At 42.4% G+C, this 105,634-nt stretch overlaps 1 protein-coding gene across 1 annotated transcript; it reads right to left on the reverse strand.

Annotated features, from left to right (window-relative positions):
- Positions 1-26,714: 26,714 nt before the first annotated feature.
- On the reverse strand, positions 26,715-102,305 carry POLD1 (DNA polymerase delta 1, catalytic subunit). Its single transcript, XM_069948006.1, has 27 exons — positions 102,111-102,305; positions 94,824-95,027; positions 93,595-93,705; positions 89,696-89,836; positions 88,689-88,814; positions 87,307-87,475; positions 86,573-86,687; positions 86,361-86,490; positions 85,977-86,143; positions 82,749-82,853; positions 81,597-81,737; positions 80,578-80,688; positions 79,908-80,099; positions 79,044-79,132; positions 78,726-78,842; positions 78,062-78,175; positions 77,176-77,323; positions 73,515-73,610; positions 73,302-73,439; positions 72,002-72,177; positions 67,240-67,392; positions 60,753-60,855; positions 53,351-53,483; positions 47,816-47,929; positions 31,589-31,641; positions 30,801-30,898; positions 26,715-27,223 (listed from the first exon to the last, which is right to left on the reverse strand). Exons 2-27 carry the CDS (start codon positions 95,014-95,016, stop codon positions 27,127-27,129), a joined length of 3,330 nt encoding a protein of 1,109 aa, XP_069804107.1. The 5' UTR covers positions 95,017-95,027; positions 102,111-102,305; the 3' UTR covers positions 26,715-27,126.
- Positions 102,306-105,634: the final 3,329 nt, after the last annotated feature.

The following is a 105,634-nucleotide window of genomic DNA, read 5'->3' on the forward strand; positions in this document are numbered from 1 at the left end:
GCACAGCACAGTGTTAAATGGCGACGTTTCTACGACCTCCGATCTATCTATTTATCTATCTATCTATTATCTATCTATCTATCTATCTATCTATCTATCTATCTATTATCCATCTCCTATCTATCTATCTATCTATCATCTATTTTATATCTATCTCCTATCTATCTATCTATCTATAAATTGATCAATAGTCAATACATAAATAACGTAACGTAAACCATGCCGTCCTGTATGACTACAAATAAGATGCTACTAATAGAAGGTAATCTTGGAGACAACACAGGTAAGAATTCTTTCTATCATCACATGCAGCAGTGATGAAAAAGATGACGGAGGTCGTTGAAACGTCGCCATTTAACACTGTGCTGTTCCACTATGGAATAAAAGAACACTTTAACTGTTACCTTTGGAGTGCTGTGGGCGATTTTCTACAATATCTATCTATCTATCTATCTATCTATCTCCTATCTATCTATCTATCTATCTATCTATCTATCTATCTATCTATCTCCTATCTATCTATCTATCTATCTATCTATCTATCTATCTGTCTATCTCCTATCTATCTATCTATCTATCTATCTATCTATCTATCTGTCTCATGTATCTATCATCTAACCATCCATCCATCCTAATTGTGACCACCATTAATCATGCAGTTGAACACAAAGCATTGTTCATTCTAAAGTGGAAGCAAGGTGACTGTTCTTCCAAGGGGTGAAAAAAGTGGAGGTCTCACAATCCCTGACCCCATAATCTCTATTGCACCTATCTCAACCTTTGAGAACCACCAGAGACACTGACATACAGTCCATAGAGGTGAACACTACTGTCAGCATCCCTGTGTGCACAGTATACAGTGAGGACAGATATCGGAGCGGTGTACTGTAATGTGTAACCTCATTGATAGGGAAGTTCTGTGTTTGCTTTGTGTATAGCCGGAGTTTATTTTTATTATAATAACACTGAGCGGTAAGTTCCTGAAATGTGAAAGTGGAGCCGCAGATTGTTTTGTGTTGTTTGTTTAATTAGATTTTATAACATTTCAGAATAGAAGCCGAAAAGCCCAGGTAAAATACTAAGAATGGGTTATACCAGTATAGGCCGCCAGTATCCAGTAGGTGTGGGTCCGCCTGCTGTGAAGGAGAACATATAAGACAGGTGATCAGCTCTCCACCATTGGCCAGGCATTAAGGGTCCTATTAGACAAAGCGATTTTTCGTTTTCTCTGATTAACGATTCCAAAAGATTTGCGAACGATAGGCCATGATTTTATGGTCAGCTCAAAAGATGTGATCGACATAAGAATGAATTTTTGTTAGTTATTTGATCATTGCCTGCATCCACACCGAAAGATTATCGTTTAAATTTGACCGATATAACGATTTTTCGCACGATAATCCTAAGTGATCAGGTCTCATGCATTGGCTCTGGCACATGAGCTGGATCAGCTGGATACAGACTCATGATATTTAGTCTCCAGGTAAGTATAAAAGTCTAAAACATACATTAATGCATAGTGCCAAAATGTTAAAGAGGATGTACCACCAGGTACATCCTCTTTAACCTGAAGCCACGGATCGAACTGCACCGTTCTATGCACCGGAACCTGCCGGTGCTCAAGCACTTGAGGTAGGCCGGGCAGCCCCCAGTGGGAGGGTATTCCCTCCCCTCCATGATGCGGCACCCTTAGAATGAATGGAGCCGCGTCATACAGGGGAGGGAATTCCCACCCACTGGGGGCGGCCCGGCCTACCTCCAGTGCTTGAGCACCGGCCGTTTCCGGTGCATAGAACGTTCGATCCGTGGCTTCAGGTTAAAGAGGATGTACCTGGTGTTTTTTTATTCATGGCTAACTTAGCTAGAGGGATCTTCGACTGTCTGTGGCTACAAGCAAGTGAGGTAGACGCTTTCTTGCGAACAATCGCTGTATTGTTTATGCAGCCATTTAAGTAGAATGCTATCAGCCGCACATCCCTTGTTTGCACAGGAAGATGTGCGGGCAATAAACAATAATTTATAGGGCTGCATAAAAGCTGTGATCACTGATCGCTGACACTTTTTCACCGGCCGATCGTCGAAGTTCATTACCAATAATCGGTCCGTGTAAAAGGGTCCTTCGTTGGTTACGCATCAGGGATTGCTCAAATGTTTTAGCATGATGTATGTTTTAGAAGCTATGTTTCAGTTAAGAACACTTTTAGTGCACATTCACACTTGCCTTATGCTGCAGTGTTATCAGTGTAGATTTCAGCGATGAATTTATATCGGTAAAATCAGCACCATGAAACCTGCAGCGTTAAATCTGCAGTATAATTACAGCCATAAACGCCTTACAGCATGACCTCTACCGAGCTGTTCATCTCTTTTACCGTATCTAGTTGCTAGGCATAGTGTCGGACTGGCCCACCAGAGGGCCGGAGAATCCTCCGGTGGGCCCCCAGCTTTAGAACCTGCACAAACACTGACTGACTTGTTTTTTTTCTCACTGGTTCTTCATTGGTGGGCCCCCAGGATCATTTCCTCTGGTGGGCCCCAGATACCCCAGTCCGACACTGTAGGGATACAGTTTCTAACAAGTGATCTTCAATTGGGTTGCCAGGCTGTAACCAGTAACAAGTAACCAGTCTGTCTCAGATTATTTAGGTCCTTAGGGCCCCATACACTTTATACAAAAGTCGGCCAAACCCGCTGACGGCTAAGAGTATCTAGGGGCCTACGGACTCTCCTCCGAAAGATTATATATATTTCGGGAAGAGGGTGCCCATAGCAACCAATCACAGCTCAGCTTTCAAATATTCATGAGTCCTGGTAATCTGAAAGCTGAGCTGTGATTGGTTGTAATGGGCAACAAAGCACATTCTTATTATAAGACGATAAATCTCCCCAGCTGTTCTTTTAGATTAGTGACTTTTGTGGTTATTGCACATATACTGCATGTCATGGGTTGCATGATATCTATCTGCATTATAATGCAATATAAGGCACTGGAGATAACTGTGATGTCAGCTTTTTAACTGTTTAGATGCCACACTCAATAGAGATAGTGGCATCTGAACAGTTATCACAGCTGTCATTGGTGGTGTAGTGAGTTTTCACAGAGCCAATCTAATAATTCAGTGCTGTCCCTATACATTGCATTGATCTATGTAACAATTAATGGACTTTTTTTTTAGCCCCCTAAGGGGTTAAAAAGTGTTAACGATGAGAAGAGGTTGATCAGAATTTTTAGCAGGGGAGGAGGTTTTTTATATTTTTAAAAATATAAAAAACCTCCTCCCCTCCTAAAAATTCTGATCAACCTCCTTTCCTATAAAAAAAAAAAAGGTGGGAAAGAAATCCCAAATTGTAGTTGTTTGGGGACATCATAGTAAAAAAAATGTAAGGGTCTTATATGGTAAAGGAGGAAGAAAGCATAAGCCACAAATCGAAGCTTGTGTGGTTTGGGAATGGGGTTAAGAAACTGCATTTATACATTTGTTTGAAAAATTATAAATACACATTCATTCATGATAAATTGTATTGTGATATAGGAGTCAGTAAAAAAAAAAAACCTTCAATCACACTCCGGAGTCTGACAACTGAAATACAAATCAATAAAAGAGAATGTCAGACAGATATTGGCAAATAGTGAGCCCCCCCCCCTCCCCAACCCGCTCAGCCAATCACTGGCCACGGCGCTGTCCTGCTTCAGTCAGTGATTGGCTGAGCAGGCTGTCACCGTCTCGGAGGTAAAGACCATTGCTGGAGACCCAAAGACACTAAGGTGTTATTTTCCCACAAACTCTAAAACTATGAATGCCCCTATAATAAGCCAAACTAGAAACTTCCCAGAAGGGGCAGCCATCTATAGACAGTTGATTTGGGGTTGGTGCCCCTCATCCTGCAGGTTGGATGGAGAGAGGCCTATAAAGCAAAGTATAGCCAGGTATAGAATAGTGCAAGGCCAATTACAATTAGGAAAAACATTTTGCTTCTGTATCTTTAAAAGATAGACTTAGTGATAAGGGTCTTATTAAGCAACAATGAATGGGTGGTCAGACAGCCAGACCCCAGACTTCCTGCCTCATGGCGAGTATTCAGGATGAGAAGGTGCAGGGTTTCTTATCTGGTGTTTGCATTAATGGCTGATAAGGAGGACACTGCAACCTGCCAACATGTAGAAGACTGGTGCAGGGAACAATGATCAGTGATCTCCAACCTGTAGCACTGCGACTGTTGCATAACTACTACTCCCAGCAGGCTCTGACAGTAGCAGGATTCTTAATGCCCTATTAAAAGGAATGATTATCGGTCGTATTCAGTCGATATCGGCCGATAATCGTTTCGTGTAATAGAAGGCAAACGATTATCCGACATGAACGATGTCGGCTGAACGTTGCAGTCGTTTGTCTTTCAACATGTTAAAAGACAAACTACTCATACAGCAACAATCTGCTGCTGTCGCTCCATAGAAAGGAAGTGGCGGCAGCAGACCGCCGCTATCCCCTATGGGCTGCCTGGACGATCTAGCGATCACCTGGGCAGCATTTCCCCGTGGCCTCCCCTGTACTCTCCCGCTTGCTGCTGTTGCGCGTAGTAGCCGTGGCAGCGAGTGGGGAATGAGGAGCAGAAGAACGCTGACAGTGCTCGATTACTCCTCTAGTCGCCTAGTGTAATAGGGGCTTTGATTTTTATTCCCTATTACAGTATTCCCCACTAATAGCTAAGAGGACATATGAAGCTATGGGTAACCACGAAAGTGGATCCTAAGAACCTCAGAGCTGTTCCCCTATAGGGTTGTCCCACTGATTTGCATTTAACATGTCTAATCATGTGGGTCATTGCTTAGAAAGATTTGCAATGCTGTAAGGAGCAGGACACCTGTCAAAATTATGGGTGTTCTGCTCCTGCCTTTTGTTGTGTGTGTCTCTCCTATTTGTTTTTCAGATATCGGCATCCTGGGGATTACATCGGCTTGGTGGACTACGTTGATGACCAGCAGACTGTTTATATATATATATATATATATATATATATATATATATATATATATATAATGGTCAACAAGGGGTGTTGAAGTGCTTTTATTTGAATAAAAAATATGTTTTCATTGTGTATTGTCTTTTTTCTTTACAGGATTAGTAGTCAGAGAGATGGCATCTATTACTAAGCTGGGACTTAGTGTTAGCTGGTAAAATGGGCAACACTAACCCTCTATTATTACCCCAGTACCCACCGCACCAGGGGGACTAGAATAAGGATCCCCCAAATACATTAGATGGTCAGAAACCATCAGAAAAGGGTGCATGCAGCACCATAATAGTAATAATGCCTCTTCATCAAAATAATAAACTTACATTTTCTCCTCACTGCTGTAGTAAAGTGTTGTGGGCATGCTTTGTGATCAGTGTGCAGGGAGAGGCAGAGGTAATGGTAGTGGTACAGTCTGTATTATGTGTACAGTATATTTTCTGATAACATATTACCTGTAAGATAAAAAAATGAACAGACAATAGTAGGACGATAGATAGATAAATAGATAGATAGATAGATAGATAGATAGATAGATAGATAGATAGAAAGATAGGAGATAGATAGATAGATAGGAGATAGATAGATAGATAGATAGATAGATAGATAGATAGATAGGAGATAGATGATAGATAGATAGATAGATAGATAGATGATAGATAGATAATAGATAGATAGATAATAGATAGATAGATAATAGATAGATAGATAGATAGATAGTTAATAGATAGATAGTTAATAGATAGATATATATATAGATGATAGATAGATAGATAGATAGATAGATAGATAGATAGATAGATAGATAGATAGATAGATAGGAGATAGATAGATAATAGATAGGAGATAGATGATAGATAGATAGTTAATAGATAGATATATAGATAGATAGATAGATAATAGATAGATATATAGATAGATAATAGATAGATAGATAGATAATAGATAGGAGATAGATAGATAGATAGATAGATAGATAGATAGATAGGAGATAGATAGATAGATAATAGATAGATAGATAGATAGATAGATAGATTGGAAGGAGATAGATAGATAGATAGATAGATAGATAGATAGATAGATAGATAGATAGATAGATAGGAGATAGATAGAAGATAGATAGATAGAAAGGAGATAGATAGATAGATAGATAGGAGATAGATAGAAGATAGATAGATAGATAGATAGGAGATAGATAGATAGGAGATAGATAGATAGATAGATAGATAGATAGATAGATAGATAGATAGATAGGAGATAGATAGATAGATAGATAGATAGATAGATAGATAGATAGATAGGAGATAGATAGATAGATAGATAGATAGATAGATAGATAGATAGATAGACAGACAGCTAGCTAGCTATAGAGCATGAGGCAGTATAGGCACCATAGGCTTTTCAGCAATAATGGTGGGACTATTTCACTAGTGTCACATGTTGTGATTACGCAAAAGAATAGAGACAGTGGTAAGGTATTGCATACATCCACTATACAGTGCAATATTGGGATCAAGTCACCCTCATTAAGTTTTGGTTCTTTTACCAGCTACTAGTCTTATACCCAGTTCAGGTTGTGCCCTGTATTATTCTTCAAACAAAGACTACAGAATATGCACGGTTATCACGGTAAATGGCTGCACAGTAGCTATGTATACCACATTATACATCAACCTTAGAAGAAAGTACATAGAAAACCAAACTGGCACATCAAAAGCTCAATGTTTACAATATCTTCAAAAGACAAATACAAAAAAAAGTGTAATATCTACACAGACATACACTCTCAATCCCATAAAAACAGTAAAAGGAGAAGTTTTCTGTCAGGCATTTTTTTTCAAAAGAGCTGCACCCACCTCCCCGCCTCCAGCGCACGGGTCCGCTGTCTCCTGCTCCAGTTCCCCGGCAGCTTCCTGGTCTATGCGGGGACCCGGGTCAAGACATGTCAGCCTGCTCAGCCAGTCAGAAGCCAAGCAGGGGACAGCGGACGCCTGCGGTGGAGCCGGGGAGGTAGGTGCATGTTGTTATAAAAAAATATTTTGAAAAAAATTCTCAACGTCGGACTTCTCCTTTGAAATTCCCCATATACATGGACAGCTCTGGTAGCCCTGTCCTACATAAGTTAGTAGGGTGACCCCATACTGTATAAACGTATTAATGGATGTAAAGTAACACCAAACTCCATCCTATTAGTACATACAAAAAGTGCTGAGTGCCAATGGTAAACAATTTTTAAAAATAAGATAAATTCTGCACACTAGTGAACAAAAAGAAAAAATATAACACACAGTGACAAGAATAAGGAGGAACAGTAAAGATATTGACAATAATGGAGTATGGGGTAACCCTGGTCAGGGTACACGGAACCCCATGCAGGGTCACTTATCCAGGACAGGGTAGGGGTTGCTCTTACCACAGCTACTCCGTATATGGGGAATTTTAAGCAGGTATTATTAGTATTTACACATTTATTGGCCATGGCTGATTGAATGGAGTGGGATTTGTCATGTACATACAACAGATTCAGCCACATGTTGGTACCCCTTGGCAAATGCAAGCACTGAAACACACGTCGGTGGTCCAGGGACTGATGTGCAATTACTCTTCTAGGTAAAATATGTATTTCATAGCACTTTACTATTTCTGTTGATTAGAATATCTAATGCACTTTGCATTTTATTACTATATTGTATAAGCCTGGGTTCACACTACATTTTTGCTATCCGTTTTGCAAAAACGGATGGAGAAACAGAGAAACTTGTGTGCATCTGTTCTGATCCATTTTTTCATTGATCTCTATTATAAAATAACAGATCAAAACGCATACACAAAACACAAAAACGTAGTCAACCACATTTCTGTGTACGATATAAAAACTGATGTATAATGCAAGTCAGTGGAAAAGCAGATCAAAACAGATGCACACAAATGTATGTTTTTCCATTCATTTTTTTTTTTTTTTTGCAAAAACGGATTGCAAAAACGTAGTGTGAACCCAGCCTTAGTAAAGTGTACATATCTTTCACACTGTGATATGAGATATACTCTGTATACTTACAAATAGATTGGATTACATTATTGTCCACACTTTTTCAGTACTGATTCCTCCAGTTTTAATTGTTTTTATTTTTATGTTTAATAAAGTAATAATGTAATTTATTAATATTGTGGTGGTTTGGCTTTGTTGTGAGTTGGTAGTCTATATGCTTATGCCAGCAACCACTTAAGGTTATTATTAACCCTCACTACATAAAGGGAATCTGTCACTAGGTTTATGTTGCTTTAAATGAGGGCAGCATAAACTAGTGACAGAAATGCTAAACAGATCGGTGTATTACTTATATCATTCTGTTCAGCCGTTCTCCTAATATGCAGGAGAACAGGATTCTTGCCACACCCCTCCCCCCGCCCTCCAGCTGCTGATTGACAGGTGACTGCCTATACACAGCATGGATGGATAACTGCCAATAAGCAGCTGGTGGGCGGAGTTTTCTGCTTCCCATGAATATCCAGGACTACTGGGCTCATGCACATAATGGAGAGGACTACTTATTGTCCAAGTTATTCAGGAGGATATCTCTTGATCAGCTGCACAGAACAATGTAAGTGATACACTAGTCTGTTCAGCTTCTCTTACACTAGTTTATGCTCCCCTGACATAGGACACTATAAACCTGCTGACAGAGTCTATTTAAGTATTACATGTTACATACCATATTTATACAGTACTTTAAAGCATTGAGGGTGTGCTCTCTAGTTTTTTGCTTTTTTTTTTTTTTTTTTTGCTATTTTCTTCCTATAAGGCTGCTGTGTTATTTTTCCACATGATTTCATGATATGAATAAATGGGGACATTTGAATTAGCCCTGTGTGCTGTGTCCAATACTTTGTACTATGTGTACGTGTTTCAGATATTATGTGTTAGTAAGTGGTATGAGTTAGGAATATGGCACTTTTGAATAGTTATAGATATAGGTTATCATGTCATTACAATTCTCTTATGTGGGATAGTTAGGGATGAGTAAATCTATAGTACTAGCAAAGTACTTGGCTAGGCTCAGTGGTCAGCTTGGCAGCCTTTAAACTCTGTGCCGCTCAGCTCCAGTTGCCTGAAAAAGCCGGATCCAGTCCTGGGAAACGTCTCCCATTGTGAAGGTGGTTATATTCATACCAATGGCGAGGTGCTGGTATTTGTGCTCATGTGAAGGAGCGTGTATTTATGCCCAGGGCTGCAGACCCTTGGTTAGTTGCTGCTGTGCTATACAGAGACTTCTGCTGTAGGAGTGACGCTCTCAAGAGGAAAGTCCATGCGACAACATAATGTTACAGGTCAGGGTGTAACAAGCTTCTGCGCAATGTAAGGGAGTCCTGTGTTGGGTCACAGAAACTAATGCTGGTGCTTTTAAGGAACACTTCTGCTCAGAGATGGTGGTCTAGTCCAAGGGACTGTGAGTGGCCAAGAGTTGGCTTGAGAGTTCTCTCTTTCTACACTGAGCGATTTTTAACGATTAACGACTAACGATCGCAAACAAGATTGATTATCGTTAACCTGAAACCGTTCACCATATTACACAGAACGATCGTCGTTACAATCATTACTATGATCCTTATTGCGATTGTTACTATGACCCACTACTCCATCTGATCCCAGCAAAACAATGAACAATGTGCAATTACACTGAACGATTAGTAAAAAAAATGCAGAACTCGAGCGAACGAATGTCGAATTACAGCGAATGATTAACAATAATTTTAGGTTCAGATGTAAATAGAGATGAGCGAGTCCATCCGAACCTGAACTTTCGGCATTTGATTAGCGGTGGCTGCTGAAGTTGGATAAAGCCCTAAGGCTATGTGGAAAACATGGATATAGTCATTGGCTGTACCTATGTTTTCTAGACAACCTTAGAGCTTTATCCAAGTTCAGCAGCCGCAGCTAATCAAATACCGAACGATCGGGTTCGGATGGACTCGAACCCGAACCTGGTTCGCTCATCTCTAGATGTAAATCAATGATCAACGACATACGAACGATTTTTCGATCGTTGCCTGCAATTACACAGAACGATTATCGCTTAAATTTGAACGATATAACAATTTTTCGCACGATAATTGTCCCGTGTAATAGGGCCCTTATTGGGACAGCAGCTCAAGGACTGTGCTTAATGCTAATATTTGTCTGTAACTTTTCAAGAATTGTGCCAGGAAGATTTTATACTGCTAATTGTTTGTCTGGATTTGTTGCAAGTAGCCAAGTAAAAACCCAGAGTTACTACAAGTGATTGTGTATGTGTGTCCATGAGAGTCCCCCTGGAAGCCATTGAGCCTATCTCACCTCCATCACAGAACTTGCCAGTGTGTTCTCCACTGCACTGTAAAAAGGATCTCAGATGCTACTTTTGGGGAGTGTAGCTCTTGGTGAGCGATCAGTGACTGCTTTACACTACACTCAATTTTGGCTTTGAGAGGAAGACTAACATTGGGCTACACAATGGGAACATTGGGAAACACAATGATAATTTCAATGAATTGCCCGCTATCTAGGCCATTCTGACCAAGCTGTTAGGAGGTGGTGGGAGCAATGACTGCATGGTGGCACACACAAATTCCTCTACCCAGTTGCATCACTTCTGCGACCTGCCCATTCATCAGATTTATCACCAGTCAATATATATACTCTATGTGTATATGTATACTCTATTACTGGGGGGGGGGGGGGGTGTTAAGGGGTCATCATTATTGTGGGAGATGGGGCACCAGGACACAAAAGGAGTAACTACTACTATGGGGGTAATAATGAGCCACAATTTTTGTGCGGCACCTATTGCCCTGTAGTACACTAAGGCAGGCACAAAATTTGTCATTGTGGTGTCCCACCACGGTGTTGCTATTGGTTACACCCTTTGTAAAGGCCTGACCTTTAAAGTGTAAGTGGTAATGTAGCAGTAAAAGAGTGTTATCACAAGTATGTATGCCTTGATATTGCACAGCTGTAGAAGTTAAAGGGTTATTGTTTTTTTGTGTCACATGGATCTGTACACCAATGAGAGTTCTTTCTTCTCTTCACCTATCATCTCTCTCTTTACTTCTGTACACGCACTCCTCAACCACTCACAGCACACCTTACATGCGCTGTAGGAAGGAAGTCACATGGGTAGAGGAAGTGTAGGGCCTTTTGCCTTTAGATTCTGTAGTGGAGGGACGCAAGCCAGAACTCTCCCTACAGGAGTCAAGTTGAGCCCTGGCTCCTGCCAGGTCCCCAGTCTAAATTGTGGTCTAGACAGAGAGCACATGTACCTAGACACAGTTTTTCCTCAAGCAACTTCACTACACACGATGCAGTGTTAAGCTCCTACTAGAGAGGTCAAGTCAGGGATCATCCACAATTCCACTCCGGACCACCATGATAATTGCCCAAGGGACCCCCAAACAGCCTGGCAGCAGTGGCGTAGCTACCATAGAGGCAGGGAAGGCGGTTGCTATGGGGCCCGTGGAGGGAGGGGGCCCAGGGAAGATAAGAGCCTCCTGTGTCCTTTTTCTTAACCCCTTATGTACTGCAGTGTGTAAGTGACCCAGTGTTCTCTTACATGCTGCGACACAAAAAAAGGGTTAACAATTAGCTCTCTGCCTCACTACTCTGATAACCTCTGACCTCTGTTCTCTGAGCTCCTGCAGAGGTCAGGGGTTATCAGTGCAGGAGTAGTGAAGGAGAGAGCTAATCGTCTTCTCTATTAACACTTTGTGTTGCAGCATGTAAGAGAACACTGTGTCACTTACACACTGCAGTACATAAAGGGTTAAACAAAAGGTAGTCTGCTCCTGCACCTATGTATATAACCATGAGGCTTCTAATAGGCTGTTATTGTTAAATACAGTGGATGGACAGATCAAGCAGACATTGGCTTTCTCCTCTGCCAGTCACTGTTGTGGCTGCACGCAGGATTCTGCCTCTGGCCACAAGAGGTTTTTTGCCACATCATCGAATATATAAATAAATATATATATATATATATATATATATATATATATATATATATATATATATTATAGTGTGTAGGGGGCCCCATACAGTTTTTTGCTATGGGGCCCCATGAATCCTAGCTACGCCCCTGCCCGGCAGGCTACTGTCCACAGGGTATAAGGGTATAGCCAGCCCGCTACAAATAAGAGCATGTGTGCCACTATACCTGTGTGCCGAGCAGGCACTGGTGGTACATAAAAAAAATGGGCAGGGCTATACCTCGGCCAACCACCACCGCAGTGGCGTCACACCTAACCATCTGGCAAGTGACCGGCCGCGCCTCTACACCGGAGGTCACCACATCATCATGGCAGATGAAGTGTGCATGTCTGCTAGCTCAGCTCCTGCTAGCCACACAATCCAGTCAACAATATGGCTGTAGTTTTTCTAGTCTGCTGAGGCCTATTCTGGTCCAGTGAGAAGATTCTTCCCTCCTGATACAAGTCTAGACCAGGGTTGGAGGAATTGCTTACGGGTCCCCTGGCATTGCTGTTCTCTAGTAGGCCTCCAATTGGAGACAGTACTGATTGGTGATGATGCTCCAGTATACATCCCTCTGGGTATTGTGTGACAAGTCTGCACAGTTGTCCTGTGAGTACGAATGCTCCCTTCTTCACAAATCATAGCAAACAAAAGTCTGAAGATCCTCGTCAGTAGAGTCTAGTGTAACTGGACTGTAATCCTTTTAAGCAGTCATTTCCTATAGCAACCAAGAACTCTTCTTAAACTCTTTTTCTACTGTATTTTCTGAGCCTTTTTTTTTTTTTTTTGAACATTTGTATGGGGGCAGGGATAACACCTTTTCGCAGAGCATTGACAGATATGTTTTACAGCAATCCCTATATACATAGGAAACAATAGACTGGAACTGATCCAATTGACTTCTATGTGGGAGTTTTCTAAGCATGCTCTGTTATTATAATCCTGCCCATCATGACAAGAAGGAGAGTACGGAAAAGTTTTCTTTGCAGAACAGGGTAATCCTCTAATCTGCCTCCCCTACTCTCATCTCATCGATGGTCTCCCTTTTCTTCACAGACTGCTCCTCGTGGTCCCCTATTCCTTCACAGACTGCTCCTCGTGGTCCCCTATTCCTTCACAGACTGCTCCTCATGGTCCCCTATTCCTTCACAGACTGCTCCTCATGGTCCCCTATTCCTTCACAGACTGCTCCTCATGGTCCCCCTACCTTCACAGACTGCTCCTCAAGGTCCCCCCTACCTTCACAGACTGATCGTCATGGTCCCCTCTTCCTTCCAAACTGCTCCTCATGGTTTCACTACATTCACAGACTGCTCCTTATGGTACTCCCAACCAATACAGACTGCGCCTCATGGTCCTCCCTACCTTCACAGACTGCTGCTCATGGACCCCCTACCTTCACAGACTGCTCTTCATGGTACCCTCCTCCTTTACAGACTGCCTGGTCCCTGTGCCACCTATCTCTGATCCAATTGACTTCTATGTGAGAGTTTTCTAAGCATGCTCTGTTATTATAATCCTGCCCATCATGACAGGAAGGAGAGTACGGAAAAGTTTTCTTTACAGAACAGGGTAATCCTCTAATCTGCCTCCCCTCCTCTTATCTCATCGATGGTCCCCCTTTTCTCCACAGACAGCTCCTTGTGGTCCCCTATTCCTTCACAGACTGCTCCTCATGGTCCCCTATTCCTTCACAGACTACTCCTCATGGTCCCCTATTCCTTCATAGACTGCTCCTCATGGTCCCCCTACCTTTACAGACTGCTCCTCAAGGTCCCCCCTACCTTCACAGACTGATCGTCATGGTCCCCTCTTCCTTCCAAACTGCTCCTCATGGTTTCGCTACATTCACAGACTGCTCCTTATGGTACTCTCAACCAATACAGACTGCACCTCATGGTCCTCCCTAAGTTTACAGACTGCTCCTCATGGCCCCCCTATCTTCACAGACTGCTCTTCATGGTCCCCTCCTCCTTTACAGACTCCCTGGTCCCTGTGCCACCTATCTCTCACAGACTGCTATCTTCCTGTTTTCAGTTTTTCCTCCACCTTCCTCCACATTAGCAACTTACTGCAGAATGCCATATCAATATTCTGCAGTTAAAAATGAGACAGTTCAATCTATTCTCAAAAGAGTATTAGAAAAAGCACCACTACTTTCTTGCAAAAACAGCACCACCCCTGTCCTAAGGTTGTGTGTGGTATTACAATTGCGCTCCATTCATTTTAATACAACTGAGCTGCAAAACCCACACCTAAACTGAGGACAAGAAAGGTGCTGTATCTGGAAGAAAGCAGCCATGTTTTTCTAAACCTGGATAATCCCTTTAAGGATCTTTTTTACAATAGATTTATATATATTTTGACATCTGCAAAAAAAGTTATAATTAAAGGTATTTATTCAAAACATCTTCAATGATTGATGGCACTCCTAATCCTCAACCTGTTATTCTCTAACCCATCACGCAGGTTACATATTATTAGGTGTCAATCCTGTAGTGTTTGGAGGTTCCGGCTCACTTCATGCAGGTGGCCACACGCGGTTAGGGTTACCTGGGTCACACTGCCGAACGTCAGATATTATTATTTTTTCCTCTAGACTACTAAAGTTTAAACCACGAAGTATCAGCATTCAGGGCTGTTAATATTTTGCAAGGAAAAACACGAAAGAAAACAATAAAACATTCCACTTCCGTATTTGGGATCGTTAAAAAAAAGCCCCTTCAATCTTAATCATTATAATCATTTAGATCTAATTGCTATAAGGCGGCGATGATACAAGTGCGGCACAGCGTAGGCCGGGGTGGGCCCAGGATAATGCCGCTGATTGTTTTTGCAGGTAATTGTATTATTGGTATAAACACATGAGCAGATTAATTGAACGTGTAGAATGGAAGCTTGTGTTACTTCAGTCATTACATGAGGAAAGGAATGTAGACTCATAGATTAAGTAAAGATTATTTAAAGTGATCTACAGGAGAATGTCCAATATAAAAGGCACCTTACATTTTATATAAAGTTTAAACTCTTAGTGACCGCCCATATGCCTTTGCACTGTGGACACTAATGGGCCATATTCCAATACATACGCCAGAATAAGAATATGCCACACGCTTGTGCCAGCATTGTGGGGGATCAGCTGGCAGTATGACAGCTTATCTCCTGCTGTAACTACCCGGAGAAGAGAATCCTCTGATTTGGGTGGTTTAACCCGTTACATGCCGCTGTCATGTGTGGTGGTGTTATACTTGCACCTTAGAGCCCATCGCTGGCTCAATCTGCTTCTGTTTTACACTCTAAACAAAATATCTATCCATTCGTTCTCCACAGCCTCTCTTATGGCATGGTATGGCAGTGTGGGGTATTGTGATTTTTTTTGAGATTCTGAGAGAATATACAGTAAACTCAAAAAAAAAAAAAAAAAAAAAAAAAAATGAGGAGCAGTCTGTGAAGGTAGGGGGAACCATGAGGAGCAGACTGTAAAGGAAGGGGGGACCACGTGGAGCAGTCTGTGAAGGTGTGTGTGTGTGTGTGTGTGTGTGCGTGGGGGGGGGGGGCAATGATGAACTGCTTCCAAGCTGCTGTGTTCACATAAACCTGTCCTTCTCTGTCACTGTTTTTACCTCGCACACAGGACCTGTTATTTTTACCTCACAACACACTGACTGGACTTCACTCAGGCTCCTTCTATGCCCATTCTCTACCAGCTTGCAAAGCCCAGCTCTGTTAACTCCCTCAATGCTGGACAACTAGCAATGTTGTGTGCTGGCACTTCTGGCGTTCTCTAACCCTTGACAGTGACAGACAAGTTACCCTGGGCTACATATCCATTTACATAGATAGATTAAAAAGAGAGAGAGATTAAAAAACTGTTCCCTATGCCGCTCTGGAGGCTGTCACTGTTCTGTTTTTCTCCCGCCCCCAGGTGTTCCCTGATTGGTATGATGTCAGTGGTGGGCAGAGTTAAACATAAGGTGCTACAGCTTGCCTGGCAACAGAAGAGACCGAGTTCATGTGACTTTGGTCTCAAAAGGGAGGGGCAGGACAGAGGAGCCGAGACCATATGGACCAAGAAGTGAGGATTTTCTGCAGCTTTAGGCTGGGTTCACACTATGTATATTTGAGGCTGTATTTGGTCCTCATGTCAGGTCCTTATAGCAACCAAAACCAGGAGTGGATTGAAAACACAGAAAGGATCTGTCCACACAATGTTGAAATTGAGTGGATGGCCGCCATATAACGGAAAATAACTTCCATTATTTCAATATAACAGCCGTTTTTTTTTTAAATAACAGCACATATTTGCCATTAAATGACGGCCATCCACTCAATTACAACATTATGTGAACAGAACCTTTCTGTGTTTTCAATCCACTCCTTGTTTTGGTTGCTATACAGCCTCAAATATACGTAGTGTGAACATAGCCTAAGGGTGTAAGTCAGGATGTGCTGCAGACAAACGGCCCAATTCATGTAATAGAAACCTATTACACACAAGCTTAGATTATGGGTGGGGATGAACAGGGTTAAATTTTATTAAGTGGAGTACCCCTTTAAATGAAACCACGGTCAGACACGCATTCAACTCTATGGGCCTGATGGTGGGTGCAGAGTGACAGCATGCCTGTCTGATCCAGTGCCCATTTAATATCTCTGATTTAATAAGAGTTTCTGTTGATTCTATTTTGCCAGGTTCATATGTAATTGAAGGGAAAATAATCATGCCCATCCGTTTCCTCATCAGACGCCGAACTGGAGATTTCCTCCACTAAATGCATTGCTTATCAGAGTCTCACAGAGTGCCTACTGCTCTGTAGTAAGAAACTGTAGGGACGCCATATACCATCAGGTGCACTATACAAGTCCTACTCTTTATAAAAAGGTACATACAGGTGGACTACAGATGAAAGCCATCGGACCTGGAAGGATTCATTTGCATTATTGGCGTCTGAAAACACTCAAGTTAACGTAGAAACACTGTTCTTCATGAAGAGAAGGGTCATATCTGAAACATGCAAATGTCCAAGTGGAAGGCTCTTTGAATGTCTAATGATGAATAAGATAATGGAGCAAACAGACAAAGGCAATGCTAGGAAGATATGGAAATTCTCCTACCTTGCTCACAGGTTGAACTATTGTAGTTGATGTCCAGTCCTTTGAAGGGCTCTATTACGCAGGGTATACATAGGTAGAATAAGCCAAAATGACCTGCTGAAAAACAAGCAAGAGCTCAATTATTGGCTGATTGCATCTTTTAAAGGGGTTATCCAGCGCTATAAAAACATGGCCACTTTTCCCCTTACTGTTGTCTCCAGTTCAGGTGCGGTTTGCAATTAAGCTCCATTTACTTCAATGGAACTGAGTTTCAAAACCCCACATAAACTGGAGAAAACAGTAGGGGGAAAGTGGCCATGTTTTTGTAGCGCTGGATAACCCCTTTAAGCAAGTTTAACAACCATCATTCATTATAGGGAATAATGATGGTCGTACAAACTATCCAGCAACTGTTCATGCAGCTCTGCCCGCACAATAATACAACAATTTAATATGAAGGGGAGTATCGGGAACAAGTCTGCCCACGTATTACCACACTGAGAAATGGCTAAGTCTTCAAGGTTGGAAAGAGGTTGCCACTGAATCCCATTCAGCCATCACTCTTGGGGCCCTATTACACAGAGCAATAATCGACCGAATCGTCCCGATCCGGACGATTATCGATCCGCGTAATAGAGGCAACGATCAGCCAGCTGATCGTTTCCTTAGGTCCACACCTAAAATCATCTCGCATCGCTAGGTGTAATAGCAATGCGCGGCCGATGGGTGACAAATTAACAGTTTACATCAGCCAGTGATTGGCTGAGCGGCCAGTCAACTTAGACAGGCTGCTTTGAAGCTGCAGCGCGCAGAAACGGGGAGGAAGCAGAGCACAGGAGAAGACCAGGAACATGGACAGGTGATGTAAACTGTTTGGGCAAAGGCTGCACAGACATCGCTAATGATGTCCGTGCAGCCCTTGCTAAAATATTATTGGGCCATGTAATAGCCCCATTAAACGAGCGCCGTTCTAGCAGTTCGGTGCTTGCTTACAGTATTGATCGAGCCATGTAATAGGATCCTTAATGAGGTAATATGTGGGCAGACCTGTGACCGATCCTCCCCATATATTAAATGGTTGTATTATCACGCGAGCAGAACTGTGGAATCATAGGAAAAACTACAGACTAAAGATAAGTAAACCTGGAGCATGCTCAGGTTTGTCCGAACCTGCAAGTGCGGCATTTGATTACCGATGGCTGAAAAAGTTGGATGCAACCCTAAGGCTGTCTGGAAAACATGGATACAGTCTATGGTCCTACACTTTACATGGGCAGGTGTACCCTGCTTTTTGTTGGGTTGTTGATTGAACTACATTTGATTAGGCCCCTTAAAAACACCTATAGATTGTGATACCTATAAAAAGTAGGATATAGGTGTCAGGATGTTCATAATAATGGAAGACTTCTCAGAACCGTGACATATCATGATCGCCCATGCAGCTTCCTCTGATGTCTATTCTAATGCATGTTAACATTAGAATAGACATTAGACTTGGGTTGTCTGTGTCCCTACTGCCGCAGAACAATGTAGAAGAACGATCAGGAATCACTGCTACAGGGTGCAGCAGCTGCTTACCCAACTGTAATGTCTATTGTAATGCTAATATGAATTAGAATAGACAGTAGGCGAGGCACAATATCACTAGCTAGCGATATGCAACTGTGCCACGGCAAGGCTTGTGCAGCCCTGCAGTTCTCAACACAGCTATTGGTGGCAGCAGAGGGGCCCTGTTGTCCTTTACTGCTGTCACTTAATCCTGCTCCACACTGACGAGAGGCAAATACCCTGAAACAGCTGTCTGTGAATGAATGCCTGCCTTGGTAAACCCTTCTCATGTCGTAACACTCGCAACAGAGTTAGACTTTGACACAGAAGGGGCCACTTTGGTATTTTCCTACTTATGTTCCAATCATCGCAACGGAGTGGGACTGAAGGGGCTACATATCAGGGTGGTTTGGTAATCTTCCCACTGGGAGGCCCACCTTGGCAACAGGCTAGGGATATCTGGCTATTCCCATGTTTTGAGACCTGCAACTGAGGCATATTTAAATTTATACATGCAAAGAAAAAAACACACAAACGGCGCTGCATGTGCAGGTCAAAACACACTTTGGAGAAACATGCATATGTGTGCAAATGCACGCTCACCTGAGTGGGTCGTACACAATTAGGCACAACTCTAATAAGCGCTCTGGATCAACGGGGGATGCTGCCTTCCACCTTCCGATTCTCCAAAGTGGATCCTCGGTGTCAATCACATTAGTGGTAAACGGAAGAGGTTGGTGGGATTTGTCTGGCGCAACCACCCCTATTGGAACACCGGCCACGTTCCCCTGTAACTTCTCTGAATGAAGAGAACTCCTGGCACTGGTGTGAAGTCAAATTCAGGCTTTTATTTGATGCAACGCGTTTCGAGGGTGCAATCCCCTCTTCATCAGGCAGAGGATGAAGAGGGGATTGCACCCTCGAAACGCGTTGCATCAAATAAAAGCCTGAATTTGACTTCACACCAGTGCCAGGAGTTCTCTTCATTCAGAGAAGTTACAGGGGAACGTGGCCGGTGTTCCAATAGGGGTGGTTGCGCCAGACAAATCCCACCAACCTCTTCCGTTTACCACTAATGTGATATTTAAATTTATAGGATTCATTGAGTTCAGTGATGGATGTGTCTTGTTTGTCACTCACTGTAAAAAGCTAATAATGATTTACTTTTCTTTAATAAATTTATGTTACAAAGTTATAGAATTGTAAAAAGAATATTTTTTTTTTTCCGCTTAGAGGGATGAGATAAATGATACAAAACAAGACTTCAGACTACAAAAACAAGAAGGTAGTGGGGAAGCACTAAAAAATTATAGTTGGTCCCCTCAAAAATAATTTGGGTGTAATGGTGGAGAGGAATCAGGAAAAGGCCAATCTACTAAATATCTTCTACCCTACTATATTTACACTGGAGAATCCTATGACAGATGGCGTAATTAGGGATAATGTAAATTATCTCCTGTCAGACTAATCTGATCGGCTTCTATGAGGCGGTCAGTTATAGACTGGACCTGGGGGGGCTGCGGATGTTGTGTATCTGGACTTTTCAAAAGCATTTAATACTTTGCCACATGAAAGATTGGTCTATAAAATGGGGGTGCTGGGACTAGGAGAAAATATATGTAAATGGGTAACTGGCTAAGTGATAGGAAACAGAGAGGGAGGGGGTGTTCATGGAACAAACTCAAATTGGGTCACAGTTACTACTTACTGCAGGGCTCACTATTGGATCTACTTCTTTTTATTATGTTTATTAATGACCTTGTAGAGGGGTTACAGAGTAGAATCTCAATACTTGCAGACACTACTAAATTGGGTAATGTAATCACAACAGAGGAAGATAATATAATATTACAGAGGGATTTGGAGAAGCTGGAGGCTTGGGTAGACAAAGGGCAAATGACATTTAATATTGAAAAAATGTAGAGTTATGCACTTGGGCGATAGAAATAATATATTATTTTCTTATCTACCCGGTCTTACTTGGATGTTTTGCTTTGTTTGATTCCTGCCTTCCATGATCTTCCCACTGATTTGCATTTCATTATTTTTCATTTAAAGTGTATTTTTCCTCTTGTAATGTGTAATTGAACAAGACTAAGTGAACTCATATTTACTCACCCAGATATGATCACCACAATATAACCAAACTACTCCTGGAATTGCACAGACTCTTTACAGTGATTTACTACCATATTATCTTAATATGCGGCACTGAGGGACAATCTCCAGTATTTGCTCAGGTTGGGTTATTACGCTGGTCCACCTGCTGCGCTGATTTGTAAACACAGAACCATAAAATACTAAAAATCTGCTCCGTGCTTATTAAGGGAAATGCCACCACCCCCTTGCTGGTTTTCCTGGTTTATTGAATGACTTGGGAAGACCAACAGGCAAGATGTCTTCCTGAACTACTTGTGGACCACTAGATGAAAGGTTTATGGGGAAAGCTTCAGCCCCATGCACATTACATTATTATCCGACATGCTTTTTTTATATCTGTTCCACCATTTTTTTTCCAGGTAAAATGGTAAATGGTTCAGCAGATTGGCCATCCATCATCACCATAAGACAGGAACCATGAGAATAATGGACAGCAACTTTGCCTGATCTCTGTGTCTACATGCAGGATATGTTTTCCCCCTCAAAAATAATCTGGGTGTAATGGTGGAGAAGAATGGGGAAAAGGCCAATCTACTAAATACCTTCTTCCCTACTATATTTACACAGGAGTACCTACGACAGATGACATGAGTAGGGATAATGAAAATTATCTCTTGTCAGACTAATCTGATCAGCTTTTATGAGATCGGTTATAGACCCGACCTGGGGAAGGCTGTAAACGTTCCACCATTTTTCCCTGGTGAAATGGTAAATGGGTCAACAGATTGGCTGTCCATCATCACCATAAGATGGTAACTATGAGGATAATGGACAGCAACTTTGCCTGATCCCTGTATCTACATGCAAAGATGCCCACTCTGCCAAACAGTGACCACAGTGGTGGCCCACCTCAGCCCCCGATTGACTGGGCAGGCACCTACTGTGTTGAGACAAGGGGTTTATTTTATTTTTTTAATTTAGTATAATAGAGTCCCTATTGGAAAAAATTAGCTGTTCATATACTGTATGGATATATTAGAAAGCTTTCATAGCTGCTCTATACTCTACGCAGATCTTAAAACAGACTCCTTATACATACTACCTTCATATGCCTATAATTCTATTATAGTATACCCTACTACAAGTTGAAAAGTGAAATGATTGGCACGCTTTATAGGTTCATGCCTTTGGCCAGCATCAGTGGGTTAGACCATTTATCCATTCATGTAACCTAAAAACGGAATGCCTTATTCTTTATAGGTAGAGAAGCACATCACCAGTTACACCATCTTATGACTCACAACATGTATTGAATATGACAAAAAAAACAACTGACCGGCCACAGACATTTGAGACATAGCCGGCTGCACCACAGAGTTGATCAATATATGAAGTCAGCGACCACAGCACAAGACTATGAGACTGGTGACCGTCGCAATGCAGAGACGACTGCTGGGAGATCAGACAGCAGGTTCTACTGCTTGACACATAGAAACCATTAATAAAGGGAGAATCCCAGTGATATGATGATGGGATGATTAGGGATCTTGGATCATCTCTAAAGTCAAACCCCTTTGGTGCTGCTCATAGCTTTATATTATTGGAATCAGTGACAGGGTGACAAGACCTTGCAACTTTCCCCTTTCATTGGGAATAAGGGTATGTCCAAACTACGGAATCACGGCGGATCACCCGCCACGGATTCCGCTGCTTGCAGCCGTGCGCATCTCCGCTGGTAGGCTTCTTTCTATGGTTTGGCATATTCTGCCCGTCCGCCCGAAGAATGAACCCGCTCATTCTTCGGGCGGACGGTGGAATCTGCCAAACTATAAAATGAAGCCTGTGGGACCAGCGGAGATGCACGCGGCCACGAGCGAGCTGCGGAATGACCCATAGAGAATCCAACAAGGGGGCCTACCATGAAAGGGGTGTGGCACTGATAGATAGGAATACGGTCTAAACGTTCATGTCTAAGTTTGCGCTAAGAATTATAGTGGATTCCCTCAATCTTGCCCATGATTTTCAGGGTTTTTTGTAATAGCCCTATGCCCAACAGGTCGTTGAGGGAATCCCTTGCTCACAACAACCCTCTATTAGCCAAAACAAATCAAATCTGGCTCTGGCAGATTCAGACTAGCTTTGAGTTATGTGGTTGCCCATCTACATTATTGGAAGCCACCTAATGCTATAACAGCCATCTGTGAGTTCCAGCAGCCAGATCCACAGTGATCAGCTTTTTGGCACTATATATTAGAACGATAGGTGATAGCTGGCATCTTCAATACAAACTTTAGATTGAAAGGTAATCTAAAGGCAAATGAAAAAGTAAGCCGCTCTTCCCGTGACTTTTTGGCTTGTTCTGCAGCTGTTCCTTCTTCTGCCCCTGAAGTTCAGCCACAACTTACAATGCAAATAATGTGCAGGTAAGTGTGACGTTACAGACTACGCTCAGTAATGCAACCGTAGAGACACTTTTTTGTTAAAATGGTTTACTTTACGGGGTAGAACATATTTCCTGCTGCTGGCCTCTGCAAAAACCAAAGCGAAGGATTTTGGCAATGTTCAGCACAAGTTGTTTGTTGCAAGCATAGAACATATGGTCAGTGGATATTACAAAATAAAAAGTATTCTGCAATACAGACAAAAGCACACATCCCTTGTAAATGTGCAGATACCATCTGCAAGGAAACAGATTAACTTATCTGACACATTGCACGGAAGGGATGTCTCCACCCCCCCACCCCCCTCCGCCAGGCTGCTGCTGAGCCTTACACTGAAAAACTATACAAAGCTAAACTAATACGAAATGATTGGTGTAAAAAATATGTTTTACCAGTCCGACAGGGCTAGAGTTTCCTTTTTAGTATATTTTTTTCTTCTATAGGCTTATCCCCATTTTCATCATTGAAGGAAGTGGCTATCCAGAGGCATCACCTTAACATGAGCCACAATCTAAAAAACAACGAAATATAGAGTTCACGGTCTCTATTTGGCAAATATGGTCAGATAGCCAACCAATTTTAGCAATAGCGCTGCTCGCATATACACATCCTCATAAGGCACTAATGTGACTAAAGTCGGAAAGTAGGAGGTGCAGAGATATGTTAACAAGTATATCTGCAAGCAGAGCCATTGCCAAGATTGTTTTTAAAGAGTACCAGGAAAAATACCTTTTGACAGGTCATCAAACGTGTATAAAGTGATTGATCATAATGGGTCTCAGCTGAGACCCGCTGTAATCAGGAGATATAGCCAGGAAGAGGACATGGCTGCAGAGCAATCCATTCCCCAGCTACATCCTTCTGGGTAGTCTCATAGACTTCCATTGACGGACTCTATAATGGACATATGGCTGGGAAGTGAATCACAGCCGGCAGATCTCAGCAGTGACACCCACTGTGATCACTAACTTTTGACATGTCAGATATGTCAATAGTTATTTTTCTTGACAGGTACCCTTTAAGTTGAATATCCAACTAGAAGTGTGAATGCAGACACCAATAGGGAGAGAGTGCAAATACACTTGTATAGAGTGCAAATACACTTGTATAGGTGTTATGTCTTGTGTAGACCACCACTAGGTGAGTGACACCAACTTAGCCTATGATCCTGACCCTCCTACTTGATTATACAGCACACTGGTGCTCCCCTTGCATCTCTATAGTGAGTATGTTACGTAGTTATTGCAGTTGACAGATATATGTATAGCCATTGGATGAGAAAAAATATGGATATCCATAGGGTATAGATTTCCTGAAAGTAAAAGGCAAAAAAAAATCAGCCCTAAAAAGGGAAAAAAAAAGGACAATCAGACCAGCATGGTCCAACATTTATACAAGATTTCCATAAAATTGTCTAAAATTAATTAGCTAGGCCTTTCTTACAGCCTTTAAATGTTCCTGCTGTTACCGATGATTGAGGAGACTGTTCATTTCGGGAGACTTAAAAAGTATCTAGAGTTACCAAAAAATAACCCAAAAAAACTTTAATTCAGAGCAATATATCAGAGGTTTTGAGCAATGGGGTCTGGATGCTTAAAATAAAGGAACAGCAATGCCCCATTAAGCGCAGTGCCCATTCCTTACACCTCTACAGAGCAGTGTGAGTGGTATAGATACACAGAATAGGGGAGATTTATCAAACATGGTGTAAAGTGAAACTGGCTGAGTTGCCCCTAGCAACCAATCAGATTCCACCTCTCATTTTCCAAAGAGTCTGTGAGGAATGAAAAGTGGAATCTGATTGGTCGCTAGGGGCAACTCAGCCAGTTTCACTTTACACCATGTTTGATAAATCTCCCACAATATCTGTACATGGTGCTATGCGACAGAAGTTTAAACACAAATTTTAGTTACCCTTTCTTTGTCCAGCTGAGGGATCCGAGTGAGTTTAACATGGGCTAAGTTTCAATGTTTAGACTAAGGGAGTATTCACATGTCCAGCGTGTGGTCCGTAAATATAGACGGTGTGCTTCAGAATGGTACAGTCCGTTCCCTATAACATTATCCGCATTTACGGACTGTGCGCGGAATGTGTGAATGCTCACTAATAGGTCAGAGGATCTTCAAAACGGATGGTTTTGTAGGGTGTTCCTTGTATGCAGCACTTATTGTCTAATGAAAACCATCCAAGAAAGAACTAGCTAATCTGAAGCGAACCAACAAAAGAGCTACTCTTGTGCAAATTACTGCTAGCAATGATAATAAAATACATCAGAAAACAAGGGGCATCAAAGTGGTAGTAGCCATATTGACTTCTTTAATTTAGAACCTAACAACTTGTTATGTTCCCTGCAGCAAGTGCACCATGTGTGTCATGATTCCTGCTGCCGGATCAGTGACTAGTTCCTCTATTAATCTGGAAGTTCAGGTATTGTTGGATACCAACACACAATGAAACCATAATAGGCGCCCATGGATCCAATGGGGGTATCGCATTATAGTATCATTGCTTGTTGATTATTCAAAGAGACCTGAATTTCTGGATTAACAGATGAACTAACCACTTATCCGGCAGCAGGCATCATGACAGGTACACTTTAAATTTTTAATACTGACAACCCTTTTAACGTTGCATAGGATGTTTTTATTTCTTCCTCAGATGTACATGTAAGTTTGCAATGTGTAGAAATAGTACGTAACGGAAAAATGTGCAGACTATAGAAGACTATAGAAAAGCTTTATGTGGGTGTTGCCACTATGTCGACTGCAAATTAAATAAATGAACCACCAGGGCGCCAACGTTACTCCACCGAGCCTGTATTACATCTGTACAGACAAATCAAGAGTGGAGTAAAACCTTCTAAATCTAGTAGCATGTTACTCACCACAATGTGACGTCCTATTGCACCTTCTAAGGGCGATATCACACGGAACGTTAATCATCCAAACCAGGCCATTTCAGCCAAATATTGCTCTGTGTGATAGAAACAACGATCAGCCGATGATCAGCCAGCTGATCATGTCTTTAGGTCTGGACCTAAAAATCAATGGCCGCCGACCACGCATCACTACGTGTGGTAGCGATGGGCAGCCGACGGCTAACAATTGAATAAACTGTTATCCATTATCTCTCCATGCTGCCGGCCTTCTCCTGCCCTCTGCTTTAACTCCCGACGTCGCAGCTGCAGCTTCAAGACTGAGAAACTGCTTTGAAGCTACAGCTGCGGTGTCAGGAGGGAAAGCAGAGGACAGGAGAAGGCTGGGAGTGTGGAGAGGTAATGTAGAACAATTTAGGGTAAGGGCATCAATGTCCGTGCAGCCCTTGCTAAACGATCATCAAGCCGTGTAATAGGCTCAGTAAACGAGCGCCAATCTAGCAGATCGACGCTCGTTTACATTAGGATCCTAAGTGTGACGAGACCAATACAGACTTTAATCTTACAGAAAGATCATCACAAATGGACTTACACAGACAACACAATGTAACAAAGCCAAAACTATTTTTATTGGTAAAAAACACTACAAAAAGTTTCAAACTTGGCGAAATAAATTCAAAATGATAAATCAGCAGGAACTCCATAAACTATAAAGACAGTCCACAGCAAATATCATAGTCCCTGGCACCAGTCATCGGCTGTGCAATGGTTACAGCTCAGAGGCTGCTTACACCAAAGTGAAGAACCCAAGATGTTTGCCGAAATGTTGAGTTCCCAAAGAGGCCCTCCAATCAGAGTTTCCTTCATTGATATCTTGATGTAGAAAATACTAAGTGCTGATATTTGCTGTTTGCTGATGTTTGACACTTGGAGGTCATTTAATATTTGGAAGAAGTCTATGTATGAGGAAGCTGGTGGCTACAAACTTTTAACCAAATATCGTGGTATTGTGGGCACTGAGTGTTTGGTCTTCACATTGAGGTTATAGTGGTTACCAGGCAGGAGGTCCAAATCGCTGGATCAGCTTCTCCTGGTCATCAAGGTCCTTTTGCACCTTCTTTCTCATGTAGAATATGGGGCAGTCTCGACTGTGAAGGAAAGCAGAAGGATTTACTATGGTGCTAATTTAGAATAATTCTAGACTTCAAGTGATACAATAAGATGGTGGGATGGACAGAGTAGAATTTTATTTTTAACATTTCTGAAGAATTTTGCCTGGATTGTTGCACAGTTCATGACCTACAGCTGTCACTGAGATCCCCGAAGCTGCCTTAAGGATTTAGCCTGCTCCTCCCCAGAGCTACACCACTGTATTATGCTTTCTGCTGTGGGAGACCAGTGTAATGAAAGAGGGATTAAACTACATAAGGCAACAAGTATATACACCGCTCGGTGTCTGTGGAAAGCCGAAATATAACCAGATTAGCACTGTAATAATATTTAATGGTAGTGTCGAAGATTTTTAGGTCCACCATTTATTTTGCCAACTTGCCATCTTCTTTCAGCACTTTTCTAAACAGGCACGGTCAAAAAAAACAAACAAAAAAAAAACAACTTTGATATATCCTAGATATGTAAACGATTTTGATTAGCCAGGATTTCAGTGTTTAAACCCACCACCAACCAGGAGGTGTGTTCAGCTAAGCACAATAGTGATCCTTTAAGCAATTTTGGGTAGTGGTATCAAAGAGGTTTTACAAAATTTAGTATCCAGCATAGTTCTCAATGAGGAAACCAAACGTGTTTTCATATGACATGGCGGGTAAACTGTGTGGACTCATTGACTGTAACTATCTCAAAGCCAGTAAATCAGTACGAGTTGTTTGTGAAATTTATTTCGTACCATGACATTTTTATTCCATGACAATTGAACACGTGCATTTTCTATACATCTGATATCTATGCAAAGAAGGGGAAAGTTCTTCCATCTACAAGCTGCAGGTTTATAATACACTATATATGGCTTAAGTTTCCATAAAACACTTCTACATTCTATATGAAAATCTTATCAACTGGGGTCTAATCGCAGAGAGGCTTGCTGGGTGTGCTGGAAATACATGAAATCTTAAATAGAAATGGATCCAGCACAGGTTCCTTTAGGGTAGCTTCACACACGATGTATCCGCAGCGGCTTTCTCGTCGCAAAGTTAATAGCGCTGTGTTTAACATCCTCGCAGTGGGATGACAATCCCGCTGCAAGTATGTCAGCCTATTGTAGTGAATGGGCAAGTGTCCACAGCGGATTTATCGCTGCGAATTTGCAGCGAAGTCCGCTGCGGATACGTTGTGTTTGAGGCTACCCTTAATAATTCATCACACTTGAATGAATTTCATGGAAGGTATACATGATTAGCAGATGAGCTGCAAACGTGAATCCCAAATATTATTTTTTTTATCTTTTCGCTACTTGGTTAAAAATTTTGGAACAGTTTTGCACTGGGAAACGCTGAACCCTTCATTTGCAGCACTGCTTATTACTATAGGATGGTTAGTGTACGGTCAATGCACATGAAGTGATTGTATGATATTATTAAGGGTAAGGAGTTCCCTAAACTGACTATGAAATTGGCAGTTCTGTAATAGCTAAGACTTCAGAAGAGAAGGATATAGGGGTAGTGATTTCTGAAAACCTTAAAATAAGTCACTGGTGCAACCAGGCGGTAGAGAAAGCTAATCGTATGCTGGGCTGTATAGCTAGAGGTATAACCAGTAGGGAGATTGTGATCCTTATGTATAGAGCTCTAGAGAGAACAAACGTGTTTTGATCGAGCACTAAATGCCAGCCTGCCCAATGATAACATTTTCTGCCACCATGCTGTTACCTGGTGTTCAAGAACAGACGCAGTACCATGCTGACACAGGTTACAATATGACATGGCTGGAAAACAGTGCATGGACTCATTGACTGTAACTATCTCAAAGCCAGTAAATCAGTATGAGTTGTTTGTGATATTTATTTCGTCCGATGACATTTTTATTCCCACAATTGAACACGTGCGTTTTCCATACATCCGATATCCATGCAAAGAAGGGGAAAGTTCTTCCATCTACAAACTGCAGGTTTATAATACGCTATATATGACCCATGGCTTAAGTTTCCATAAAACACTTCTACGTCCTATATGAAAGTCTTATCGACTGGGGTCTGATCGCAGGGAGTCTCTGCAATACTTGAAATCCAAAATAAAAATAGATCCAGCAAAGGTTCCTTTGTTAAATGTAAGTTAAATAACTTGGTTGAACTTGATGGATAGGGGCTTTTTTTTTTTTTTTTTTTTTTTTTTTTAATCATACTATGTAAAAAAACAAAAATCGACATTGTGGCACAAAACCACTAAAGCATTGTAAACAAGTCTGGGCAGGGTGAGTCTAGTCTCTACTCTCTCTAGTAGGCTGAAGGTGAAGTAGGCTTCCACATCATAAAAGCAAATGGGAGATACACTCTGGTATTCCCATATCTTCCATTCACTTTAATTGAAGGGTAACCAGTTCTGGGTATGAAGGGTATAGTTGGGATCCCCAAAACATTAGTTGAATGTCAGAAAGCTATTTTGTATGAAAATTGGTGTCCTCAATGGGTCCAACTTTGTGATCACAGTGGATAATTGATGGTTGAAAACACGGACCCATGGTGTAATACATGGACAAGCCATTCTTAATCTGTCTCTCAAAGAAGGGTTCTAAGTGGGCTCTCCCCCATAACATCCATCTGCCCTAATAGGACTTAAAGACATTGGTTGTGGTGAAGGGACAACCCCTCTCACACATCCAGGATACACAAATCTGTTCTGTCTCTGAAAATAGATGCATGGATAAAATCCCCCCGGGGTCACGCTATCGCCAACTGAAATTCCTCGACTATCCACGGTAAACAGAAATTAAAACCCTACTGCCATCACCCTCCTTCCATATAATTTTACCTACAATAATTTATGAATGCTGTAAATTTAGAGCTGTTCGGAAGGAAAACAAACCTGCCATAAAGCACTGATGCTGTCAGCCTCTCTCCCTGTTTTCTCATAGACCTTTGAACCCAGGCTAGACGTGAGGTGTCTCCTCAACGGTTCCATGTAGCCAGCACCTGCCACCAGGCCTGGGCACCGGCAGAGACAGTTTCCCCTCAGCTGCATTGATAAGGGCTCTTTGGGAGCCATACTCTAAGCACACATGTGCAGAGGGCCATATCCACCCCACCCCGGCAGCTGGCAAGCGGGGCAGGGAATCTAAAGCTGGATAAACTCCAGTTTGTTTTTCCCTTGGGAATTTGGAATAGTCAGGAGCAGAGATTAGAGGGCGATACTGTAAGAAAGTGAGAGGTGTCTGATGTGAATCACTATGAAATCAATGTAATACCAATCTGGACAGTGTGTTCTGTTATCCTAAGCGACAGGTGTGATATTTACAATCAGGATCAGCAATGCTCTGAACACACGGGCACCAAGAGGCCTAGACAGTGTCTGTTTCCACCCTCACAAATGACCCGGAAAGGTATGTTCTCCTTTAAGGTGAGGTCCCAATATGGAGTACTTTCCTATGAAAGTTGACCTTAGGTGATGATAGTCAACTGCATTGTGTCCCCAAAGATAGCTCATACAGCTTCCATAAATATAAATCTTCCGCATTATGTCCTGTTAAAATCTCACATCACTTTTCCACCGTCCTCACCTTGTGCAAAGAACATCCTCGTGTAAACTTCCCTGACAGCGCTGGCATTGAGTCCACAGGCGAGAGAACTTCTCTTCCAGAGAACCAAGGTGAGCCACCTGCAATAGACAATACAGGGAAACAGGGCTTGGACTGTGGCAAGACATTTGTTTGGCGATCGGTATGAATTGTCCCAGGCACATAATATATGGAGTATCCAAGGTAAAGATCTGGAATAGCCTACTGGTACTGTGATTTTTTGGCTATGTCTATGCGATTTCTAGAAGCTACTCCCTATTGGCTCATTTAATACAACACTTTAGTGAGATTTGTCATATGTAAAATTCTGTAAGGTGCTTTCTAGCATAAAGCTGGGGAACCTCCATGAATTCATTTGAGCAACATGGGAGAGGATTCTGGTTCATGATCCGGGACCACCACTTTAACAGTATGGACAGATACAAATTGCTGCCCAAATAAAGCTTTATGGTGGAGTCTAGCTTTTAACCCCCGCCACCCCCCCCCCCCCGGTGATCAGCTGGTATTGTTGTGGGGAGACACTTTGTCCTGCACATTCCTCTTGCAGCAATAAATTAATATTAATTGAATGTTAATTAACATAATGCAGAACAGAAGCCAATATACAGGAACTATATTTTATATATATATATATATATATATATATATATATATATATATATATATATATATATTTATTTTATTTATTTATTTATTTTTTCCCCAGTGCATAGTCCCTGTGTTAGTAACCCAAAGATCTTAGTTATACAGGTCCCCTAAACCTCACTCACCTCCTTCTGGTGAAGCTCCGATTCTCTCTTCGTACAGTAATTGCAAACAGCACCTAGAAGAGTAAAACATCCACATAATGGAGAACAGAACATGTATGGCACATCCATATACTATAACGTTATTGACTTGCTGTGGCTTCTACAGACATACAGAATTATGACAAGCATATTGTGAAGGATATGGAAGTATCAGTCATTATAGCAGGTTATCTGATACAGTGGTATATTATATAAGGGTATGTTCACATGTGTCAGATTACTATATTGCAAATTTGTCCTTTTTTTTTACTATGATGCACAGAAAAAATGGGATTTCAGTCACAAATACAGTTTATAACATTGCAGATTTACATGAGGATTTGTCAGCTTTGTATGCTTCTTATTCTGGCTGAAACCCGATGTACATGCAGAATGTTGTCAGACTGTAAAATGCAAGAATAATCATGTGAACAAGGCCTAAGATTGCGCTGCAGTCATCCCTTGAGGGTAGAGACTTTTTTATTCCAAAATCAGGAATTTTTTGTATTGGTAAATATGGACATAAATAATAAGCAAAGCATTTTAGGTCTGAACTGCAATTGTTAATACAAATGTTACGGTCATTGCTCATTGGTGGGAATAAGATAATCAGTCATTTATGGGTTAAAAAACCCCAAAACAAAACAAAAAAATCATGAAATCAAGCCATGCCGTAAGCTTAGCCCCAGTGATCAGATCCCTGCAATCTGGAGAACAAGGAATCGATGACGCTGAACTGAGCTGTGTACCATAGTCAATGAATGGAGACCTAAGTGGTCTGACCCCCTGCGATTAGTTAGTTACCCCTATCAGGATATCACCTGATTTTGTGAGACAAGCCAGTCATTGCTCTGCGCCAGTTTTCTATTCGATAGAAGTGCCATTTTTTTTGCAACTTTCTGTGACTCCTGGTACTTTATTGTCATTGCAAGTATCAGTTCTCATCTTAATATAAAAGCTGGTAATAATATTAGTATACTGAGCTATAGACCGTATAATTACCTTATATAACTTATAATTCATTCATTGTTTAATAGAATGGTTGAGAATAAATAAACTATAGACCTGTGTGGCAGCGCTCTCCCGCCTGTCCTGACAGCTTGCTACCATGGACAGGAACACGTAACATTCTTTAGTTTAGACTGGAAACTTTTGTAGCAAATCCTCAGCAGTGAAAAGTACTCAGTGCACAGGGTGTTTTTAAAGCTTTTGGCTGCTGTGAATGGGAAAATTATTGTCTGCACGTAAATGTCGTGAACACATTGAGGAAATGAAACAAAAATATTAGAAAGTTGCAGAACCTTTCATTGCACAATCATCACACTCCAATGAGTTTCATGGAAGATGTACCTGATGAGCAGAAGTGCTGTGAACATGGATCATGAATGTTACTTTTTTTTTTTTTTGATACTTTATGTTGAAAATTTTGGAAGTGTTTTGCACTGGGAAGCTCTTAGCGCTTCATTTGCGGTGCTGCTTATTTTTATCATATCGGCAGTTCCGTGTTGGCAAAGACTTCAGAAGAGAAGGATTTAGGGGCAGTGACTTCTCACAGACTTAAAATGAGTCACCAATGCAACCAGGCTGTAGGGGAAGCTAATCGTATGCTGGGCTGTATAGCTAGAGGTATAACCAGTAGGAAGAGGAGATAGAACGCTGTATAGAGCTCTGATGAGACCACATCTGTAATACTGTGTCCAGTTCTGGAGACCTCCCCTACCAAAGGATACTGATAAAATAGAACGGGTCCAAAGACGGGCTACAAAAATGGTGGAGGGTGTCAGACATAAAACATATCAGGAAAGAGTTAAGGTTTTGAATCTGTATAATCTGGAGGAAAGAAGGGAAAGGGGGGACACGAAACCTTTACATATGTAAAAACATATGTAAAAATAAGGTTCAGGAAGGAAGTGTTTTATTAAAAAAACTGAACACAAGAACAAGAGGACACAATCGGAGGTTATTGGGTCAAAGATAAGAAGCAACGTGAGAAAATATTATTTTACTGAAAGAGTAGTAGATGCTTGAAACAAACTTCCAGCAGATGTGGTAGGTAAATCTACAGTAACAGAATGTAAACCTGCCTGGGAAAAACATACATATATCCTAAGATAATAAGAAAGGAAATAACATATGGGAGGGCTAGATAGACCATGGGGGTCTTTTTCTGCCAACAGTCTTCTATGTTATATTGGGGAGGGGTTAGTTGCCTTTGTCTGACATTGCAGTTCAGTCCTTTAAATAAAGGGTTGCAATACCACACAGAGCCGATGAACAAGGGTGGAGCTGCTCCAGGAAAAAAGGGACACTCGGACAATCCATCGCTAACAATTTATTGTATGTTCACAATATGGCGAGGGTTGTAGGGACTGAGGTAACAGTTGCAAATGGGATCTGAAGCATGACGTGGCCCAGAGGTCCCTGGGCCACACAGAGTGACACCAGTGTTATAACAGGTTGGAACCCTTTTTGAGATTTTGCATCTGAGCCCAGAGGCTGTAAAAAGTTTTACTGTGACTTCAACAAAAACCTTTTGAATGTAGGAAAGTGGAGTGTACAGACTACCACGTTCCAGTGCAGACTATGCTGAGACGTCTCCTATCACCCAGTTCTGCTTTGCAGCATATTGCAGAACTATAGGGTTAAGACCCAAACTGACAGTCAGCACTTTTAGGGGATGCAAAAGTTTTGGTTGGGACAGTTTCCTGCCGCTTAGCCGACATCCATAATACCACACGCTCAGCTAATTTATTTTCAGCGAGATAAAATTGAAAAATATTTCAGTAAAGTCAATAGAAATCCCTCAGTTTCTCCATTCTGTTGTGCTGTGATGACTGTTATATACTTAGTTGTGTCCATTTATCTGAAATCTTGATGACAACCAACATGGCTGCTCTAACAGCTCACCCCGAAGTTGTCCCCTAGTCCATGGTTATCCAGTGATGTCTACCGCCTGTATCAACGCATAACTAGGATGGGTTGCCAAGTCTAGCAACACCCTGCAGGCACAGTAATGGGAGCTGTAACACTATAGAGCAGTGCTTCTCAATTCCAGTCCTCGGGCCTCACCAACAGGTCATGTTTTGAGGATACCCCATACAAGGAACACCCGTGCTAATACCTGCTGCACTGAGTATAATTATATCACCTGTGAAATACTAAGGAAATCCTCAAAACATGACCTGTTGGTGAGGCCTGAGGACTGGAATTGAGAAGCACTGCTATAGAGTGCTCAGAGGAGCGGTGTCATATGGTGCCACATTGCCTGGGTCATCAAAAATGGGTCAACTTATAGATGGAGATCACCACGTATCAAAAAGAGGTCCTCCCCCTTTGACATGGGATCTGTACCCTACTAGAGGGTTCCTCCAGAGCTGTCCGGCCATTTTGAATACTTTTGCCCATGCTCAATCATCAGTCTACACAAACTCTTCACCAAAGGGGCATTCTCGTTTCCACATCTATGGCACATGTACACCCCACCCTTCTGGGACTCATACAGAGATCAATGCCCCCCCCCCCCCTTCTGTTTGTGATAACCAGATATGGTCAGGAAGCTGAACAGGCTGTTTTTAGCATTTTGTAGAGCTCCTATTGACTGTAAAAGGAGTTGTGTAAACGGTGAAGCAGCACTACCTATACGGTTTTCGTAACGTCCTTGCCTTGCTGTTTACACAACGCCCATGAAATTCAATGGGAGTTACACAAAATGCTTAAAAAAGCCCACTTAGCTGTTTTCCACCACTTCAGTTGCTGCAAGCAGACCGGAGCGGGGTCCTTAAAAGTGTCACTGTCGTTTTTTTATTTTTTTTTGCAGAAATAGTACAGGCGATTTTAAGAAACTTTGTAATTGGGTTTATTAAGCAAATATGCCATTATCTGCATTCAAAAAGACTTTCCCCAGGTCCCCTCCCCCTCCTCTCTCTCATCCACTGCTCATTATCAGGAAATCTTGACTCTTTCCATCAGTCGGGCCCTGTCTGTTCTATGGAGAGGGAAGGGGGGAGGAGGGAGATTAGTCTCCAGCAGAGAGCAGAGAACAAATGATTACACAGTGGGAGTGGTGTGAGAGGTCAGTGCTGACTTCAGAGGAGATAGCCCATTGATGTAGCTGTAAATTAACTCTTTGTTGTCCTATATTGGTGCCTATTCTCCCTCCACCCCTCCCCTCTCCATTAAAAAACATGAAGACAGGGGGGAGAGCTTCAAACTGATTTTTCATAATAAGAATGCATTTTTCGGCTAATAAACCCAATTACAAAGTTTCTTAAAATCACCTGTACTATCGATTTCTGCAAAAAAAAATAAAAAAATTTAAACAGTGACACTTTAATCTCTGATGAGGTGAAATAAATGTCAAGGGCAGATCTCTTTAATATCGCTAAATAATTAAATAATTTTTACACCATGAAGAAACTTTACAATGCAATAATGTAATGTATAGATGCTGGTGCCCAGCATCTATGAACACCCAATGGCGCCATATGCAGCTACTGCTTGAGTGAAAAGGGAGCCCCCTACCTGTATAAATTAGAAACTGCAGTTAATGTTGACCACAGAGTCTACAGCTCAGTTCATACTGAGTTTAAGTTTTTGTTTCTGTACGTTAAATTTTGCTGTACAAAATCGAGACAGGACGTGGCAAAAAAAAAAAAGTATACGTTGCTATGCATATATATATATATATATATATATATATTTATAATGCAAGTCTATTGGGAATGGATTGTGCTGTATATAGCATACAGCAAGAAACGTTTTTAATTTCCATTAATATATGTGTACATAGGGAACACATAGCACTTTAAGTAGTTAATAGGCTGTGCCCAGATCTACCTTGGACACCATCAGCTGTGACATACAGCTCCTCAGCCCACTCCATACACTCCTATGGGACTTCTGCCTTTCATATGGCAAATGTAGGAAAGGAAAATAAATAAACATTATGCTATATGTGGTAACCACCCTGTAAGGGTGATGAATCCACAATTCTTAAGAGGCGTCGTATACATGTGCAGCCAGCATCTTTTTTACATGTCCGTCTCTTTGCCTGAATGCAAAATAGGATTTTCATATTGTCTCTTCAACTGTAAAACAAAGGAATCTCCCATAAAGCAATAAAGGCCCTTTATATCTGCCCGCTCTGTAGGAAAATCATATATTTGTTTAGATGTTCCACATACTATACCTGTGAGTGGAGGGAGCCAAGGCTGAGCAGTCTGGAACAATTCATCACTGTGTCTAAATGTTAAAGCTGTTATCTGGCGCTACTTTTTTTTGCATGGGATCAGGCGGGCATAAGAAATAAAACCTCCCGCTTTTGTATTGACATGCAGGAAATGCCTGCTCAGCCAATCACGGTCTATAGCGGTGACCTGTCTCTGCTAGTGATTGGTTGAGCAGGGATTTCCAATAGGTCGAGACAAAAGAGGAGGATAGCAGCAGTACAGGATTGGGCAGGTGAGGATAACTTACCTTTATGCCAGCCTGAGCCCATGCATCCTATCAGGTAGATGGAATCAGACTGGTGGCTGTGAGTGTCACCTCCTTGTAAATGGACTAATATGTTTTTAAAAGGTAACATGGATATCTTATATATATATATATATATATATATATATATATATATATATATATATATATATATATATGATAATATATATACATGATATCATTTTATAAATTATACATGTTTGGACTCAAAGCCAAAAGTGCAGCAAACTATGCTTAAGAGAACGAGGGAGGAAAACACCTACAAAAAACGCACATTCGGACAATTGTATCATGAACCCGACCTACCATTTTACCATTCAGCCATTGGATACCTCACATGTGACATGGTAAAAAAGATCAGCCAGATTAAAAAAAAAAATCCAGACTAAGGGACATAAAAGTTTGTCAGTCCTCATTCATGAGACAAGCACAATTACCAATTTCCATTGCACTTAGCACGTGACCATCCTATTCTCTTTACAAGCAGAGCAATTGTCCTTGGCAACAGTGGGGGTCCCAAAGGTCAATTCCCCACAAAACTTAAAGGAGAAGTCCGGTGAAAATTTTTATTATAGTATTGTATTGCCCCCCCCCAAAAAAAAAAAGTTATACAAATCACCAATATACACTTAATATACACATAAAGTGCTTTTTTCCCTGCACTTACTACTGCATCAAGGCTTCACTTCCTGGATAACATGGTGATGTCACTTCCTGGATAACACGGTGATGTCTTGACCCAACTCCCAGAGCTGTGCGGGCTGTGGCTGCTGGAGAGGATGATGGCAGGGGGACACTGAGGGACAAAGGGCACTGGAGGGACACTGAGTATCCCTCTGCCATCATCCTCTACAGCAGCCACAGCCCGCACAGTTCTAGGAGTCGGGTCGTGACATCACCATGTTATCCAGGAAGTAAAGTCTTGATGCAGTAGTAAGTGCAGGGAAAAAAAGCACTTTGTAAGCATTTCCCGTAATAAGTGTATATTGGTGATTTGTATAATTTTTGTAAAATTTGTGTAAAATTTTCGCTGGAGTTCCCCTTTAACCATGGTTGTAAAGACAACCTATTATATCACTCTATAACCTACTGATCAGATCCAGTATATCCACTCACAATACCCTGAACATGGGCCAACATTGTTGGACTGGGTTTCCTAGGGCCCACTAGGAGGAGATGATTCTAAGGGCCCCTTCTATCCTTCCATACAGAATGTCCACTCTGATGATAAGTATTCGCTTACACAATCCTCTCCATACAGGGTTGTATTCTGCTGGTACTCTTACTTTCTTGCTCCTCCATTTTCACATGACTCCCAATGTACAAGCTAGTGATTCCATACAAACCTGCATTACAGAACTGCTGATAATACAACTACTTATCATGTTTTGTTCTAGAGGTTGATTAAGTTGCTTATTTATGAGCCACTACCCTCATTTGCATACATTTACATATGTAAAAGATTAACAGTTTTCCATACACAGTGGGTGTTCTGTTATAGGTCATTCTGGGCTACAAGGTTCACTATTAACTAGGATATAAATTGTATTCTGAGCTCAGGGGCTGGAGATCACAGCAGTGGATATGATAGGCCTGAAGCTGAACCCTGTACAATAACATAATACTCTAGAAGAGACCAAATCATTGAAACCTATGAGCTCCTATATTCTGTCTATTACTAATATCTACAGGAGACTTCCCAGGCTCTAAGTTAGCAGGTAAGGAATCTATCAGAGACTAAAAGGGCACTGTATGGCATGGACCTACAGCTGGTTGTACGAGATGGGAGAAAAGACGCCCCCCCATAGGAGACAAGCAGCCACCAGATCGAGGTCATGGGTAAGTAGATGAGTAGTAGTCTGTACAGACCTGGTGGTTTGGCTTCCGCCCTGCTGAAGATGGTCTCCACAGAAACTGCTGAGAAAGTGGGGGATGCAGCACTTAGCCAAGCGCTTCTCCCTGCTTATCCTAACAACTATGGCAGTGCCCGCACCCTCACTCCCACCATTAAATACTTTTGACAGGCCACAAGTTTTGTGTGATGGTAACATCTTATAGCTTCTCAGAATACAAGGAAAGTAGGTTGAACATAACTGCAGGATATTACATAAGCCCGTGCTTGCTGCTATGTGACAAAACACAGGGCATTTAACCTAACAGCGCCAGGTGTTGGCAGCCAGCCTTCTTACTGAGATGACCCAACATACAGTCATTTTATTTGCATTACACCGCATAGACAAATATTACTTAAACCAATACGATGACAAAGTGATAGCACTTAATGGCAGTGGCTGAGTTGGTGGCTAATGTGGTAAAAGGTTTACATTGCATTACACTACAACTTGACTTTTAATGGCTATACTTTGTTTCCACTAATCAAATATACTGAGATTGCACCTAATCACCATTCCTACCTTACCCAGCTGGTTCCATTTAAGTTAAAATTCCTTTCGATCAGCTGATCGGTTGAGGTCGTGGGAGTTGGACATCCACTGACCTGCTATAAATTGCTTATAAGTCACCAATATTTAAAAGGGAATCTGTCACTAGGTTTATTCCACCTTGAATGAGGGCAGCATAAACTAGTGACAGAAATGCTGAACAGATCACTGTATTACATACATCATTCTGTTCAGCTGTTCTCCTAATATGCAGGAGAATAGAATTCTTGCCGCACCCCTCCTCCTGCCTTCCAGCTGCTGATTGACAGTTGACTGCCTATACAGTTGACTGCCTATATACAGCATGGATAGATAACTGCCAATCAGCTGCTGGTGGGTGGAGTTTTCTGCTTCTCATGAATATTGAGGACTACTGAGCACCAGCACATAATGGAGAGGACTGCTTTTTGTCCATGTTATTCGGGAGGAAATCTCTGGATCAGCTGCTCAAAACAATGTAAGTGATACATCATTCTGTTCAGCTTCTCTGTTACTAGTTTATGATATCCTTAGATAGGACAACATAAACCTCCTGAAAAAGTCTCTAAGTACTAGAAGCCCCTTTAGTTACATTATTCTAGCAATACTTGCATACGATTCAGTCACTATAATGGCATTCAGGAAGTAGATGTTGACTTGTGCATAGCATTACAGACATGAACTCTCGATCTGTATGTGAGTCAAGTGAAACCAGTTGCTTCTGAGGGGAACTGGTGGGGACTCCCCTTTTCCATGGGTTCTGAGATCTAGTTTTATTTTTAACAACTTGATGGGTCAATCCAAGGCATGGCTATCAAAGTCTATGTGCCGTATTACACGACTAGACCCGAGACAGTAAGAGAGTGGCGATCTGTTAGATCGGTACTCGCTTACGGAGCCCATACACTGCTCGAATATCGAGGCGCAAAGGCTGTGTGTGTGTGTGTGTATGTATTATATATATATATATATATATATATATATATATATATATATATATATATCGTATATGTCAGTGCAGCTCTTGCTTTTATTTGAAAATATTAAAGCGACTCTGTACCCACAATCTGACCCCCCCCCCCCGAAACCGCTTGTACCTTCGGATAGCTGCTTTTAATCCAAGATCTGTCCTGGGGTCCGTTCGGCAGGTAATGCAGTTATTGTCATAAAAAAAACAACTTTTAAACTTGCAGCCTTGTCAAACTGTTGTGGTCTAGAGTGTCTATGCCCTAGGATTGGGACACCCGTCCATCCCTCCTCCTCGCCCTCTTCATCATTAGGAATGCCCCAAGAACAATTTCTCCTATTCATCACCTGTGTGAACACTGCACAAGAGCTGGATCATTAAGGCACCTGTGCAGTGTTCAGGTGATGAATAGGAAAAATCCTGCCCAAAGGCTTTCCTAGTGATAAGGAGGGCGGAGGCCGAGGAGGCCGGGCAATCCTAGGGCGGACACACACTGTAGGCCACGCCAATTTGAGACAGGGCTGCAAGTTTAAAAGTTGTTTTTTAGGACAACACCTGCATCACCTGCAGAACAGATACCAGGACAGATCTTGGATTAAATGCAGCTAAAGGTACAAGCGGATTTGGGGGGTAAGATTGTGGGTACAGAGTCGCTCTTAAGATGATATTTACCTATTCCCCGCCATTGTCCTGCAGCCTTTTGCCCGTGTTTCCCACTCACCACTGACACTTCTGGTCCCGCCTCTTTAGTGACAGGCTGCTCAGCCAATCATTGGACGAGATGGGAGAGCACCACAGCCAGTGATGGGTTAAGTGACCTGTCATTGAAGAGATGGGGCCAGAAGCATCAGTGGTGAGCAGGGAAAACAATAGGGGAGAATAGGCAAGTATAATTTTTATTATTTTTAAAGTGTCGTCAGCCACACACCACTATGGTGATGTACGGCCGTTGGACAATGATTCTTAAGCAGGTTTAAACGACAATGCTCAGCTAATGATAGTTTCTTTGGCAGATCATTGCATTTACTACACGGAGCAATAATCTCCCGAATTGGCCTGATTTGGCAGATTATTGTTCCCTGTAATAGGGCCCTAAAGCCTTCGACAAATCCATTTGCTTGCTATCTGCAGCAAACCACTGTTGTAGGCAAACATTAAAGTAGTTATTCAGTGTTACAAAAACAGGGCCACTTTCTTCCAGAGACAGCCCCACTCTTGTCTCCAGTTGGGCGGGGTTTTGCTGCTCAGTTCCATTGAAGTGAATGGAGCTTAATTGCAAACCACACCTGACCTGGAGACAAGAGTCGTGTTGTCTCTAAAAGAAAGTGGCCATGTTTTTGTACCACTGTATAACCCCTTTAGTTATAAGTTTAAAGAGTAACTGTCATGTTTTTTTTTATTGCAGAAATCAGTAGTATAAGCGATTTTAAGAAACTCTGTAATAGGTTTCATCAGCCAAAAAAGCCTCCTTCTGTATTAAAGAAGCAATCTCCCAGCCTCCCCCCCTGACTTCTTATCTGTGCATTATCAGGCAAACATGTCTTCATTACAGAGAAGCCAGTGAAGACGGGTTCTGCTCTCTCCATTGTAAGCCTATGAAGGGGGGAGGGGCCGAGGGAGATGAGGGAGCAGGAAGAGGTGACATGAAGGTCAGCTGTTTGTAGACTCTCTGGGCACCTAAAACGCTAAATTCAGGTGTCAGAAAGGTCAGTGCTTATCTATGAACTTACTGAGAGAAGATTGCAGGGTGTTGTGCTGTGCAGGGCTGCTCCGTGCTCAGTCACTCCTAACAGCCCATCCCCTCTCCATAGCCACATAATGGAGACAGAAATCCTGCTTCATTTGATGTGAGGGGGTAGGCTGGGAGATTGCTTTTTCAGTCCAGAAGGAAACTCTTTTAGTACATAAAACCTATTACAGAGTTTCTTAAAATCGCTTGTACTATAGATATTTATTGTTATCAGGAAAATGACCCTGAAATGACAGTTACGCTTTAAGGATACCTATAATCGCACATGGCGCTACACAAAGGATTCGGCAATAGTTTGTAGAATACTCCTGGCACAACAGTTGATCAGTACAGATCAGTACACACACTCTGATCTGTTAGAGCGGGGCTCAGTTACAGATTCTTTGGCTTTGTAACAGGGCCCTAACACAACTAAGCATGGCAGAACTGATCAAAGGTTCATTTTAGCCTTCTCTACACGGTTTGGGAAAAACGAAATTCACATTAGCATGGTAGAGGTACAAATTTACACCTGCACTATGGCCTTATGCCAACCTGACTATAGGTCTAATGACCTGAGATGACAGTAGCAAAATCAGTTTGGGACATCACATTTGAGGTTTGGTCAAGACTTCATTAATCAATATTATGCTAGTGTGAATCAAGCCAAAGATAAAGGCAAACCTGGATTAGGCCCTTCTGTGTTGGGAAGTGTAGAGGTTTAGACAAGCTCCAGGAGGTTCAGCCCTTGTGCTTCACATTCTCGTCCATGGTAGTGCTGGTGCTCAATTTAGTGGTCCAAACCCACTAGTGAAATCACCTTACAAAAGCAAAATACTGCTTTCACTGAACCTCAGAAATTGTAATATTCCAGGCAGATTGGAATTTCCATTCAGTAGTGTTCACACACAAACTGGCAACGAAAGGCACCTGGGAGCCGTTCATGATCAGAAATGGACTTTCTAATATTACACCATTGTTGCTGTTTATTTTTGTCTCTAGTCAGAGATTGAGCAAAGGCAGCAAAAAAAATAAAAAATGAGGAACTTTCTCGATCACACAATAAGAAATGGAACAGAGTTCTGGGAAAAGGGACACCCACTCAGCTACAAGATTTTTGGCAATGAAGCCAACTTTGAGTTTCCGCGAATTACCACATTTTTCTGTTAACTCGCGAAAATTAAACAACTTATAGACATTAGAACAGATATGTCATCACAATAATGAAGGGATTGCAGGCACTCCATCAATACAAACCAACCAGAGTTACAGCCCCCTCTCTGTAAGAGCCAAATAATATGGACACAGGTTGTACTGATGGGGTGCAGCCAGTTTGGGAAATTGTTTCAATGCCTCTACAGATAAATATAGTTTTGTTTAAATGCATAAAAAGGGTCATGCGCAATGGTCCAAGCTTTTTGGACTTCGGTAGTCCACATGATTACGACCATTATTGGCCGACCATACCTTAAACCCCTCTTTTGGATTAAACCTTCTAGATTTCCCTTTCGGATTTTTAAATTGGCTCAATATATCCTACTAGCAGCTAGAATACATGTTGTTTCAAGTTGGAAACAGCCTTAGTTGCACTTAGATAAGGTCGTTGACCATATTAATAGTATATTATTGATTTAAAAAAATTCTGCTATAAGGGGCGTGTCGGTGGCTACGAAGCTCTGTGCACCTTGGTTCACATCTGCACATGTAGCAGATTTGTTATATTCCTGTTCTGCATATCAGACTGTGCTCTGATAATTTATACTCTTTATCTATACCGGCCGTGTTTAGGCCATTTTGCTGTATTTTGCATCTCCTTGCTTTTCAATAAAATTGATTTGTTTGACACTAAATGCATATAAAGTATTGTACATGTTATAAGGATACTAAACAATTGTTATGTGATGTCTACTCAATGTTCATGAAGTTTATAATGGATATTTGTGAAACTTTTTATACTTTTTTTTTTACATTTGTATCCTATCAAGTGATTTTAATCTGTAATCTTAATTTTTATTTTTACACAAGTATTAAAAGGAAACATGTTGCTTCCCCGGGCCTGTAAATTCTTGTATTCCTCATAAAAGAAAAATTCTGAAACATGCTGTTTTGCAATTCATCTGTTATTCTTAGTAGAAATGTGCGAATTAAAAGGAAACTCCAGATAAGATTTAACCATATTCAATCCCCGCCCATAATCAAAGCTTGTGTGTATCAGTTTCTATTACATGAATTGGTCCGTTTGCCTGCAGTACATCCTGAGTCACACCCTGAAGCTGCTAAAAATCCTCACTTCCTGGTCCACTCTGTCTCCACTCCTCTGTCCTCCCCCTCCCTTCTGAGACAGAGGTCACATAAGTATTTCCTGTTGCCAGGCAAGCTGTAATACCTCATCTGTAGCCCCACCCACCATGGACATCACAGAGTGATCACCTGGCAAAGGGAGGGGAAAAAACAGCCTCTCCTGAGCAGTATAGTGGAAAGGAGACACTATTGTTTCATCTCTCTCTCTCTCTCTCTAATCTATCCATGTCAGGGGTAGGTAACCTTGGCTCTCCAGCTGTTACAAAGCTACAATTCCCACCATGCAAAGACAGCCAATGTTTTAGCTTTGGCTGTCCAGGCATGATAGGAGTTATAGTTTTGCAATAGCTGGAGAGCCAAGGTTTCCTCGCCCTGATCTATGTAGATAAAAAGATAAATAGATACTGTGTTTACTGTGCAAAGCAAAAGCAGATTGACATTATAGGTACAAAAGATTATGGGGGGCACTCACCATAAAACTTGACTTTTATTGTAATTTCATTTAAAATCAATCCATTCTATCTGGGCGAGTAGGACGTCAGCACCATGTGGTGAATATACGTGACAGCTGTTTCGCGTGCGTCAGCATGCTTCTCCAGACGTAAGACACTCCCCCACAGCCCGGGTTAAATACCCTGATTGGGCATGCTTGGTGTGTCTTATAGTCATACACATAAAATAAAATAATATTAAAAACAAAAAAAGGCAGTTCACCTTATACAGTGCAATAGATTATAGATATAAATTCACACAGTTATTTCATTAGATAAACATATTCATAAACATAGATAACATTATCTAATGAAATAACTGTATGAATTTATATCTATAATCTATTGCTCTGTATAAGGTGAACTGCCTTACTTTGTTTTTAATATTATTTTATTTTATGTGTATGGCTATAATCAGATAAGATATATTTATTTATCAGATAAAAATAAAATCACTGCTAAAATGACAGATTACGTTCAGTCTGTCAAAACTTTTTCCAACTACAATGACACTTTAAGGTGCCCATAAACATTAACTAAAAGCAAACAATTGTGGCTGGCCAACCATTATGATCCCAAATCTTTTGCAATGTAAGATGTCAAGGAGGATCGGGCATTCTGCAATCATTTGAATAAGCCAACACCTGTGAAAGCCCATGAATGTTTATCCAATATGAAAATATGCATATTTGTAGGGGTTGAAAAAAAAACAGCTGCCAGAGCTATGACATGAGTGAATTTAAACAGAGATGAGCAAATTTACAGTAAGTTAGGGTTCACGAAACGCAGAACGACCATCATTTGACTACCAGTGGCTGGTGAAGATAGATTCATAGTCTCCAGCCACTGGGAGTCCAATGTGAGTGTTTGGGGTTTCATGAACCCGAACTTAATGTATATTTGCTCATCTCTGTGTATGACGTCAGGTCCTATCTCTCTGCATAACTAGGTATATTTGTTATTTTAACTTCCTATAAGCAACATCCAAGGAACTAGGAAACAAAACAATATTTACCAACTAGGCACACACTCATGACCTTTTCACTAATTTGTATTTATTTTTTTATTTATTTTATAGGGAAATGCTTAAGAGGATGGACCAGGTCCAACTGTCTTCATCTTGGAAGTTAAGTAATAACTTATAAATGAGAAGTATAGTAAAACAATAAAAGACCAAAAATGTTATAATGAGCAGAATGCGGCCAGGTGTCCTAAAAGTGCTTCATTAATTAACAAGATTGTGGCGTTCGTGCCGGGCCGACTCCCGTGCCTCAGCGCAGCCCAATGGGCAGAAGCCGGAGGACAAAGTACCTATACTGTTCCAAGACAGCTGGTCTGTGAAGGGTACATATACATATAAATTATAAGAGCTCTAACAATAGATGTTCTGTCCTCTTTTAAAGAAAGGGGAAATCCTAAAGTCACTTGTGCAAAAAAGAATTTGAAAAATCTTGAATTATTGTGCTAAATCCAAGTTTCACTACATAAAGTACATATTAAGGGGAAAAGCTGGTTAGGGATTATTAAGCAGGTTACTGAGATTAAAAAAGTTGCCCTATTTTTGAAGCTTACCTGCACTTTCAACAGCCATGGTGGATTTGTTACATTAACCCTTCTGAGTTACTGAGTCCCTGGTGTACAACTTTGCCTCTTCATTTCAGGGGCAAGCAGTACTCACACAGGTACTGCCTTTCCCTTATTTGTCTGGTCAATCACATAGCAGTACCTACTCCTCTCTGGTATGCCATGACATACTGCTGGAGTGCGCTGGACTAGCACTATGCTAAGCTGGCGATTTACACAGTACAGTGCTATAGATGGGATGTGGCGAGACAAAGATTTTATTGATGCACTGGGTTTGCAAGGTGTATTGTGAGCATAAGTGAATGAAACAGCAACAGGAAGGGGTTATAACTAGACATGAGCGAACCTCGAGCATGCTCGAGTCCATGCGAACCCGATCATTCGGCATGTGATTAGCGGTGGCTGCTGAAGTTGGATAAAGCCCTAAGGCTTTGTAGAAAGCATGGATATTGTCATTGGCTGTATCCATGTTTTCCAGACAACCTTAAAGCTTCATCCAACTTCAGCAGCCACCGCTAATCAAATACCGAACGATCGGGTTCGGATGGACTCAAGCATGCTCGAGGTTCGCTCATCTCTAGGTATAACACAAAAAGACCCTGGTCTAAGCTCTGCTTCCACTGATGACAAAGGGGATTACATTTAGGAGGCAGCACTGTGTACATACAGTATTTACACAAGGGACAGCTAGCCACAGCTTTCAGTCACAGTGTGAACCCCTCTGTAGGGGGCAGACATGCTTAGGATCAATGCACACAGTCTAAGCTTTCTCCCCTGCATAGCAGTAACTAAGCCCCGTCCCCATTTCCTGTGTTCAGTCTTGGTCTCTCTACTGCTAGGGACAAAATTCCCCTAACAGGCAGTGAAAAGCAAGTGACAGGAAATTGACACAACTAGTAAGGAGTCATGTTTGGTAAAGCAAGGGATTTACAAATATGTTATAAATCATACAGGCCATCTGAGGGAGGGGCTGAGCTGCAATACCAGACACAGCCTATAGACAAGATTAGTCACTTCTTTTAGAGCAGGGATAAGGAACATTCGTCCCTCCAGCTGTTGCATAACTACAATTCCCATCATGCGTAGACAAGCATGATGGGAATTTTAGTTTTGCTAGAGCTGGAGAGCCAAAGGTTCCCCATCCCAGGTCTAGAGAGAAAAATAAAAAATAAAAATGTAAAATTGTATGCCATCTGCTCACAATGATCAACAACGACCACTCACCATCATGGTTCAGTGTTGCTTTGCATCCAATGCAGGTGCTTCGTTTCTTTGCAAATGCCATTAGACCCCCGACCTTGGAGGTAAGAACAGTCTTGCATCGTGTGTGTTCACCCTCTGCAAACAAAAGCAACAGAAGTGATTACAGGGACTCATCCCTATCCATGAGCACAACCCCTACAATGAGCCATAAGGGCCCTATTACACGGACAATTATAGTGTGGAAAATCGTTATATAATTCAAATTTAAGAGATAATCGTTTTGTGTATCTGCAGCCATCGAAAAATCGTGTGTGTATCGCTGATCACATCTTTTAGGCGGACCATAAAATCATTGTTAATTGTTCGCTAAATGTTCACATCGTTCGTTCTTTTGCTGGGATCAGAAGTCGTAAATAATAGTAGTAATGATCTTAATAGTATGAACGACTATTGCTGTGTGTGTTATGGTCAACAATTTTAGGTCATTCACAAAAGCTCTCGCGTGCAATCATTTATCGTTAGAAAAATTGCTTAGTCTAATAAGACCCTAAGAGAGACTTCCATTGCGATGGACTTGAGATGTCCGTGTATTATTACATCTGACTGGCCATGATGTAATACTACATTTCTTAAAGAGCTGCTTGTGCAATAAGTCTCCGATAAGTAAACCACAATAATTCATACTATCTAGCATAAAAATGATTCTAGAAATCTTATCAAGCATTTGTCATCTGTTTGCACACCGACGGCCAATGAGCATATTCGGCTAAATGAGGAACTGGCAGAAATATTACATAAAAGCCTCAAGAACAACTAAGATTGCATTACCCCAATATTAAGATAGTGTTTAGTAACAGTTGTAAGACAATTGCAATATTAATCAGTTAATGTCCAGGACTAGTAACACTTCTAGTACGTGTTATTTTAATGGCAATCACTTTCGTCTTATTGGACTAGTTTAATTGTAATGTAATTTTGAATCACTTGAATCTACTTTAAATCACATGAAGTCACATGACCAGTGTGACCAAAGCACTCAGTATTCGGTATAGGAAGGCACACTTACTGGAAGATTTGCAAGACGTTCATCATTAAAAGGATTGGCTCAGCACAAACAAATCCTTTAAGGCTGGGTACACATAGACTGTCTAATGGCACCATGGATAGGAAGACTGGATGCATTGTATCTGGAGTTAACAACCAAACTGAAGACAAGAGTGGTGCTGTTTTTAGAAGAAAGTGGCCATGTTTTTCTAAGCCTGGACAGCCCCTTTAAGGCAGATATTGCTCTGTGTAATAGAGCCAGCGATCAGTAGCCAAACAAATAAGCGTTCACTTGTCAGTCGATTGCTTTCTTCTGACCTGTCAAAAATAAATCTGCCATTGGCCGCACGATTATTGTGCTCTGTATAGGCTCAGGCTGTGTAATACAGTGTGGTTCTCCTTTCTGGCACATAGAGGTGGGTGATAAGTGGGAGATTGTATGATATCCTTATCCGCTCTAATCTGTAGTACTTTACCATGACCCAGTGCACTATGTGATTACAGGTAGCATCCTATAGAGAATTACAATGGTGAAATGCATATGACAGATTAAATTGTATTAACAACTAGCATTTGTCAGGCTGCTATATCCACCTGGTAAATATCCCTATTCTGAGCCTCCTACCATTACACTTTCATATATACTTTATGCGTATTTGGATACAGAATAAACATATGCTCTATGATTACAACGCCGGCTTTATTTCTACTCTGTGTTTATGTTGGATAATGAAATGAAGAGTAGAAGATGATCGTGTGGGTACAGACCACGAACACCCCCCGCGGGTCAGTCAATCTGGAGATTGTATTTATGCAGAAGTCCTGTAGGCCTCCGGTTGTAGAGGACACCGCATTAGTTCCCCTTTAAGCATTAATAATGGGTGATGACATTTCTAATTATTCTTGAATGAGGACATATGTGACATGAGAGACAGACTACTACACATAATAATGTAAGACTACACACTTTAATGTACTAATAGAGGATCAGTCACCTCTCCAGACTTGTCTGTTCTAGTAAATACTTGTCCTCTGTCATTTCATGTGGAAATCCATAAATAAACTAACTGGGGGTTACTATTCCCCATGTCTATAAGGTATGACCCTATAAAGTTGGGCATTGCCCAATCACGCTAGCAGTGTAAGGACAAATCCGAAAGGGGGACGGGGCCAGATCGCTTATTAACACACATTACAAAGTTATATAACTTTGTAATGTGTGTTAATGAAGCAGAAAAAGAAAAACGCTGCACTACCCCTTTAATAGAACCTCCTAATACTGCCCCATAAAGTAGATACCCCATACCCCCAGGTTCCAGGAGTCAAATGCAGAATGTTCAGGTCCGGACGGACAAGAACGGTTGGGTAAGTTTGGTCACCACTACTCACAAGCCTTCTAGGACTGTGCAGGAGAAGCAGGCCTCACATGTTTCCTGTATGGTGGACAGATGAAATACGATGATTCTCCCTGAGTGGGCGTAGGAAGCATTACCCTTTGTGTGTATAGGAGGTAAGGGTGGCAGCAGGACTCCCAGGCTCGCTCTCTCTCTGTGTTGGGAGGATGATGGACTCAGAGGCTTCCTCTCTATGGGTGTGTGTGGGGAGGATGATGGACTCACAGGCTCTCTCTCTCTGTGTGTGTGGGGAGGATGATTGACTCACAGGCTTTCTCTGTGTGTGTGTGTGTGTGTGGAGGATGATGGACTCACAGGCTCTCTTTGTGTGTGTGGAGAGGATGATGGACTCACAGGCTTCCTCTGTGTGTGTGTGTGTGTGTGTGTAGGATGATGGACTCACAGGCTCTCTCTCTCTCTGTGTGGAGAGGATGATGGACTCACAGGCTTTCTGTGTGTGTGTGTGTGTGTGTGTGGAGGATGATGGACTCACAGGCTCTCTCTCTCTGTGTGGAGAGGATGATGGACTCACAGGCTCTGTGTGTGTGTGTGGGGGGGGGGGGATGATGTACTCACAGTCTCTCTCTGTGTGTGTGTGGAGAGGATGATGGACTCACAGGCTCTGTGTGTGTGTGTGTGTGGGTGGGGGGGATGATGTACTCACAGTCTCTCTCTGTGTGTGTGTGGAGAGGATGATGGACTCACAGGCTTTCAGTGTGTGTGTGGAGAGGATGATGGACTCACAGGCTCTGTGTGTGTGTGTGTGGAGAGGATGATGGACTCACAGGCTCTGTGTGTGTGTGTGTGGGGAGGATGATGGACTCACAGTCTCTCTCTGTGTGTGTGTGGAGAGGATGATGGACTCACAGGCTTTCTCTGTGTGTGTGTGTGTGTGTGTGTGTGTGTGTGGGGAGGATGATGGACTCACAGGCTCTCTCTCTGTGTGTGGAGAGGATGATGGACTCACAGGCTTTCTCTGTGTGTGTGTGGGGGGGGAGGATGATGTACTCACAGTCTCTGTGTGTGTGTGTGTGTGTGTGTGTGTGTGTGTGTGTGTGTGTGTGGAGAGGATGATGGACTCACAGGCTTTCTGTGTGTGTGTGGAGAGGATGATGGACTCACAGGCTTTGTCTGTGTGTGTGTGTGTGTGTGTGTGTGTGTGTGTGTGTGTGGAGGATGATGGACTCACAGTCTCTCTCTGTGTGTGGAGAGGATGATGGACTCACAGGCTTTCTCTGTGTGTGTGTGTGTGTGTGTGTGTGGGGAGGATGATGGACCCACAGGCTCTCTCTCTCTCTCTCTGTGGGGAGGATGATGGACTCACAGTCTCTGTGTGTGTGTGTGTGTGTGTGTGTGTGTGTGGAGAGGATGATGGACTCACAGGCTTTCTCTGTGTGTGTGTGTGTGTGTGTGTGTGTGTGTGGGGAGGATGATGGACTCACAGGCTCTCTCTCTCTCTGTGTGTGTGGAGAGGATGATGGACTCACAGGCTTCCTCTCTGTGTGTGTGTGTGTGTGGGGAGGATGATGGACTCACAGGCTCTCTCTCTCTCTGTGTGTGGAGAGGATGATGGACTCACAGGCTCTCTGTGTGTGTGTGTGTGGGGGGGGGGAGGATGATGGACTCACAGTCTCTCTCTCTGTGTGTGTGGGGAGGATGATGGACTCACAGGCTTTCTGTGTGTGTGTGGAGAGGATGATGGACTCACAGGCTTTCTGTGTGTGTGTGGAGAGGATGATGGACTCACAGGCTCTGTGTGTGTGTGTGTGTGGAGGATGATGGACTCACAGTCTCTCTCTCTGTGTGTGTGGAGAGGATGATGGACTCACAGGCTTTCTGTGTGTGTGTGTGGGGGGGGGGGAGGATGATGGACTCACAGGCTCTCTCTCTCTCTGTGGAGAGGATGATGGACTCACAGGCTTTCTCTGTGTGTGTGTGTGTGTGTGTGTGTGTGTGTGTGGGGAGGATGATGGACCCACAGGCTCTCTCTGTGTGGGGAGGATGATGGACTCACAGTCTCTGTGTGTGTGTGTGTGTGTGTGTGTGTGTGTGTGTGGAGAGGATGATGGACTCACAGGCTTTCTCTGTGTGTGTGTGGGGAGGATGATGGACTCACAGGCTCTCTCTCTCTCTGTGTGGAGAGGATGATGGACTCACAGGCTCTCTCTGTGTGTGGAGAGGATGATGGACTCACAGGCTTTCTCTGTGTGTGTGTGTGGGGGGGGATGATGTACTCACAGTCTGTCTGTGTGTGTGTGTGGAGAGGATGATGGACTCACAGGCTTTCTGTGTGTGTGTGGAGAGGATGATGGACTCACAGGCTTTCTGTGTGTGTGTGTGTGTGTGTGGGGAGGATGATGGACTCACAGTCTCTCTCTCTGTGTGTGTGTGGAGAGGATGATGGACTCACAGGCTTTGTGTGTGTGTGTGTGTGTGTGTGTGTGTGTGTGTGTGTGTGTGTGTGTGTGGAGGATGATGGACCCACAGGCTCTCTCTCTCTGTGTGGGGAGGATGATGGACTCACAGGCTCTCTCTCTCTGTGTGGAGAGGATGATGGACTCACAGGCTTTCTGTGTGTGTGTGTGGAGGATGATGGACTCACAGGCTCTCTCTCTGTGTGGGGAGGATGATGGACCCACAGGCTCTCTCTCTCTCTGTGGGGAGGATGATAGACCCACAGGCTCTCTCTCTCTCTGTGGGGAGGATGATAGACTCACAGGCTTCCTCTCTGTGTTATGGGAGGATGATGGACTCACAGACTTCCTCTCTATGTGTGGGGAGGATGATAGACTCACAGGAGCTCTCTCTGTGTGTGGGGAGGATGATAGACTCACAGGCTTCCTCTCTATGTGGGGGAGGATGATGGACTCACAGGCTTCCTCTCTGAAAGTGCAGCTAGCAGGACTCACAGGCTTCTCTATGAGTGTGCAAGAGAAGCAGGACCTCTATGATAGGGCAGGGGAAGCTGGACTTGCAGGCTCTATAGGTACCCTGGCAGAAAATATATGACAGGAAGATACAAATTCAAATGATAGAAAACCAAATACTCTGATCTCTGCATTCCCCACTTTATCCAATGCACAGCAGTGTTCCAAGATCTCTGATGGCAAGTACTTACTCAGAAGCACACTCTCAGCTTTAGTCTCCCCCAGAATGGGCTCAAATATCCTCAGAAGAGGTTTCGCCAATTGTTGCTCCAAATAATATTGAGTGTCAATTGGGATGTTATTTTCAAGCACATATATAGGATCCTGGAAACAACACAGAAAACCAAATTAGCAGTACAACCCAACTCAACAACAAAGAAAGTGTAAGAATTAACATATACTACCGACCACTATGGATTAGCTTAAAGGGATTCTACAAAACAAGAGTCTGTGGAGTCTCTGTTGCGAGTCTCAAAACACGGGATAGCCAGATATCTCTAGCCTGTTGCCACGGGGTGCCTCCATGATGGGGAGAGCACCACACCACCCTGATAAATAGCCCCTTAAGTCCCACTCAGTTGCGAGTATTGGAACATAAATAGGGAAACAACAGGGTGGCCCCTTTTTGTCAACTTCTAACTCAAGGTGCGAGTATTGTGACATGACAAGGGCTTGCCAAGGCAGGCATCCATCCACCAAGTGATCCACTAAAAGGGATTCTGTCAACTGCAGTTCAGGTTCCAAATTGCTGACACTGTTAGATAACTGTTAGGTCAAGGAGACACTTGGCACCTTTCATAGGTCTGTCTTTCCTTCCAGAATGTAGACAAAAGTTGCTATTCTTTGGAGCAGTGTGTCAAATAGGCGTTCCAGTGCCCTAGAAGTGCTAAAGGCTTTAACACCGCCCCGCTTTTTTTTCTTCTTCATACAGTATTTGATGTAGAACAGTTTTATATATACTTGCAATGCTCCATCATGGTTCTTAAAGCGGCTCTGTACCCACAATCTGTCCCCCCCCCCCCCCCAAACCACTTGTACCTTCAGATAGCTGCTTTTAATCCAAGATCTGTCCTGGGGTCCGTTCGGCAGGTGATGCAGTTATTGTCCTAAAAACAACTCTTAATCCTCGGCGCTGTGTCTAACGGCCGGGGCTTACATTTGTATATGCATTAGGCTGGCACCACCTCTCCGTCCTTCCTCCCCACCCTCCTCATCATTAGGAATGATCCAGGAACATTTACTGCTGTTTGAGCTTTGCACAGGTGTATTAACGATCTAGCCCATGTTCATTATACACACAGCTGGGGAATAGGAAGCAATCTGCCTGGAGCATTCCTAATGAGGAGGAGGGTGGGGAGGAAGGACAGAGAGGGTTTGCCAGCCTAATGCATATACAAATGTAAGCCCCGGCCCTTAGACACAGCGCTGCAAGATTAAAAGTTGTTTTTATGACAATAACTGCATCCCCTGCTGAACGGACCCCAGGACAGATCTTTGATTAAAAGCAACTATCCGAAGGTACAAGTGGTTTGGGGGGTCAGATTGTGGGTACAGAGTCGCTTTAAACTTCCTGAATTTTAAACTTTTTGGCTTCTTATTGCCACCACTAGGGGGTGCAATTTGTATTCCCCGCAGACAAATTCCCAGCTAGTGATGGCAACAGGGAGACTTTGTGTGTGTGTGCGTGAAAGGGGGAGGAAGGCAGTGCTTTCTATTAAAGAAACAACGTCCTCTTGCCTTATATGTTTTTGTTTTCTTTTTCAGAATTTCTGCTTCTGGTTTCTTAGAAATAATAAAATTACAACACTTCCATAATTTCATAACTATTATAATAAATTGATAAAATTATAGAAAAGTAAACCCTAAGGTAAAAGCATTGCAGATTGTCACAAAGGAACAGCTATGGACGTGTTATGAACCGGTAAACATTCTTTTAGTGATTTGATGTTATACATGTAGGTCTTTCATGTAAAATTTAATATACAATGTAGTTTTGTTTATTCTTCAGATACAAAAAAGTTATGTATATCCATAGGGAACTTGTCACTGGGTCTCAATCCCGCTATAAATAATATGAACTAGCACAATAAGTTAAACTACTAGATACCACTGGACAATATGCAGTCTCTGTGTGTTATATGACAAAATCTTTGGATGAGGGAGGGTGGGTGGGCATGCCCCCGGAACCCTATACTTGTATACATGGTGTATAACAATGAAATACACAGGAGTCAGTACCTGTTAAGGAGTTTTTATTAGGTTGATATGTCTGAATTTTAGATATGTTGTAATTATACACCTTGTCGTTATTATGCGTTTCGTTTTGAGAGGACTGGCGGTTGTGTTACTGCACTACCTCCCCTTGTTCCAGAGTAAAGTACGCCTCATGTCAATGCTATTCTGTTGAAAACTACTATAACCACATTCCATAACTTTGTATGGGCCCTATTACAAGGCCTGATATTAAGGAACAGAAGCAGATGATCACTCCTGGTTTTCCGCTCGCTGTCTGAGCTATTACATGCAAAGACAGCAAGAGGGCGGGGTGGGGGTGCGGGGGTGCCATGGGGAGCCGCAGGAGGGGTTGCCCAGATGATCCTTAGATCGGGTGGCCCTCAGAAGAGAGCGGCAGTTCAAAGAGGCGGTTTCAAGTGTCAAAGGGCCATTTCTAAAGCTCTAAAGTGCTGAGGGTTGAAGCATCTCCTTATTCCCCCTCCTATACATGACCCTGCTTGACTGGGTGAGCTGGAAGCCAGGCCATGATCCCAAATCTTGTACATGTGCACAATTTGTATGAACAGTGCAGCAATGAGATCTGGAAACAGAGCTCAGCACTGGAATCTAAGCCCTGCTTGGCAATCAAGAATGATCAGGGATGGGATAGGGAGCAAGGAGGCATTTCAGCCCTATGCACTTCAGGGGCTAAGCAATGTCACTTTACCATTTAGAACCAGAGAATAAAAACATTTTTTCTACGTTCTGGAAGCACAGACAGATATATGAAAGGTACCATGTGACTCCTTTACCTAACAGGGTCAGGGTTAACTCACATTAAACAATCAGCTGGTTTTGCTATAGTGATGCTCATTTGGAAAACATTTTCTCCTAATAGAACAACAAGTGGCTAACAAGTATAACAATGTCCGGATGGATTCAGAAACCGGTATTGTAGCAAGAATCACAGTAATAAAAGGTTTCACCCAGATTAACAATTTACTGTTATAATGTAAGGCCACATAATACTCTGGGTCGAAAAGGAGAAAAAAAGTAGTCAACATTAGGGATCGGGAACTACTTAAAGGGGGTTTCTTCTTCTTAAACATTTATGACATATGTGCAGAATATACTATACATTGTCTGATAGGTTGTTGTTTTAGGGATATCAGGAAAAAGGGTTGTCCTGACATCTGCAAGGATAGATATTAGGGCAGAGATGGGAAACCATCGGCCCTGCAGCTGTTGCAAAACTACAATTCCCATTATGCCTGGAAGCCAAACATAAAGCTTTGGCTGTCCAGGCATGATGGGAATTGTAGTTTTGCAACAGCTGTAGGGCCGATGGTTCCCCCATTCCTGTATTAGGGGCATCTGGGTAAAGAGTGGTGGAGGCACTGAGGTCTATGAGAGTTAGGGAGCCAAAGGCATTATCACAGCTACCCAGAATGCACTTCCTGTATATGACATCTGTACTGAATAAATGGAGATGGTAGGTACAGTAAGTTGTTGCTATGGCCGTACTCGCTTCATTCACGGAATATACATCACTTGTAAACCTAAATTTGTATATTTTCCCTGTGCTATTACTGTTGCAATAGGGGGCAATGTACTGCAAAACTTTAACTCCCAGCATGCCATGACAGATAAAGGATCCGGGGCAGGGGGCTGGGGCGGAGACGACATTTCCAAAGAAATACTGTATGACGTAAGGAAATGGAAGCACCTACTTTCCCAACTGTTGACATAGGACAGGTGCACTATATATTCAGCTTTCAGGGGGAATTTCGGTCCCTTTATATGGCACAGTCTCAGAAGCATCATTGTTTCGGAAGAACTTATCTCAAAAGCAACGGGAACTGACAAAAGTTTATAAGATTGGATTTTACCGTTGAATGCCCTTTGTTGTGGTGTTGGTATTAAAGAAAATCTGTCATTTAGTACATGGGATACATAATGAATACTCAATTCACTCCAAAACAGTCCCTCTATAATAAGACAATTGGGGAAACAGGGCACACAATAGGGCTTGTGCCTCTCAATGACTAAGCTCAGTTAATAGAGAGATTGCAGAAGTTGGAAGCCAGACAACAACCTCTGGTCCCTGGTGACAGGGAACCACTTTCTCTGCCAGGCCAACCTCTGTAGAAAAATACTCAAAAAGCAGAAGTGCAACCTGTTTGTAAAACCACTCTCTCCTAAGGTGCACCTGAGCCCTGGAAGGTGTGTCCCCGCCAACCCTTTCACTCACAAGCTAAAGACAAAAAGCCTGTGCAAAGGTAGACCAGATCCTGATAGATAGCACATAGGATGCTGGACTTTATATACATGGGCTTCTGAGGCTTAAAGGGACAATGACGCTTCAGTATACACTTCATATTGATTGCTAATAATAGGCAGCTCTGGGGGAAGCCACATGCAAATAACCCAGAGCATCTGGAGAGTGGCAGATATCATGGTAGAAATGGGAGCGGAGATACTTTGTTCGTCTTTGCTTACTGATATACCTCTGTTTTTAAATCAAATCAACTAACATCAGAAAGTTATACAGATGTGAGAATTACTTCTATTTAAAAATCTCAAGTCTTCCAGTACTTATGAGCAGCTGTATGCCCTGCAGGAAGTGGTGTATTCTCTCCAGTCTGACACAGTGCTCTCTGCTGCCACCTCTGTCCGTGTCAGGAACTGTCCAGAGCAGTAGCAAATCCCCATAAGTATCTTGTGCTCTGGACAGTTCCTGACATGAACAGAGGTGGCAGCAGAGAGCAGTGTGTCAGACTGGAAAGAATACACCACTTCCTGCAGGACATACAGCAGCTACTAGAAGACTGGAAATTTTTAAATAGAAGTAATTCCCAAATCTGTAAAACTTTCTGGCACCATTTGTTCTGATTTTCTTTCCTCCAAAGTACCCCTTTATGTGTTATGCCTACATCAAAACACAAGCTTAAAGGGGTTATCCCGGCTTAAAAAAACATGGCAGCTTCCTTCCAAATACACCACCACACCTATGTACAGGTTACGTGTTGTACTGCACCTCAGTTCCACAAAAGTGAATGGGGTTGAGCTGCAATACCACATACAACCTGTAAATATCAGCCATGTCTTTTTAATTCTTCACCATGGGTCTTAAAATTTTTATCAATAAAATTGTACATTCATGGAAAAGGAACCACTTAATATAGACCTTAAAGGGGTATTCCAGTGATTTTTTTTTTTTCTTTGAAATCAACTGGTGTAAGAAAGTGATACAGATTTGTAATTTCTATTTCTCAAAACTTTCAGTACGTATCAGCTGCTGCATGTCCTGCAGAAAGTGCTCTATTGTTTCAGTCTGACACTGTGCACTCTGTTGCCACCTCTGTTGTCCATGTCAGGAACTGTCCAGAGCAGGAGAGGTTTTGTATGAGGATTTGCTACTGATCTGGACAGTTCCTGACATGGACAGAGGTGGCAGCAGAGAGCACAGTGTACAACACACCACTTCCTTCAGGTCACACAGCAGCTGATAAGTACTGGAAATTAAAAATCTGCATAAAAGTTCTTACACCAGTTGACTTGAAAGAAAAACATTATCACTTTTTAAGTAGTATTGTCAATTCAAAAAAACTTAGCATGTTGTCAAAATTTTAGACCACATAAGGTCTTAGATCCCCTGCGTTTGTGAGTTATAGTCTATGGAGTGCATCAGATCGATTAGGTGGTTGGACAGGAAGTGAGGTGTGGCAGGTCTCAGGACTCAGACCCAATGTACAAACCCAAGGGCTCCTTGTAAATGCACTTGGGTGGCAAACAGCTTATTTACTGCAAAGGGATTGTCAGAGACTCCACTAATAGATGAATAGAACAGTGGACACAAAAGCACCTTATGGCTCCATTCACAATAGACCTTCAGGTACCCCTTTTCTTGAAAGTGCTACATTCCAGCGGACAGTTCCAGAGCAATCACACATTTATAAATGCTATTAATCACCCAATTCCTTTTAAAGGAGAAATCTCGTGAAATTTTTTATTAAAGTATTGTATTGTCCCCCAAATGTTATACAAATCCCTAATATACACTTATTACGGGAAATGCACATAAAGTGTTTTTTTCCCTGCACTTACTACTGCATCAAGGCTTCACTTCCTGGATAAAATGGTGATGTCACGACTCGATTCCCAGAGCTGTGCGGGCTGTGGCTGCAGGAGAGGATGATGGCAGAGGGACACAGGGCACTGGAGGGACACTGAGCATCCCCCTGCCATCATCCTCTCCAGCAGCCACAGCCCACACAGCTCTGGGAGTCGAGTCGTGACATCACCATTTTATCCAGGAAATGAAGCCTTGATGCAGTAGTAAGCGCAGGGAAAAAAAGCACTTTATAAGCATTTCCCGTAATAAGTGTATATTGGTAAGTTGTATAACTTTTGGGGAGTAATACAATACTTTAATAAAAAATTTCGCCAGACTTCTCCTTTAAGACGGTAACACATGTTAGAGAAGAGTCAGCTAAATCCACTTATTTCAGCAGGACTACCAAATGTTTACAGAGGCCTCAAAAGGGTAAAAGTGGGGGGAGGGTTGGTGTTAGGCATGCTGGATTTCCACTGCTTGAGCCTTTCACCTTGGAGATAAGATGCTTCCAGAGCAATCTAGCATTAGCTTTTCCTGGTCAGGATACATGTACACTCAGCTGAAAGGAGCATGCTTACACACAGAGGAATTGGGAAATGAGCTAACAACAACTATCTTATGTAAATTGCCTGCCAAGGAGTTTATTCAGAATTTTTTTTTAACTCTCTACAGTTAATTACGAGTGGCTGAAGTTGGATGCAGCCCTAGGGAGATATGGAAAACATGTTTTCCAGGCAGTCTTAGGACTGCGTCCAACTTCTTCGGCCACCGGTAATCAAATGCTGAGAGTTTGGGTTCAGACAGACCAGAGAGTGCTTGAGGTTCGCTCATTGATGAAGGCTGCATAAAATGGGAAAAATCGGCAAACATTTGTTCAAAGTAAGAAACCTAAAACCTTTAAAAATAAGGTCTGACAAAACAAAGCCACGGTAAGGGCCAGTTCACACTGAGGAAACACGGCGTAATTCAGCGGCGAATCCTGCCGTGCTCAGTGTCCTGCTTTGAGCGAATGGGAGAGCACACGCTCATCCGCTTCCTCTTCTCTCCTCTCAAAGAATGAATATGTTAGTTCTTTGAGCGGAGAGGAGAGGGAGCGGACGAGCGCACGCCCTCTCCATTCACTTACAGCAGCACACTGAGCACAGTGTGAACTGGCTCTAATAGGGAACTGCGGGTGATATCAGTAGCCGAATGATGATGATGGAATAGACAGCTATCTAATAATAGCTTTTGTTTTATAATTTCCTTTATTCATCTCTTACCTCAGATTTCATATACGCAGCCACTCCCTTGGCGGCCCCAATGATCACATAGGGGACTCGGTCTCCTAAGTTAGGGGCGCTGCCTGGATCTCTCTTTCGCATTCTGTGCAAACAAAACCAGACAGTGTGGTCAGAGGAATAAGTCACATGAAACAACTAGCAGACACATGCCACGTGTAAACTGTATACAACCTCAGAAAGAAATCATGTAGGGCAAGTCTTAAAGGGGAAATCCATTTGCAAATGTAAAATCCATATCGAAAACTGAAGCAACACTGCAAAAGTTAAATCTTGTGTGTACAGCTCCTATGGGTCCCGAAGGGCCATATTACAATCAGCTGCCGGCTGCACATCCCCAATTTCTTGCCAGCCTATCAATGTTATTAAGGATCAGACTACACAGGGTTCATTTGTAGTCTGTTACCATGGAGAAACATAGATCTGCACAGCACAGGAGCTATGGACACACACATAAGAGCTTTTTTTTTTTTTTTTTACAAAGACCATATATATTTAGTTAGCATGCTGGAACAATAAAAAATGGTCATGAAGAGTATGATTAAAGGGGTATTCCGCTCAAACATAACTTTTGATACGTTGCGGCCCATGGTGAGACTAACAATTCCTTCCAAACTTATCTATTCAGTCTCGTTTCCCCAGTTCCTAGCTGCTGTTGAAGCAGCATAAAGTGTGCTTTTCCGAGTTGCTGCTGCTTTCTGAAGACACAAAAATCTGCATGTGAGCCTCTCTGTCTGTCTCCCTCTCCTCCCCCCTCCCTTCTGAGACAGCTGATGTAAACTAGTCGCTGACTAGCATTATCTGCAACATTGTAGCTTCTTTGTAATGCTTCCCGGTATTACAAAGAAGCTACAAAGTTTCAGATAAAGCCAGTCAGGAACTTGTTTACATCAGGCGTCTCAGAAGAGAGGGGGAGCCAGAGAGAAAGGCTCACCCCCAGATTTTTGTGTTTTCAGTAGAAATCAGCAGCCCAGAACTGGGGGACGGAGACAAAATAGATAATAAAAAGTATGTAATGAAGTGTTTGTCTCGCCAAGGGTAGCAACATATCAAAAGTTATGTTTGATTGGAATACCCAATCAATACCTGGCCCGAAGGTGAAATATACACGGGAACATGTGGATACTTTACTGTAGAACCTGTCACAAAATGAAAAAGTAATCGTCCGCCATATTAAACAGTGACAAGCCCCTGAAAATCATTTGAGTCAAAACACAGCTGGCCCAGTGCGGCAGGGGTTTTAGCAAGTTATGTCTTGTAAACCTGGTAGATGACATTAGTGGTGGAGCATATATGTGAAACCATGACGTCGGTATTCGAGACACTGGGCACTGTATTAGCTGCTCAGTCTTATGCTGGCACAGTTAGCCTTCTGCATATGGATTCCCAAGGGAACCCATTAACGGCAGGCAACGGAGCGCAAAGCATCATAACGCGATGGTCTCCACCCACACAGACACATCGGAGGTGGGCGGGAAAGGAAAGGTGCTCAAGGTACTTGCCGTACCACAAGGGAGGGGGCTGAGACACCTGGTCAGCCCCGGCTGAGGACTCTGCTCAGCAATCTGTAAACCATAGAAAATGAACAGGAAGAGCAAGCAATTTCCTTCATGTCTTGGGGGAGCCACCGTTTAACTGCAGGAGCTGCTATAACCTTAGTAAAATCTGTACTGTGTACACCATATAGTTCACATGCACAAAAAAAAATGTTATTTAACTAGTAGACAAACTAAAGAAGGATAAGGATGTAAACCCGAACGAGGACAGAAACAGAGATTATAACCTCTGTACCGCACTACGGAACAGGTCAGTGCTATATAAAAGGAAATTAGAATACAATATACACAGCAATTAGCAGACTATATGTGTAGGAATACACAAACTTTTATAACTGACCATTCAATGTCATTCAGATTTGTACTAAGTTTGTGCTCAGTATTTGAGATGTCCATATGTATTCCCAATATGATCTAGAAAACATGATGCACAATGCTCCCCAGCCAATAGACATCGGGATACAGTAAAATATCAATACAGCGATTAACAGTTCACCTAACAGAACGGGGTTCCTATGAAGGTAACGCAAGACCAGGAACTAACGCAACTGAGTGAGTCTGTGAGTCGGCACATGCACCTCGCGCAATGTTACAGACAAGTAATAAAGTAATAAAATGAAAGAAATGGAAAAGCAACAATAAACACAAGACAATATTGTATCCAAAAGGGGATAATATACAATGTTAGGTTATAGATAGTTATAGATCGATTACTCCAGGCAGGGAGAAGCCACTGGGGACCCCCCATTGACTTGATGGCTCAGGAAGCATGAAAGATTACAGGTTCCCTATAAAGGCCGCAATACACTTTCAATAACCGAAAAAGGCCGCCAGTTATCTCTCCCGCCCACCACCCCGGAACGTTTGGCCCCGCTGAGTGTTACTGTGTTATCTTTAGGGACGGTAGGGGTAGGCGACAATGAGCGCTCTCACTGCGGCTTATCTCTCTTTGAACAAAGGGGTCCCCTATCATCACCAACATGGGGTTCTAGATTACCCCATACACGCTATACCAACTGCCGAATCCGTTATGAGCGGCGGGTTCAGTGGACATTAAAGGGAATAGGTTTCTTTTTTTTTTTAATGATAAAATAAGCGCTTTATTTAATTTTTATTTTATTTTTACATGTGGTATCACTGCTATAGAACAATGTGATATCTGCACAGGGGGCTGCCATGTCCTATATCGTCCGTGTATTTTGACATTTCACGATACAGACGCTAAACGGATTTCTAACTTTCTTTATCTGATGCTCTGGTGCTCCAAATTCCCTGTATTGACTAATAGATGAATAATAGTATTCTGGGGGCCTGTCACTGCCACTAGGCGGGAGATTGGAGCTTAAAGGGGTCATCCAGGATTAGAAAAAGCATGACTACTTCCTTCCAGAAACAACTGTCCTCAGTTTGGGTTTTGCAGCTCAGTTCCATTAAAGTCAATGGCGCCAAAATGTAATACCGCACACAACCTGAGGGCAGGGGTGGTGCTGTTTTTGTAAGAAAGTAGCTGTGCTTTTTCTAAACTTGGATAACCCCTTTAATACTTGTCATCCTACAATGTTGCCTATGCAGAGGACTATATCAATTAAAAAAAGGGGGGGGGGGGAGCAACTGCATAAAGCATACAGTATCTTAAAAACTAATACAATGCAAAGAGATTTTATGTATATTATGCTTAATATCATCTATTTAACAGAACAAAAACATTCCTGCAGGATAACTGAGAAGGTTTGATGTATAATAAAACAATACGCTCCAAATAAGTAAAATGCAAAGTTGTGTGACATTTTCTGTATGTTTCATTGTGTGCCGTTTCTGACTGTACTGCAGGTGAGATGATCAGGACACAAAGTCTCCCCCAGCTCTCAGACACCAGGATGGCGATATCAACTACAGCTACTTTCACGCTCTGCGGTCACCAGAACTTTACTCAAGGGAAATATTGTGTAGCTGCTGCTCAAGTGGACAGAAAAGTTTTATCTGTTTTCGATTCATAGTCAGGGACTGATGAAGCCAGACAAGTACGGTGGTCAGCTATTTCCATCAGCCTCATAGGGTCTAAACGGTGCTGCACTGAGCATGCTCGACCACCACACCATTCAAAGGCTTTCTCACTGCAGCTGTGTAATAAAGACGGATGGAGGACTCGGGGCCCCCAGTCCAGTCACTGGTCAGGGTCTCAATCGCCACCTATCAGGTGTAGAGATGATAAACACAATGTGGGAAAGCCACATCATCTAAAGGTTTTGTGTTTTTTTTTAAATAGATATTTAACATTTTAAAAAGGTAAAATATCACCTGAAATGCCTCCTGTTACTTTCCAATCTCTGCAAAAGCAGTTCCCATAATAGGTTTTCCTTAAGAGAACCCTTTAAAAAGCAGTAAAGGCAGTGTACAATGAAGCTTCCTGCCCTGAATCAGGGGACATACCTCTTATTTTGGTCTGTCACTCCACCGCTGAGATATAAACATGAGAAGATTTATGCAAATTAGGAGATGAAGTCAACAGAGTGTCACCTGGGCTGCAAAAGTGCGTTGCTGGGCTTTTGCAGCCTAAGGAACACTCCATGGGCTTAAAGCGAATCTGTACCGGCATGTAGCCATCCCTAAACCACCGGTACCGCTTTGTAGAGGTCCTCACACCGTGTCCTGTTCGGGGGGTCAGCCTCTCTCACTGTGCTGGTACTTTTTCTACTGCGACGCGGGGAGTCAATCTCGCGTGGCCTAGAGCATTCTTGCCCTAGGTTTGCAGTGCTAGTAGAGATTAGCTTTAATCTCCTAATTTGCATAAATCTTCTAAAGCTTATATCTCAGTGCTGGAGAAACAGATTTAAATAAGAGTTATATATCTTGAGTCAGAGTAAGAAGCCCTATTGTAAACTGGCTTTTCTTTAGTCATTAAAAATGCTGACAGGTCCACTTTAAATGTAACCTGTCAGCAACTTTTCCAAAGTGCCGCTGCTGGCAGTGTGATGTGGTTGATTTAATAGGTACCTATAATTTGCACAGCAGGATACAGTTTAAATTACAATTACAATGCAAGTCTATGGGGCTTCCGACAATTCTGTATACAACTTACTTTCTAGTGGACTACAGGCCTGCTGGGAGTTTAAAACTGTATGCTGTTGTGTGACCCAAATGAGACACACATACTATACACAAGTATAAAAGGGTATTAAAGTGGACCTGAGTAATATATTTTTAGATTATAACCTGTGTTTGCTGCTTGTGCTGTATGTAAATGTATCTGGAGTCATTGGGACGTTAATCAGCAGCTCTAGATGTCAACTCTCTGCAGTCACCTATCCAACAGCTGTAAGCACGCCTCCTGGCTGATGACTGACAGCCCTCTCTGTCTCAGTCTTATAGTGGGGGGTTATTTGTCTATCCATCTAAGTGCAATTGCTTTTCTGGCAAGGAACAAGGTTCCCTAAGAAAGATTATCATGGCCCATAGTGTCCTTACTTCTTTGCTTCGTCTTTCATTCCAGAGATGAAGGCGTTTTACCATTCGGTTACCTATCTGTACATTTTAATGAATCGTTAGATGGACGGGAACTTTACTGCAAAAAATGGGGTAATGGGGTGCGAGAAAGCGTGAACCTGGTGCCCATCTGATAATTCAGTGAAAAACATAAGCAGTCTTTGATATAGTAAAAAACTCTTTATCTCAGCAATAAAAGGGGGATGGTAGCAAGAAAGTTAACATATCAATGGAATCAGGGCACTCAAGGCTAACCGGCAATGTAAGTATTGTTTCGTTTTTGAAACATAACTTAGGCCCATTATTCCTATTGTGACAAAGTAAAGAAAACTTTAGTTAAAAAAAAAAAGTTTGACCACCCTTCAGCTGTTGTACATGGCATCATTTAGGCTTAAAAGGCTTTTCCCATCATACAAAGTGATGTCATACAGTTTAGCTAGGATAGGTCTTGCTTTGTCATCAGGGGATCAGTCAGTCAGAATAAGATCAGATGTTAGCTATGCAGGGAATGGTGCCATTCACTTGAATGAGGCTGTGCTGCTAATTCTCTACACAGTGGGAAGCTGGGAGCTAAACCAGCAATACAACCCCTTCGTTCTCAGGTTTCAGCAGATTCTAGTAATCAGTGATTGTGTGAGATAGGAATAACCCTTTACACAAGACGCAGACATCTCTTAAAAAGGTGATTTAAAACGTCTCTTTCCCATAGGGGATATATTGAGGTAGTCTATAATAGTCTGGGCCCTGATATAAATTTGCTATCAAGGTGATCAATGTCTATCGCCATCTGATGGTCAGTCTATCATGAAATATTTCAGGAGATGAATGAATGATCTGCACATACTGCAGATAATAGTGAGATCATTGACTGGAAGTGATGGCAGCTCCTCCTCACAAGACGACAGGAGGTTTTCTAATTACTTGTCTCACAGAGTAAAAAAAAATAAAACCTGCTGAGCTCACAAATGACAGGAGACTGATATTGGGCAATGTGTGGCCGGCATCTAGAGGGTCACAGGAAGTCGGTGTCTTTTTTTCCACACTCTCCTCCCCCACCTCCTCCTTCCACACTAGGCACCAGACACAGCTGCTCAGGGTGGGACAAGCTATTTCTGCGTTTCCCCTCAGTCACGGATCAGCGCGCGCAGGCAGTGTTACAAGCAGGCTGAACATTATAAATTTTTTATTTTTTTGAAGGGGGGGGGGGTGGTAGAGTAATGGAAGAATACAGCTCCTCAATGACAATGGAAACTTCAGTTACTGTAAATATATTGATATATGGCAGAATTTACAATATCTGGTGCTGCACTACACCCATGCATCCACTGCAACAGGCTGCATGCCTCCATGGTATATACCTGCATCACTTCCAGCAGACAATTCCCCTCTCTACCAGAATGATATTGTAAGATCCCGGTGCCATCTCTTACCTCTCCGCCAGCTCCACGTGAGCCTGTTTTCCTGCATACTCATCTGCAGTACGGGTCAGCTCTTTGGTGATAACCAGCTGTGAGATGTCTATTCGATTACAAAGTAAATCAGAGATCACATCCTTGGCGTGTTCTACAGCTCCCATTGGGTCCCTACAAGTTAAAGGGAAAAAAAAGTTAAATGGGTTATTCCATGCTTACAAAAACATGGTTACTCTCTTCCAGAAATCGCACCTCTGTTGTCCTCAGTTTGGGTGTGATACTACAGCTCAGTTCCATTGAAGTGGATGGAGCTGAATTGTAATACCTAAGGGTACTATTATACGGGCCGATGAAGGCCTGATAATAAATTTAAACGAGCGCCGATCTGCTCGTTTACAGGGCCTATTACACGGCGCGATAATCGTTTAACAAGGGCGGCAGGGACATTGTTACCGATATCCTTGCAGCCTTTGTTTAAATTTTATACATTACCTGTCCAGGCTGCAGGGCTCCTCTTGTTCTGTGCTTCTCCCTGGGTCCACGCGCTCCAGCTTCAGCTGACAGGCCGCTGCAGTCCTGGCAAGTGATTGGCTGAGCGGCATGTCAGCTGAGACAGGCCGCTCTGAAGCCGGAGTGCCGGAGCTCTGAAGCCCAGGGAGAAGCCCTGCAGCCTGGATAGGTAATGTATAAAGTTTAAAACAAAGGCTTCTTTGCATACCGTCAGCGCCGGCCACACACCATTATTACACCTAGCGATGCGCGGTCGGCGCCCGACAATTATAGGTCAGAACCTATATCAACGATCAGCCGATGACAACGATCATTGGCTGATCATTGTCTTTATTACACGGAACGATAATCGGCCAGATAGGGCCGATTCGGCCGATTATCGTTCCGTGTAATAGTACCCTAACACAACCTGAAAGCAGTAATGGCACTGTTTTTTGCAAGAAAGTAGCTGTTTTTTTCTCTAACACCTTTAAAGAGCTAGTATACCAGAGAAAACCAAAGATATTTCAATCTTTATTATTAAAACATTCCAGACATAAAAAACATGATTATAAAGGTGTAAATAGTATGACCTTATCATCCACCCCAACATACGTTTCACATAGTAGATGCTTCCTCAGAGGAAGTGAGCGACACATTAGTGATGCGGTCTGGGTAGCAATCTGTTTACATCTTATTGTTGACATGGGTCGGATAATGGGCTTAGTGCAATAGGTTATACCTGTTTTGTTACATATATACTTCCCATATGTATGGCTTTAGACTAGCATTTACTTGATGGTCATACTATTTACACCTTGTTTTTTTATGTCTGGAAGGTTTTAACAATAAAAATTGGAATATTTGTGGTGATTGGTGTCCATATTTACTCTGGTATGTATGTTATTGGTGGGTTTCCTAATTGAGACTGTGATTGTACGTGCATTGGTATTGAAAATTTATAGGATACGTATCAATTTTGTTAAAATGGAGCTATAGTGTATAACAGAATTGTAATGGAGTCTACGGAACTTCCGGCAATTATGTCTATTGGAAGTTCCATAGATCCCATTACAAGTCCATCTACTGCTACATCACAGTGAAAGCGGAGATAAAGGGGCAGAGAGCGCACTGCAAAGTGCTTCTGCCTCCTCCTTTTAGCAATTAGCGGTGGTCTCCGTACCCGGACCCCACCTATATAAACCTATGACATGTCATAAGGACAAGTTTGTTTATATGATAGTTACGCTTTAAATGTGTTTTTTTTTAAGGAAGGTACATGCAAACATACATAAAGAATATGTATATTGCTCCAATACAGGTAAAATAAAAATTAAGTAACTTTGCAAATGGTTTTTACACATAACCGGGGTAGGCTTATGAAACATGGTGTAAAGTGAAACTGGCTCAGTTGCCCCTAGCAACCAACCAGATTCCACCTTTCATTTTCCATAGACTGTGAGGAATGAAAGGTGGAATCTGATTGGTTGCTAGGGGCAACTGAGCCAGTTTCACTTTACACCATGTTTGATAAATCTTCCCCACCGTGTTTTGTCTCCAGCTGCACCTTAGACCTATGTGTAACCATGGTAACAGACTACAAACCCTCTGTAGACTGATCTTGCAGTCATAAGTCCTTCTTCCCATTTATGCCAAAAGAAAAAAAGAGGGCACAGGGAGTAACATGAGAAGGACTGCATAAGAGATAAATAAATTCATTGTGCAAAGTTTCCTCACTCTTTTTATTTCCGATGCAATGGAGGAATAATAAAGAGGAATTGCAAAAGTGCACACTTTGGCCACTTTATCATCATGTATTGCTACGTACAGCAATCTTGCAAAAATCAGAGGGTGTGGATACATGATAACAGGCAGGAAATATAAGGATTACTTTAAGTGTGCCTTGTAAATTTTTTTTATAATCAGGCTAAAAATACAGGACTAGCCAGATATCCCTCCGGGAAGGACCCAGCCAAGGGGCAGCTCCTGTTAGGAAACCACCAAAACCACCATATTAAGTGGCCCTATAAGTCAATGTAATGACAAGGGATAAACCAAGGCTAGGTAACCATCCACATACAGCTGTTTTGGGGTGTTGCCCCTCATCAGTGTGGAGAAGGATTCTGGCTAGGTGGGAGCAATGCCTAGTAGAGCCATAAGAGAAACAGATTGCTGAACTCAGGGAGACCAGCCAAACGACAACACTGCCGGCTGCTAGTGAATGCGTTCAATGCAGTGAAGTCCTAGGTGCATTGCCCCCTGGGAAACATGAATATGCAAAAGAAGAGCCCATGGAGCCTCATTGAAGAGTCTCAAAATACAGGACTAGCCAGATATCCCTCTGGGAAGGACCTGCTGTATGTGGATGGATACCTAGCCTTGGTTTATCCCTTGTCAATACATTGACTTATAGGGCCACTTAATATGGTGGTTTTGGTGGTTTCCTAACAGGAGCTGCCCCTTGGCCGGGTCCTTCCCGGAGGGATATCTGGCTAGTCCTGTGTTTTGAGACTCTTCAGTGAGGCTTCACGGGCTCTTCTTTTGCATATTCATGTTTCCCAGGGGGAATTGAGCGCTTTCACTAGCAGGCGGCAGTGTTGTCGTTTGGCTGGTCTCCCTGATTTCAGCAATCTGTTTCTCTTATATCAGGCTAAAAAACAGCTGTAAATCCCATCATGAAGAGTCATAAAAGGAAATGTTAATTTCAAGGTAATTTAAAGATAGTATAGTATAGATTGTATAGGGTAAATCTCTGTCCCTTGTATCTACAGAGCAGGGTGCTGGCTGGCTAGTAAAGAAAGGATTATGGGATGGGCTCTAATATGCAGAGCAGCTCTCCATCAGAAAGAAGTGGGCTTGCTCCTGATGTCACCTAGTGGAAGAAGCATGCAAGTCTTCCTTCTGGAGGAGATTCTGGCTTGGTAAATATCTCCTGTCATGTCTCAAAGCACTTTAAAGAGGAATTATCAGGAGGTTAGACAAATCTAACCTTTTGATAGCTCCCTATAGTGCCGAGAACGTTGAGAAGGAAGGTATTGTGTTACCTTCCTCCTCGGTGCCGCTCCTGCGCTGTTAGTTGGGGTAAACTCTGCTCCAGAGCACCCTTAGGAGCACTGCTGCCTCATCCAGCCCGCCCCCTCCACTGATTATCATTATCACAGTGGAGCACTGCATGGCCTATAAGAGTCCACACACCTTCCCCATTATTTTATAGTAATACTTTCTAACATAAAACAAAGATTGGTTTACAGGATTGATCAGAGGGGACATACCTATATTTCAGCCATTAATCTACCTATTTCTAGTATGTAAGTCTGACACCAGATATTGCTACAGCTGTCCATACACGAACAGTAAATCAATAGACAATACAATGTGTATTAGTCTATGGATCAAAAAAGGGAATTGAACACTCTCGATCCTTGGAGAGATATCGCTGTCATAAGTGTCTGGCACAGGCTTATTGCCCCCTTTCCATTAAGACTATAAATGACTATTAAGATTATCATGACCAACTGTCAGTGCTCGTTTATGGGAGGTTGTGGGAGAATTTCTGACAGTTCGCCAATAACTAAAGCCCCTATTACACAGGGAGATCAGTGGGAGAAAGCGAGCGTCGACCTGTCGGATCAGTCCTCACTAGCTCCTTGTTCCCCGCTCACTGCCAGTGCTATTAAACACGCCGACAGCAAGCGGGTAAGTGCGGGATCTTTAGATTTATGATCCATGGGGGTCTAACTTCTGGCACTCACCAATCCTGAATCAAAGAGGTGACCATGACCAAAGTAATCTATACAAATCAGCTCTCCTGACCACCTTGCCGTGCAGGGAGGTACTTCCAGCTCTATTCACTTCAATGGCACCCTGCAAATCACTGCATAGGGGGTGGCCAGGGTTCATCTATACTGCAGCCTGTTTAATCTTAGGACCTCTGCGACCCCAGAGACTGGAACCCCAACAATAAAAGTGATAGCATATACTAGTAATTCCCTATTCAATTGGATGAGAATAACCCTTTAACTCTATAGACAAGATGGTTTGTCCTCTACTCTAAAATGCAGAATAAATGACAGTGATGACAGTAGGTACTCGTATAGCTGATCATCGCTACAGACTGCCAATAATTTTCATACCCTTCCTAACTAACATTTTATTACATGGCATTGTAACTTGTTACTACCTAACTAAAGCATATGAAACCATATATTAATATACTTGTGAGAACACACAGAAATAGGTACAGCTATACAGTGTGTACATATACTGTATATAGGAACGCATGCATGTTTACCTGTCAATCAGGATCTTCTGCAGACATGTGTTGATCAGATTGGCCACTAGGGGGCAGTTGTCTCGCCTTACAGTTTCTATGCCCTTGCAGTCCATCTTGTCATGAGTGTTTGGGCTGGATGAAAAGTAAAGACCGGCGTATCTCTTTTTGTTGATCAGCAGGTATGGAAAATAAACCTATAATACAGATTAATGCTACTTTTCACTACAACGAATACTACAAAGTTCTGGTTAAAGTACAAAGCAGATATATACAAAAGCATTGGAGCATATTTATTTCCGATATTTTATGAGATGCCACTGACATTTAACGTTTTTGGGCTCACGTTGCTTGAATGATTACTAGAAGTTCAAGCAACCTCCCTCCATGTGATCCCTAACATCCCTTAAATCCCTTCATCTACCAAAAATGACACATTACTCCAGAAAAAAAAGGTTCTAAAGTCTTCACTACTAGATGTCTCACTTTTCAGCAAACAGCTGTCCACTACCTGTTATTAGGCTCGGTCATCTCTAGTAACAGACAGACCAAGTTGGAATACGGGGAGAGGGCCTGGGCTGTAGACCTGAAATCTGTCAGCCTGTTCGACTCCTTCAGTAGATCCACACTGTGAATAAAAGGTAAATGAAGACTTGCCTCTCATTTATGATGGCCCATAAAGTTCCCGGCAGCTGTCCCTTATGTTTATACAACTGTATATACACAGTGCTGCCTCCTGAATCTAATTTCCCTCCCTCTTCCTTTTAGCTTGTTATTAGAGATGAGCAAATTTACATTACAAAGTGAAGCACTTTGTTTGCTCGGCACTCGGCTTTTAGGCAAAGTGCCTGGATAAGCTGGATCCAATCCTCAGAAACTTATCCCAGTTTCCCAGGACTGGATCCAGCTTTTCTAGGCACCCATGGGTTGAGTGGCACAAAGATCCAAGGCAGCCGGTGTATAACCTAAGTGCACAGCAAAGGGCTTCGCTTTATTTGTAATGTAAATTGGCTCATCTCTACATGTATCATCAGTCCAGTCCTTAGCGTAACCCCTTCATTGCTGTGCTGCTGCTGTTTCTTTCCTTTTTCCTTACATAGCACCTGGCAGGGCCAACAAATCAGTAACCCCTCTTCTCCACATGCCATAGTAATGTATATTGTGACAACTAAGTCAACTTTTAAGATGGAAAAGTTAAGGCTAGTAGTTCACTGCAAGAAACAAATGTCATTTTGTTGGAAACCAAAGAAGAAATTAAATCTGCATGCTCGCTATATGATTGGGTTGTGATGTATGACAGTGATAGGACTCAGATACAAACCTTTTCAAACTCCAGTTTTATGGGAGGGACAAAGTGACTGGAGACCCATTCTGCTGCTTCTCTTCCTATTTCCATGGCTTCAGAAACAGTCTGAACACCAAGTTTGCACATCACAGAATCCGTATCACCATAAATAACCTGCAGAGAACAGGTACCAGTTATACCAAAGTCTTAAACCTCCAGAGATAGAGGTAGTAATCCGATGTTGCCTACCTTGGCGTCTGCCTTGTATCCATTGGCAAGAGTGTACTTGGATTCCACTAGTTGTTTGGTTGTCTCTATCATCTGCCTGCCAAAGCCTGTGACACTCTAAAAAAGCGAACAGAAGATCAACTTTATTGCTGCTTCATCCTATTAAGGGGGGGGGGGGGGGGAATTTAAGGTGACGTGTCAGGGATCAGATTTTTAGCCACAAACACGAATGTGGGAAAGGGGAGATTACTTTTGGTCTGCACATCAATCTTTGTGGGAAAATTCAATTGCCCAGTAAGGAGAACAAACAACTGCACTGTTAACTATAATATAATACTGGTAAACACGAAAGAAAAAAAAAAGTGCCTTCTTTGATGTATTAAATATGTATTTCACTGTCTTACTCTCTCTGCCTTCCTTTCCCCGGTTCTGAGGCTGCTGTTTTCTGCTGAAGACAAAGAAAACTGTGTGTGAGCTGTTCACTCCGTCTCCCCCTACCTTCCGAGGCGGCTCATGTAAACAGTTTTCCTGGCCGGCTGTCTTTGCACTGTGTAATGTAGGAGCGTTAATCTAAGGTTGAGTTACTTGTGACCTTACTGTAATTAATCCTCCCAGAGTCCAGAAACAGCCGACCAGGGACACTGTTTACATGAGCTGTCTTGGAGGGGAGGGGGAGACTGAGAGAACAGCTCACACACAGTTTTCTGTGTCTTCAGCAGAAAACAGCAGACTCAAAACTGGGGGAAGAAGACAGAAAAGGTAATTACATGTACTGGATGAATGGTTGAATCTCCAGGAGGGGGGGGGGAGGAATGATTTAACATGTGTTTTTCCAAAGTGCAATATCCTTTAAAGGGGTTGAAAATCCATTTTCAAAAACCAAAATTAGGAAACAAAATATACATAAATGCACATATATGCTGAAAATTAGGAAGTTACCTAAGGGCCAAACTACACCCACACCATCATATTTCTAGACTTCCCTACTAAGTGTTGGCTTTCCTTTGGTGTTTCCCAGGAGACATTTTGCAAAGCTTGTCAGAATCTTGAGACAGCAGGAAACCACCGGCTCAGGATAAAACCTTGCTGTAATGGCGGACGCAGGCAGATTATTCGTCTCGTGTATGCGGAGTCAAATTTTATGTCTTTTATGTAAACAGATTCACCTAAGCTGTCTCCACATGCTTCATGTTTGAGGTGAACACTAATTTATATGTGAAGCTTTACCAATGGATCTCTCCTTATCTATAAGCTGGAAAGTTTACGGTTTAGCAAGACCCATACAGTTCCTGTTTCAGCACACACTGCTGTAATGTCAATGTATAAGGCAGATAAGATGGCCTCAGCATAACCCCCTCTAAGGCTCAATGTGTGGAAAGACCTCTGCTGCAACCTCTCCCTCCCTTTTCCCCCGGAAGGATATTTGTTCAATGTCTTGGTTTTGCCCTCCAGGTTTTGTAACACTGGTCACAGTCTCTCCACACATCATCTGTATGCTGCAGCCAGACGGAGCTGAATGGCTTGTTTGTGGACATTGAAGAATTTTACTACTAAGTGCTACAACTCATCTCATAGGTTACGTACTGCTGCCCAGATCTGCCCGTCTCCTAACCACAAAGGCGGTATTACATCACTGTATACCAATATTGATATGTAGAGATAAGTGTAGTAGGCTCTTGTAGATGGGCCAATGTCTGGCAAAAACAAGGGCCAACCTAGTAGATCCGCACAGGTTTACACAGCTCTATCATTGTGCAGACGGCATGGCGATTGCAGAATTGTTCACTTTCATTGATGGCCACACATACCCCGTTTACACAGGCCGATATGAGGTCGACGAATGGTGATTTTTTTTTTTTTTTCTTCAGAAATAATCAGAAAATATAGGTTGGTTAACAGAAATAAACATTTAATAGGCCTTACGACCATATTCACAAACTGTATTTTGCCATTAAATAATGGCCATTTTTATTGACATTGATCAATTACATTACAGCGTATGGAATCACGGCCGTAGTGTATACACACTATATACACTACAGTCATGGTTCTCTGCGGCCGCACAAAATAACTGACAAGTCTATTTTCTGTGTCCGCTATTCAGTGAATAGAAGCTGTACAAGACAGCCTGTAATCATTGTGTAAAGTGCGGCTCCCGGCCGTACTTTACATTGTGGGCTATGGTAATTTGGAGCAAGGTCACACCTGAATGTAAGAAAAACAGAAAAATCCACTTACACCATAGTTATGCCCAACACTGTTCTGTGTAGCATACCTTCCAATCATGGGTTCACTTATACTGTGACAAAAGGCCAACGTCCGAAACGCGTCTACAGTGTGTATTTTCATTTTACTACATGTAATTTTACGGATTCAACTTTAATAAAGAACAAGTCGTTTATGGATTTCGTGCTGGACTTTCTCCTTTTCCTTTTTTACACCTGAATGTGCCTGCATTCCAATTTAGATAAAGTGATGTTCATCTGGCCGATACTACAGTATCGGCTGGGTGACACATGTAAGACGACTGCTGTTGTCTTATCCTGTATGAACATGGCCTTAGGTTGTAATGCCATGCTGATCGGATGGCAACAATGTCTAAACTGTAGGGGTCCAAATTGCTGGAGACCCTCCCGAAGCCTAGACTAAAGAGGCTGCAACTTACTTGGTCATGAAGGCAACATTGGATCGGTCTGGAAAAAGACACAAGGCTGCTCTAACAGTGATGTATACGATTTGCTGGAGAAATCATTGAGGATCCCTTTATTGATAAACCTACTCCAGCCAGATAAAAGCATATTAGGGAATTTGCGGATGGATTCTAACCATGTCGTCAATATGGCGCCAACATATTCCACAGCACTGTACAGAGATCATTATACTCCTCAGTCCCGTCTCAGAATCTAATCTCTCTATCTCAGATACACGTATTGAGGAAATCAGATAGGAAGCCAAGTAACCTATGTGTATGTTTTTGCAGTGAGGGAGGGAACAGGAGAGTACTCGAGGAAACCCACACAACCACTGGGACAATCTTCATGCAGATGTTGCCCTTGATCAGATAAAAACCCAGGACTGAAGCCCTGCAAGGCGACCATGCTAACCACTGAGCCAACTCTGCTGACTGGACACATTATACTAGATTTTTTACAGCTCCCATCCTTTTATTGACCACCTGTTAACTGTACTTACACAAGGCTACCCCTTTACGTACATTTTTTTTAACCACCAGTTTATCACATAATTTGCATACTGGACTAGGACTTGTAGATTTACAGGAAACCGCTGCCATACTTGGTCTGTGAATAAAACTATTGATAGAGGGACAAAGGACACACAGCTTATGGACTGGGGAATGGAGGAGACAAAGGACACACAGCTTATGGACTGGGGAATGGAGGGAAATCCCGGAAGACAAAAAAGTATGTTGAGACATTGAGGAACAGATGGAAGGCGTGTATGGCAAGATGGCAGTTAAAGGGGTTCTCCAGGACTGGAGGGGTAAAGGAAAGTTAGATTTTCTGTGTACAGTAATGTGGCCTCTTACTGCAGATGTAGGTGGGTGGGTAGGGAGGGGGTCACTGCACCAACTTCGCTTTCTGCTTACAATATAAACCGTGTGAAGACAGGAGGAGGAAGAAAGTAAAAGAATTTAAAAAAAATAAAAAAAAAGGACCTTTACCTGTGAAATCTCAAGACAGGGTAGTTTTCCAACTTGTGCTCCAGTGAACCCATAGACAGAGTTTGCGCTTACTTTCAGCGCCAGCTGGCGACCATCCAGAACCTTCTGTTTAAAGGTATCAGTCTCCTTTTTAAGCTCTGTTTTTGCCCTAAAAGTAAGGGGAAAAAAACACAGAATAGAGAAAAATTATTTCATAATGTCAGGAGCCATAATAAATTGCTGAAGCTGAAACCTATCTGATCTATAAACCTTTATTAATTTTTTTGGTGAAAGTTACTGTACAGAGCATGTTCTGTCCTTGCATTAAAGTCACCATTACGAGCAGCCATGTTGTAATCCTCTGCACAAAAGATGGCTGGGGGCAGCACTCTATAGGCATTAATATAGTGTAGGGGTAGAGTGATGGCATATCCTAGCAATATGGAATCAAATTCTAAGATCATAAAGGTTATGGCCACCTTTGCAACCACATGTATTGCTCCAGTGCATGAAAAATTTACCAGCTTTGCTAACTTGTGTCTAAAACTCCTATGCAGACCTGTGCGTCTCCATGGCAACAGACAACAAACATTCAATGTGTAGTCTGGTTAGTCCTGCAGTTACCTTCTTTTCATCTGTTCCTAAAGTTTTCCTTAAATACATTTGGTCGGCTATAATTTAATAGGGGACAGATTGTTTACTTGAGAAATATCATGTTGATGCCATCTTTTATTATCAACTATTATTACTGCTTGTCTGTAGTGTATTTTCTTGGCTGTTGGTTGTTACCAGATGCATGTTCCTGAATAGTCAAGTACGTAATGGATTATTGGTTTTACCAATTTATCAACATGAAATTGAAAGTAAAGACTCAAAAGAATATTGTGAATAAAATATATGTACTCACCGTTTTCGGGCAGATAAGAGATTTTCCAAAATCTCAGGCAGTAACCCTTTCCTTACACTTGACTTAACAAAACAATCTCCTGTTGGGGTCTTGATAAAATCTTCAGGGTTAAGCCTTAAAAAGGAGAACACACAACCCTTAGACTGTGATACTAGGGAGCACGCTTTACTCCGGTCAACTCTCCATAACACTGAAAGGAATCTACACAAGAAACAGAACTTATTCCCCTATTAGAGGGATTGATGGGTGGGTGAGTGTGTGATCCCTGAGGCTCTAAAATGCTGACTTAATGAGGGAAGTAACCAGTCCTCTAAGAGTAGTTGGCTTCATTTTCGGAACAATTGTAGAACAAGATGGAGGAGCAAGACTAAAGTCTTTGTTACTTTAAAGAAGTGAATAGCTTTACCTGTTATAAGCATCCTGTTCATTTAAGGGGTACCAGCAAAGTTACACTTCTACCTGTTCCTTAAATTAGTGTGAAAAGATACAGGTCCATACTGGGCGGCCTAGATGCTGGATCTCATTGAGTTCTTTTATGCAGGTACCCTTTAAATGCCCTAAACCTATAAAAATCACATAAACCATCTGGCATAGCAAATATGCTATCAAATACAAGCTTTAGTAACTGCATCTGAAATTAGGCCTTATAGGTGACAATACTCACCCATACTTATCGACGGATCCAGACTGCAGCAGGGTGGTATAACAGAGATTATGAGCCATCATGATTGATGGATACAGAGATGAAAAATCCAGGGTGGCAATAGGCACATCGTAATACCTGCAACAAGTGTGATATATCAATAAATGAAGCAGGATATACAACAGTCACCATCACTTGTCCACGGGCCATTTCTGACTTAAGAGAAGAAGCTGACATACCCTACTGGACTTTTTTTTGCCCAAGCATTTACAACCCCCTGATATATTCAGCTGAAAGCAGAAGCGATTAGGTGAATACCATTTCAAAGAGGCTACTCACCCTTTAACTGGTTCAATGACAGTAGCACCAGTGTAGTCCTCACCACCTTCTGACTTCACCACCGGCATCACCAGATCTTGCTTCATGGCCTAATGAAGAGTAACCAGAACAGCTTTAGGCTGGGTTCACACTATGTATATTTCAGGCAGTATTTGGTCCTCATGTCAGGTCCTCATAGCAACCAAAACGAGGAGTGGATTGAAAACACAGAAAGGATCTGTTCACACAATGTTGAAATTGAGTGGATGGCCGCCATATAACAGTAAATAACGGCCATTATTTCAATATAACAGCCGTTGTTTTAAAATAACAGCAAATATTTGCCATTAAATGATGGCCATCCACTCAATTACAACATTATGTGAACAGAGCCTTTCTGTGTTTTCAATCCACTCCTGGTTTTGGTTGCTATACAGCCTCACAAATACAGCCTCAAATATACATAGTGTGAACCCAGCCTTAGAATACAATAAAAAATGCTATATAAAATACACCAAATCTGATGAGATATAAGAATGACCTGCAACACCAAACAAGGAAATATTGCACAAAGTATTTTAATATTCCTATATTGAAAGGGGTATTGTAGTCAGAGCAATAAAAGGATGGCACCTTTTTAAGTGACCTTGTTACTGCCTCTACAAGACCCCGCTATGGTCATATGACATAGGTTGTTCATCAGTCAGCAAGTGAGGTGCTCATTGGAATCCCCCTTTAATAAGGCTGCCATATGATTAATTGCACAAACACCATCATACATTCCCCAATCCTTTTATAATATCTGTTGTCAGTTATTATTTGGCTAGTGTTTTTGGCCAAGGGAAAGAGTGGAACAGTAAAAGAGGAGAAATTTGAGTGAGTTACCTGTCTGAGAAGCTGTGATACCACTTTGATCTGCTGCCCGCGCGATAATAGGTAATTCAGAGGCACTCCGGTCACACGAGCCATCTCCATGTAGTTAATGACACACATGAGCTTCTCCAGAAGACGCAGGGGTAGGTATGCATCCTTCAAGCAATATACTGCAAGTCGTCTGCGGGTCTGTTCATTTCCATTCTGTCAATATCATAAAGTAAAGTTTAAGCTAAATGAAATGTGATGACTACACCAGGTCAGGAGACAGCAACTGGACGGGCCCTACTGCACCAAACAGTAAGACCATCAGTACTGTTCATGAACAATGATCACTGTAATGGATCTAACCTTCAGACAGCCATACAGTTTACTGATAAAAGTCAGGATGCCTGGAGCTGAAAACCAACAACATGTATTCCCTATCCACAATATAGGGGATAAGTGTATAAGCACAGGGGGTCCAACTGCTGGAACCCCTAGAGATCCTGAAAAGGGGGTCCGAAGCCTCTCACTGAATGGAGTGACAGCCATTCAGGCTTGAGATCACGGAGAGTCCCAGTGGTTAGACCCTTCATTAGCAGACAAGACAAAAACACATTGAAATTTGAGAGCGCCCCCCAAAATCTCCCCAAGTTTTCTGTAAGTTTCTAGACATGTGAAGCGGACAATGACTCTGTACCTGCAGATCTGTAATGATGGAATGCTGTACATCCTCCTTCTGTTCTTGTAAGAAGTGAAAACTGACGGCATTAAGGGTATAGGAACGCAGCTTGTAATCTCTCAGAAGAACCTGAATAAAAATAATGTGATTGTTGGAAAGGATTAATAGTTAATACAGTCAATGGCCAAAAAAAGTATGATGTTGGATTGCTATAACACATGTCATCCTGCAGTTGTGTGTCAGGCAGATATATGATGATTACAGGTGGGGTCTGATTAGACACTGGGGTCTTCCACGAGAGGGCGTTAAAGTGCTTCCCCTCCTGTCCGATAAAAAGGCCCTCAAAAGCTACTTCTGGGTAGTGTGCCCCCTGGCGAGAGATCATTGACCACTAGACATGCTTCTACATGCACTCAAGGACATTTTGTGCTGTTAACTGACTTTAAAGAAGGAGCGTATCATTGTACAGAGACTGGACTGGGAGCACTGGTCACATAAGGAAACACAGTGAACAGCCTCCAGACAGCCCTGTCCGATCCCCAGTAAATAGGATTGTTTAATCCACCAACAAGCACAAGCAGATGCAACAGTTCTCTTGTCCATAATCCAAACACAGACGGCTCCTTTTTTCACACCTGTCTCTACCCGGCCCATTTCTAGGTGCTTAGCACATGGAAATTTGGTGTCACAGCTCCCATTACGTGTGCAGAAAACAGAAAATAGGGGCGGACCAATCATCCCCTTCAGATGAACCAGCGCAGATGGATTCCAAAACACTAGTATATATACCTCTCATATACACAGACCAATAATTTGTGTAGAGCAATATTTCTTTTATTAGCACTAATAAAAGAAATATTGCTTTACATTGATTATCAGTCTGTGTATATGAGAGGTATACATATATACTAGTGTTTTGGAGTCCATCTGAAGGGGATAATTGGTCTTTCAAGTATGGAGATCACACGTGTGGAGATCATAAGTGAAGGACAGAGCACCGCAGGGTGCCCCACATAGGTGTATGCATATAACAATACCTGCAGAAGATCAAACTGAACCCGGCCCTCTGTGTTGATGACTTTGTTCTCTCGTCTTCCCATCTGCTTGGACTGGAAGGAAGAGTCTCTGATCACAGACTTCATGTTCCTCATTCTTCCAAGGAAAGGAAAACTTTCAACCTGCCTCACAGAAAACCTTAATGAATATTTATTTTTACATCTTAATGTGAACTTTACAAACATTTTTAGTGTAGCTCAGTCCCGCAGTTTTTTCTGACTTAAGTAAATGAAGTGTACAATAGGGATTTTTACCCTAAATCTAGAGGTTAATACTCATTTCAATCCATCATTCCAGCGCTGAGATATAAGCTTTAGGCCCCCTTCACACATCAATTTTTACTGTCAGAAAATGCTGATCAGAAGGCCTTTGGCAAATCGTAAGGATTTCCTCACAGTAATCAGTTTCTACGTTCAGGAATTCCTGATGCTCCCATAGACTTCTATGGGGGCCTCCGTTGAGGAATTCCTGATAAAAATAGGACAGGTTCTATCATTTCCTGACCTTACCTTCTCCTGAAGGGTGTCAGTGCCCAAAGCAACCCTATGGGTCAGGAAATCCAGATTTTCCTGAAGTGTGAAGGGTGGCTTAGAAATTAAATGCAAATAAGGAGATAAATCCCACTGGACGTCCCCTGGGCTGTAAAAGCTGAACATTGCAGGACTTTTGCAGCCAAGGGGTCACTTGGTGGGCTTTATATACTCTTTCTAAAACGTATATCTCAGCGCTGGAGCAATGGATTGGTGTTATATCTCTTGAATCAGGGTAAGAAGCCCTATTACACAAATCCTTTACTTTAGTAATCAAAAAGCTGATGACAGGTACTACTTTTACATGTTACTTAGAGATTGCAGGCGAATACGCTGAAAAGTAAGATAATACAAGGTTTATTTGTAGTCCACTACCACATATACACATGGACCTAAATAGGGACTGTAAATGCAAAAGCAGCAGGAAGTGTTTAATGCAGATTAACTGCAGTTTCTTACATTTTCATTAACATAAACAGGAACAAAAAAATGGTTGTGAAGATGAACATTGATATGTGATATGATATGATAAATAAAGTTTAAAAAAAAAAAACCACAGCAAAAAGACTTTTTGCAACCTTTACGTAGAGTCAGAAAGGTTACCTTTAAGGCATGAGCTCTGTTGATTAAGTACGGCAAATCAAAATTCTGAATGTTGTAGCCAGTTATAATATCTGGATCAATGATGCGCACAAACTCTGCCCAGGCCTGAGACGGAGATGAAGAACAGGTAAATATGCTGGTCATATGCTATGAGAATTACAGAACATGCAAACTAAAACCTTCTATTTGCTTATACACAATGATATTTGGAAGTGGACATATTGAACTTAAAATCACAGGATAACCATATACACAATGGGGGACTAGACAGGTTTCAGACTGTCTTGTCTATTTTTACACTGTTCTTAACTTACCTTATGGCTTATCTTTAATCAAACCATGACAATATTCTCGCAGACACTTATTTTTTTCCACCAAGGTTTCCCCTATCGCCAGGTTTTTAGCAATGGTTGCAAGTAGGGTTGGGCAATTAATCAAATTAATTCGATTAATTCGCCCAGAATTTCAGAATCGATTTTATTTTATTTTTTTTTTTAAATAGTTTTTCAAAAAAAAATCATTAGATGCAGGTGGGGGAGTGAGCCGTCGGGGCGCTGGTCGCATCCTCCAGCTACAGAAAGAGCGTCACCCTATGTCCCCGCCGCTGACCCAACCCCATTGCTGGACGAATACACGTGCTCCTTCCTGGCCGCACATGGAAGTCCACAGAGGAGGCTGCAGGGACTGAAGGATCGGGTTATAGTGTCGCTGCGGTTACTGGAGCTGTACAGCGGGATCAGGGGTCTGCACTGCGCTCTCTGATCCCGCTGTACAGCTCCAGTAACCGCAGCAACACTATAACCCGATCCTTCAGTCCCTGCAGCCTCCATCGGGGAACTCCATGTGCGGCCGGGAGGTCATATTCATCCCACTGTGGAGCGGGTCAGCAGCGGTATGTTCCCTCCTGCACCGGTCTGCCCCATGCTCCCCCTGGTCTGCCCCATGCCCCCCCCCCCCAGTGTGCCCCATGCTCTCCCCTCCCAGTGTGCCCCATACTACCCCCAGTCACCAAGTTTTCAAGGTTTAATGGGGCCCCATGCTCCTGGCTATGTCCCTGACCCTCATCTGTTCCTGTACTACTACACTCTTAATCTATTCCTGTACTACTAATACTACACCCCTCATCTCTTCCTGTACTACTACACCCCTCATCTATACCTGTACTACTAATCCCCTCATCTGTACTACTACTAATACAGCCCTCATCTATACCTGTACTACCACACCCCTCATCTTTACCTGTACTACTACATTCCTCATCCCCTATACCTCCACTACTACACCCTACCTAGATGGAGGCACAAAGAAGATCTCCTATACTATATGGGGGCACAGAGTACATAGGGCACATATTTGGGGCCCACAATGGGCTTGTCTACTACATGGGGCACAGGGGAGCACTGTTAAAGCAGGAAGCAATATAGTTGTTGTCTCAAACATCATTACAATAGTATCTGATGCTGCAGGGAGAAAAATGTTCTGTTTATTGAGCAAAAAGAAAAAAAATCAAGATTTAAATCGAGAATCGTCCAAAAAAAAAAAAAAAAATTGAGATTTTATTTTTTGGCCATATCGCCCATCCCTTGGTTGCAAGGTTGCCTATGGGTTTGCTTCACACAATGAAACACTGCAACCATGCTAGTCAACTGCCACATGCTGCCATATAGCCCCAGTTTTAAGAAGTTGTACAAGATTAAAGACACAGCTCCACACTTATGCACAGGTTGTGGCTGGTATTGCAGCTCGGCTCAATTCACATTATTAAAGCAAAGCTGCTATACCCCTCACATCCTATGGACAGGTGGTTTTTCATGACTTGGCATGGCTTTTCTGATCAGGGGCTTAAAATGTAACTGGAATCCCAAATTCAAATAATTCAGAGAAATAATTCTGTAAGGGGCCCTGTGTTACAATACAGGGGAGTTCCTGCTCCTTACAATAAGCCATGCAAACTCTTTGTAAGTAATCTCTGGTATAAAATAAATTAGTGAAAGGTGATCTATGTGTATTGTGATAGCGCTAAGCAAACATTTCATAAAGTGCATAAACAAACAATTACAGAAAGGTACTAATAGCGGTGAATGCGGCTTCTACTTCTGAACGGAGTGGAGTCAAAATTTCCCTTATGTCGTCTAACAATAGAATCCCTTTAATCGGCTTACCTAAGAGATCTTCAGACCACACAGTGGTTCCCACAGGGACAGGATCAAAACCACATGTATCAGAAGCCATACGGCATTCACGCTCATGTAAGGTTTGATAAAGCTAACTGAACGCAATATCATCTTCTATACAGGTCATGATTAACCCCTTCACTGATCAGGCCTATTCTAATTCTAGTATTAAAGGGGTACACTGGTGGGAAACAAAAAGTTTTTAAATCAATTGGCATCACAAAGTCTACAGATTTGTAATTTACTTCTATTTAAAAATCTCAAGTCTTCCAGTACTTATCAGCAGCTGTATGTCCTACAGGAAATTGTGTATTCTTTCCAGTCTGACACAGTGCTTTCTGCTGCCACCTCGATCCGTGTCAGGAACTGTCCAGAGCAGTAGTGGTTTTCTATGGGGATTTGTTACTGCTCTGGACAGTTCCTGACACAGACAAAGGTGGCAGAAGAAAGCACAGTGTCAGACTGGAGAGAATACACCACTTCCTGCAGGACATACAGCACCTGATAAGTAGTGGAGGACGTGAGATTTTTTTAATAAGAAGTAATTAACAAATCTATATAACTTTCTGACACCATGTAAACAAAAAATGTACCCTATGGGGAAGATTTACAGGGGAGCCTTCTCTCCGGTCGTACTTACTAAGAGGCCTATGCCTCTTAGCAAAGCCAGCCAGCCCTGCACCCGGCGCAGGCATTGCAGCACAAATCTACACCTGCTCGGAGTCAGGTGTAGATTTGCATCATGAATTACAACTGCAAGCCCTCCTATCTGGTGAGTGGCGGATAAAGCTGGTGTACATCAGAGAGAAGGTACAAATCTGCGCCCTCTCCTTGGCATACGCCACGGGGCATCTTGATAAATCTCCCCCTATGTGTATTTTACTAGGGGGTCACATTTTTAATAGTTAGGGTTCCAAAAATTATCAACATATAATTAATTATAGGGGATAAGAAAAGACTCATGAACCAGTATACCTTAAAACATTAGAAACCTAAAAAGCAAGACCAAAGTACAGTTTGGCACTTCTATAAAGAGGCAATAGAAATAACGTACCTTGAGCAATGCAGCTTCCTTCTCAAAGCAAAGCACCTGGGAGCCTACGATGCTAGCACAGGTACCCAGGGTGAAAACATTGCGTATGAAGGGGTCCTTCTCCCCCTGCCGCAGAACCATATTGGCAATCTGGATGACAGGATCTTTGTCCGGCTCAGGGAACACACCTATGTACGTAGAAGATATAATACGGATCACATCATCATGTCAATTGTTTGTTTCAAGATTTCAGCTATGACTACACTGTGATATCCCTGTTAGTGATTTCTCTGTAGCAATAAATCCTTTGTGAAACTAATAGCTATAGTGCACCATGGCCAATCCATTCTTCCCGATGGTAGCAGGCAATGTCTGGCGATCCCCACATGACAAATGAACAATTACCTTTCCTTCCAGCACATTCAATGTCAAAGCTGAGGACTCGAAGAGGAGCAATCTTCTGCCACTCCCCTTCAGCGGGATGACTGATAAGATCTGCCCAACTTATATCAACCTCCAGCTGGGAAAGGGACACCTGGTTTGGGACCAAACACAAATTAGACGAAAGACCAATACCAAGGACAGATAGTGTGTATAAGCCAATATCCACCACCTACCTTTCTGGGGTCATCTTTACGGACGTCCCCTCCTTCATATTCCTTACGTATACGATATTTACCAGCCGGGAGCTCAATCCAGTTACATCCAACAATATCATTATCAACCATAAACCTGGAGTCAAGAAATGTAGAGTAATAAAGATCACGAAACAATATTACCTGTGATAATAGAATGGAGTACATTGCATATAGCAGCAATACACTTTCTATCATGATTGGTTAAACCTAGAGATGAGCGAGTCGGGTTCGGGTTCGGGTTCGAGTCGATCCAAACCCGAACGTTCGGCATTTGATTAGCTGGGGCTGCTGAACTTGGATAAAGCTCTAAGGTTGTCTGGAAAACATGGATACAGCCAATGACTATATCCATGTTTTCCACATAGCCTTAGGGCTTTATCCAAGTTTAGCAGACACCGCTCATCAATACCGAAAGTTCGGGTTCGGATCGACTCGAGCATGCTCGAGGTTCGCTCATCTCTAGCTATACCCAATCACCAACCTGATGCGTATAGAGTCCAGCCTGGAATCAAAGATCGGTTATGATGGATTTCATATAATTACATCTTACTGGGATGTAATGTATGCATGTATGTAATGGATTTAAAAAAAAAAAAAAAAAAAAAAAGGATGAGAAAAAGCACCAAAAGGTCAAATGCAGCGATAACATTTATATATGCAATAAAGAAAACGCCAAGCAGAAAGGATAGCCATGTCACTTCTATCTAATATACCTGATTTCAAAGTCAATGTTGGCTTCATAGGCTTGATAACACTGCATAGGGAAGCTGCCAAACCGTATCCCTTGTTCTAGGAGACGCTTGGCAGGTGCGATTAGGCGTGGAAAGGCCATAGTGATTTTAAGGAAGGGAATAATTCTCTTTCCATGATATCCATACATATCTACAGACACAAATTGAGAAAGCAATGTTAAACATCAATGATATACACACACATATACAGAGTGTTCCCGCAAGTTACAATATTAATTTGTGTCAGGATGACCATTGTATGTTGAAGCTATTGTATCCTGAAGACGAAACTCTATGGAAAACTGGCAATTGCTTCTGAAGACCCCAAAATTAGAAAAAATTAAGATGTAAAGAAAAATAAGCAGATAACTATTATTGATAAATCAAGTCCTTACAAACAGAAAGAGCTACTGGAAGCTGTAAATTACATTCTATGTAGAGGAGAGGAGCATTTTCAGGGTCCTGCACAGATCACACAGGGTCCCAGTAACATAAAATGAAGCCGCCCTCACCCTGTACCCAAAGGTGCAACTTATCCTGGTACAGGTAAAGAGCAGCACAGCACAGTAGTATTGCACTATACTGTAGAGAGGAGATACTAGACACACACAGCAGTACAGGACATGTAGTATCACACCATACTGTAGAGAGGAGATACCAGACACACACAGCAGTACAGGACATGTAGTATCACACTGTACTGTAGAGAGGAGATACTAGACACACACAGCAGTACAGGACATGTAGTATCACACCGTACGGTAGAGAGGAGATACTAGACACACACAGCAGTACAGGACATGTAGTATCACACTATACTGTAGAGAGGAGATACCAGACACACACAGCAGTACAGGACATGTAGTATCACACTGTACTGTAGAGAGGAGATACTAGACACACACAGCAGTACAGGACATGTAGTATCACACTACACTGTAGAGAGGTGATACTAGACACACACAGCAGTACAGGACATGTAGTATCACACTGTACTATAGAGAGGAGACTACATCAAAAAATAGAATAATCAGGACACCTTTTTATCTTCAAGGATACTCTTATTTTTACTTTTTCTTATGCAATGTAAAAATTCTTCTCATACAAAAAATGTAACAAAACACATCACCACAGTGCGCAGGAATCGGGAGTATAAGATGTTCACGCCACGGTGCTGGCCGGCTCCATTCCTTCCCTGAGACTCTCACTCTCTTCAGGTGGTATGATGACGACCAAACGTGCTACTACATTTCGTGGTCCGCCCCCTTTCTCAAGTATGAGAAAGGGGGCGGACCCCGAAATGTAGTAGCACTGACAATAAGCACTGACAATAAGACTACAGGACTCATGAGACTGTCACTCACTCTCTTTCATACAGATGTCAACAGCCAGCACTGCTTGAGAGACGTTGTCTTTATTAGAACGCATGTCCTTGATCACCACAGTGTTCAGTTCCTTCTTGAAGTCGTTCAGATGTTCTTGCTTGAATCCTGAAAAAAAAAAACAATCCAATACAGTTGCAGTAGAATGTTGTGTAAAATTATCAATTAAAAGGAACACAATGAAAATCTAATTTTTACACATACCGAAGATGTTGAAGGGGTATGACCATCTCCAAAAGTTATAGCCTATCTACAGGGAAGCCTGAGAAGCACTGGCTGCACTCACCTGGTACACGCCACTCATCACTCGTGGTCATCCGAGTAGTCAAACTCCAATCCTATAGATACTTTTGAAGATGGGAATATCCCTTTAAAGGGGAAATAATTAACCCCCTCCTGCCTGCCTCCCGATTTTGCTGTATGTAAGTGGTATTATGTAAAAATACCCTTCACTGTGTGTGATCTTATACATAACTATGTATAAATTCATCAGTTATATAAGGATATATTTACTTCTATTAGAAGGAACCCATCACACTGAAACTGCTGTCCAATCTGTAAGCACCATGGTATAGAGCCGGAGCAAAGCTATATATATATAACTTTGTAAGAAAAATTCCAGGATAGCATGTTATCAAGCAGGAGGAGCCGAGAAACCGATATATAACACATCAGTTATCCATATAAATTTCTGCTCATTCTGGGCTAATTGGTCATGTAGGAGTTGCACCTCAGTGATTGACAGCTCTCATTGGATGCACTTATACACAGATCGCTGTCAATCACTGAGTAGGACCGCCCACATGACTACTTAGTCAAGAATGAGCAAAGATTTACATAAATAAATAAGTAATATATAATCTGTGCAGCTCCTCCTGCTTTATAACGTGCTGCCTGCAGAATGAACAGCAATATCAATGTGTCAAGTTGCCTTTAATGATCATCCATACATTTCCCTTATTTATAGACACATTATTTTGGACACATACCTTGCTGGCAGGGTACATAGAAGTATGGGGCAAAGCCGTGTATATGACAGCATACGCTGTTCCCATCTGCTGTGATCCCAAACATCCGGATGATGGGAACAGGTCCTTGTGTAGCACCAAGCATCCCAGGGATGTGTGTCCCTGCAAGACATCAATGGTTAAGTACTGGGCAACAGAGCTCACAATCATATGAGGGGAAAGATATTTAAATTAAAGTGTGTAAAATGTGATTGGATGTGAACAATGTAAATTCATAGAAAAATTCCTGACACCTAGATCCTCTATATGCTGCTGTATGACGCCTCCCTGAGTTGAAGTATCAACTAGAATCCTTACACCTACTCTCTCTATTCAGAATATAAACCAAACCTTCATGTGCATGAGATGAAAATCTGAACGGTCTCATCCCAGGGGAATTAGGACACTTGGAACGACTTTTACAACGCTAAATTAATCGCCAGCCGATTCATCAGATTGGGTCTTGGCGACTCCTCCTGTACATATGTTATACATCACTAACAGAGGGGACTCCGCTTTCCTAGTGCGGCTTTGGCTTTCATCACACAAGGAAATGTGGACAGAAAACCCCCTATATGAGTTGCACTAGAGGCCACATTGGTCATATTGGATCATTTATTACCTATGATAACACAAGGTTAATTGGTGTGATTTACGGACACACTACGTGCTGACCATCTCATTGCTAAGCGGGTTGGAGCAGATACCTGTGATTTATTACAGGACGTTGGCCGGACTTCAGGTACCTGATACCCAAAAGGGGAATTGTTTTTTTTCTTTCATACTTCACCGGCACCAGTGTAGGAGTGTGGATTATCCCTGGGGAATTCCTCATCCCAGCAACACCACAATCCGTAACTCTTTTAGGATTCACAGCCACAGGTACGTACAAAAACAAAAGCTGCTTCCCCATAGCACCTATAATAACCAAGCTAATCATCTCAGTTGTTCTACTTCCTTCTTTACACGGGCCAAAGAGTGGTAATTACCTGCAAACACATGATAGTCGCTTGTCTTGGCATAAGGCTTCACATCTTGTGGTAATAGGCTTTAGTAACACAGTCAGATACAGGCAAGGTATAGGGATGCAGAGCCAATATCTGAACCAGCTTCAGATCATCATAGGATTCTATGGTCATTTAAAGGACACCTGTCACCCCCCGTGCCGGGGTGACAGGCTCCGGACCCCCTGTTAGACCCCCCTATACTTACGTGATCCCGCCGGGTCCCGCTTCCTGAGTCGGCCGGGTCCCGGAGATATCAGCTCCCGAAGCCCGGCGCGCGCGCGGACAGCAGAGTCAGGCGCCCATAGAGAATGAATGGGGAGTCCGATGCTCCGTCATTCTCTATGGGCATCGGACTCATCTCTCAGCGCGCGCGCCGGGCTTCGGGAGCTGATATCTCCGGGACCCGGCCGACTCAGGAAGCGGGACCCGGCGGAATCACGTAAGTATAGGGGGGTCTAACAGGGGGTCCGGAGCCTGTCACCCCGGCACGGGGGGTGACAGGTCCTCTTTAAGGCTGGGTCCACACTGCGTTTTTGCAGTTCGTTTAACGTATACATTTTTAAATGGTTAACAAACCACGTTTTTGTGTACGTTAAACAAAACAAAAAATTAGTTTTTTTTTAATAATGGAAGTCAATGGTCAATTGCCCTGCATCACCCCCACAGGAGAAGCTAAGCATCACACAGTCACAGTGCTCATTCATATCAATGGTCTGTCTGTGTAATGCAAGACCAAGACAAAGTGACACAGAAAGACTGTGAAGATGTTTTTCTAATGTTTCCTAACCCCTTTAAAATGATATTAATGGGGGCCCAACCTCTTGTATCAAGTGAATGTGGATAAAGCACAATACCCATGGTAAATAATCAATAGCAGACAAAAACAGCAGAAACAGCACATGTGAACAAAGTCTGAATATGGAAATATCACCTTATATTGACAGAACATGAATTCTCCATCTACACCACAATAAATATGACTCACTCATGTATATATGAATCATGGAGCAAATAGTCACAATCCTAAAATGTATCGGAAAAAGACTTCTGCTTTTTCTTTGTTTTAATTATTGCAGTTATGTTAATTTCCGACACCTGTCTCCAAGTTCAGCTTACAATGAGAGTAATGAAGGTAATAGCATAGTAAACTGTAAGGCTGCATTCACATGTTCAGTGTTTTTCCAGGTCCGTGATTGTGGTCCGGCAGCTACCTCCGTGATCCGTGCAAAACAGTCCGTTTTTCATCCGTTTTGTATCCGTGTCCGTTTTTTTTATGGATCTGTGTTACAGCATTTTAAATTACATTGATTACATTACAAACGTGTTTTTCACGGATGTCACATCCGTGAAAAACACGCATCTCATTGACTTCTATGGGGAATCCTTTCCGTGCATCCATTCCGAGTAATGACATGTCCTATTTTTTAATGGATTGGATCACGGATCCGTGAAATCACGGAACATCTGAATAGCCCAATAGAAAGCAATGGGCTGTAAAGTTGTCCGTGAGCACGGACAACTTCCCGGAACGTGTGAATGCAGCTTAACTCCAAAGGACAGAAAAGGAGCAAGCCCAGAACATTGCAGGCGCACGGGTGTGCGCCTGCATTGTTCTGGGCTTACTCCTTTTCTGTCCTTTGGAGTTGTGGTTGAGTGTTAAGTATGCCCTAGGCAGCACCCCGGTGGGTTGTGCAGTCTCCCTCTAGTTAAGTATATAAGCATAGTAAACTAAGTTTCACAGAAGGCTGCATGCACCAGTCATGAGCGCCATTCAGAAATAATATTCAAATAACAGAAGGACGGCTTCAGCTGTTCTTATAGAGCGACTCTCAGTTCTGGCTTATCGAGAGGGGGTGCAGAGGATGTGACCCCCCCCTCTATGACCTCCATATACCCTATAGCAGAGTATATAGACAGGGGTTGTTTCAAGATATAACCAATTTGGAAATAGCCAACTTGCTACAGAATGGATTGTCTACTCATCTTTGGGGAGATTTATCATACTGTGGGCAAAGGAGCAACTACTACACTTGTCCTTTGCCCGAGGTCTCATAAAACTTCCCCCTTGTACAACCGAATACCTGCAGCTGTTACAACCCATCCTTACCTACAGCAGCACATATAGCTAAGCCTGCTGAGAACAAGTCTCCCACCATCTCCTGCTTGTTCTGGTGATGTGCATTCTAAAGCTATGTTCACATTCTGGATAAACAACGGCTGCTGTATGACATGGTCCTGTGGGCAATACTATCATATTTGCTGGAGGAAAATAATTTCATCTTATTTGGATTGCGGGCACGTTTGGGTGTGCCTACAATTCTATTAACCATTGAACTCTATGCAACGTACGGCTGTCAGAACCGCCATTCATTGTGTGAACAGAGCAGAACGGCCATTGTTCGCAAATTATATGTGGAGACATATGGCCTACAAAGGCTAGTTATTAAACCTGCTTTAAAAGATGCAATATGCCGATGAATAAGCACTAGCTTGTCCAATGACTGATCGCTGGGACTACTACATAGGCCAATATCACTCTCATAAATTCCCTGGGTAATAGGGCTGTCCCAGCATGCATTGCATTACAGCAGCTCAACTAAGATATAAAGGATCTGCCTGTCTACAAGCCGTCCAAGTGATTCCAGTACCAATGACTTCTTCGACTATTTTGCAAAATGAAGGCAGAACATGTAAGGACGCAATTACAAGAACCAGACAACATAAAGTGCATCTAAACCAGGGGTGTCAAACTCAGGCCCTCCAGCTGTTGCTTTGGCTGTCCAGGCATGATGGGAATTGTATTTTTAAAACAGCTGGAGGGACTGAGTTTGACAAGTCTGATCTAAACACTACAGGAGCAATCTCCCGGCTCACCAATATAATGGTCTAGTTCAATCTGATGGAAGCATAAGGAATCCTTCTGTGGGTCAATGGAGGGAAGCGGAGGTCTCAGCCACTTCGGTGAAATGTTGTCTGAGAGTTTATCTGAAAGAAATTATAATGACGCATAAATGTAACGCTGCATAAATGTAAATTTTCCATCATTGTCACATTTTCAGAATATATTGTTAACACAAAATTACCTGGATTAATACCAGAATATTCAACCAATGGCAATAATCATATATACTGTGTGTATATGTATGTGTATATATATATATATATATATATATATATATATATATATATATATATATATATAGTCAAACTTATAGGATCAGTTTGTAGAGATCTGTAAGAGCAAATGTCTGTATGTGCAAATCTGTATGTACAAATACAACAGGTGTGTTTGCATAAATTATATATATATATGTATGGTATAACATCACAGAAATATAACAACATAATGGAAGTATATAATGATGTGAGGTTAAACCACTAGATAGGCCAGGGTAACTGCGTAATGCTGGCTTTATGAATAAGAGACACGGCTGCATTATTATAGGTATCCAATATCATTGGTATGGACATCAGGATCTTAAAGGGGTACTCCAGCAAGTCTTTTACTTTCAAATCAACTGGTGCCAGAAAGTAATACAGATTTGTAATTTTATTCTATTTAAAAAATCTCCAGTCTTCCAATACTTATCAGCTGTTGCATGTCCTACAGGAAGTGGTGTACTCTTTTCAGTCTGACACACTGCTCTCTGCTGCCATCTCTGTCCATGTCAGGAACTGTCCAGAGCAGGAGAGGTTTTCTATGGTGAATTTGCTCCTTCTCTGGACAGTTCCTGACATGGACAGAAATGGCAGCAGAGAGCACTGTGTAAGACTTAAAAGAATACACCATTTCCTGAACGACATACAGCAGCTGATAAGTACTAGAAGACTGGAGATTTCTTTTTAATAGCAGTAAATTACAAATCTGTATAACTTTCTGGCACCAGTATAACATTTTGGCTGGATAACCCCTTTAATGCAGTCATTTTGCCAGACATCCTATAGTGACAATACAGCAATGTCCAGTAGGCGAGCCCACAATCTCCAACATATTGTTAGAATCCATAAAGGAGGCCTCAGATTTATAGCAGAGAAAAGTTTATATGTGACAAGTGGCATATATGTGGCAAGTTTATATGTGGCATATGTGACAAGTTTCCTACCAACAGGTAAGACGCCTGCAGCGGAGTAGGAATCTGTCATGTCCATGGCCATGTCTGCTTCCACCTCATCTAGAAAGGCCAGCTCCTCCTCAAACTGGGACGGCCCGTCTTCATCCCAATCTGCCTTCATTTTCTTGGTCTGGGAGGAGGAGAAGCCTCCGGCCGGTGTCGCCTTTTTTCGCTTGAAATCCATCTCTAACGTCTCTGGGGGAGAAAAAGAATGAATGACATGAATGAATGAAGAGCAACAAACATGACGAGAGTTCACAGCCACATGGGACCACGATGGAGAGGCCAGAAGACACTTTGGGGTTTACCATGACTATCCGGATCCTTCATATATTGGATAGAAGTCTGGTCACTAGCAAGGCCAAAGAATTGTATATTACAGTACAAACAGTATATAGCGCCAGGCTTATAACAGTATACACAGAACATAGCGCCAGCCTTATAACAGTATACACAGAACATAGCGCCAGCCTTATAACAGTATACACAGAACATAGCGCCAGGCTTATAACAGTATACACAAAACATAGCGCCAGGCTTATAACAGTATACACAGAACATAGCGCCAGGCTTATAACAGTATACACAGAACATAGCGCCAGGCTTATAACAGTATACACAGAACATAGCGCCAGGCTTATAACAGTATACACAGAACATAGCGCCAGGCTTATAACAGTATACACAGAACATAGCGCCAGCCTTATAACAGTATACACAGAACATAGCGCCAGGCTTATAACAGTATAAACAGAACATAGCGCCAGGCTTATAACAGTATACACAGAACATAGCGCCAGGCTTATAACAGTATACACAGAACATAGCGCCAGGCTTAGAACAGTATACACAGAACATAGCGCCAGGCTTAGAACAGTATACACAGAACATAGCGCAAGGCTTAGAACAGTATACACAGAACATAGCGCCAGGCTTAGAACAGTATACACAGAACATAGCGCCAGGCTTAGAACAGTATACACAGAACATAACGCCAGGCTTATTCCAGTGTACTCAGTATATAGCACCAGCCTTATAACAGTATACACAGAACATAGCGCCAGGCTTATTCCAGTGTACTCAGTATATAGCACCAGGCTTATAACAGTATACTCAGTATATAGCACCAGGCTTATTCCAGTATACAGGACATATAGCACCAGGTCTATTACAGTATACAGACAGGCTTATTCCAGTATACAGGGCATATAGCGCCAGGCCTATTACAGTATACAGACAGGCTTATTCCAGTATACAATTACAATTACCCAATGGGCCCCGGTGTTACCCCCTTTTTTTCGTTGGTGTGTGGTCCCAGATTTTTAGGATCCCCTCCCCTCCTTTCCCTCCCCCCCCCCACTCGATAGCCTGCTTGTCTCCCGATGGCACTCAGTACAGGGTAAGTGATAGGGATGTGTGGGGACAGGTTCCGGACGGGGTCGCCCTTTTTAGGGCGAGTGCTCTGTGTTAGACTAGGACCTAGGGGAAAGAGTAGGGTGTCCCAGGGCTAGATAGCAGCCTTCCATTGGGAGAGAGCTTGGTATTTATTTGTTCTATACCCTGGCCAATAGTAAACATCCCCCCTTATTACTATTCTAATTTTTCTATATGATCCTGGTCTGAACTTCTGCATGGCTCTGCCTGTTCCCACACCCTGACTGATGTGCTCTTGTATTTATTCATGTATTACTGTTCTCTCTTCTGTGTTATTATTTCTTAATCAGGGAGAGAAACATTAATTACCACTGTACACAAAGGACATTATACATATATCTGCTCACTATAAACACTGGTGTTACAGATGAATGAATACATTCACCATATTGGGCTGCCTTGTTAATTATAAACAGCAAGATAATTTCATGCGGGGTACTCTGTTATCGTTATCATTAATAAGATAATCCATAGGTGTATTGTTATGTGCTCCTTCACAATATGCGATCAATATGCCAAGGTGGTCTGGGACACTGAGGCATAATGGAGGGATGAACTGGTTAAAAGCGTCTGTAGGGGGCGTGATCTTTGCCGGTGCAGCCCTGTAGGCTGTCGATGGGCGTGGGGCGCGATCAGCACGTGATCACTGCATCACGTGATGCGCGCTCGGTGATGCGTTCCAGGCTGACACGCACGCACCGAGCGTATGTAGCGCTGCGTTCCAGGCTGATACGCAGGCATTAAGGATGTAATCTGGGGAGGGGGGCGGGACTGGTTTGCCGGTGGCGCGAATTGCTCGTACAAATAAAGGGGCGGGCTCTATCAGCAGCGTCCTCGGCACTACTATACTATACGAGACCGTACATCTGGTCGTGGGGATCGTGAGTGGCTCTCTGTGAGCCTGTTTTATTACTGCACTGTTTGTCCATTATGACACTCTTTATCTGATTGAGTTGTGTATGTTTTTGACACCACAGGGTAAAGTAGGAATTTGTCAGTGCTTTCCCACTATCTATATTTTATTGTCCAGAGTGACATGTTGGATTAGTGGTAGTCTTGACCCCATTTATTTGCTTGTTGCTGTTTGGTCTCCTGATGATCCCAGAGGTGAGAAACGCGTAGAGACTGGAGTGGCAGATAGGTGCCACCACTTACTATGCAAGACATATATACTTGTTGGTAGGGGTATGAGGTGTCATCTCACGATCTGTGAAACACACTATGGATTTTTGGTTTAGTGCCGTTTTGTTTCAAATTGATTGACCTATATGGTAATTATTTATTGTGGACCACGTTTTTAATGTATACCTAATAAAATTTATTAAGTTTTAGATCTACATGTTTTCAGTGATAGTGTGTTATTCCAGTATACAGGACATATAGCACCAGGCCTATTACAGTATACAGGACGCTGGTTGACCTCAGGGAGATCAACCAAAACACCGGAGAGACACCATCACGTGTCTCAACGTCAGTGTATTCTAGAACATTGCCCCCTGGGAAATCAAATATGCAAAAGAACACTGCAGAGACACCATCACATGTCTCGACGTCAGTGAACTAGCCAGACCTTCCCTCCGGGAAGGAACAACCAAGCCAAAGGCGTTCTCCAGTCAAGGAAACCACCTCAGCAAGGTATCCATCCACAGACAGGGAAGGTCTGGCTAGTTCACTGACGTCGAGACATGTGATGGTGTCTCTGGAGTGTTCTTTTGCATATTTGATTTCCCAGGGGGCAATGTTCTAGAATACACTGACGTTGAGACACGTGATGGTGTCTCTGCGGTGTTTTGGTTGATCTCCCTGAGGTCAACCAGCGTCCTTTTGCATGCACTTACTAGTCATTGCTTCCACTAGCCAGAAACCTACTCCACACTGATGAGGGGCAAAAACCCCGAAACAGCTGTCTGTGGATGGATACCTTGCTGAGGTGTTTTCCTTGACTGGAGAACGCCTTTGGCTTGGTTGTTCCTTCCCGGAGGGAAGGTCTGGCTAGTTCACTGACGTCGAGACATGTGATGGTGTCTCTGCAGTGTTCTTTTGCATATTACAGTATACCGACAGGCTTATTCCAGTATACAGGGCATATAGCGCCAGGCCAATTACAGTATACAGACAGGCCTATTACAGTATACAGACAGGCTTATTCCAGCATACAGGGCATATAGCACCAGGCCTATTACAGTATACATGAATATGCATAAGAGGAGCCCGTGGAGCCTCATTGAAGAGTCTCAAAACACAGGACTAGCCAGATATCCCTCCGGGAAGGACCCAGCCAAGTATGTACTTAATATGGTGGTTTTGGTGGTTTCCTAACAGGAGCTGCCCCTTGGCCGGGTCCTTCCCGGAGGGATATCTGGCTAGTCCTGTGTTTTGAGACTCTTCAATGAGGCTCCACGGGCTCCTCTTTTGCATATTCATGTTTCCCAGGGGGCAATGCACCTAGGACTTCACTGCATTGAGCGCTTTCACTAGCAGCCGGCAGTGTTGTCATTTGGCTGGTCTCCCTGAGTTCAGCAATCTGTTCCTCTTATTACAGTATACAGACAGGCTTATTCCAGTATACAGGACATATAGCACCAGGCCTATTACAGTATACAGACAGGCCTATTACAGTATACAAGGAATATAGCACCAGGCCTATTACACTATACAGACAGGCTTATTCCAGTATACAGGGCATATAGCACCAGGCCTATTACAGTATACAGACAGGCTTATTCCAGTATACAGGGCATATAGCGCCATGCCTATTACAGTATACAGACAGGCTTATTCCAGTATACAGGGCATATAGCGCCATGCCTATTACAGTATACAGACAGGCTTATTCCAGTATACAGGACATATAGCACCAGGTCTATTACAGTATACAGACAGGCTTATTCCAGTAAACAGAACATATTGCACCAGGCCTATTACAGTATACAGACAGGCCTATTACAGTATACAGGGCATATAGCACCAGGCCTATTACAGTATACAGACAGACTTATTCCAGTATACAGGACATATAACGCCAGGCCTATTACAGTATACAGGACATATAACGCCAGGCCTATTACAGTATACAGGGCATATAACGCCAGGCCTATTACAGTATACAGGGCATATAGCACCAGGCCTATTACAGTATACAGACAGGCTTATTCCAGTATACAGACAGGCTTATTCCAGTATACAGAAAGGCTTATTCCAGTATACAGGACATATAGCACCAGGCCTATTACAGTATACAGACAGGCCTATTCCAGTATACAGGGCATATAGCCCCAGGCTTATTACAGTATACAGACAGGCTTATTCCAGTATACAGGACATATAGCACCAGGCCTATTACACTATACAGACAGGCCTATTCCAGTATACAGGGCATATAGCCCCAGGCTTATTACAGTATACAGACAGGCTTATTCCAGTATACAGGACATATTGCACCAGGCCTATTACAGTATACAGACAGGCCTATTACAGTATACAGACAGGCTTATTCCAGTATACAGGACATATAGTGCCAGACTTGTTCAGGTATACAGGGCATATAGGTACAGTCCAGGTGTATTACAGTATACACAACACATAGGTCCAGGCGTATTACAGTATACACGGCCTACAGTGCTCGGCTTCTAGTATTCGGTTTATTACGGTACACATGGAATATAGTGCCAGGCTTATTATGACATACATGGCATATAGCACCAGGCTTATTAGGGTATACAGGACATATAGCACCAGGCTTATTAGGGTATACAGGACATATAGCGCCAGGCTTATTAGGGTATACACGGCATATAGCACTAGGCTTATTATGGTAAACACGCATTTAGCGCCAGGCTTATTAGGGTATACACAGCATATAGCGCCAGGCTTATTAGGGTATACACAGCATATAGCGCCAGGCTTATTAGGGTATACACGGCATATAGCGCCAGGCTTATTAGGGTATACACGGCATATATTGCCAGGCAGGCTTATTACAGTACAAACAGCATATAGTGCCAGGATTATTACAGTATACAAGGGATTAAGCACCAGGCTTATAACAGTAAACAGGTGCATATTACAGCACACACTCTATATTAGGCCAGCCTTAACACAATATATACTCTCTATAAAGCCAGTGTTATTCAAGGTCACGCTGTATACAGGGCCAGTCTGATTTACTGTACACTCTATACAGAGGCTGTATTATACCTCTGCATAAGGCCACTCTTATTCCAGCTCACACTCTATATAAGGGGCTGTCTTATTACTATGTATCCTGTATATAAGGCCGGTCTTATTACTATGTATCCTGTATATAAGGCCGGTCTTATTACTATGTATCCTGTATATAAGGCCGGTCTTATTACTATGTATCCTGTATATAAGGCCGGTCTTATTACTATGTATCCTGTATATAAGGCCGGTCTTATTACTATGTATCCTGTATATAAGGCCGGTCTTATTACTATGTATCCTGTATATAAGGCCGGTCTTATTACTATGTATCCTGTATATAAGGCCGGTCTTATTACTATGTATCCTGTATATAAGGCCGGTCTTATTACTATGTATCCTGTATATAAGGCCGGTCTTATTACTATGTATCCTGTATATAAGGCCACTCTTATTACTATGTATCCTGTATATAAGGCCGGTCTTATTACTATGTATCCTGTATATAAGGCCGGTCTTATTACTATGTATGCTGTATATAAGGCCACTCTTATTACTATGTATCCTGTATATAGGGCCATTCTTATTACTATGTATCCTGTATATAAGGCCACTCATTACTATGTATCCTGTATATAAGGCCACTCTTATTACTATGTATCCTGTATATAAGGCCACTCTTATTACTATGTATCCTGTATATAAGGCCACTCTTATTACTATGTATCCTGTATATAAGGCCGGTCTTATTACTATGTATCCTGTATATAAGGCCGGTCTTATTACTATGTATCCTGTATATAAGGCCGGTCTTATTACTATGTATCCTGTATATAAGGCCGGTCTTATTACTATGTATCCTGTATATAAGGCCACTCTTATTACTATGTATCCTGTATATAAGGCCACTCTTATTACTATGTATCCTGTATATAAGGCCACTCTTATTACTATGTATCCTGTATAAGGTCACTCTTATTACTATGTATCCTGTATATAAGGCCACTCTTATTACTATGTATCCTGTATATAAGGCCACTCTTATTACTATGTATCCTGTATATAAGGCCACTCTTATTACTATGTATCCTGTATATAAGGCCACTCTTATTACTATGTATCCTGTATATAAGGCCGGTCTTATTACTATGTATCCTGTATATAAGGCCGGTCTTATTACTATGTATGCTGTATATAAGGCCACTCTTATTACTATGTATCCTGTATATAGGGCCATTCTTATTACTATGTATCCTTTATATAAGGCCACTCTTATTACTATGTATCCTGTATATAGGGCCACTCTTATTACTATGTATCCTGTATATAAGGCCACTCTTATTACTATGTATCCTGTATATAAGGCCGGTCTTATTACTATGTATCCTGTATATAAGGCCACTCTTATTACTATGTATCCTGTATATAAGGCCGGTCTTATTACTATGTATCCTGTATATAAGACCACTCTTCCTCCAGCTCACACTGTACATAGGGGCTGTCTCACTCCTATATACACGCCATACAGGCCACTCTTCCTCCAGCTCCCACTCTATATAAGGCCGGTCCTATAGACTCTGATGTATACAGCTCACATGGAGACACCACACTCTATATAAGGCCGCTCCTATATACTTATGTATACCAGGACCCTCACATGGAGACACCACACTCCGTACTCACTTCCCTTGCAGCAAGACGTTCCCACTCTCCCGCCAAAGTCTCCTCTTCCTGCAGCCGGCTCCTCCCCAATCTGTCGCCGTTGTCATGGAAGCAGGACGCTGATAGGACTCTTTCAGTGGATGAAGGATTTTGCGGCCATGTTGTGTGTGGCGAACACTAATATACACTGTACATACACGTAACGTGCCGCCATGTTGTGTGTGGCGAACACTAATATACACTGTACAGACACGTAACGTGCCGCCATGTTGTGTGTGGAAGAACGCATCGCCGGTATTTGGAGCTCCGCACAGCGCCCTCTGGCCGTGGAGTGATGACGCTGCAGGGTTGTGGCGCAGCTGTGACTTGTTTTTGCAGCGTGACAGTCTCTGGGGTAGCAGGAAGCAAGCAGCATTCTAAGATCATAGTAGATTAAAGGCAAAGTTCATATCAATCTGTGTTAGGACGTATGAGATGGTGATGATGGGGGTGTGAGGACCACTGCACTACACCTCCCAGCATGCCCTGACAGCCATCAGCTTTGGTAGCCTGGACTCCCTATGCCTATCTATACTGCCTGTATATATATATATATATTTGGTGTATAGTACAGACATCATCTGATGTCTCCAGTTGGTGATGCACTAAAACTTCCAGCATGCAGAGGATTCACATTCCCAGAAAACAACTGAGGAAAGACCATTCATGAGAGGAGAAATCTCTCCCTCCCCCAGAGATCTCACTTTTTCCTGTTCCTGCACCCCTGTTCTCTGTCAGTATTGGGGGTCTGACCTCTGGCACCCCCACAAATCTAAAGGACTGAGGTCTAGTGTCCCCACCAAACCATATAGAGCATGCTTAATGGGGTTATCCAGCGAAAATCTTTTTCTTTCAAATGAATTGGTTTCTGAAAATTATATAGATTTGTAATTTACTTCTATTTAAAAATCTCGAATCCTCCAGTACTTATCAGCCGCTGTAAGTCCTGCAGGAAGTGGTGCAATATTTTCTGACTGAGACAGGAACTGTCCAGAGCAGGAGAGGTTGTCTATGGGAATTTGCTGAAGCTGGAGTCTAGACAATTCCTGACATGGACCAAGGTGGCAGCAGAGAGCACTGTGTCAGACTGAAAAGAACATTTCCTGCAGGACATACAGCAGATGGGAACACAGGAGATTTTTTTAAAAAATTGAAGTAAATTACAAATTTGTATAACTTTCTGAAACCAATTGATTTGAAAGAAAAGATTTTCGCTGGACAACCCCTTTAACCGTTGCCTCATTCACTCTATGGGAGCCGAGTACTGAACCAAGCTATGTTCAGAAGACCCATAGACAGGCAAAGGCTGAGCATGAGGGCATTCAAGGTGACCTCTATTTTCCAGCGATCAGTGGGGGTCCCAGAGGCCAGACCCCTATTCCATTGGAATCACCTGGATTTCTGCTTTTGTCCCAATCTTAAAAGTGTAGTTCACCCCCCCCCCCCCCCCAAAAAAAAAGTTTTGTGTCAATTCAACTGGTGCCAGAAAGTGCCAGAGATTTCTATTTTACTTCTATTAAAACATCTCCAGTCTTCCAGTACTTAGCAGCTGCTGTATGTCTTGCTGGACGTGGTATATTCTTTCCAGTCTGGAGAGCAGGAGAGGTTTTCTATGGGGATTTGCAATAGACATAAATGACTAATTTCAAGCACTTAGTGGGACCAGTTGTGTTGAAAGAATTTTTTTTTTTGTCGAAAAAAACCTTTAGGGTAGCTTCACACACACACACATCGCAGCGGATTTTCTGCTGCGGATAAGCTATACTATATGAGGTGTGCTGTAGAGGGGAATATACTATATGGGTCACACTGCAAAGGGGGACCTATACCATATGGAGGCACGTTGGGGACTATACTATATTAAGGCACAGAGGGGGCCTAATAGCATGTGAGGGGTTGGGAAAAAGGTTTTAACTACTTAAGGGCCAAACTACTATAAGGGTAAATTCACATGGGCGGATCTGCCGCGAGTTTAACGATTGCGATAAATCCTCAGATTAAAACGCTGCGAGAATGTTTGTCATGTAAGTCAATGGCAAACTCAACTCCCAGCGTGTTTGTAACGTTTGGTTTTGTCATTGCGGATTAGATGCGATTTTTTGCGGGAAACTCGCAGCGGTTTGCCCGTGTGAATTTACCCTAAGGGGCACAGATTGGCGGGCTAATAGTGTATAGGGACACAGCACAGGGAAGGCCTATTACTATATGGGATCTAACTACAATATGGGAGCACACATGGGACCAACTTATTAAATGGACACACAGAGGGCCGTTATTACTATAATGGGGCACAGATGTGCTGGAGCAAAGAACCTATCAGCTGCTGTATGGCTGCCACAGTGCTCTCTGCTGCCATCTCTTTCCATGTCAACATCTGCCCAGAGCAGAAGCAAATGCTTATAGAAATCCTCTCCTGCTGTCCAGACTGAAAAAAATACACCACTTCCTGCAGGACATACAGCAGCTGATAAGTACTGGAAGACTTGAGATTTTTTAATAGAAGTAAATTACAAATCTATATAACTTTCTGACACCAGCGGCCATCAGGACAGGTACACTTAAAATCATGTATTACCGTATCTATCACTTTCTGTAATGCAAGGGACAGTCATTTGCACATGATCCAGAAACGGAGATTCGGTGCAGGCTCTTCCCATGTACAACAGAGACCACAGGCGGATAGGGTTAATTTTTTAAATTTATTTATTAATGAGCAGGAAATAAAAATCTGAAAATTCTAGAAGTTCCTCTTTTTGTTACCACGGCAATAAGTACAGTGTACCAAATAAGTGTCAGAAGGAGAAATAGTGACCGGGGTATAAATGATAAAGAAAAGCTGAAAGATGCAATTGTGAGACATAAAAGTACCGCAATTATGTATGCAAATCAGCCGGCAAGCGGGAGAATGGAGAGGAGGAAAAGTTCTAGACTAGTAAATCCCAGGGAAGAGGAGCCAAGAGGAGCCGGCACTACAGAGAGAGCGGATACGAGGAGACCTGCACATTATATTCAGTATATAACCCCTGTCTAGAGGTCATAGAGGGGCCCCAGATCAGTATATAAGTAGAGATACCATGTTATAACATATAGCGCTCCTTTAGCGAATGACAGTGAATGATAGGCGCTTATGGTGCGTTTACACGTAACGATTATCGTGCGAATTTGCGCGATAACGATTGAATTCGATCGATAATCGTACGTGTAAACGCAGCGAACGATCAAACGACGAGCGAGAAATCGTTCATTTTGATCTTTGAACATGTTCTCAAATCGTCGTTGCAAAAAATTCGCAGATCGTTCCCTGTGAACAGTCATTCGCCGATTTAACCAATGTGTGAGATAGGCTTAAGCGATCGCAAAACGAATTTTCCGTACGATATATCGTACCGTTTAAACGCTGATCGTTATGAAAAAAAATCGTTACTCCGACATCGTTAATCGTACGATCGGGCCGATTATCGTTTCGTGTAATCGCAGCATTAGTCAAAAGGATAACTCACAATGAG

This window comes from Dendropsophus ebraccatus, chromosome 12 (genome assembly GCF_027789765.1).
Source record: "Dendropsophus ebraccatus isolate aDenEbr1 chromosome 12, aDenEbr1.pat, whole genome shotgun sequence".
NCBI lineage: Eukaryota > Metazoa > Chordata > Amphibia > Anura > Hylidae > Dendropsophus > Dendropsophus ebraccatus.

Coding starts and splice junctions, on each gene's coding strand:
- POLD1 (XM_069948006.1), bottom strand. CDS start 95,016: ATGGATTTCAAGCGAAAAAAGGCGACACCGGCCGGAGGCTTCTCCTCC. Junction 82,854..85,976: donor AGGAAGCTGCATTGCTCAAG/GTACGTTATTTC, acceptor TCTCCGTCTCAG/GCCTGGGCAGAGTTTGTGCG. Junction 30,899..31,588: donor CGGAGCTTCACCAGAAGGAG/GTGAGTGAGGTT, acceptor TGTCTATTGCAG/GTGGCTCACCTTGGTTCTCT.